This window comes from Strongylocentrotus purpuratus, unplaced genomic scaffold (assembly GCF_000002235.5).
Source record: "Strongylocentrotus purpuratus isolate Spur 01 unplaced genomic scaffold, Spur_5.0 spur5_scaffold_9, whole genome shotgun sequence".
Lineage (NCBI taxonomy): Eukaryota > Metazoa > Echinodermata > Echinoidea > Camarodonta > Strongylocentrotidae > Strongylocentrotus > Strongylocentrotus purpuratus.
In genome coordinates, this window is record NW_022145615.1 from 28111932 (window position 1) to 28249481 (window position 137550).

At 38.3% G+C, this 137550-nt stretch overlaps 4 protein-coding genes across 8 annotated transcripts; 2 read left to right on the forward strand and 2 right to left on the reverse strand.

The window, feature by feature from the left end:
* Positions 1 to 278: 278 nt before the first annotated feature.
* REJ8 (receptor for egg jelly 8) lies at positions 279 to 45812 on the forward strand. 4 transcript variants are annotated; one of them, XM_030976263.1, is made up of 32 exons: positions 2268 to 2398; positions 12917 to 17170; positions 18122 to 18893; positions 19821 to 19856; positions 22175 to 22324; positions 23260 to 23541; positions 24228 to 24389; positions 25140 to 25278; positions 26033 to 26138; positions 26806 to 26947; positions 27288 to 27362; positions 27801 to 27941; positions 28633 to 28845; positions 29701 to 29883; positions 30407 to 30673; positions 31338 to 31539; positions 32220 to 32371; positions 33000 to 33232; positions 33544 to 33759; positions 34231 to 34351; positions 35012 to 35113; positions 35870 to 36030; positions 36621 to 36809; positions 37875 to 38001; positions 38359 to 38586; positions 40075 to 40225; positions 40566 to 40748; positions 41269 to 41432; positions 42035 to 42304; positions 42546 to 42578; positions 42969 to 43189; positions 43670 to 45812. In XM_030976263.1, the coding sequence occupies exons 2-32, from the start codon at positions 12998 to 13000 to the stop codon at positions 43898 to 43900; spliced, it is 9825 nt and encodes a 3274-aa protein (XP_030832123.1). In that variant the 5' UTR covers positions 2268 to 2398; positions 12917 to 12997; the 3' UTR covers positions 43901 to 45812.
* A 6113-nt stretch (positions 45813 to 51925) lies between these two features.
* On the reverse strand, positions 51926 to 80843 carry LOC580359 (sodium/potassium/calcium exchanger 4). 2 transcript variants are annotated; one of them, XM_011673702.2, is made up of 9 exons: positions 80105 to 80843; positions 63701 to 63934; positions 58419 to 58502; positions 57906 to 58009; positions 57031 to 57131; positions 55506 to 55795; positions 54490 to 54813; positions 54053 to 54154; positions 51926 to 52570 (listed from the first exon to the last, which is right to left on the reverse strand). In XM_011673702.2, the coding sequence occupies exons 1-9, from the start codon at positions 80334 to 80336 to the stop codon at positions 52245 to 52247; spliced, it is 1797 nt and encodes a 598-aa protein (XP_011672004.2). In that variant the 5' UTR covers positions 80337 to 80843; the 3' UTR covers positions 51926 to 52244. The 2 variants fall into 2 exon arrangements, with proteins under 2 accessions (XP_011672004.2, XP_030833119.1); XM_030977259.1 differs by having other exon boundaries at positions 63701 to 63937.
* Positions 80844 to 112677: 31834 nt separating this feature from the next.
* LOC581772 (ubiquitin-conjugating enzyme E2 Q1) lies at positions 112678 to 130898 on the reverse strand. Its single transcript, XM_781758.5, has 10 exons — positions 130584 to 130898; positions 128313 to 128417; positions 127719 to 127820; positions 126701 to 126819; positions 123395 to 123491; positions 122819 to 122967; positions 120181 to 120271; positions 118775 to 118978; positions 117010 to 117076; positions 112678 to 114850 (listed from the first exon to the last, which is right to left on the reverse strand). The coding sequence occupies exons 1-10, from the start codon at positions 130743 to 130745 to the stop codon at positions 114819 to 114821; spliced, it is 1128 nt and encodes a 375-aa protein (XP_786851.4). The 5' UTR covers positions 130746 to 130898; the 3' UTR covers positions 112678 to 114818.
* A 1706-nt stretch (positions 130899 to 132604) lies between these two features.
* On the forward strand, positions 132605 to 136814 carry LOC577989 (40S ribosomal protein S6). Its single transcript, XM_775406.5, has 5 exons — positions 132605 to 132735; positions 134151 to 134282; positions 134850 to 135060; positions 135519 to 135668; positions 136381 to 136814. The coding sequence occupies exons 1-5, from the start codon at positions 132730 to 132732 to the stop codon at positions 136617 to 136619; spliced, it is 738 nt and encodes a 245-aa protein (XP_780499.1). The 5' UTR covers positions 132605 to 132729; the 3' UTR covers positions 136620 to 136814.
* Positions 136815 to 137550: the final 736 nt, after the last annotated feature.

Below are 137550 nucleotides of genomic sequence, written 5' to 3' on the forward strand. Positions count from 1 at the left end.
TTATGATCGCAGCATGAGCTGAATCCAGGATTTTTCAAAGAATCTGAGACAAAGTTACCCAATCCCTTTTATACAGGACACAACATTCAATGGGAAGCTGCCCATTATAATGGTTAGTCTTTCACTAAAAAGAGATTATTGCTATGCAGTGTTACCTTTCTTCGCTCCAGTGATCTCGAGGCAGCAGACAGCAAGAAATTGTGTAAATAATAAAAGGTCCACGGGAATGGTTGTTGGAAGCTTTAACTACATAAAACTCACACTCTCTCCAATTTTATACAACAAAAGGTTGTCTTGTGAACCACTAATATTTTGACGGATTGGCTGCAGGGGGAAATCCTTTGCCTGGAGTCTCGGGAGCGGAGCCCTTTTCATTTCATTTTGGAAATAACCTTTGTTTCTCTCTTAAAGACAATTGTATGGAATTTTTGTTTTCGTATATTGTTGTATTGTCGTCCAAAGACCTCTTAGGCACACGTCGAGCCAACTCATCGGAAATGTAATCTGTAAGTATCAATTTAAGTTTCAAGTTCTTCATTTTTCATCTTACTCTCTCTCTCTCTCTCTCTCTCTCTCTCTCTCACACACTCTCCGTTTCCTCCATGCTCTTTCTTCTTCTCTTTTACATTATTCTCTCTTTCTCTTCTTATTTTTCCTTCGATCGTTCCATCTTATTTCCCATTTTTATTTGTTCAGGTCACCAAAAGAGGAGAGCCGCGGCTGACCCCCCCCCCCCCCCCCCGGATCAGCCAGTGATGTCAATTCAGGCAATACACATAACTTGCGTTGGGATTTGGTTTCCATCCTATTTAATACAACCCGTTACTCGGAGCAGCAATGTTTATTTTATAATATATTTCCTCTTTCCTTCCCCATCTCTTCCTTTTTCATTTCCTCTCTTTTTATGTTGGTTGTCTTCCTTTCCTTTATTTGTTTAGGCCGTCATAAAAAGGGGGTACCGCCACTGTTTCTAGAGCTCAACAAATAAAATGATAAAATAGTTAACATTTCACTATTCAGGATTTCTTACATTGCTTTTGATTTTAATTGTTTTTCTTCTTTATATCCTTTAAAATTCCTTGAAATTATCAAAATTCGTTTTTTATCATTAAAATAAAGCTGCTGGAGACTCTGTCCCAGGCGGTCCGAATTGGCACGCCCTGTGGTCTGAATATTAGTTTGCGAGTGAGCGAAGTGAGTGAACCAAAATTTACTGAGCTTTGAGGTCACATTGCGACCCATTATTTCTCATTATTAGATGTAGTAACCGATCCTGATTGGGTTGTAAAGCATAATCTCATAATGAAAGAATGAATAAGTCCTTCAAATATTAGATGAACTTTGAATTATGAGCTAGCGAACCGAGCCAGTTTTTTGGGGAAATATAAGGAAATTTGATCTCAGTTTGTTTAATTAGGGGCACATAGTTGTTAGGGCTTTGATAAATCTATGTTGTTCTTTTTGAGAGATGGGGGGGGGGGAGGAAGTGAAAACGACATCTTGTCATAGCAGGTATGATAACTATGTCTCAGTTTTGAGTTTGGAAACTCTTACATTGTCTTAACCTTTATATTCTTAAATAGAAGAGCAACTAATTACCTTTTCGATTAAGTTCAGCAATAGGGGCATTATGAGAACAGAAAAGAGCACTTGTTTTAAGGAAAAGGGGCACATGTCAAAGTAAAAGGAGCACTTATCAGAAGTAAAATGTGGCACTTCTCGCACCTGATGGGCCACTTATAAGAATTTAGGGGAATCGGGAATTTATTACAAAGGAAAAGGGGCATATATCAGATTAGAATAGTGTACTTATCAGAGGTGAAAAGAGGAACTTGGGAGAAGGGACACTTATTATAACTAAAAAAAGTGTACTTGTCCTATGCAAAAAGAGGCGCTTATGGGGTTCTCGCCCTTCCGCCCTCCCCCCCCCCCTCTCCCCCTGAGCGCAGCCTCTGCTTCCACATTCACTATGAATAAGTTGGGAAATACTGCATAGAAAGATATGCCATAAACATAGTTTCATTCAAGAAATATGGGTGTGGCAGGGTACCCCCCTCCCCCTTGTCGGTTCCTATGTCGTTTGTAATGAACTGCGACTTGGTGATCCCTGACTTTAGTTTAAGTACAATGTATTTGCAAGAACCTCGGGAAACCGGTGTAGTTGTAGGTATCGTTATCAGTGAAGTGGAACCGGTCTTTCAGCTCGACTGATTGGGCAGATAATATGTTACGTCATAGCTCGATGCCAAGCAATGGCTTTTATATCTTGGTTGATTCAAGCTATGCATCACATTGACTTTTACTTAGGTTGGGTAGGTCGCCAATAAAACACTAGCGGAATTATATTTGCTTTGTGATAATTGCACCACTTTCACCGACTCTGGAATAACGCCGAATCGTAAGAGACTTTCATTTTTCTCAATTTAAGCTACTTCTGCTCGCAGATTTATCGAAGAGATACAAATTATTTGAATATGCTGAATGAAGTGTGTTGATGAGACGTTATTTAAAAGGTCTGGGAGATAATTAATTGTGTTGATTTCTAAAAAGCAAACTTGTATATCGCAATCTTATTATGTTTATCTATCTAATCGCATTTATTTATTTCATATTCTGCTAACATTTTATCTTTGAATATTCGCCAATAATTCTTCTTGTATTTAGAGGAAATTATTGACAATACAATTGTATATGCTCCGTAGATTGAAATCATTTAATTTTCCTCGCAATGACCTTTTAACTATATACATGGGATACATAAGACCAGTACTTGATTATTGCGTCCCTGTTTTTAATGGAAATATTACTCAAGAGCAAATATATTAAATTTAGAACGAATTCAAAGGAGAGTCCTTAGAATAATATTGGAAGGTGACTATATAACATATGTCAATGCTCTTTCATTGTGTAACTTGACCACACTTGAAGCAAAAAGAAAACAACTCTGTGAACATTTTGTAATATCTTTAGAAAAACACCCTGTTTTTAATGATTGGTTACCGGTTAAAAGAGAAAATAGATACGATTTGAGAAACTCAGACAAACAAATATGACACTTTTAATTGTAAAACGCTAAGATTTCAAAATAGTGCTCTTCCTTACCTTGTTCGCATTTTAAAAAATATATAGTTTATTTTTTCTGATTATTTTCTTCTCCTATGTACAATTGTGTATTTGCTGGTTGTATATGCATGGGCATTCTCTGGGTGATGCGCCCTTTCCGTGTTGGTGGGATCTAATCTTAATTTATTCATAGCTCTTTTTCCGGTTGCTGGAAGCTGTGAGGGGTGTGTTTTTGTCTGTCTTTTGTTTTGCCTGTTCATGAGTTGATATGTTATGCCTTTTATATTTGTAAGTGAGTGTTGTGACTTGTGTGCATTATTCAGTAATTCCCGTGCTGGAAAGCGGAACTGGGGAAGCGTGACCGGTCTCGGTCACCTTGGCTTTAACCGGGCTCTCCCAGCTCTGCACCTCGCTTTATATTGTTTTGTGCGCTTAATTGTTATCTGATTTGTATGTGCTTGAGTGCTGCGTGTCCGGTTTGTGTCTTCGTCATTGGGGGTGTGTTAGTGGGTCCTTGAGTTTGTGTTTTTTGTTTGTTGGTGTTTTGTGAATTTTGCATAATCCCCTTTTTGTGTAGCTTTCAGCAATCGGACCTAGTTATAGTTACAGGGGGGAGGGGGTCGTTTGATGATTTTTTTTTTTTGAAGGGGAAGGGGCCCACCTCCTGGACATGTGTGCCCATCACCACGAGAATGCCCACTGCCACTCATCACTTTTTAAACTTTTAACATTTACTATTGGTTTGTAACGTGCGCTTTGCAATTTTGTTGTATGTATCTATTTTCAATAATTTATTTTGTATATCTTTAAATGTAACAAATGTGCAATTCAGCCTTTGGCTGCTATAATCATTTGACGAATATACTCTTTTTGAATTGAATTGAATTGAATTGAAAAATTACAGTTTCCTTTAACTGATCTGTGTTTATTCTAAATGAACAGAATATTATCAAGGTCTAAAATATATGATCATTACTCGAAATTGATTATGCATCAAGGATAATAGTGACGATTATTAGGTATATGGGCAATTAAGCAGAGAGAGATCAAAACCAAGTTATCGATGTTCATTGTTTGCGGGTACGGTAGCGGTAAAAGTGACCGGTGGCACAGGGCCTCCGCTGCTATGTATATACAGGAAGAGACATGATAAAATCATAAATAAAGAGAAGTATGCCGATGTCATATTTTCGTTGCTAATGCCTTGGTCACATATACACCGGGCCCCGTACGATTTTCCCTGCCAGGTGGCCTTCCGTGGATTTTAGAGACGGTACGGGACCCTTCCGTTTTTCATTTCTACGGCATTTGGGGTCACATATTCTGCGGCGTCCGGGAGATGCCCGGTGAAAAATGGTCGAGTGAAAATGCAAGACGCCCGTAAAGGTGCCGGTCGGGCGCCGACCGGTAAGCGTACGGGCTCCTTCCGATGAACAGGTGTAACCCATGGCTCCCAGGGCCCGGTCGGGGTCGTCAAGGCGCCCGTACGGTACCCCGCGTGCTGTCGTGCGGCGCAATGATCTGTGTCCTCTGACATCCGCGCCTCTCTATTCAAATCTGCGTTGTACATTGAGAATTAACGGGAAAATCGGGCACCATCCAGAGACCGCACAGGACCCGTAAGGTGCCTCACGGGCCCTTATGGCCCGGAAAATAGGGAGCGGCTTTAAAAAAAATGTCCCGGCGCCCATAGGAGCTGTACGGGAGCCGGCTGGACACCGGCCGGAAATTCCCGAAATGTCTGTTTTTACTCGCCGCACGGCCCCCGGGGTGGATATGTAAAAGCCCCATTTAATAGCGGGTCATGAAATCAAATAGCAAGAAAAGGGGATGCACTCAACACAAAGTAATTTTGAATAATGAAAGACTGCAAGATGTATATCCTGTACATATGATTAGGGAACTGGGGGGGGCCGCTTTGGGCGGAGCCTCCCCCGACAAAAAACAATATTTGTGGGAGGGGGGGGGGGCTAAAGCATCTATGAGCCCCTGCATAATTAATAAAGGGAAGAGAAGAAAAGATAACCGCTCCCGCGCCTCGCTGATGCCTGCGGCCGAGCCCCCCCCCCCTCAACCGACAAATCTTCCTAAGCCTATGCTGTATCATTAGCATTGATCAACCAATGACAGGATTACATTTTTAAAATAAATATTGTTAAAAAAGGTATGTACTCAAATGACAATTCTAACCGATTTTGAACATCCAATCAGTTAAACACCAAGTATGTGCAGTATTTAAACAACTTTTGTGATTAATACACATTATTTTAAATGTTGCTCATGTCACCAATTATACGCTAAGTTATCTCTTTTTCACTAGAAGGGGGGTTCGAAGAAGAAGGGAGACAGAGAGAGAGAGAGAGAGAGAGAGAGAGCGAGCGAGAGAGAGAGGGGGTGAGAAAGAGAAAGTGAAAGAGAGAGAAAGAAAGGGAGAGATAAAGTGATAGACAGAAAGACTTATAATCAAGATCGGAGAAAGTGGGAAGAAGACTGTGAGTGAAAATGACAGAATGTTAGAAACTTAGATAGCCCAAAAGAGTAGAAATCATATCAAAGACAAAGAATGAGAGATAGAGGGGGGGGGGGGGAGGGAATAGAAAAAGATTTTTAAAATGAGAGGAAGAACTTTTGAGAGAATACAGGGTACAAGAGAAGAGAAAAAATAAACAAAACGAAAACAATTCAGAACATGGGAATAATAGAGGGAACGGTAGTAAATTCAAATTATGTCCGATTTTATTTGTTGCCACAGAAGATGGGTAGATACTTCCTTAAGAGTCTTGTTAGCTACACATATGTAGATACATTTCTGTTCGTGACGATGAGAACCCCCTACCATGACTCTCATCTGATTTGTTTCCTTCTTAATCCAGTAGAACCGATTTGTGCTTCATTCCATGATGAATTATATTAGATGGTTTCAGCAGAAGAGTGTTATAACATAGAGCGAACACATCCACGAGATAGCATCATGTCCAAATTTCTAGCTTCACTCAGCTATCCTTGCATAAAATAACAATTTCCATGTTAGTACGTAGTGTTGTCATTATGAAATGGGTCATGCAGGAATAAACAGATGCCCCTTGACGACAATAATAATTTGTCCATTGTATCATGACGTAACTCGGTGTAACGCTAATGTCCTTGTAACGATCATGATATAATGCTTTCCATGATTATTGTGGTGCTATTCACGAATCTAATCATCAATATACACTGTGCGATAAAGCAATTCAATAACATATTTTTGACTTGATTTCCTTCTTTTTTCTGTTCATCCCTTCATCCTTATTTCGTGTATGTCTGGGTGACTTACTACCCCTCCCCCCTCTCTCTCTCTCTCTCTCTCTCTCTTCCTCTTTCTCTTTCATTTCTTCTTCTTCTTCCTCTACTTCTCCTCCGTTACCTATATCCGCTCTCCTCTCTCTCTCTTATCCCCCTCTCTCTCTCTCTCTCTCTCTCTCTCACTCCATCTCTGTATCTCCTCTCCCTTCACCCCCCTCCCCCTCTCTGGAGACAAACATACTATTTTCTTAATATGTGTTTTGAGGAGCGATTGTTTTTTCTCGTTTTATCGAGGAATTAACAGCGTTTAGTTATTTTTGGATAATGGTCATTACAATTTGTTGAAGATTTTATTTGTTGATATACCGATCCGTTTCAAACGTGTAAGACAAGGCTAAACAAATCAAAGAAATTTAACTGAATGCTTACTTGTTTCTATGTTGTCTTTGTGTTCATAATTGTGTTTTTTTTTTACGTGACACAGGTTGTGCATCCTTCTTTAAGTGATAATTATAATACATTACAAATGTAGGCAAACAAGAATAAAATCTATCGGAGACGGCCTCTAATTGTCTAATTCATTCTACTTTAAAAATAGCCATTAATTGTCTACTGTTTATTCGTGTTTTTAGCAACCAATTCTTCTGTAAACATATTTATTTGCCCCCTTCTTTGTTAAGGTTTCTGATCAGACTCCTTATTATTTGCGCAGCCAGCTTGAGCCCCCTAGGGCGTCAAACTGTCACGGCTACTTTGCATTTACATTTAGCCTTGCCGTGTCTTTTGCCTTAAAAGAGAAAGTTGAGTTCTGGGGAGAGGTGAAAAATAATTTGAGAGCATTTGTATTGTTATTATGCAAGTGAGGAAGAACATCATAGAAAAGATGTTCCCTGAAAAGCAAGGTTCTTTAAATGCCTTCATATTCTAAATATCACATGTAACAGCTTAAAAATGAGGAATTCATTTTATGCCACATGTTTGTGTAGTCCCATATACATCTCTATTTGTACAGTGCTAGTTAATTTTACCAAGACTGGGCCAAATTTCTTATCACTTTGATGATTCCAGAACCTTGTAGTACACATCAATACTTAAATACTACTATGATCAATTTTTTTTCTAATCGATTCAACACCGTTTCTTTCACAATGAAATCGAATGACCAGAAATCAACTTTATGAGTTGAGTTTATTTTATTAATACACGGTAAAAGCCCGAAACAGTTCGCAGACTGGTTTCAATCAGGGCCGTGTTGATAAAAAGCAACATACTTATGACATATAAACAAAAGTAATATAACACTGACAAATTTACAACCATAACACAGCAATATATGGAAAAAGGCTAAAAACACTTAAGTTAATTAAAACTATATTGATAGACCTAAAAGGTAAATAATTGAAAAAAGTTATGATCATCAAAATCTGTTGGAATATATAAAGAGCAAACGAAGTATAAACAGATATGAAATAAGTTAAGAACATATGTATTTATGTTAAATATTGAATAAGTAAAAACTTTAAAACACATATTGTGTAGAAGTAAAATAAAGTCTGGAATAATACTAAGTACTTAAGAACATATGAATATGAATCAGTTAAATATTACATAAATAATTAAAAAAAAGTTACCTCGTCCCCACACACTTATTTCGTATTACGTCAGCTTGGCCTTAACAGTATTTAACGATTTAGCACCTTGTTCATCATGTGGCAAGTTATTCCAAGTTAAGGCCCCTCGATATTCAAAAGATCTTGTCATAGTCTAAGTCTTTGGTCTTATTGTTTTCACATTATATAGACTTGAACGTGTATTGTATGTATGGTCAGTAAATATAAACCTTTCTACTAAATATTCAGGAACTTGTTTTGAGACAATCTTATGCATCATAATTGCTACATTATTTTTTCTGTTATTGTCAAGTGTTTTCCAATTTAGTCTTGTTAAATTTTCATCTGATGAGGAATATCAAGAGGACTGTTAATTATGCGTGCTGCTCTATTATGATTTTTTTCAAATTTGTTTTTCTGTGTACTTCCACATCCACCCCATACTACATCACAATAATTTAAGTGAGACAATACTAGTGAATTATAAACCAATTTCATTTCATATTCATTCACTATATTTCTTATAGATTTGATCATATATAATCCGTTGCTTGCTTTTTTATGAATAGTATTGATATGTTCCTGCCATGATAACCTTTCATCTAAAATTACCCCAAGGTGTCTACACTTACTTACTCGAGTTAACAAAGTATTATCTATAGTAATGTTTAAATCAGTATCTTTAACTTTACCCAGACGTTGTTTCGTACCGAATAAAATGTATTCAGTTTTCTTTATATTCAAAATTCAGTTTCTTTTGTATCAACCACTTTTTAACATATTCAAGATCTTCATTTATCTTCTTATTTGATATTAAAGTATTATTTGCCGAACAATATATTACCGTATCATCAGCATACATGCTAACTTTACAGGTCGGGTGACATCCAAATATAAGTTGAATTCTGTTGATGTGCAGGACTGCATACAACTCATATTTTGTTTTTCAAACATCTAAATATATTTCATACATTTTTAAACATTTCAAAAAATAATTTTCTCAGACTCGGACCTGCTAAGCTCCACCCTAAAGAAATGTTCCAGATCTCATTCATCGTGTGACATCACCTGTCAATCATTAGTAAGCTAACAAGAGACAGTGGTATGTAATTTTTTGGGGGGTGGAGCTTAGCAGGTCCAAGTCTGAGAAAATTATTTTTGAAATATTTAAAAATCTATGAAATATAGTTAGATATTTGAATAACAAAATATGAGTAGTATGCAGCCCTGCACATCAACATGAATTAATTAATTTATTTATTCGGTTTAAAAACATCAACACGTAAAGTTCAGGAACTCATAATGGTTGATTTACAATGAAATTGAATAGTGTAAACAAAATTGAACCAAAATATATACTTTTAAGAAAAAACTTGTTCTTTTACACACATGAAAATATGGTTACAATACAATATTCAACGGCTGGCTACATGTAGCTAGACCAAGGCGAGATATGACGAGGAAATTGAAAAGAAGAGAAATGACAAGAGAAAGAGAGAGAGAGAGAGAGAAAGGGAGAGGGAGAAAGAGAGGGACAGGAAAGGGGAGGGTAGAAAGAAAGAGAGATGGGAGAGGGAAAGAGAGGGGAGGGAGTTACGGAGGGGAAGTGAGGGAGAGAAAAGGAAGAGAGAGGAAGAGAGATGAAGATAGAAAGAGAGAAAGAGAGATAGGGATAGAGAGAGAGGTATGGAGAGAGAAAGGGGTGGGGAGAGGGAAAGAGAGAGAAGAGAGAGAGAAAAGAGGGAGAGAGAGAGAGGGAAGGGGATAGAAGAGAGAGAGAGAGAGAGGTAAGGAGAGAGGAAGAGAGACGTGGAGAGAGAGAGATCTTTAAAAAGCAAAATAAGAAACCAGGTAGAAAAACGTAACATTAAAACATTATACATTTCTTATACACATCTACAAGGAGAAGGCGCACCAAAGCGTTCAGAAAAGACAACAATGGATTGGCCTGCAATGCTTTGTTGCGTCCGCTCCGAAGGCCACGGTTATTATCTGGATTTTATATCACCCCACCTTTAAATGACAATCGTTACGTATGTGGATATTACAGCATTCATGTAACAATGCTTGATGTAATGGGTGCACATATATAATGAGAAATGTAACCACGGCTGTCGAAACAATTGACTGTTGTTTATTCATGTTTTTAGCAACCAATTCTTCTTTAAACATATTTATTTGCACTCTTCTTTGTTAAGATTTCCGTCCAGACTCGTCATTATTTGCGAAGCCAGCTTGAGCCCCCCCCCCCCGCCCCTAGGGCGTCAAACATATTGCCACGCCTTCCTTGTATTTACATGTAGCCTTGCCGAGCCCTTTTATCTTAAATGACAAATGTTTTTATGTGTATATTGTAACATCATTCGTATAACAATGCATGAGGTAACGGGTGCACATTTATGAGAAATGTAACATCGGCTGTCGAGAAAACGATGATATTATTATCGAGCTCGACAGGGACATTTTCGTACCATTTCTTTTCTCCTTGTAGGGGGGGGGGTGGGGTTGATTGTGCAATATCCCTTTTAATCTTTACTAATATATAATAAACTTTATATTTGTAAAGCGCTTAGAGACATTTGTTGTAAGCACTATATCAAAGCTAAATATTATTATTATTATTATAAGGCATGTTCATTTACAGTTTTGAAAAAAGCGACCGCGGTGTAGGCCTACTTACATTTGGACTATACATTGTTCTTGTACATCAAATTTTTTTTTATCTCTGCATCCTGATTGCGATTATTGAGATATTGATTAAAGAAATATTTATGATTAATTCTGACAAAAAAATCACGAGAGCCTTTATTTTCTTACACATTTCCACCACTCTATCTTGTTTATGTTGTTATTGCTTGCTTGTCAGAATTTTTCTTAAATACTTGTGCCCCCCCCCCCCCCTAGAGAATATTGGAGTCGCCACTCTACAGTCTAAATACTAATGAATTTGCCAACATAAGGCATCATATAACTTTTAAAAACATGTGAGAAGTCTTTCCATATAGACCTACTTCGATATTTATTTATTCTCATGCCTTGCAGCTGAGATGACCAATCCGGCTAAAAAAGGCCCTATGCCTGATATCTTGAGGAGTGACCAAGCTCCTTGCTTATCAAGATCAATTACTAGGCCTGATATATTTTACGGAGAAGGGACTGATCAGTTAACATTGAAAGAAATTGAAATCATTATTCATCCGCATACCCTTATTTTCTTTGCACACCCCTACAACCATACCCTTGCAAACACACAGATCAACTCCGTCTCATACTCGAGTCGCACCACCTGGCGGGGGGGGGGGGGGGGGGGGGCTATATGGTATAGCATTGTCTTGCCGTCGAAGCTTGATGCTCCCTAGGAAACATGTATATTATGTGTTATGTAACATATACATGTATTTTTTTTACAGATTATGCTATAGGGTAGGGAGGCGAAATTGAAAATAATTTATTCACGTTTGAGTTGCGAATAATTAGGGAATAAAGACACCAATGCAACCTCTTACTTAATTAAAATCTGACCTATATTCATACCCTGGAGCCAATCTAATGTTTTGTTCAGTCTATTGTATGAGAGGGGTATTCAGAAGGGATTAGCGGTGCCAACCAGGGCTAGGAACCGGGGTTGCTTTTTGTTGCTCTAACTCGGTCACCGTGACAATCAATCCCTCTTTTCTTATTATATGAATGTAGATCCACGTGATTTACATAGTGTCTCAGAGCAATTTGTATTTCATCCAGACATCAGACAATTTTTAACACCAATTTAGAATTTTCATCTCTCAATTGCTTGTAACCACGGAGAAAAGCAAATGGTCAAGAGAAAACTCTTCGGCCTGTGCTATTCGATTGTTTACGCTGGTCGCATAGCAATACGTTTAACTCCACTAAACATACACTTTCACTGGAAGCCATATTTGAACAGGCAGTGATTGAGGGACACAGATTATCGATCGTTTACATGCGGGAGGTGGCCATGGGGTGATCGACGACTCGTTGTAACAACGCCATGTATGTTTCCTAGCTTACGCTCTGGATTGTCGAAAATTAGGAGGAGGTGTTTGATTCTATTCGATATTTGATATTTTTCTCTAGCTAGAAATGCTATTGGGTCCATTTTAACACATATTTTGTTAATTCAAATTACATTTATACACCTACTACAGACAGAGACTGGAAACGAAGGTAAAATTGCATTATACAATGCTTTTTGTCAACACACTCACATTATTATTTATTTATTTGAAAAAGATATCACCTACAAAATTCCAACATATATGATATTGACCTAAACCTGAGTTAAAGAAACATAATCTCATTTTGTCTTCAATCGCGTCTCACGATTGCATAAAAATAAATAAAAATAATTTTAGTCGTTTAATGAAATAAACACATACATGTATTCAGTTTGAATATAACGTAGTGGCCGATGCAGGGTGTTTCTTTTTCTGCAGGGGGCACAAGTCCAGAATATGTTGAAAAGGGAAAAAAAGTTTAATATCCTGCATCCAAAATGTGTTTGTTTTTAATTGGTTGAGAGCTCGTCACGTGACCAGAAATATTTCAACTATTTTAAGGTTGCTCTGAACAAATACAAGTTGGGAGTACTATTTGGGAGTAGAAGTACTACATGTATTTTGGAGTACATTTGGGAGTCGAAATTTTGTTAAGATTTGATTTTTTTAAATAAATTTTTAATGCAGGATATAAAACAAATATACCATGCCTTCTTTTCGAGGTACTAGTTAAAATTGTTGACAGTGTATATTTGTATACTAATATTTCACGTACCGCCTTACTCTACGATTTTGGCGAGGGCACACGAAATCAAAATTAAGTGCATTACTCTGTTAGTTTTGCTTTCCCCTTCATTGACCAATTTACAGGTTAAATAGTATTAACGAAGATCTTTCCACATCGCAAATCGCTTACATTTATAATCTATCTTGTTTTTGCAGGTGAGGTATCTCGTGCATTGTGCAACAGTTTCAACCTGTTAGCCTTGTGACCCACAGTCACAATCACCATCTTCTTCCACGATGAAGGCACTTGTGGTGGTTGTAATTTTCTCTTGTCTGGTCGCCGGGGCAGCCCGAGCTGAGGAGTCCACCGAATGGCAGGTCGAATGGACCACGGAACCAGCGTACAACCTCAGCCTCGTCGAACCGTTCACCGTCCCCGGATATCTTCTACCAGACCTTAACATAAGTGACATCATATCTACAGTAGGCATGATGTACCAAGCTGAAGATCTCGTCCATGCGATCGGTTCCCTGTGCGTTGAGATAGGGCCAAAGCTTAGCTGGCTTTCCGATGGAGCAATGCAAGAGCTTTGTGATCCTGTCCTTGAGGCTCTCCGGAATGGATCCTATGCTGAAGCCTACTCTATTTGTCAGAATTCTTGGTCCTTTCTTGAAACACTCATTGGAGGTGAAGAAGGTGGACTTGAAGGTGAAGGTGAGATTGACCACGGTCCAATAAGACGAAAGCGTTGGGGATTGTCAGTTCCCTCGATTGAACTTCCGCCTCTCCCATCGTCTCCCATACAAGCTGTTCTGAACATAACTGTCCCGTTTTCACCACTCGAAGATTTGGATTTTAACTGGACCAACCCTTTATTCGATGATACTGCGAACATGGTCGAGAATATTGGACTCATCCCAGACTTGAATAGAAATTGGTCGTTTCCAATATTCGACGGTACAGGTATTGAAGTTGATTTCCCATATCCCGAATTTTCCGACAAGTATGGGATATGTTCAAGTCTGGCGGGGCTCATTTCATACAACCAGCCATCATCTCCCAGTCATGGCAGTATCTTTGGAGTGGTTCTAAACGTCATTGTTGCCGAACAGGTTAGATCAATCCCTGGTAAATGTCTGTCTTTCTTTGACGGTGAAGAGGGTAGTGGTGACATTGACGACGATCCGTCCTTCAAACACGAACCTGGTGCAATGATATGGGCATTCGCAACGCTTGGTGGCTTCGATGATATTGAGCAGATCTGCAATGTTTCTAGTTGGGCGCTTCTTATGAGAGATGAGGGGAAGTTTGAACTGTTCAATGAACTCGTAAACCAAATAACTACAAGCATTTACAGTGTCATTAGCAGCAGAAGCCGGTGTATTGAATTTGCAGATAGCCTCCATGCTAATATTGGCCTAGCACCAGGAAACTACTCTCATTTCACCAGTAGTGAAGCGCTTTGTGATGAAATACTGGATTCTCTCTATTGGAGAGGCAATATGAGCGAGATCGATTTTTACAATTATGATAGTATGGATGAAAAAGATGCTTTCATTTATCTGCTCTCTATTGTAGAAATACTTTCCCATAAATCGGACATGGCATCCCTTGAATTTCTCTGCCGAATGTCTCCGTATGCTGATGAAATGTTCTGTACTTCCTTGGCATACAATGACTACAGGGATGTTTCAAGGGAAGACATTATTGAGCATTGTCTGAGATACGTGGCATTTGATGGCTTTGAATTTGATTTCCTAGCCCTTCTCAACGCAATTGGCGCCGAATTCGAGTTCGACTTTTACGACTTCGATCAAACTTGCTCACACCTCACTGATATCGTCTTTAATAGCGTAATCAGACAACAATTTACAATCGACAACATGATCCAGAAGGGGATGAAAGCTATTGGTAGGGTCCTATCACCAATCTTCTGTGATTTGCACTCATTCCGAAACGGTTCGCTTGATTCCTTGGAAGCCCCATGCGGAACTCCGGGACGAGGTTGCTTCAACTGGACAAGACCAGGCGAGGACTACTTCTTTGATCGTTTGGATGAAGGCTTTATTGTCGGGACCATCTTCAGCTATCTCGGAGGCTACAGGGATGGAGATCACATCTGCCACCAGATGGCCTTTGCACTGGATGATGAGACAGTACTCGATATGGTGGCTGGTAAATTGCGGGACAGTGTCTACAGACTGTTCGATGATGTACCATTCTGTTCTGACACAATCGGCCTCATCGAAAAACTCATAGGTGTCGACGAACATGCTGCTCAGATGATCGGCTTCAATAGTACGGATGCCTTCTGCGGGGAAATATCCAAAATCTACCATCAGGGCGGCAACTATAACTTTAGTTTTGTACCTCTCTTAGACCTCTTTACAAACCATAGTCACGGACTGGAACACTTTGTTACGTCTGAGTCTATAATGCACGTCACGACTGAGATGATGAAATTCGCTGCCATGATAATGCACTCGGACAACATTGGAGATGCCATTTCCAAATCGTGTTACATGTGGCAGGACTCTGGTCCAGGGATTACTATGCCTTTATTTGAGGTTGATGATTTATGTCAAGTTGTCTTGGCCCTTAATCCTGCAGAACTCCAAGATGTCTGCATCCATGACATAATTCCGTGGATTGAGGACCTTTTTGATCACCATCATGATGATGAAGAAAGGGGAGAAGAAAACGAAATTGACTTTGATTTCACAGGGATTTTGGAAACGGTAGGCGAAGAATTCGGATTCGACTTTCACGATTCTCACCAAAGTTGCTCTCATCTTACTGGTATTCTCTTTGATGATACCGTCAGCCAAAACTTTCCAATCGACAGCGTTGTGGTAAGGGGAATAAGAGCTGTTGGTAAGATAGTATCACCCATATTCTGTGATTTTGAATCATTCTATGACCTCCCAGCGAGTCACTTGGAAGCTCCGTGCGCAACTCCTGGACAAAATTGCTTTGATTGGTCAAGCCGAGGAGAAGACTTCTTCTATGAGCGAGAAGATATTGGCTTTGTCATTGGTACAATTTTCAGTTATATTGGAGGCTACAGAGATGGGGACCACCTTTGTCACCAAATGGCCTTTGCACTGGAGGATGATGCACAACTTGACATGGTCGCAAATAAAATGAAGGATAGTATCTTTCGATTCTTCAACGACCCGTCATTCTGTCCTGTGACGATGGACCTTATCAACAGGCTCATCGGATTTGACGAGGATGCTGCAAGTTTACTCGGCTTTGAGAATGCGGATGCCTTCTGCGGGAAGGTCAATCAAATATACAATGAAGATGGCGATTATAACGTCAGTTTGGAGCCTCTCTATGTTTTGTTTGCCAATGTTGAAGAAGAAGGAGAATTTGACCCTGCAGCCATTATAAATGCCACAACCGAGATGATTAAATTCGCCGCCATGATCATGCGTTCAGACCACATTGGGGATGCCATTTCTAAAACATGCTACGTGTGGCAGGAATCTGCTGCAATGTTAAATATTTCAGAGGTTGACGATTTATGTAAAACAGTATTGGCCTTTAATTCTGCAGAACTCCAAGATGTCTGCATCCACGAACTATTTCCGTGGATTGAGGATGTTTTTGACCACCATGAGGATGATGAAATGAGGGAAGAAGAAAACGAAATTGACTTTGATTTCACAGGGATTCTCGAAACGGTAGGCGAGGAATTCGGATTCGACTTTCACGATTCTCACCAAAGTTGCTCTCATCTTACTGGTATTCTCTTTGATGATACCGTCAGCCAAAACTTTCCAATCGACAGCGTTGTGGTAAGGGGAATAAGAGCTGTTGGTAAGATAGTATCACCCATATTCTGTGATTTTGAATCATTTCATGACCACCCAGATACTGTCTTGGAAGCTCCGTGTGCAACTCCTGGACAAAACTGCTTTGATTGGTCAAGCCGAGGAGAAGACTTCTTCTATGAGCGAGAAGACATTGGCTTTGTCATTGGTACAATTTTCAGTTATATCGGAGGCTACAGAGATGGGGACCACCTTTGTCACCAAATGGCCTTTGCACTGGATGATGATGAACAACTTGACATGGTAGCAAATAAAATGAAGGATAGTATCTTCCGATTCTTCAACGACCCATCATTCTGTCCTGCGACGATGGACATTATCAACAAGCTCATCGGATTTGACGAGGATGCTGCAAGTTTACTCGGCTTTGAGAATGCGGATGCCTTCTGCGGGAAGGTCAATCAAATATACAATGAAGATGGCGATTATAACGTCAGTTTGGAACCTCTCTATGTTTTGTTTGCCGATGTTGAAGAAGAAGGAAACTTTGACCCTGCAGCCATCATGAATGCCACAACCGAGATGATTAAATTCGCCGCCATGATCATGCGTTCAGACCACATTGGAGATGCCATTTCTAAAACATGCTACGTGTGGCAGGAATCTGCTGCAATGTTAAATATTTCAGAGGTTGACGATTTATGTCAAACAGTATTGGCCTTTAATTCTGCAGAACTCCAAGATGTCTGCATCCACGAACTATTTCCCTGGATTGAGGACGTTTTTGACCACCATGATGATGATGAAATGAGGGAAGAAGAAAACGAAATTGACTTTGATTTCACAGGGATTCTCGAAACGGTAGGCGAGGAATTCGGATTCGACTTACACGATTCTCACCAAAGTTGCTCTCATCTTACTGGTATTCTCTTTGATGATACCGTCAGCCAAAACTTTCCAATCGACAGCGTTGTAGTAAGGGGAATAAGAGCTGTTGGTAAGATAGTATCACCCATATTCTGTGATTTTGAATCATTTCATGACCACCCAGATACTGTCTTGGAAGCTCCGTGTGCAACTCCTGGACAAAACTGCTTTGATTGGTCAAGCCGAGGAGAAGACTTCTTCTATGAGCGGGAAGACATTGGCTTTGTCATTGGTACAATTTTCAGTTATATTGGGGGCTACAGAGATGGGGACCACCTTTGTCACCAAATGGCCTTTGCACTGGAGGATGATGCACAACTTGACATGGTCGCAAATAAAATGAAGGATAGTATCTTTCGATTCTTCAACGACCCGTCATTCTGTCCTGTGACGATGGACATTATTAACAGGCTCATCGGATTTGACGAGGATGCTGCAAGTTTACTCGGCTTTGAGAATGCGGATGCCTTCTGCGGAAAGGTCAATCAAATATACAATGAAGATGGCGATTATAACGTCAGTTTTGAGCCTCTCTATGTTTTGTTTGCCAATGTTGAAGAAGAAGGAGAATTTGACCCTGCAGCCATTATAAATGCCACAACCGAGATGATTAAATTCGCCGCCATGATCATGCGTTCAGACCACATTGGAGATGCCATTTCTAAAACATGCTACGTGTGGCAGGAATCTGCTGCAATGTTAAATATTTCAGAGATTGATGATTTATGTCAATTGGTTCTTGAGGACAATTCCGATGCTGTTTACCAAGTCTGCATGGGTGAACTTTTCCCACTTATTGAGTCAATTCTAGAAGACGAGATGTATGATTTCAATGATAATCATACAAACACCGTTGTAGATTTATCGAACATTGAGATCTGTCTCGATAATGGCGAGGTGACTTTTGAGGCACTTGAAAATTTAGATATATTGGCATATCTACTACAAACCACACACAAGCTCTATAATTTAACCGTGTTCGACGAGAGCAACATTTGTAGAGCAGTGACCAGCGTAGTAGAATCTAGAAATGACATTCCGACACTGATATCTGAATTTGCTGTGGAAATGATGTCCCTCTTCATGCCGCTTGGTGCAGAAATATGCTCTTGTTGGGATCAAGTTTTTGATGATCTCTTCTCGGACTCCGACGACTCGGAATTTGGCGTAAACCAATTCAATGAGATAGTCCGGATTGCTGTGAACAGTATTGGATTAGACAGTCGTCATGAACTCTGTGACCATCTCATTCATCTAAAGCCGGACAACATGTCTGATTACGCACAAACGGTGATTGAGGAAATCCTTGGTTTTACGGCTGATCCTGAGAAGTGTGCCTGTACCGCCAATCGTGTCATCGATTTCATCCTTCCCTTGGTTAATGTTTCAATGGAGGAAATCAATAACTACCTTTACCAGTACCTGGGATACCATTCTGTGGATCACGTGTGTAGTTTCGTGGCCCAATCCTTCTCGGGAGTAATAGGTATGTCACATCAGAAAGCAAAGTTTATCTTTTGTATATACAGCCGTGTTGTTCAGCAGTTCAGTCGAAGATATTCATTTAAAAAAGAAATCCATTTCGGCTGAAGTAAACAATAAATAGGCATATTTTTCGTGCAAATCACGTAACAAATTAAGAGAATCCCAAATCATTTTCTTTATAATGGCTTCTGACTGAGAAATATTGCACACCACGTCATAATGCCAAGGACCCACAATCTGGAACAAACTACCTCCACAAACTTAAACAATGTGCATCTTTATACAATTGTAAACATAATCTAAAACATCACCTGCTGCAGAAGCTTTGAACTTTACGACCGCACCTTTTTATGTTTATAATTACTATTTTTATTGTATTATTTCTTTGTCCCTTTTTTTTTGGTGTGTTAATTTTTAGGATCGTCCACCTATAACTTTCTGTAATTTTTTTTTGATGAGCCAACCACTTCGTAAATTCCTTTAGTTTTTTTCCATTTTATTAGCTTATCTATGTTTGCAAGATATATTTAATTGTATTCTTTGACTTTGTATGTTTTTATGAAAGTGGTGAATAAATTTCCTTTAGCGGCTCTTTTTCTTCTGTCCTTAAAATCTTCTTAAAATCATTTAATCAAATAAATTGCGTTGTCAAAACCATTCTGTTCCACACGATCTTGTATGAAGAAAATGAGGGGCATATGTACACCCAAGCATTCAATTTACAAGCTTTAGAGATGTCCTGAAAATGTTAAAGACCTTTTGTATATTAACTTGTGTTTGAAGGACACGGAATTTGTCCTGCTTGTCGTAGGGTTGTGCACCACTGGGGGAAAACTTTGTCTAGTTACCATGTAGTATACCTCTGTCACTTTCACGAGAATACTGATTGTTTGTATGTTTATATTTAATTGTTTACGTTTCCTTGCAGTCGACCCTTCAAGCATAAACTGTAACAGCCAACAAGGTAATTATAAATTTTAATTGGGTACTTATCGACATAAGATTCCATTTACATCTGAGTTATGTTCACCCTTATTTAGAAGAAAAAAATTCAATTTAGCTTCCGTATCGTATTTTGGATTAAAAAAATATAGAGTCTGTGTCATGGCTGCACGTGATCGGCTATTTATATCATTATGTTTATGTAAAAGGATTTTTTTTTTTGGCACACCCCTCAATTCAATTTGTTTGTTCGTATATCACAGTTATGTCACTAAACATTCAAAATGGAAACAAAATTACTACTAGAAATGCAATCGTGTCAGAACGATGTGCGTGCAATGACGCCGTGTGTCTACGTGTCAAACGAAAGAGCTTCTCTCGGACTATCCAGAGCAATTTGCATGAAGTCTGTAGCTTCTGTGATATTGGAGATAGGTAGGGCGAAAGAAAGGCATCAACAGTGACCTTGATGGGATGGTACTATGCCTACGAAGTTTGAAAGAAATTGGGATAGGGGAAAGAACCTAGAAAGGGCTCGCAAGCACTGCGTGCACAAACCAATGGGATTTGGTGCATGTTTGACATTGCAATCAAGTTCGTTGTGGGGGCCAAAAGCGTGAACCCGATATGCCCCATAGACAATGCGTGTAATGAATGGGCGGAAAACGTGCAGGATCTGTATTATGGCCGGAGTTAAATTGTTTTTTCTCTCTCTCTTTACGTCTCTTTATGGGCCGTATTTGGTATCATTAGAAAGAGAATTTCATGGTTGTTATTGTAAACCACTCTCTTTTTTTCTATGATAATCCTATCGAAACACGTGATGTAAAATAGATGTATAGGACAAAATGGCGTCTTGAATGGCCCCCTTGACCAATTTCAAAAATCCGGCCAAGAGGTGCCCTGCGTATTGGAACTCGGCATGTCACTGCAAATTTTCAAGGAAAAAAAAGGACGTTTAAGGGGCGAAAAGCAGTCTGAAAAAATGACGTCATAGCCGAAACGTGTTAGGTTCGGGCGGAATTCGTGTAGTGATCTTTGTTCAAATGCGATTTACTCACAATTTTCTGTGTGAACATATATAATACTTGGTATCATCCGAAAGGGCTCTTCATTGCGGTCAGTTTGACACCATTGTTAACTGCGCGCAATGTATTGCGCGCATTGAACGCGCTATTACGTAATCCATAGTAAATACATCATTTTTGGCGATAACTTTGCGCTGACATATTTGAATTTTACCAAACTTGGTAAACAGTTGTCACGTATATGGATACATATATCTGCCAAGTTTCATTGATGTAGGTATAAAGATCGCCATTTTAAAGCAAGTTGAAGTTATTTTGGAATTTTTCTCGAAAATGGCAAATTTGGAGGGCATTTTTCTCAAATTTGGTCAGTGTAAGGGTATATAATTTTGTATAAGGCTGGAAAGGGCATATCTTCAAGTATCTAAATCCAAAAAAGGGTACGGGTTTGCCAAGCCATTATGGAGATACGGCCACAGAAAGAAAGCCAATTCCCAGAACTTTAGAGGGCGCTATTTATGTTTTGCATAGTCATTGGAGCATGAAATTTGGCATGGCTATGTGCAATTATAAGATAAGGATAATGTGAGATTTAAACACAAAACGGAATTTATATGAGAAAGTTATGGCAGTTTTAGATTTTTAGGGGTCCATTTTTCAAGAATTTGAGAGATTTTTGACGGAGTCAGTTTCAGATTTGAATTTTGAGTACGAAGATGGCATTTTGAAGGTCAGGTCATACGTCGCAGATGAAAGAACATCTATTAGACTATCTAGAGGAATTTGTTAGAAGTTTGTAGAATCTAGGATAGTGGAGATAGGAAGGAAGACAGAAAGGCCTTAAAATGGACCAAAAACGGACAAAATGGCGCCTGGACGGTTATGCATGAGTGATTTCGAAAATCAAAGAATGTAGTGACCTTGATGAGATGTTAGAGACCATGCCTATGAAATTTGAAAGGAAAAGGACATGATGAAAGCACCGAACCAGGAATAACAAACACTACGTGCAAAACGAATGCGATTTCCTGACGATAAGGATAAGGAACAGGAAAAGGAGGAAAAGGAGAATATTAATGGGGCAGAATGTGAACGAAAACAAGGCAATGACGAAGGTTCGTCATTGCAATAAGTTTATTCGAGGCAAAATTTATGTTTTACTAAACTAAACGAGATTCAAACTTCGAAGCCTTTTAGCGGATTGGTGAATGAAAAAATTATGGTTGCCAAAATGATCTGTGATTGACACCGGTCCTAGGATTTATTATGTTACTTATACAAATTGTCAATATTTTCATCTTGTTACCCACAGAACCAACAACCAAAGCTACGACCACAACTCAATCATCATTAGACAATAATGGAAACTCAACTCAATCATCAATAGACAATACTGGAAACTCAACTCAATCACCAATAGACAATACTGGAGACTCGAATGAAACTTCGACTGACGACGAAAGTAAGATACGTGTTTATCAAAAGTTATAGATGATGCTCCGAAACAGAAATACAAGATGTAATTCGATGTTATCATTCGGATGGTTTCTTCCTCCTCCTCCTCCTCTTCCTCTTCTTCTTTTTTCCTTCTTCTTCTTCTTCTTCTTCTTCATTTTCTTCTTTTCTCTTTCTCATTTGTTGTTACTGCCGAACACCCATAAAGCATGGACATGGCGCAGGACAGAGGTAGAGTGAGAGAAAGAGAGAGGGAGAGAAAGAGGAGAGAGGTAGAGAAAGAGGAGTGAGGAAAGGAAAGAGAGAGAGAGGGAGAGGGGAAGAAAGAGGAATGAGGAAAGGAAAGAGAGAGAGAGGGAGAGGGGGAGGGTGTGTGTGTGTGTGTGTGTGAGAGAGAGAAAGAGGAGTGAGGAAAGGAAAGAGAGGGAGGGAGAGGGGGAAGGTGTGTGTGTGAGAGAGAGAGAGAGAGAGAGAGAGGGGGGGGGGAGAGCGCGCGTGCGAGTAGAGGTGTCACCATTCTCATTCTGTTTCTTTTTCTTTCTTTGCATTTTCCATTGTGATAGGTAGTATTTATCGATTGATTTATTCAGTTTTTATAATGCCACCATGACACCAGAAGCTCGTCGGTGAGTCGACACTGTTTTAGAGATCAAGGCGCTACATTAATAATGTAAACATAGGCACCATCAGCCACACCACATAAATAATTCGTAATAACCTATGTACGTTCTTATTATGCAAATAGTTTGATTTGTTTAATAATTTTCATATGTTTTAATTTAATCATAACTTTTCTACCGATACTTTCAATTTGAGAACGTATATGTATAGGCGGTCATTCTCTCAAAACGAATGATCTGTACTGATTTTTCACAATTCTGCATGTGCTGATCAAGATTAATACGCATGTTTTTAAATTATTTATTTCGTTTGTTCAATCAGCCTGTCTCTTCATCACTGACTGCGCCGGTGTATGCAACGGTAACGCTAGTTTGGATTGCGCCCGAGAATGCGGCGGCAGCGCGGCACTCGACTGCGCCTTCAAGTGCGGTGGCTCTGCGACCACGAACGAATGTGGATGGTGCGTCGGTGGAGCTACGGAAAGACCAAGCACTTTAGGTTTCGACCAGTGTGGTTCCTGCATTGGGGAAGGCACTGCGGTCATCGACTGCAATGGTGACTGTGACGGTACTGCTTACCGCGATGCCTGTCAAGTCTGCGTAGGTGAGTATAATTTGGATAGATTTTGAAGTGGATTCTGAGAGTAAACTATGCATCATGCGCTCTAGACAGAAAAATCCGTCTGATTGGACGAGTTTTTTTATATCTAAGTTGCTGGTTGTCACTCCTCCAATGAAACCAGAATGATGTAGTCTCTGGGGAACATATCCAAGAACGAAATAAAATGCCTTTTCTGTCTACATTAGCTCCAGAGTCTCCATTGAATTTTCCTTTTGAAAATTGCTTATATACCAGCGTAAACAATTGAAACAACCGGACTTGTTCATGTGATTGTTCTTTTGTTGTTCTAGGAACTTTCATCATTTAAAAAGTTTGTTTTTTCTGACATTTCAATTTTGGTTTTGTGAATAGGCATATATACCTCCCAGTGGGAATCATTTCCATTGTTCCACAGCTCATATTTCATTTACGTGGGGTTGCATACAAACAAGTTGAGATCGCCCCGAACATATTTTTGCTTGTCAGAGTCCTCTGTCCCCTTAGCAAATTCGATCTTGCTAATATCCTGCCGGTGCATGTTAGGAGCTATTTCATTTGAATGTGCATATAGTTGACTATACATGTACATGTATATCGAGAGGATTATGTGTATTATTCGTCATTCTTCTCACCATCATCCTCTGTTCATCCTAATAACTGACTCTCACCCTCTATATTTTACCAAACAGGTGGCAATACGAGTGTGGCTGAGGATGTAAGCGATCGTTTCTTGGACTGCCTAGGTATCTGTAATGGTAGTTTTGTGACCAATGATTGTGATGAATGCGTGCTGCCATTCAGCGATGGGACTATTTTCTCCACGGCGGATTGTAACGGTGACTGCAATGGATGTAAGTTGAACACATCTTGAGCCCAAATTTAAAACATTGTGCAAGTAGGTTAATTGCTACTCGTTTTAATAAAAGGAAAATTGTTGTCAAAGTTGTTGATTATAAGGCTAATTCCCTATACATCACGAGATCATACCATACACACTAACAAATAAGGATGTAATCGGGGTGTAGATTTGCATCCACCTACACGTATTTGGCAGAGGGTGCTGCTATTTTAACAGAATTGTACCTTTATTTCTTAGTGTGTATTAAAGGTTGCAAAAGGATCTTGATAATGATTATATCCTTTAGTTTAGTAGGCCTAGTTAGATAAATAATAGCCCAAAATGACAGATTAGTAGTTTGTTTTTAATAATATGGACTATAAAGCAAAATGGGATGTATAAGATGTATGTGGTGTGTGAGAATGTGTGCGTGTGTGTGTGGGTATATGTGGGAGAAAGAGTGTATGTACGTGTGTGGGTTGTGCGTGTGGGTGCCTGTGTGTGTATTTGTGTGGGTTGGTGTCTGTGTGTGAGGGTGGGTGTGTGTGCTATGTATGGGTGTTTTTGTGGGTGTCTCTGTGTGTGTGTGTGAGAGAGGGAGAGAGAGTCTCGGTCTCGGTCTCGGTCTTACCCAAGAGGGAACACGAGGCAGAAGAAAATGAAGATGTGCTGAATTTTAGACAATTAAATACTGTACTACCTGTATTTTTTTTTAATAATCCCCATCACATCTATCTCCTTATCCGACCACTTTTCCTCCCAGTTGCCGACATAAATGAGTGTAGTTACTGTGTTGGGGGTAATACCGGTAACTCTGTGGATACTGGATTGTCTGCATGTGGAGTCTGCAATACTACGATCGAACCAGACTTCTGCCTCGGCTGTGATGGCGTCGCTGATAGGTTCGCATCTTATATTTCCGCTCCTTATAGCTAAACAAGAGTAAACTCTTCATACACCGTACTCGTTGCATCCATCTCTCTCTCTCTCTGCCTCCCTCCCCCTCTCTCTCTCTCTTTCTGTCTCTCTGTCTCTCTTTCTCTCTTTATATATGTATATTATATTAGGCTATATATATTTGTGTATCTCTTTTATATATCTATCCATATATATATATTATCTCTCTCCGCTCTCTCTCTCTCTATCTGTGTATCTATTTCTCTTTGTCCTTCTAACATTGTTCTATCTGCCCTCCTAGTTCTTTACTATCCTTATTGCCTTATTGAAACTTATTGAAAACGTGCACCGATCGTCCAACTGGCAACTGCACCTATAGGCCTACAACAAAATTCGTAAAACTTAGCCTGAGGAAATCTTGTTGAAATAAACAAATTTAACTATTAATCGCCAGAGTAAATTTAACTCCTTTTTAAACGAAACTAGTTTGGATTTTAACTCCTTTTAGAATGAAACGGAATTTCTAATCGAAATTGTCTACCTTTCAAAAGATATATTTGAATGCAATATAGTGCATTTGATTTTCATGTGTCATGTCCACATATACATCTACAAAAAATCAGTTTGGTTCAAAAGTGGATTTAGCCCCTTTTGGAATTAAGCTTTGTATATTATGCTGCTGATTTTGCTCTGTTAATACAACTTGCGGTTGAACTCTTTCGTCACCCTGTATCAGTATCATTTTATCGTTTTATGCAGTGGCCTAGTGACCGATGCGTGTGATGTATGCGATGGGGATGGTAGCACTTGTTTCACCGTGGACAATATAGCTCCCTCTATCATCCCAGCTAACACCGACTATCAGGTAGGAGTTCTGATTACATATCATTAGAAGTTCAGGGGGGATATGAGTAGCTCAGAGGCCAATCACATTGTAAAATGACAAATGAAGAGTGATAAAGAGAGGTGGAAAGAGTGAGAAAGAGAGAGAGAGAGATAAAGAGAGGGGGTACAGGCAGTGGCGGATCCAGAGGGAAAAAAAAATCATGTAAAAATCACGTGATTTTTACCTTTTTGGGGGGTTGGGAGGGAGCAAAAAAAAAGTTGGGCCCCTACCCTAAAAAATCCTGGATCCGCGCCTGGATAGAGGAGGCAAAGAGGAAAATAAAGAATGTAAGAAGATGACATGAACCAGTTCTCAGACTTTTTTTTTTTTGGGGGGGGGGGTATTATGACTAGACCAAGTTCACCATACGCCTCTTATTAAAAGGAATGTTTAACATGATATGTATTACACAATATTATTATATTTCATGTGACACAAATCCTAGGATGAACATCAACTGACAAAAAATAGTTTACAAATTGGTCAGAAATTATTTGAAAAGGAAAACAGCAATACTATGCAATTTTTCTCTTTGTGTTTGATATTTATCAATGATGTAGACGGTTTCAGTTTCAATGAAAAAATGGTGGTGTGCATGTATAACAAAGTCTGAATAAGATGTTTTTTATCTTTTGAACTTTGGCAGGTTAAACTTCGTGGTGCCGGATTCCAAGATGCGACTACCAAACAGTGTAAGTTCCTGGATAGCAGCGGTGAGCAGGTCAGCGTGGTCGATATCAGCGATGAGGTGGATGACGAGTTCAACTGCACCGCTAATCTTCCTCAAGGTTTGTGGCTAACATGGATCTCATTTGATTTTCACTTTGTAGGTCTAATTTAGAAAAATAAAATACAGAACAAATTTTCGTCTCATGCCGTGCATTTTTTTACTCGTCTAATACGTTTACCTTGCCAATATATCTGCTCACTGCACGAACAAGCCTCGAGATTCATTAGGTTAAAATATGGTTGCACTGATATTCAAATATTAACTGCATTGGTGTAAATGGTGTTTGTTCTCTTTTTCCTGTAAAGCACAACTTTGCTGTCATTTTTATTTTTGTATTAATGGTTATTTAATTGTCATACAATTTCCAGATCAAGATTTCATAATTATTTATTTTTCAGGAACGTATTCTGTTTACCTTTCGACGGAGTCAACGGAACTATCAGAAGCATTCGTCACCCTCTATGTCTATTCAGGTACAAACATTGATGTCGCAATTCTGCATGTATAACATGCAATACCCGTAACTGTATTTTGGAGACGGCCATGATTTGTTGCATTCAATAAAGGGACCCATGTTACCCAATGCCTTTAAAACCTAGAGGAGAAATCAAAATATTATAATGAACTATTACAAAGAATATTAGTATTTTGTATTAATGATTCTGGTAAGTATATTACAGAAGGAATTGGGATGGCGTAAAGAAAATGATTGCCACTTCATAGTCTGGACTTTGGAAACAAATGAAGAATAATGAAAATGAAAATGATAAAGATGATAAATCAGTAAAGATCATCTTCTGTATCAGCTATGAAGTGGTATTATAGTCACTGCCATGTGCCGATGATATAATATATATATATATATATATATATATATATATATATATATATAAATTTGTTTATTTCTGCAGAAGTTATAATAAACAGCTTATCCCAGAGCGAGTTTGATATAGATGATAGTGTGATTTCCATCTCTGTCAACATGGTATCAACAAGCGGAGCCTTTACGGCATACAAGGACTTGACCACTCCAAAAGCTATCGTCTTCACAGGTGAGTTCATCCATTTTGTGAATCTTTTCACGACTACAGAATGGAAGATTAACATATTAATAATAATAATAATAATAGTGGGTTCTTGTATAGCGCTCATGTCAGTCAGATTTGACCCTCCTGGCGCTCCCGATTATTACCCTGGCTTTAGCACGACTGCCATACGGCGCTCTAGCATTTCAAGAAAAAAAGAAATATAATACACATACTCTTGTACATCTGGTAAACTTTGCCAAGGATTGAAAATATGCCATGAAATATTTTCTACCGACATCATAAACAATGGTAGTGCCACATTTCTCTCCTCCGTTTGAAGGTCGAGAAAAAAAATCAGAACAACTTGTAGTGGATCTAGAACACACGTGCCTTCTGAGATACATTACTGGCCAATGTCACACCCCTTAACAATCTATGGATATTTTACTGCAATTTACTGATACGAGACTTGGAAAGCAGCCTCATTGGTATGATTAGAATTGACATGATATTCTGAATGAGTTTATTTCTTGCATGTGAATGATAACATATATGTAGCTTGATAAGCTTAAGAATTTATCAATAGCTTTCAAGGCATTTCTCCCTTGTTAAAACACTGATGCTTGCTCAAAGAAATGCGTCTATTCCTTTTTTACTCTCTGACCCTCTCCCGTATTACACCAAATTCGTTTGCCCATTTTCTCCTGACCAACAGAGACCGAGAGACTTTACTACGAAGGAACTTTTGGAGGAGACAACGACGAGCTTCTCGAGTTTACGGGTCCGATGCTGACTACCTCGGCTCAAGTTGTCGTTTACCCGTCCTTCAACGGAATCGACTACCTGGTCACCCCCGATGATGCTGGTTTCACGATCACCTACTACGCCCCTGCACCGGTCGCTCAGAGTCTTAAATTCTCCCCTACTGGTAATTATTTTGTAAGACTCATTCACGCTAGCGGCGGTTAACCCCTATAGAACACACAAAAACCGCGGCGGGAAAATGAGATCATTAGACTTTTCTGTATCTATTGAAGAATAGCAAGGAATATAGACAGACATACTAAAGCTTTTCGTCTTGCACTCATGCATTTTAGCTTCCGCTTGTATTTTCCGATTTCGGCCTTCTGCTCACTCTTGCGATTTACACTGATGAGTGCAGATCATCAGATGAACAGCTTTACTACTGTTCGTCTGTATTCGTTGCTATTCTTTGATTTTGTAGTACATTTCTGTATGATGGAGCCAGGGGCATATCCAGCCGGCGGCGAGGGAGGGGCCCAATTCGTGAGAAAATATTTAGAGACGACTCAGCCGACCAGCCGAATAAGTGGGGAGGGATGGGGGGGGGGGGGGGGTGAGCACTATGTTTTTACCCCCAAATGCCTCTTGTCATTCATCGAAATACAAGTATAGGCACGGTGGAATTTTTTGGAAAAGGCAATATAAAGTGTCGTGTCCCAACAGTGCTTCTCACATACACTGTACCTCTTTTTTTATAACTGTAAAAGCGGTTAACACGCCCTACAAACCCATTTTGAACACCTTGAAAATCACGAAACCACCATCTACAATTTAAACGATGGTTTGAGACAAACTGATATGCAGTATAATATTCGTTGCATTGTTAACACTCTAGCAAATAATATCAAATATTTAAAGTGAATTAGGATACCCTTTGTAATGATCGCAGTGTAAAATTGTGATTCTAGTTTGCGACTTCATTGATATCAAAAACTCTGAGACAGAAATGTATGTTTACTTTCAATCTTTTTTCCCCCAGGACATCTTCTGGAACTCGAGTTCGACGTCGCAATCAACGAAGACTCGGTGACATCATGTGATGCAGTATTCATGAATATCACCAGCCTGGGTGGTGCTGCTGCCCAGTGCTTTGCATTCCCTTACCTAAAAACTATCTATATACTACCCTTCAGTTCGGCCAGTGTAAATCTTATTGGACCAGGTAAAGAATATAATTACATTAGAAGTTTATGACAAAGTATACATACAAAGTTGCCTTGCACAGTAAGATAACAAGTAAAAACAGACTGGATGAATTACGTCTTTGACAAAAATGGCTAATTTAGAGATTTATACTTCTCCAAGTAGTTTAAGAAGAGTTCTTCATAGGGATATATTCTTGTTTGCCATAAACTGGCATCGCTAAACCAATTTCAGTTGTAATATTGCACCGAATTCATAGATAGGTTCCCTGACATTTTCTCATATAAAACATCAAAGTAACATTTTATTTGCCGATATATACCGAAATGATTTACAAATTTGTCGACAAACTCGATTCAAGTTGGGCACACTCTATATCCTTATTTCTATTAAATCCCCCTATGATAACATTATTACTTATCATTCTAACGAAGGGTAATTTTTCAAAAAGTAAAAGAAGAATTATGTTTAGATTTTAACGATGATAGATAATCAGAATTCGAAGATCAATTATTCATTCTCTAACTCTTTATATTCCCCAGATGATGAGCTAGTGCTGCGCGCTGACGTTCTGAAAAAACGTGATGAGGAATACGCTCGGTACGCCAGCGGTACTCTTACCGCATCCTCCCCCGACGAGGCGGTAACCGTCTACGCGGCTCTGACCGGTACAGAAGCAATTAGCAGCTGCGGTAATGTACGACTTAGTGCTCTGCAATCCTTTGGAAACGCAGGACGTTTTTTCACCTATCAGTGGTCTGTGACCAGTGGCGGTTCGATCCCATCTGGCTTGACGGATGATCTAACAGGTTAGACAGTTGGTGTTGATTAGTCAGTTATGCAGTTAATCAGGCAGTAAGGCAGTTGGTTAGCTAGTTTGGTAGTTAGTTCATTGTTTATAGTTAGGTTGTTAATTAGTCTGTAAATTTCATACTTGCAGACTTTTATCTTTTGCTTATTAAAGTTCTAATGTTCTCGAACAACTTCGTGTTATATTGTGGGCAGATTAATTCTTATCCTCGTTATTATCTGATATGATGATAGTTTATTGCACCATTTGCACGTTCAACCATTTTAGATATAACCCGACTATGAAATAAACATAATCCATGAGAATCCATACTCTTTTACAAAACTTTTAGTCAATACATTATGTGATACATGTACTTCCTTTCAACCTTTTCCAATCCTTTTTTCTTCTTTCTCTATTCCTAATTTCTTGAATTGCATTAAAATAGACATAGAATTAAGAGCTAAAGTTGACTAAAGTTGACTAAAATATATATATATACACTATATATAAAGTATTAAGAGCGTTTTAGTTGACTATAAGAAGATGCGAATGACAAAAATACCACCATTGTAATAATGAGGCTCGATATCTATGCCCTGTAGTCTTATTCTCAGAGACTTTCCTTTAATCCCTTCTTAATTTGTTTAATCCCTTCTTAAATTTTGTTCTTAATCGTGTAGCCGCAGCGGAGTCCGCCTATGTCACTCTCGATGGATCCTACCTCGACGCGGACGTGCCGTATACATTCAGCATGACAGCAGAGAACTTCCTCGGAGGCAGTGACACAAAGACCTTGGAGGTGACTCGGTCTGCTCTCAACAAACCAGACGTCGTGATCTACCCGGAAAGAGTTGATCCTAATAGTGCCCTTATCTCGCAAGCGTGAGTTGATCTTCGTTTGCAATAAGATTTTTTTTTTACAATCAATCTTCATCCCCATTTGATTCGATACATTTCCTCAAATAAACGAACAAACGGCAGCGGCAAATCAAAATAAAGGGTATTTTACCTTACGTATCTGCTATCGTATAACACAGAACACAGAAGTGATGGCTAATTACTTTGAATCATCGGGTCATCGCGTCGGGTCGGGTGGTTGCGTTACCCAACCTTTTGAGAAAACATGTCCCTTATTCACGAAATATCGTTTGAGAAATATATTTATATAATTATACCCTGTCACCTTCAAATGGTCTATTCCAATTTACACGACATTTTGCAAAAACCCTACGGCATATCCCAAATCTATGAAAGGTTGCGTCATCTTCCGCTTTTGTTTCACGAAAGGTCTTGTAACGTGACCAGCCAACCTCACGCGATGGCTCGCAGATTAGAAGTGAGATACGCTATAGGGGCGTTTGCTACGCCCAGACACCTTTTCTCACCCCCCCCCCCCGCCCCCGCTTACCATTCATTGATTGTCAATATTCATATTGAACCTCGGTCGTTTACCTCATCTATATTAGGTTTTTAAAGACAATTCTGTTAATCTTGTACCCCAAAGAAGAAAAGGTCTTGGTTCGTTATAACATCAAGTATGTACGAATTTCGTGTCCTTTCAGGTTCTACCTCCGCGCTGCTGTACGATTCTACGAGGCCTGCGGTGGAGCTGAGCAGATGGAGTATGCCTGGTCTGTAGATGATGATAGTATTGCTCTTAACCTACAAACCATAAACAAACCACTCCTGTATGTGGCAGCTGGTTCTTTACCAGGTATGGATATTAATATTAAACGGGTCTCGATTGATGTATAGCATTTCAGTTAATCAATTTGATAATAGTAATGATAATACCAATAATAATGAAATGTACCACAAGACTCTTACGAAAAGTACTTGAGGCCTAAGGCTTCGGGTTGTAGCTTACCATCAGTATGTTGATGAGAAAAAAACCCAGCATAGATCGAGCTGAGAATTCGATAAAATGCTGGTAAGTATAGGCCTATCAATGATGATTTTGAAATTAATAATAATAATAATGATAATAATATTAATAGTAAATGTTTCTTATGAAGCACTTTACCATAAAGTGACCATTGAACTTACAGTATCATCATTACCCCAGTCACTGAAGAAAATTATTATTTCAAACTATAGTGCACATTCTCCACTCCCTGAGAAAAAATCTAACTAGTCACCTTCTTACGATCGAAAGACGGAGAGAGAGAGAGCGAAAAGGGAAAGGAAGAAACGAAAACGCAAATATCTCAGTAGACTAGCCAATCAACATTGGCCTATGATTGTATTCACTTAAAGCCCTTATATTTCAAATATGTACCGAGACTCAAATTTGAACTCCTTTTTGATTAAGTTCTAAAATTTCAATGTCACAACCCATTTAGGCGACTCCCAAGTGACCTTCACACTGGAGGTCAACCGGGAAAGTGATCCCAGCACGGTGACCACGCAGACCGTGACCATTACCACGGTCTACACCGACCTCGACGCCCTAATCGATGGCGGGAGTGAGCGGACCATCGGCGTCGACAGTGAGTCGTTCACACTGGATGGATCGTCGTCGTTTGATCCCGACAGTGAAAATGAAGAGATGACCTACCTCTGGACTTGTCAGAAGGTACACATATTCGATAACATAAAAATACACGTACATATAGACCCTAAAAGAGATTCACGATAGGGGCGATAAGTTGCGTTACATAAAATTTGTTTAACAACATACATCAGTATTATATCAGTTATTTGGTAACATTAGATGTTAAATGGATTTACGACTAGATAAGTGGAGTAAATTGCAGCTAAATCTGAATAACACCGACGATCAAATGCGTTCATATGCAAAATCGATGCAAACAGTCTACCCCGAGCTTTTTTACCCTCACATCATTGGCTAACACATGAATTACCTTTTATCAACACCCTTTTCAGTCGAACACTGAGACAGGCAGCTACGAGCCTTGTGTATCAAGCGAGACACGTGAGGTGTTCCCGGCGGAAGCTGACTCCAAAACAAGTACTCTCACGTTAGCTTCCAACAATCTTTACTCGGACTCCACCTATCTGTTCACTCTGGAGATCAACAAACTGTCAAGGACAGCATCGACCAGTGTCACCATCCTTTCCAAGTCTGGCAATCCTCCAACGGTAATTATTATTTGGAAGGGGTCTTAAGATGATGAGAATTGGTGTTGGGTGTTAGTGATTTCATATTTTGTTTGGGTAACGTCAAGACCACACCAGGGCTGGTAAATCACCAAAGGTAATTAATGTTTGGGAAAAGTGTTAAGACTCTTGGTGTTTGGTGTTTGTGATTGCTTGCAGGGATGGCGTACCATTATGTGGGATTGGTGTGAAGAAGAACAACTGATGTTTGTAGTTGGGTGTTTTTTTTTTTTTTTTTTGGTAGTTTCATACACACATAACTCAAGGCTAAAAATTCATCCAATGGCATAGTGACGTAGTAGTTTACATTCCAAGTGAGTATGAGAAGAAGTTATGTATCTTCTCATATAGTTGGTTTTTTGGTTTGAAGCATATCATGCCTGCTCGTATATCATGCTTCTACGACAAACCTCTAACATGAACCGTTTCACTCCGCATCCTGGCCTCTTGTAGATCAGTCTCGATGAATCCCTTCCTGAGAAGATAAAGAGCAGTAGTTCTCATACGCTACGAGTATTGATCAGCCATACATCAGATATTACCATTGACTGGGCTACTGTCGACATAGATCTTGGTAAGAGTTTGCCATTTATTGAAATTATAGGTTTAAATTGAGATTGGTCATGTTTTAGAAAGTTCGGAAGGTATGACTTGCGATAGTGCATGCTGCGAAAAAACAATGAGTTTCAAAAAGTTATGGTTAAATATAAAAGCGACCTCTTTTAGTATGTTTTGAACAAAATTGATGCTATATGCTAAAAAAAAATTCTCCAAGCAATTTAAAACTATGATTGTCTCTTAAAGTATGCATGTGACGAACCTGTGGTAATGATAGTACGGCTTTAGAAAGATTTCCGAAGATGAAACAATTCTCAGAACGTATATTTGCTACAATCAATCTGTAATACTCCAGTTATTAATGTTTGAAAGCCTGATAACATATATTCAACAAAAATTATTTTGTATAGATAATGGATGGTAAGTATAATCTATATTCAAATAATCTTGTTGAAGCCGTCTTGTACACTGTTCCTCCTATTGCTCCTCCAACATACGCCTGTTTCATTCTGCCCTCATCTTTGAATGATTGATTACTAGTTGGAGCCAGAGACTCGCATCATTTTACACAGAGGTAACACCCTTTGGGTTTCAAACCGATGAAGTTTGGTTTTAATAGATAATGGAAATCAATTAATGCTAATTTGAACCCCTTCAACTTTTCAATTGAATACAGGATATGGATACGTTGACTTTTCACAGCTGAATAGTCAGTCATTCCTTATACAAGGAGATACATCACCCTTCATCACATACGCCTTTGTAACTATCCCCACAGGTAAGAGGTTCTACAAGAAAGCTATGAGAAACAAAGATGAGATTTAGACAAATGTAGAGTATGTTTTAACGTAATATAAAGCGTTTATTGATATTAATGCAGTATAAATATATGTATCATTAACCTGACTGCTAAGAAAACATAAATGCTTGTAAGTAAGCAACCAGACGGCCGACGGCATTAGGTCCTCTCCGAGGGACCTACCAATGAGGATGCCTTACCAAAAGGGCACTAGCGCATCGACTTGCTTTCGAACCCGGGTCACCGGATTACGAGACCACTGCTCTACCGACTGAGCTATCATGCCTCTCTAATACTTTAGAATCTGGTTCAAAATCACAAAGATCAATTGATATGAACATGCTATAGCATCTAGGCCTATAAGAAATGACCATTAGATAACATTATATCCCTTGCGGTATCATAATAAGAAAAAGAAAACCACGTGTTTAGTGCAGTTAGCTTAAATTATGTGCCATGATGGTAATCAATAATGTTTAAAGCCAAACCGTTGCAAAACCAGTTTTATGATAACCCCGTAATATATAACAAATCGACAAACATTTAGAAGCATTCATTAAGGCTGACATAACTTTTTCACTTATATATTTTAAGTCTGTTTGATAAGAATACTAATACTTTAAGTGTAAACATTAATGAAATATATGTTTTAAAACGGGCCATAGTGTAATGAACAATTTTAACATCTCCAGCCTAATCATTAACCCGTCCATCCATCTTCTAATGGCGTCATAGGAACTTTGGAAGAGGATGTTGCCTACTCTTTCTCAGTGACGGTAACTGATACCGAAGGACAGGTGTCAGCTAGTAAATTGACTACCAACACGTATGGAGGAGTATCATCCTGTACATTCAGTTTGGGTGATGGTTCAACCAGCTATCAAGAACTTGACGAGGTACGTTATCCTTAAGGACCCTCATCCGAGCCCCGTCTTATAAAGAGTTGTGTTTGATCCGAATCAATCGCAACTCCTCCAACCAATCGAAAGTTTGCAGTCGCCATCTCTTATGTACTTAGTTGCGATTGATGTAAATCGTGAATAATTTGCGATTAGTCGCAACTGTTTATCAGATGGAGCCCAGAATTTGATTTACCATGACAACACTTATTAAGTTATCAGTTTCCTAATTAAATGTACAGAAGTGGTAATCCACTTTTCGTGAGAGTTATACATTGGGAATCACGTATTTTGGAATGGAATCCATGCTTTTAAAAAAGGTGGAATCCGCTCCCAGAAATATTTTTAGACTTCGAATTTACAGTGGATTTCACTGTGATTAATATTATCATTATTATTTGTATTATTGTTATTATGATTATTCTTCATCATTATTATTATTATCATCATCATCATCATTATTGTTATGAAGGTGTCGAGAACGTTCTCTGCAGGTCAGAAAATTAACTTCACTTATGCTCTGGTGTAAAAACTATGGCATAATACAACTATATTACCGTTTCTTCTCCTTTCTGTGTTTCCCAAAGATCACTCTCCTAACTCAGAACTGCGTGACTGATGAAGAAGCTTACCCTCTGTCTTACCAAGTGTTCCGTGAGAAGGTCGAATCATCTGTCACCCGTTACAACGCGATGACGGGTGCATTGGCAGAAGCGAGCAGCACTATATTGGGTCTGCCGTCCTTTAGCGACAACCAGAACACATTTGTTGTCAAGGTAAGAGGAGGTTTACGAGCTCAGTATTTTCATTTTGATGTCTGTTAAGCTACAGTCACAAAGGTTCGTGCGAACGATGCGTTCGTACGAATCTCCCTGTTCGTAGGAATTCTAGAGTTCGTAGATGGGGCATAGTTTCTAACGTCCTTTTTACAGAGTTCGTACGAACGCCGTTTTATGTTTCGCTTTTTTCGTTAGAATGTCTTGGTTTCTTCTTACGTCAGACTGACGGCCATCTTACGAGTTTTTGTTCTCGCAAGATGGTCGTACGTGTAACTGACGGCATTTTCAAGTCATTCGTAAGAAGGTATATTTTGTTAAGTTGCAAAAAAGCCCTGGATAAATTGCATAAAATGTGAACGTACACCTTATAAGCCCCTTACAAATGCCTAACGAACGCCAGGAATCGTTCGTACGAAGGCCATATGAATTTCTGTTCGTAAGGCGTTCTTACGAGTGCCGTAAGAGCTCTCTGTGAACAACTTAAGGCGTCCCTACGATCATCGTAAAATCTAGAGGTTTCTAGAATTGTCTCTCTACCCAATGAAATCTCCGGAGATCTTGCGTGGTTATTACGATGTTATTTCGACGTTCGTCGCCTAAGCCGCCTTACGAAGAGAGGGTTTCATACGAGGTTGAAAACATCTTGGACAAGACCATCGACCAATCTGCGAGCTTACGAACGGTCTACGAACGCTGATTTCGTACGCCCTTCTTAAGAAGGTCTTACGAAATGGTCTGAAAATCGTTCGTACGGCGTTCTTAGCAGTTCGTTATGGTATTTGTGACTGGGGCTTTTAATTTACTACAAGAATATTTAACTTTTATTTTGTTAGACTTATTGGCACGAGTCTGTTAACCGGGATCAAGCAACCCGGTTCGCAACCAATTCGATGCGCGAGTGCCCTTTGGTATGGTATCGATCCTCATTAAAGGGGGATACCCCCTGTAGCTATTCTACTAACAAGTGTCTGAAGTGTGAATTCGATTTAAGCTACTATTGCATATTCAGATTAACAAATCCCTAAATCTTAATTTGCCTTGGTTGTTCTCCTCTTGTGATAGGTGTGCAATGATTTTGGAAGCTGTTCCTCGTACAGTCTTACATTGGACGTCACTCCCATCGCATCTTTCAGTCAAGAACAGTTTGATGAAAGTATAACCAATCTGGTAGAACCACAAAAGCTCTCAGGTATGTAACACAAATTATCCGATGTAACAGATTTGTTCACCTTAAACCATTGCGACTAATCACAAAACTTTTATTTTATCTTAAAATCACCCGTCCCTCGAAATAAAACGTTAAATGAATGTCCTTTATAGGAGACCCACCACCTTTACACGTTCAAACTCAACTGCAATCTTTATAAAAGAGTAGGGGAAGTAATCCCGGTGTAGTATACCGGGAGTAGAGACTTGACGATCAGGTATATTATTGTTCTTTTGTCCTCTCCCCAGCTCAGTTGTTTTACAAAGTACTTTTTTTTCCTGGATTGTCGTTTTCCGAATTTATCAAACAACCGATTCTACTCCGTTTCTGTCTCAACAGGGAATTTCCTAGATGCGCTGGTAAACTTCAACACCATCACGTCAGTGGGTGTCGACAGCACGAGTAGGAAACGGAGAGCAGTCTCGGAGACATCCAGCACAGCTACTGAGCAGCTGGATTTACTTCAGAATGCCATCTCGTCGACGGTCCTTGACACGGCCACCGCCCAGACTCTGCTTGATCAGTCGGATGGCGTGGTCATTGCTGATCTCACACTGTCTGATATGGGTAAGGAAGAATCATAGGGAGTTGTGAGGAAGGAGTCGTAGTCACGTGGTTACACGCAATACATTTAACAAAATTGTCACTCTCGAACGCGAGAGTAATGGGTACATATTATATGTACAAGTATTTGTTGATCGGACTATCCCTTATGGAACAATCACAATGTTAACACAAAGTGGACCACACTGTGTACCACATATTCAAACACAGTGTGGTACACAGCATGCTACCACATGTGGGCCACATGTGATTTTGGGACATGTGGTTATGCTGTGGTGTACAATGCGATGCGTACCACACTACGGTGGCAACTACATACCACCATGTGGTACGCACCACATAGTACACCACAGCATAACCACATGTCCCAAAATCACATAGTCTACTAAAGTGTGGTGTACCACAGCGATACGAAACGTCCCAAAATCACATGTGGCTGACATGTGGTAGCACGCTCTGGGATCAAACACATAATTACCACATAGTCTACCACACTGTGGCATATGCCGCATAGTCTGATACTGTGCCATCCGCCACATAATCTACCACATAGTTAAATACATACCACACTGTGGTAAATATGTGTTGCTCTGTGTTAAATATGTACGACTATGCGGTAAACCACATGATCTGAACCCCACACTGTGACAATACTGTGAACACAGAGTTTGCACATAGTTCAATACATACCACAATGTGGTAAATATGTGTCACTCGGTGTGAAATATGACCGATTATGTGGTAAACCAAATCCCACACTGTGACAATACTGTGAACACAGAGTTTACATATAGTTCAGTACATACCACACTGTGGTATATATGTGTCACTCTGTGGTCAATATGTACGACTATGTTGTAAACCACGTGATTTGAACCCCACATTGTGACAATACTTGAACACATAGTTCAACACATATACCACTGTGGTAAATATGTGGTACTCTGTGTTTAGTATGTCAGTTTATGTGGATATTAATATGTGCTTAACCACATGGTTTGAAACTCCACACTGTGACAACAATGTAAACACACATTATTTTTTCCACAGTTTACACATTGTTGACTATGTGAACATAGTGTGGCAACAGTGTGATTGTTCCATTAGGGATGCGCTGCTAAGTTGCCGGAGCTATAAAGTCGGGGTTATCATTTCAAAGCCTGTTGGCGTATTATAACCGATTTATGTTTTCATTAACCACCTTAATACATGTAGTTATCTATTAGTTTCGTTATGTCAGACTTCACACAAAACAACTTGATGTTTTCCAGGATGTTGAAAATTAATGATTAATTCTCACCAAATGAGGACTTATGCCAAATATTTTCGATGTAGTGATGAAAATGTTGTCACATCAGGTTTCAAGATGGTAGAAGACATGGAAGTTGATAGATAATACGAAATTGACCCTATTTCAATTCAACAGAATTTAAAATCAAAGAGGATACATATGTACTAATAAAATTACTCTATCTTTTTATCTGATATCAGACATATACCTGGATATTTTAATTGAGCTCGTAGCTGTTTTCAGTGATGAAGGGCTTCCAGAGTCTAGCGCCGAGATCGTTCTTACAAAGACAAGCGAGATCGCTGCTGAACTCGACCCTCAATACAACTCGGACATGCTTGCCAAAATTACGTGAGTATACCCTGTAAATACGCTGTAGGGTGACACTTATCAGGCATTTTCATAAACTTCATAGATTTTACATTCGAACAAAAAAAGAATCACCACAAGGGCTCCATAACGTATTGAAGGTAATGTTAAGTGTGTAGACATCATGGAACCGAACGTTTACCTGTCAGCGTAATCAAATCATTAAAATCCGTAATGGACGAATAGTCAACAGTTCTTATCCAATGAGTTATAGTCATGGTCTTTAATACAAATGATTGTTGAAGAGGGGAGGGTGAAGTAGCGAAAGAATCATAAATCCGTTGAGGAAAATAGACTCAAATTGTGTTTATTCTATTTTCAGGACCCTGAGAAACACATTAATCCAGGGCCAGCTGAGTCAGATCCCACTTGGAGGGGACCCTACGGAGACCAGGTCTGGTTCCGTTACCACCAGGGCCTTCTATGCTATCCCTAGTGATACCCTCAGTACTGCATCCAGCAACACCTCCTTCAACGTCAAGTTCGGAAGCGAGATCGAAAGCTTGTGAGTAATAGAAGTTGATCCCGATTCCTTTCGCTATCTCTTCTTCACTCTCAACTCTCTCTCTCTTCTCCCTCCCTCTTTCTTCTTGTCTCTCGCATTCTCTTCCTTCTCTTTCCATTTTTCCATTTCTCATTCTCCCCCTCTCTCTCTCTTTCTCTCTCTCTCTCTCGGTTTCTCTATCTGTCATTTTGTAAATAGTCTCTCTCTCACACTCTCCCCCCCCCCACACACACACACTTTTTCTCTCTCTTTCCACTTAATGATAAAGGTTCTGTTTTTTGTTATTGTTATGGTTGTCTTTTAGCATCACTGCCAAGAAATGGAGACATTGCCTATGACATTATAGGAGTAAAGGGGTGATATGAAGGGGAAGGATCTTCCCTAAGACGATAGTCAAAATTAAAAGTTTCTTGTACACATTTATAGTTTTCAAAAGATTGAAATAACCTCCTTTCTGAAACTGTAAAAAAATGATTATCACCCTTTTGTCTTTCTTGTGTATTTTTCTATGTATTTATAGATATGGTGCAAGTTGGTCGTGTGCTTCTGGAAGCACTTGTTCTGGTGTTCAGATCATGTTTACGCAGTACGACGACGAGGTTGATTACTACTCGACTACGGACGAGGATAAGGCGAACAGAGCATCTTCTATCCTTGAAATCGATCTGCTTGACCCGAGTGACAGTAAGTCATTAGATTCCAATTTTATAAATGAATCTTTGATTTTCTTGAAATCGTCAACAAGAGATATCTGAATATACCGGAGAACATGAAGAATGTATAATTCAAATTATTGTTGCATTCTTATATATCAGAAACGTTATCATCTAATATTGTATAATGTAATGTGATACTAGTAAAATAGTGATAACATGTGATTAAATAACACACCTATTTGAAAATTGCTTTATTTCTATGCAATATTGATGATTAGTAACACATCTATCAAAAGTATTAACGATTTATAACAGAGGAGTACCATAATATATAGATTCATTAACTTGACTTTCAATTAAGAGGTTGAAGTTTCGAACCCTTGCTTGATGTGATGTGTGTGTTTTTATCCAAAGCATTATGTCTGACTCACTTCTTACAATTTGCACCCGAATCGATTATCCCTTGAAATCCACTGTGCGCTAGTAAAGTGTTGGCGGAGTTAAACACAATACTCTTTAGTAACAAATAGGGACAGTGTTTCTTTTGCAATACGTGATATACATGAAATTGAAAATGATATGTTTATGTTCATCATAATGTAATAAAATTGACCTGCTTTACTTTGGTAGATTCTGAGTTGAGTATTACTGGACTGAGCAGCCCCATATCAATCAACATGACCGCTTCACGCCTCCAATCCGACAAAGTCTATGACTGCTATTGGTGGGACACTAGCAGCAGCTCTTGGAGCCAGGATGGACTTACGACCGTCTACCACTCCTCGGTCTTGTCTGAGTGCCAAACTACTCATCTTTCAGCCTTCACCCTGATCGCTGTTGATTCTCCTACTACGATTATGATGGCTACCACGATAGTTGATGACGCCAGTACTTCTACCGGTATGCTGTTTTAATGATTGTTGTATTTTCTGTTGTTTCTTTGAAATACTTGTAATATACCTACGAATTGTGCTGCGCATAGGTTTCATCTATAACTATCAGGTCTCAGTTAATTTATCGTTTAGCAGCAAGATAGGATATCTTAATGGTGATGTTTTTCGAAATATTTAAAATTTATTATTAGATTTACTTGTAGATCATTGTGATTATTCATAATCTTGATAATATCTTCTTTTTTCAGATGCAGTAGCCTCGACTGCGACAACGGAAATCAGTAAGTACAACTTTAATATTATAATCCATGTGTAGGGTGCTTTACAACTTCGTTGAGTATGCTGAGTAAGACGATTATTTGACAAATTATGACATGTTGCCATACTAGTTCCTTTCATTTTGTGGGCCTGCGGTTAATAACCTAAACTAGAAACACATCGATAATCATTCATAACATTATTTTTTTTTTTTTTAAAGAAGTAGAAATTAAAAGACGTTATGTCAGTTCTAAGTGCCATCTCATATCATTGAATAATAACTGGAAGCGATTTAGTTCTAAGTTTGCTCGATTAAAGAAGAAAAATCATTCTAATCCTAATATTACTTATATTTTTGAAAGATTCCAAAGCGAGATAAATGATCGTTTCAATACATTTTATATTCTAAACAGGTGAGAGCGGCAGCAGTGGTCTAAGTTCTACCGTCATCATCGTCATTGCCGTGGTCATATCTGTCGTTTTGATCCTAATTATTATCATCGCCATCGTGGTCGTGATGTCGAAGAAGTCCTCCAAGGTCGGTAATGCTGATATCGAGAACTCGAACGGCAATGGTGCCAGGAATGGGACCAGCACCGCCGATGGACTCGCTCCTGTTGAATCTGCGAACCAGGTAGGCTTATTAGTTAACGTTTCATAACATTATTTCTGATTGATGACAAAGCATAAAATTATGTTTTATTCACTTATCTGTTTGGGTTTTTTTTATTTTATATATTTATTCATTCATTTTTTTAAATGTACAGTTTTTAAAGCTTGAGAAAAAACATTCGTGTCAAGAATGTGTAATGGATCTTCGTGTTAATTCATGCATACTCTGATAGGAATGATGGGTAGAAGACAAAAAGCTTCAGTGTGTCCGAGACTGGTTGAAATATATAATATAATGGAAGTAAAAGAGCAAAAATATTCTATATATATTTTATATGTAACTAAACTGATAAATTCATTTTGTTCAATCCATTCATTATATCATTCTATTTCTTCTTTTTTAAACTGTGTATGTAGCCTACTCTCTTACTCATCCCTTTTTTAAAGTGTCATTTGTTTTCTTTATCCACTACCTCTTGATACCTCATTTCTTGCATTTCAGGCATTCAATGCCCCACCAACAGCACCGGCCCACCCAACCCATACTGTTCAAGTGGTCGCTGCCCCAGCTTCGGCACCTGCTTCTCAAGAGCCTATCATGGACGTTGCAGACCTTCCTGGATCCCCATCACCCCCTCCTGATGGACCCCATATTGATACCATCATAAAGGATGTTCAGAATGATAGTAGGGCCCAAACTCCAATGGATAGAGCCATGACGCCCGTTGAATAAGTACATATCCCAATTCTCCGTCCCGTCCCTAATTTGGGAAACATTTCGTTTGTAAAAAGGCTTTGAATTATTGCAAACACAGTGGTCTATGACTGCAGTTGATAGGATAAGGATTATAGTTTAATAATTCCTTCTTCACCCCTCCCCACCCCCATAATCCGTCCAACCGTATTTTGAGAAACCTTGTGACTCGATAGAGGCTTTCAAATATTTATTATAAGTTTTACTGAATAATACAAAATAGTTATTCTGATGAAACGTATTGTATTCATGTTTGCAGTTGCAACTTATGGTAGACCAACTTATAGCATTTAAAATATGTTTGCCCACATATTAGTATTTAATTATCTCGTCACCGGGTTAACGAGATACATTCGTCTTTTGATGTTTGATAAGTCTGGAAAAAGTATATATTATATGATAACCATGTGAAGTTTCACCAACAAAAATCAGCAAATGCGCAATTTTTTTTAATCCTTGCTTGAAACATTATATAAGTGACTTTTTGAAGACAAAAAATGCATTAATCTTGCAGCACATTAAATCACTTGTAGGAAATATTCTATGACTATTTAGTTTCGTGAATGTTCCTAGGCCAATAGTCAATTGCATTTGTAATCGTCATTAATCTGAAGTGTGCCAATGTAAGGTGCCAATGGTATTGTATACAATACAAGCATATATAGTATAATTCAACTGATGATCCAATTAAATGTTCTAACCTAGTATACTGAGAAAAGAGCTCATGAACTACTAATATGATAAGAGATTTTATTAGTTTTTTACGCTGTGATGAAAGATGTTACGTCATTAAAAGTGACATTTTGTGTCTACAAAATCCGTTCCAATGATATTAACTATGCAATGCGCCAACTTGACACTTATTCAGGTAATAAAGGTATAATTTGACTTCAAGATAAGCTTTTTTTGTGTTTTTTCTGGAATAAAATTTGCATGAGGTAATTTTAAAGACTTTTACATTAAGTGTGATCTAGAAAATAGTTTATAGTTTATCTTGACGCTATTTTTTCTTTTAATTTTTGTTCCCATTCAATCATGTAAATACTATTTTGAGGTGATGTTATGTGCAGTGTTTTGCTGTCTTTAATGTATAGGTGTTAAGATAATCAAAATTGTTATAACATTTTCCGGATGTTAGGAAATTCACGTATTGTAGGCGATGAATATAATGAGTCTTTACTCAACCCATAAACCTAACTTGACTAAAGCTTTATCTGATTTTTATATGCAAATAGATGTTGTTTATTTTTGTGGCTCTCGGTTAGAAATAAGGTTCCCGTAAAGTTCTATCTAAGTAAACATTTATTTATATAAAAGTCACTTTGTTATTTCGTATGTATATGATACTAAAGATCTTTCATGATTGTACAAAGTACACGAATGATGTTTTTCTGTAGATACCCGCTTTATGAAACCATTCGTTTTCTGGAAAACCGGTCAACGAGTTTAAGTAGCGGATCTCTAAACCCAAAATGGCATACTGAAAGTGTCTCCCCTAGTTGTATTTTTAATTTTAGGCCTAGATCCTACAAACACAAGCCTTAATGAAAATCAGCATTAATTTCCCTCTTTACAATATCAAAGTTCAACGCTTATCGATTTCATGAACACTGTCGTAATTTCTCATTCTTTTATCTTGAGGCTATCAATACTTAATTTGTCTTTCTCGACTATGTCAGATTTTAAATTTAAACAAAATTATATTCATGACAAACATGAAAGCGTAGAGTGAAATGCATGCTGAGACAATCATATTAATGTGTGATAAGAAGGGGTTTGAGGTGAACTAGAATATCTGTGATGTACTATGGTGTTTCAATCTCAAACTAACTCAAACAAACTCTCTTTGTGATTATTGATATGATAATAAATATTTTGCTGTGTGCCCGTATGCCACGTGTATTTCATCTGTATTATTTGTTTTGGTATAATAATAGAAGTGAAGTTGATTTGAAATTGTGGGTATTCAGCGGGTATTGAACTGTACAAAAAGCACAGATCTAGGCTAAGTGGCTAAGTTGCATATCAACTAAATATCAAATACGATCCTTCAATCAAATGAATCCCATCAACATGATCGTATACTGCAGCTCAGCGTAAATTGCGAATAGTTTTAGCTTGTTCCGAGAATGAGTCATTGTATATTTGTTTTATATCCCTTCCACCTATATCATCCCTTGGAAACTTCTGTATTAATATGTACCGTACTCGCATTCACATCACATTCAAATGAAACAATGTATCTTGAATCTTGTTTTACTAGCGCTATACAGGTACTGCAATAATGTAGTGAAGTTACTGCGGCCCAGCGTAAATAGCACGGCGTAAGCGCCGTGACACCGCGGGAGTTGGCCGCTGGAGGCATTTAAAATCCCGTACGCTTGCTGAATTTTGTCAGTGTAAGGGGGGGGGGCGGCGGGAAAAAGAATAGTTCAATTTTTCTCTAGGAAAAAAGTCAACTATTCTTGACGTCAGCAATTGTTGTCATCGTGACATTGTACTTTTTATTTATAAAGAATTTCACATCTCAAAACCTTCGAGGTCTAGGCAATCATATATATGATTTCATGTATTCACTGTTTCCAGCAGAATTGAAATATTTTTTTTCCCGCTTTTCATGAATTGATCGTGACGATATAATTTTTTCTTGATAGATCTTCTCAGCACTTTTCTCATCAATAAAGATTGACCAATAAATATGATGAATAAAATTATAAGTAGATATATACTTTATAAATAAAGAATAAATCACATTGTCACAATAATTTCATGAAAAGATGTAAGAAAAGATTATTCAAACTTTATAGGCAACTATGTCAGTATTTTTCCATGCGTACAAAATAGATGTGTGTGAATTCATATGTTTTTCTTCATTTACTATTAGGTACTGTGACTAAGCCCCCCCCCCTCCCTTGTTTTAACAGTGACGTGGATATAGATATGCCCTTTTGCTGAATGTTAAAACCTTCCGCTCCCATCCCTTTGCTCTCTCTCTCTCTCTCTCTCTCTCTATGTCTCCATTTCTTCTCTCTCTCTCTCTCTCTCTCTCTTTATATATCCCTCCCCTTTCACTTTCTTCCCATGGCCATGCAACATAAAAAATTAAAAAAAAGTCCTATAGTATAATATAATAATAGCCTAATAGTCCACTCCAAATTTTATTAAACCGAAACGGAAATTCTTTTTGCCCAATTGATCGTGAGCCCGGCAGCCACTGAGCAGCGCCAGATCGACGTTGCTCTTTCCCTTATTGTTGAACGCCAAACAAGGTAGCAACAATTCGATACTGCCGTCATTGCGAATTTTTGGAATTAATGGAAATAAATATTAGAGTTGCACCCTGTGTACATGTATCGGGAGGTATCATCACAATCATCACAATCACCACCACCACCAGTAACGCCTCCTCCGCCAACAAGAAGAAGAGGAGGAGAAAGAGGAAGAGGAAAAAGAAGAAGAAGAAGAAGAAGAAGAAGAAGAAGAAGAAAAAGAGAAGAGTAAGGAGAAGAAGAAGGAGAAGAAAAAGAAGAAGAGAACAGAGAAGAAAAAGAAGAAGAAGTTGAACACAGTAATTAACTTTTCAGCGCATTTATTATCGTATTTAATATTCAAAATTCAATTTTCTGAAAGATAAAAATATTTCAGCCTCTATACATGAAGATTTGCTTAAAGGATGATTCCATTGCACCAGAAGCAATTTTGAATATTGCCAAAAATAAGATCGTAATATGGCTTGATAACATATAGATAAATATACAATAGTTTTAAGTTTGAAGATTTCAAATTTTCTAATCAAACACTCGTTCTGGAAACAAAGATCCGAATTAGGAAATATTATTAATTCTCTAATGTCCCTACCGTAATTAATTTTTGCTCCTCTCCACCCAGGTGTAAATGGACACCTGGCAATTCCAGGGTAATAATACTAAATAATAGCAGGGTCCACTGGAAGTAATGATGTGGCTACTCTGGGTAAATAAGACCCAATAATATTTCTCTACTCGTAACATTTGCCATTTTTCCAATCGATCTATTCCTCAATTAAAATATCCTCTTGCTTTTGTTATTCTGGCACAGAAGCTAACGAACGCAGTTTATACAACGTTAATCATGAACCTAACACCACTCTTTCATAATTATAATGTTATCCTCCCAAAATGTATACACCGTAGAAAAAGGCAAATCTACAATCATGTACATAAACATTAGTTGCTATTATTAACCCTTCACTTATTGCACGACACTGGCTTCCTATAAAACAGAGAATTGAATACAAAATTATTAGGTGGTCTGTCGTAGACAGATCACCTATTGATTTCGTCAGAATTTTCTTTCTTCTTTATTTTTTTAATTTATTTATTTATTTATTTATTCTTTACTTTTATTTCTCCCCCTTTTTTGTTCCTAGGATAACTCACGATCGGTTGTGTTAATTTCTTTCAATTTTGGCACAGTTATAGGTCATCGTCATGAGACGTGACAGAAACATTTTCAAGGTCATCAAGTCTTCATGACGTCATCCAGGCGTCATTTTGTGAAATCACATTATCCATCATATCTTCATGACGCGTCATCAAAGGTCATTCATATTCATATCACATATACTTCAGGTCAAGGGTCCTCAGGTCAAGTCATCGAAGGTCACATAAACGTCATGACGTGCGCGTACGCGTGCGTCAAGATTTATAATTGCTCAAAATCACTTAATTCAATTCAATTCAATTCAAAGTTTATTCAATACTCTTCATAAAAACATTTAAAACATACAAAAACAGAATGGAGTTATAAATACAAAAAGACACAAGAAAGTGATAACAAATACAATGGCAATTTATAAGAGCATTTGGGATAGGCAGAAAGGAGGGAAGTTCCTTATATAAAAGGCTACCCCTAAAAACACACATACATGAAAACGAGAACAAAAGAACAGAACAAACAACAAAAAATATATTAAAACTTACTATCATGCACGATCAGAGTATATAAAAAAAATGTCAAAAATTGGCCGATACTATTGATACTGATTATTATACTTGTTTAACTATTAAATGAGAGTACGAATCAGGTCATTTTAAGCATTTCAACATTTTCCGTCCGTACGTGTCCCCGCGCGCGTTGTGCGCGCTCACAACGCGCGGGAAAGGTCAAATTCAAAATTTTTACATGATTTAGATTTCTCTTACCGTAATTGACAATTTACATTAATTTCAGTCACTCTTGATCTTTCATAGGGCTGTGAGCGCGCGTCAAAGTTCAAAATCCGCGCGTGCTGCTATGGGCAATATAATGTAAATTTGATCAAAAACATGCCATTTTAAAAATCAAAGTAGCTCTTCAGATAGTCCGTCGACCTCCATTTTTTATATCATGGTTGAAAAAAGCATGAGTTGGAGATATGATTTTATACCACCTTGACTCGTACAAAGTGAAACAAAGTCATCATATTGGCATCTAAACTCAAACAAATGTATTTTGTTGATAACGTCATTTTTGTCTGTGTTTAATTGAGGTTATCTCGCTTATCGGGGATCAATTTTCTCCCAGGTTTTGATATGTTGTAGCTGAGATAATTCTCTACTAAGATTATGGCATTTATTTTTCATTTAGATAACCTCATCATAGTGAAATATTCGATTAAAGGCGGCAATGCATAATTTGTCATATTTGCGTGTTATGTCTATGGGAGGTCACTTTTTTCAAAACATGAATCTGCATGACAATGTGTTTTGACCAGTACCTCGGTTGTTATTCAACTGTTTTCTCCCAAATTTTAGTATGTTGTAGTTGAGGCTATATGTTATCTAAATCATTCCTCATTTTTCCGATAAGATGTCGGAATCACGCTCATGATTGTGATCATCATCATTATTATAATGACGATAATCATCCTCATCAACATCATCATGATCATCATCATCATCACCATTACTATCATGATCATCATTGTTTACATGTCTATATAATTTCTTCCATTCTCAAATCTATCATAAGAAGTGAAGACAGACCACCTAATTCGTCCCCATGACGAATTAAATTTTCTAGTTTGTATTAAAGGTGATACAAAGTTTTGGAATGGGGTCATGAATTTGGTTCAAATGAACGTATTTGAAGCATATGCAGTCTTAAAATATTCAATTATCGTTGTCGCGGTTGAAAGCGAGTCTAAAGCGATGAAATTGTAAATATTAAACTCTTTAAGTCGTATAGCACCCTCTCAAGACTGATATTACTTTATTTCAAAACAATGTTTCTTGACTACAATCGACCGATTTGCTATTTTCATTTGGAAACTATATATCAGAACCACATATTCTGAGATTGTCATGGTCGCAGCTACCTTGTAATGGCCTTAGGCGCTATTTGAAATATTTGAAATTTACCGGGAGCACCGGTAAATTTTTGATTATTCAATTTCTCGAAAGCAGAAGTGTTTGAGGAGCTAAATTTTCTAGTGCTTATAATACATCTACAGAGGCATCCAAATATATCAAAATTTTAAAGAATTACTATCCATCCAATTTTCAAAATTTCCCAAAACTTTGCATTACCTTTAACATGGAAGGCAATGCATGGATATGATCCAGTGTACATGTCAGACTGGTTAACTGTTTATAACCCTCGAGCTAGTTTGTGATCTGCAGGGAAATACCTGCTTGAGAGTCCTCGAACACGCTCTCTTCTAGGCGATCGATCGTGATTGTGGAATGGTCTTCCCCAAATCCTTGCTCTTGTCACCAGTTATCCACTTTCAGAACTCAACTAAAGACATACCTATTTCAGATTGCTTACAATTAGTCACTGCTTTTTTTGTCATTCCCAGTTAGAATCATGAACAGACATTTTTGGTAGTTTTTTCAGTCTCATCAGCACCTTTGATAATCAAATAGATATTGGCACTTTATAAATACCTGGATTTGATTTGATTGGATGACAATCTATCGACTCAAGCATTCTTGCTTATGGTAGTTGGCCTCTGCATTTATCTTGATTATTACTTACCTCGATACTTTCAAGCTTTCAATTATGCATTTTTTTTATTTGTGTGTATTTAAGTTGTCACTCTTTATGTAAATCAATATACTATTATTGTTATTTGAATGTTTATATTTGATTTATCAATAAGTGCAGAAACATCTGATAAAAAAATAAAAGAGTACATTATTCTTTACCAGAAGTAAAGTCATGTATGGAAAGGACTGAAATAGGAAACCCCTTACCAAAGTTAATTTTAATTCCACTTGCCTAGCATTTCGTAGTGTAAATACACATTTAGACCTTAACCCAGTTATTTCTGATTCCTGGAATGAAACACTGGTATTAATGTAATTAGAAGGGTATATTGGGATGTAGAATTATAAGTTCGCCGATATCCCATCAACGCTAATATTGCAAATAACACGCGTTTCTACATTGGATTTCGGCGAACTTGAAGTTTGACAATTTCGCTAAACTATCCCCTGGATTAAAAAAAAAATCAACAGCTTATATCACGGCTATAGAGGGAGATATATATATATATATATATTTATATAAAGGCTTAAAGGTACTATGTCCCATTTGCAGGCCAAAAAAATGAAAAAGTTCAATTCCAACTGCATTTGAAAGATAATACTTATTTAGAACGTCCCTAAAAAGGTGGGGCTTGAAAATGTCTTCAAGTGGGAAAATAATGACTATTAGTTGTCAAATCGACTTGAGGGCTATAGAGCCCAAAAGTAATAGTCTTGATTTTCAGACAATTGTACCGAATGGTCATACGTTTTATGCTGCGCAAAGATTCAATCAGTTTAATCTTGGCCATCACAAGAAGTGGGTTATTGATGTAGACAAATGCTCATGTACCCTTTACAACTCTTTTCATGTATGTTATTACCAAAGAAGAAAAGAAGCCAGTCAGTCATTCAATAGTGTCTGACAGTGAAGTCTAGCAAGTAAACGGGTTTCCTTGCATAATTTGAATATTAGGACACTGCTAACGTTTAAATTTCACAGATAGGACATACATGACATATTCATAATTCCTGCAAAGTTCTACAGAATTTGAGGTTGGCTGCAAAAGGGACACAGTACCTTTAACGAAACATAAATGACGTAGCATTATAATCATGTCCAACACCATGAAGACAATCCCTGTTTTTCTTCGTCAAGAATGACTTCATCCCGTATGATTCTTTTCTGTACAGACGGATCGCTTCAATGATACATTTGTCAAACCGACCGAATCTCGGCTATTCGGGATCAATTTCCTCTTCGACCTGTTGTCGGTTCGTTACCGTTTTGTACCGGCGTTGTATTAAAGTTTGTTCTTTTTCTCGGGGAGTTATTAGTTACACGGCGGTAATGTTAATCCGGGAACGATAAGGTTAAGTTCAAACAAAATTGAGACCATGATGAAGATGACGAAGAAAATAATGAAAAATACCCCTAGCGTTTTGCCTAGTCTAAACCTGCAGACGTTGATGAGCACCACGGCTATGACGACAGTTAAGAGGAGGAGCATGGATATGTACGAGATCGCCCCGCTGTAAACGGTGACGGTGGATCGGTGGTCAATGATAACGGTCTGGATAAACCAGGGAAGCCCGAGACCGACGAGGATATCGAATAGATTGCTGCCGATCGAATGCGAGATGGCCATGTCTCCGTACCCTAAGACGGAGGCAATGTCAAAATGAAAAAATTACAAATGAAATAATAGGCATAGCAGGAAATTTAAATGTATTGTTTTATAACGTTGAAATCAAAACATGGGTCACAAATAGGTTCAGGGCGTTCCTTTCATGATTTCTGATCAATTTAAGACAGATGCTCAATTTTATATGTAAAATATCTTAAATATATATCAAAATATGTTTTTGCATTTCATAACTAAATCCCTCATAGTTAACATAACATCATTGAGTCCTTGTGTCAACCAATTAGGATCACACGTTTACAAACGTATAATTGTAATTAAGAGCAACTGAAAACATTTCCTATCAAAATGAAATTATTTGACAAACAATAAATCTAGCGTTAAAACTAGAAATCGTAATTTGAAAACGAATTTTCTAAATGCATAATTTTCAATAGAAATAATATCAAGATATGATTGTATTTATTCGCTCATGAAAATACAGCTTCACTCATGACAATACGGCGGTCGCTAACAAAATTATTGTAATAAAAGTCATAAATAATCTAGAATATCCTTCTTCACGCTAAGAACATAGTCCCGTAACCTCTGTTTCTTCAAAAATTGTAATTCGATAGTTTAGATAAAGGTAGATCATGAGAAATAGAATCGAATGGACTTCTTTTAAATCAATGAACTAGCTGAACCCGCTTCTATATTACGTAACAAATATTTAATTTTACATCAAGCAATACACTTGTTAAATGAAGTGTTTGAATGAAGTGGACGAATAAAGTGGACGGAAGTCAAATCGAAGGGTACTCCAAAGAGCACTGTCCGTATTAAAAGTTGTTGCACTATCGAGATGATTTTCTTGTATGCGGAAGATCACCGATATAATGCCTCTATTTTTCAATTTATTGATTGCTCCCGTTTGTAAAGGACAGGAGCAGTTACTGTTCAATGTCTTATCAAATTTTAAACTAAACAATGTTTTTTCGCATGTTTTTTTTTTAATAATCGCTAATGCTTGTTAGTTTTAAGTTCGGTAACAACTCTGTTGTTGGGAGCTATTTTAGCAACATAGATTAAGGGGTGAATGGAACCGGTCTCTTACAGGTCGATTCTATACTCCCATGACTGACATCATGTTGGACTTGGTAACCTAAAACGGTGAGCTGATCGGACAGCTGCTCTTCCAACAATTACCCCGGGTTTATTGCATAAAAGATACATGAAATAGGGGTAAAGTTGGGAATGTGATAAATGTTAGGGTTAGGTTATAGGTGCATATAGTGTCTGGTCGATAAAGGGTTGCAATTAGCGATTCGGGTAGTATACGAAATCGACCGTGGAGCAATTGTCACAGAATTGTTTATTATTAGGCCTAATTCATAATAATATTTGATCTTCAGTCTACCATTTCGATTGTTTAGAGCCAGAAGGGGGCTGACTCATACACTTTAGCACAGACTTAAATGTCCCTCTGGCCCTCAACAGACGATTTAAATGTTTACCTCCACGTGCAGCAATGATACTCAGCATTGTATCAGGAGTACTGGCTCCTGCCGCCAGTAGGGTTAGGCCCATAACCGTGTCCGGTATGCCAATCGTGTCACCTGCCAGAAAAGGGTAAACACATCATGATTCTAGCATGATCATTATATTTTTTATTTGTTTTGATACTGTGAATGTTTCATTTCCCTGTATCTATGGTAACGTTTGCATTAAATCACTTAACAAGCTTACATGTTCTTTAATTGGGCTGAAGCCCATAACTTCCTACGTCTAATGAAGCCTTGGTTAACATATCAAACAGGGCCAAACAGGAAGAAAGCTGCGAAATTTAAGAGAAAGGTGGACAGAATAGGGACAAGCTGTAGAGGGACTTGTATCACATCCTCCCAGGTGAAAAAAAACATTTAATTGAAATTGAAATGATGAGAACATTTACCGAAAGCAGTGACCATCCAGACTAATATGTACGTTAGAAAACCTATCCACAACAGGGAACATATGAAAGTCAAGACATAGCATCGCTTCCATCGTTTTCTTCGACAATCTGGAATGGAAATAAAAAAGACGGCGATGATGGGAAAGGCAAGCATCTGAGCGTATCGATTAACCCCCTTCTCCGGGAGCCTGAAGGGTGAACCGGGCTCTGTTTCGTTCTCGTCGTCGACGAAGTTATCGTTGTCCGTGTTTCTTCTGTCATTCCGTTCTAAGTCGCGATGGGGGTCCGATCGAACAGCTTTGTCGTTGTTGTTCTCTCCACCATCTGGGTAAAGAGAAAAAAGTAAGAAATAATAGTCTGAATGTTTGAACCAATGGATGGATCATATCAATGCATCAAATCTTACGAGAGAATCTTCATCTTTCACATGACAGATACACACAAATTATTAAAAGCTGAACATAAATATATTAAATCTTGTGCATCATTTTACATTTAGTCTTTATATCATAACAATTCTTGTAATTCGGTATAAAAAATGAAATGGCAATAGTTCTATCTCACATTATATTAAATAAAAGTCTTTCAGGGTATTATGACATATACGAAATAAAATGAGTGATATTTAGACACGATGAACACAGCTGTCTCCATTTGTGTCTCATATAAAGCAGCAATCTTTGAAACATCTCGGGCAGCGGTGTAGCATGGGTGGGTCAAGGAATCGGGGGGGGGGGGACACTTGTTTTAGGGGGCACTCACCGTTCTTGTTGAGTGAAATGCAAAGTATGAGGGGTAGGTAGGAGTCCAATCGTCTCTCCCTTTTCAGTCTCCCTTTCCTTTTCTCCTTAAGTTCTTCAATTTTTGGAAATTGGATTGAGGCACATGCCCCCTTTATAATTACATAGACTGCGCCCTCTGTGCTCTACTGTCACACCATTGATCTCGTGTACCTATCATTATCTCTCATATTAAAAAGATATCAAGCATGTTGCCGCTACGGCTTAAGGTCTTACCCCCTTCATCATCTCCACCATTAGGGTCATGAACGCCCGTGGTCACTTGAAAATTCATCTGATGACGAACTGGTGAACAATCCACGTCCGTACCGTCGAGGAGGCGAGTCGACTCCATTTCATCACCGCGCGCGTGTCCATTTTGGATGGGTTGCTCGACTGTGATGTCCTTTTGTTTGTGGGTGCAGCAACCAGGTGTGATTTTACTCACCATTTGTTCGATTGGACGGTTAAAGAACATGAGAATGCAGTATGAGACGTACAAAGCAAGGAGAGTCACCGAATCCTTCCTGGTAGAGGCATGATAAAAGCGATAGAAGGAATAGAAAAGGAAGACAAAAACAATGATTACTTATATTGAGTGTGGCAAATTCAGACCTATTGCTGTAGCAAAATAGCGAAATCTTCCATGCTTTATGGAGCATAAGTATGAGTAGGATACGGAAAGTATACTTGTTGGGAGTCTTTGATTTCAAGTTTTGCCTGGAAACGGTAAAACATCGCCCTCATTTCAGCTATATTATCAAGAAAGTTTATTGTTCATTTAAGATGAATCAACAAGATGAGTTAAACAAAGTGTAAAGTTGGTAGCGTTGGTGGTGATGATGATAGTGGTGAAGATGGTGGTGGCGTTAATTTTGTTGACGATGATGTGGGATTAACTTGCTATTGTTGGTTATTCCGTTTAGCATACACCGTGGTTACGCCGATGATCATTGTGGTGGAAGAAGTGGTATGATTGTGATGTTTTGGGGGATAGTGATAGTGATAGTGGTGATGGTGATGGTGATGGTGATGGTGATGGTGATGGTGACGGCGATGGTGATGGTGATGGTGATGGTGATTGATAGTGATTGTGATTGTGATGGTGATGGTGATGGTGATGGTGATGGTGATGGTGATGGTGATAGTGATGGTGATGGTGATGGTGATAGTGATGGTGATGGTGGTGATAATAGAGATAGTGGTAAAGTTGTCAACAGCGGGGATCTTGATGTTAGGAATATATAGGTATAAATCTAAAGATACATGTAATATTGACTACTGATCACGCGACAACACTGTCAAAGAAACTGTCTGGAATCAATTAGGATAGGTTAATTATGTGGTACATATAGGATTGATGCATACTGTAACGTTTTGGAATGATTAACATGAAAATGGGCAGGGCTAATATATATTCCTTTATTCATTATTTTATTTGTTTGGTATATTAAGATTGACAGCAGCTCGGGCAGAGATCGTCAATGTACAAAGAAATAACTATATTTACAAAGTCATTTTTACATTATATATATAACATAATCAATAATGTGTTATGGGACTACATACGAACGTTTGGTTTAAACATTTCAGCTGTTTCTCGCCATATTTTGAATTAATGAGGACTTTGGAAAAATCAATCCTTTTCAGGTGGCACGTCTTTGAAGGTACTTTCTCAAAACTGATATTTAAAAAAAATTGCGAAAGCTAACCAAAACTCAACCTTCATTTAAAACTCTCTTATATGAATTTAAAAACTCACCATGACACCTCTCCGTCCTTCACAGCGAGAAAGAGGGCAATGATAGATACTATGTAGCATGAACAATCACGAATGAGAGGCCAGCAGGTTAAGTTAATAACCTAAAGTGTGAATGAAAACAAGCATATCATTACATTCGACTCGCGATCGCAAACACTTTCAAGAAATACAGTTGGGGGCGATTTCAATACGTTATAGTATTACCCATAAAAAGCTTGCTCGTATTTAACGTAATGTGTAACTGTCATATTTTCGGGCATTGCATTTGGTGATGCTCAAGGCTGTGGATAGTCTTTGTGATCGTGTTAATATTTCCCTCATGAACTAATATTTGTCCCCTTATGATGCTGTACACCCCCCCCCCCCCCCCCATAGATGGACCTACAGTACGCCAGTGACTTCTTCACAAATCACGAAACAAGTCCCATAAACGACCTCAACATTCAAAGTAATATTAGAATAAGCGTAGCACCAACTAGGGGGGTGAGGGTAGCATAGATGGAGCACCATTTCTTTGAATTGAATAGATCGAGGGGTAAGAAGGGTCTCCATGAAAACAAAAAAACTAAGGCACGTTGTACAAGGAGCGTCATTTCACTGACGCAGGACTCCGTCAGTGACTGGAGTAGTCTTGACACCAAGGTTCGAAACTGAGTCTCGTCTCTCGGATGGTAACGTTAAAGGCCAGCCCCAGACGTAAATAATCATATTTGATTGATGCCCCTCCGCAAAAACCCAAATCAAATACACACACGCTCAAACACACACATAAATAACGCACACAAACACACACTCACGCACATGCACCCACACACAACTACACACGCCTCTTGCGTAACGGGTATTTACTTAATTGTTTTAATTGAACCACATACCTGACCAGCCAATAATCCACATAGACCAATGACAAAGAGGATATTAAAAACTGCTGATCCCACTATGGTTCCAACTCCAATGTCGTCATGGGTAACGAACACAGCTATAAAAGGAAACAAATGTTAGAAATATGTCATGCTATAAAACAACAACAACAGTAAGTATTATTTAAATATTTTAACGGTAAATCTTATTATCAATATCATTATTATATTTTTTGATTATTATAATTATCAACATATTACTCATGATTATCAACATTATAATTATAATAATAATTATTATTGATATCATTATTATTATTATCAGTATTATCCTTATTATTATTCATATTGTTATAACAATAACTGTAACAGTGGTGCCTTGTTTGGTACTCGTGTCCCTCAAGTGATAACGCTTCTTACGAATTTACATTACCGCCAAGGGACCAATTGCTACGTAGTACGCGATGCAAATAAATGTGAACTATAGATATATTTTCACCATTTAAGAATGTGGCTACAAGTTCTTACCAATAAGGCTTGAGAATAATTCAGGTGCAGATCCTCCAATGGCCATGAAAGTTGCACCAGCTACATCTTCAGATAAATTCAGCACTAAAGGGAGAAAGGGAAATTAACAACAAAATAAGTTGTTGAAAAACTTATCTTCTCTACACTCAAGAGAAGAGAAATGATATCACGGAAAAAGATCTGCCAGTGAATATTATTTCTTCATAAAAATACATAATTGAAAGAGCGAAAAGGAGTGGAGGGTGGTGATCAACATTCGAAAAGTTTGCGAAAACATCGAAGAAATTATATTTTGTCATTCTGAGCCTGTTTATAAACTATTCTAATATTGGTCACTCCCTCTTTTCCTTCCCTTGCAACTTTTTCTTTGAGCTTATTCACACACACCACGCGCGCGCACACGGACAAACGTACACACCCACACACACACACATTCACACGCACGCACAAGCTCACGCGCGTGCACACACACACACATGAAAACAAACCACGTGCACTTCCCTAACGTTAAAGGTGAAATTCAAAGAAAATCACAAATATGTCAACTAATGTATCACTAGAAACTCGTAAGCTAACAGATGGCCATCGTACAAGTTATAGGTCAACTACATATCGGGTGATTTATATAAATACAAATACAACCACCTCCATAGCAGCTGGGATATACGAGAGATTCGCCGGAAAAATAACGATGTTTTAATGACGTCACTATATGGACCAACACTGCCCAAGCAGACGACATCCCATAGAGAATGAACATAATTGCAAAGCTATTATTTGTCAAATTATAATGGCCCGAATTCACAAAGCAAGGTTTGAACTCAGACCAAGGTTTGAGCTCAAACCTCCTTTTGTTTCGCCAAACCTCCTTTTGTTCTTTACAAACCAGGTTTGTAAAAAAAACGCGTAAAACGCGTCATATGACGTACGAAAACCAAGGTTTGTCGACAAACCTTCTTTGTGAATTCGGGCCAATGAGTTTAGGGTATATAAATGTAATGGCATTTCAAACCATTCAAAAGGGGATATGACCCGATTCTGATAACTAAAAAATTTTGCTTGTAAATACACAGGATAGGGGTTAATTAACAATCAAAGAAACCAGACTTTCAAATTGAAAAAACCCCGGAATGATATTAAGGACGGCATTGTTCCCTCTTAAAACGCCGAACATACCCCGGAGTGTGCAGCTGAATATACAATGGCGTCTTATTTTCTTTACAAGCGACAGATTCCTTTATTTTTGTATCGCTGCATTTGTCATCAAAATAAAACCATGCGCGGGGTTTAGAGTGAGGCAATATAATACATTTAGCCTGACGGTAGTGAATTAATAGAAAGAATTCAAGAGAAGATGAAAATACAGGCACTGGAAATGTGTGATATGTCATGGGGCATCCGTATGCTTGTGCAAGTCATGTCCATACTGTGATCTCACACATCTCAGCAGCGTTCGGAGAGCTCTTCAGGTGCTATGCCGGGGCTGTATTTAAGCGTTTTGTAATTTATAATAATCATTACTTCGAATGTTTTCGAGCATTGAATTTTGATAACCTTGTCGAATCAAAGTTTAAACTTTGCAGTAATGAAAGTAAAGTTAGTTTTTAAAATCAACGAATATCTACTTTAAAGGTATTACAAAGTTTTGGGAAATTTTGATAAATGGGTGGATAATGATTCTTTACAATTTTACTATATTTTGATGCCCCTGTGGATGTATTAAAAACACTAGAATTGTTAGCCCCTAAAACACTTCTGCTTTCGAGAAATATTGAATATAAAGATTTACCGGTGCTCCCGGTAAATTTTGATAAATTTCAAATAGCTCCTACGGCCGTACAATGGTAGCTGCGACCATGAAAATCTCAGAATATGTAGTTGTGGTATATAATTTCCGAACGGGAATAGCTAATCGGTCGATTTTAGTCAAGAAACATTGTTTTATAGCTTAATTAATATCTTGACCGTGAGAGGGAGCTATACAACATAAAGTGTTTATTATTTACAATTTCATAACTTTAGAGTCGATTTCGACCGCGACAAAGATCAGTGAATATTGGAGGATCGCATATGCTTCCAAAGTTCCAATATGTTCATTTGAACCAAATTCACGACCCTATACCAACACTTTGTATTACCTTTAAAGGAAATATATTTAAAAAAATCAAATTCTAATTGAGAACAGATTCCCCTTCCATATTGAGTATTAAGCAAGAAAATATACGAATTCTTTTTTAAAGTATGTAATAAGTGCGACAATACAGTCATTATTTTCGTTGATTTATTTTTCCCTACGCATTGGCGATTGGTCCAAGATGAATGCAAGCTCAATTATGTGTGTTTTGGCATGTGTAACCGTAAACAACTTCATGCATAGCCAATTTAGCAATGTTTGGACAATAGCTGCAGTGCTAATTGTTTTCACAACTCCCTCTCCCCAACCCAACCATGGTGTTTTTTAATGTAAGAATACTATACAGATCGCTAATAATGTTACGCTTACAGCTTGATGTAAAGCCATGATAGCAGAGTAGTTACTTTAATTGTTGTATTGCTTTATTTTTATTCCCACGCTATGACACTTAATCTTTCTTACGGAAGAAAGCCATGCAAATGGATTTTGGATAATAAGCAGTTTGGATAATAAGCACAATAGTTGCAGCAATTAATTTTACGACTTTAATTTTTTGTTCCCACATCCCCGCCATGGCAACTTTTTTTTGTTGCGGAAGAATACAGTGGAAATCGCGTGTGATTTGTCTGTTTATAATGTGTCCTTGTCACACAACAACGAGACCGATACTAGGCCGACAACAGATCCAACACAAACAAATATCCAAATCCAATGGCCAACAAACGATCAATTTGAAGTCAATGTCTCGATGTGACTTGGGTATTAGGCCATTAATTAAAATTGCTGGTAAAATATGATGCTTTCCCTCTACTTGAAAGCAAATTCAACAACGCTTCGATGATTTGATAGACATCAAGTAGATATCATTGACCTCGTCATTGGCGACAGAGGGTAGCAAAACACTTCATTGAAACACTACACCAAGCCTGCACTCACTGAACTGAAAATATTGTCAGCATTTTCAGTTCAGCTCCTGCACTACGCTCCCTAAAAGAACAAAGTTACTCGAATCTGATTGGTATTTCCCACCTGCTCTTAGTCCGCGTGCACAGGCTCTATTTTTGTTTTAAATTATTTATTTCGTTTTATTTCAACAGGGTAACCCCATCAGTAGTTAAAATACTGTTATACTTGGGGGCCCTGCATAACATAAAAATGCATATAAAGACATACATATACATGAAAACATCATTACATGGTGAATAGTAAACATGATATACCAGAAAGAATACAGATGTAAATGTAAACTCAGCGGGTAAAAAGAATCCCCCCGAAATCAAGTCATCAAGTCATATTTTGACTGTAAAGCATAATTCAGATAATTCGGATCTGACTGTGTCGGGAGCTGTTGCTCCTCAGGTGCTTCAACCACACCAGCGAGGAGCAACTGCAATACAGGGCATATGGACTTAAATCATCTTAGTCTCATACTTTCAGACCATCATTTACGAGATTTATGGACAAGGGTTTTTGCCTACAGACTAGCAAGACCTTGTCGTTCAAATTGTTATTAAACCAATACCAGCTTATCGATGAAATTAGATATGAAGTGGGTTTCGTCTTATATGTATCCGTTAGATGTACTTGAGAAAGTACCAAAATAATCATCAGTGCTTATGCTGGTTTGATTTGGATGCTGGACTCTGTCGAAACTTTTCAATGAAATTCTGAGTTCTAGAAAGGGTGGAAATAATATGTGTGCTTTCTTCTTCTCGCTTTTTATGTTCCATATACCCAAGTGTAAGAATGTCACAATAGAGATGTTTCAGGAATGTGATTAGGTTGTAAATGCTCTCATACTAGATGTTTAGAAGAAGAAATACAGTTTACAACTTTGAAGAAAAAAATTAGTCTGTTTATCATTACTCTGATGATTTAGAACATTTATAATGCACAACCGTTAGAATTTACTCCATTTTACATCCACAATCCAGAATAACTTTTAGGCAGTTCCAGCACTACCTTCACTACCCTAATTGTTGGGTAAACAGATATATAGCCCAACTGAAAAATGTCTTCGCCATTTCTGGTAAAATGTGACTAAAGTTAAACGAAGTATTACTTTATTTGGTATGAAATAGCCCCATAATGACAGAACGATTTAACATTCTCATGTTTCAATAGTGATTTGATAAGTGTATAAAACGCGTCTTATCAACAGTCAAAACTCAAAACGGGTAACAACGTTGTCGAAAATGGTGTCACGTGTACTACAAACATTGCCTCGACAGGGTTTAAATTAAGTTTCAGTATTTGATCTAATCATTTTGATATAATTGTTTCATACAATATTATTCATTAAAATACCCAAAGTGTATTTTTCCATTTCAAAATACTTATTGTATTATTTGTAGTTTTTATACATGTTATGTAACTTTTATACGCACGTTAAAGGGACTTGGTAACAGTGTAAAGATGAGAGAAAATGGTGCTAAGGTAGTGACTTTAATGCTAGATGTACAATCAAAGATAATCTGAAAGTTTGAGCCAAAACAGACCATTATTAACGATAACAATTGGGAAAATTGATCAGATCTATACCTTAATTCTCCTAACTATATTATAAAAAATTAATTACATTTTAGGTGAATACGGTATAAGTCGTCACAGAGTAATGAATTGGCTCTATATACCATTCCAGACATTTAAGTGTTGACAGATTTTTAAAAGCCTGTCTTTTGTCTTATTTTCATGGAAAAACGGTTCGGAAAATTCAAAAATGGTTGGGAGAATTAACTGGTAATCACTGTTAGAGGGTGTTGCACGATGACGCCTTCTTAGAAAACCATTACTATCTTTGTGGTTTGAGGATTTTTCGCATGTTAGAGGGTTAGTACAGTAGAAGGAAGATAATAAGTAACATTTCATACAAAAATTACGCAACTTTTTAATCAACCTTCAACAATGTTACCGAGTCACTTTAAGAACTAATGGAAGAAAAGCTGTTTGTTGCTTCATCTTAAATTAGCAATTCACTTCCTTGATGATACTTCTGAAATGAGGGCGATGTTTTCATGATATCCTAAAATGGGATACCCGCCTTATCCATATCGCAAATCACATTGTGTACCGATTACGAAAATAAAGCAAACAAGTAATCAATGAAACAAATAAACAAACAAGAGAAAGAGAATATATAAACACAGACCATCGCAGATGACTTCTAAGGCAGGCATGAAATATTCTTCGCAAACGATGCCCAGAGAGGCGAACATGTAAGTTATGACGAAGACGTGAATGACGACGGCACCATGTCGTCGTTGATCGCGAGTAAAGAGATGAAGAGGGAAGCTAAAGATGCTCCTCTCTGTGCAATTGATTTGCCCCTCTCCGTGGTGGTGGCCGTCATGGATATGGACTGAACTTCCGTCGAAATCCTCACCTTCTTTTTCATAAAAAGAAAAGAAAGAGAAGTCGGAAAGAAAAGTAAAAATGGTATCACTGTATTATGATAATGATAATTATGGTAAAGTATAGGTAATATTTATGATAATTATGCCAAAAATGATATCATTAAATGATAATAATAATAAAATATTATTGAATTGAATTGAAGATGATTTATCAAAAACGATACATAGAAGCCCAAAAGCTGAATTGCATACAGATTCACAATAAAATAGCAATAAAATCACATTTGAGTTTACAAAATTATACATTAATCATAACAATTTGAAAGCATAACATAGTTCAAGTCAGTACATATTATATGTGTAATTTACCGACCTCCAAACAATAAATATAGACCTATCCCTGTCTGACATTGATACTTTATAACCATAATGATGAAAATAAAGTTATAATGTTTAATGGATACCCGCTCATCATCCTAAATAGACATTATTACCCGTATCAGACATCTGAGCTGGTCATTTACAAAACCGTATTGCCCTAGTTTTCACTAGCATTGGGACCGGAGGGGTATATTCTTTGTATTTTCCTTGGTCTCCCTGCGCGTATTGACTTTGCGTGTAGAGAGACGAGTGAAAATATACCTTGGTATTTTCCACGGTCTCGCATCCGGCCGGCCGGGCATCTTGTATTGACTGCGCCGTATTTTGTCATTTTCATTGCGCATCTATTATGCGTACGAGAACCTGCGCACTTTGCGCGCACTCTATTGTGACGTAATAATTACACCAAATGCACACAGTTTGCACTGTATCGAAAATTGTGTCAAGCACTGGATGCACAGTGCTGGTTTGACAAAGTTTGTTCAGTTCTTGAGATTGTCATGGTGGATGTCTGTATTTGCTCTAGATGTCTGATTTGGATAACAATAAAAAAATATTGACTGGCTTTACTTTCGGGGGGATATCAGAAATATTGACCGCGCTAAGACCATATTGCCCTCGTCTTTCGACTCGGGGCAATATGATCTGAGCTTGGTCAATATTTCTGATATACCCCTCAAGGCCAGTCAATATTATATAAATATCCTTATTAATATAGATATCGGATTACTTAGGTCAGGTTTAATATACTCTGATATCTACCACTATTCCTAATACTTGAAAAAAATACTTAAACCTCCAAAAACGAACAAAGAGGCTGTTCACAGCGCCATGAGATAGCGCGGTCTGTCGTAGCACCCCTTTTTTCTAGCGCGCGCTAGACCGCGCTATCTCTCGTGGACCACCCCCAAGAGGCTGTTCACACCGCAATGAGATAGCGCGGTCTATCGTAGCACCCCCTTTTTTCTAGCGCGCGCAAGACCGCGCTATCTCTCGTGGACCACCCCCAAGAGGTGCTCCAGTGGCACGCCGTTTTGGCTCGCCGTGGCTCGCTGTTGGGCGGACCGAAACGACGTTGTACCTTCCAAACCGCAGGGATAGCGCGGTCTAGCGCGCGCTATCTCTGCCGGTTCACCGGCAGAGATAGCGCGCGCTAGACCGCGCTATCTGGACCACTGGAGCACCTATTGGAGGTGGTCCACGAGAGAGAGCGCGGTCTAGCGCGCCCTAGAAAAAAGGGGGTGCTACGATAGACCGCGCTATCTCATTGCGGTGTGAACAGCCTCAGAGGTGCTCCAGTGGCACGCCGTTTTTGGCTCGCCGTGGCTCGCTGTTGGGCGGACCGAAACGACGTTGTACCTCCCAAACCGCAGAGATAGCGCGGTCTAGCGCGTGCTATCTCTGCTGGTGTGAACAGCCTCAAAGAAGTTTAAGTCCGAAGATTTACTGAGCGGAATATATCTCAACTAATCGAAAACTTAGAATCCGCAAATTGGGAAGATGTTTTATTGTGCAATAATACAGATGATGCATATTGCTTATATTGGACAAAATTTGAATCGTACTTTAATACATGTCTCTCAAAGCTTAATAATAGAGGTAGATATAAACAACCTATTAACCCATGGGTTACGAAGGGAATTCTCACATCCATAAGTATCTTATCACCTCAAGTTCATATTTTTAATCTTTCGCTGTCTTCTGGTGTTGTTCCAGCCTCTTTTAAGACGGCTAAAGTCATACCAATCTATAAAAAAGATGACCCCTCTTCTATGTTGAACTATCGACCAATATCCATATTACCAAGTTTGTCTAAAATCCTTGAAAGAATGGTTTACAACAGATTATATAAATTTTTAACTCAAAACGACTCGCTGAACCCAGATCAGTTTGGTTTCAGGAAGTTCCATTCAACTGATTTAGCACTACTCCAACTATTTGATAGAGTACCAAATGCCTTGGCTGATCATAAACATGTCATAGGCATATTCATGGATCTCAGCAATGCATTTGATACTCTTGATCATACTATATTATTGTATAAATTAAAGCATTACGGTGTACGAGGTAAAGCACTTGATTGGTTCGAAAATTGCTTGTCATCAAGAAAACAATATACTTTATTCAATTCAGTTTCTTCTAACGTATCATCTATTATATGTGGAGTTCCGCAAGGCTCCATACTTGGGCCACTATTGTTTTTTATATATGTCAATGATATTTCTAATGTTTCACCAATTCTACAGTATATATTGTTTGCCGATGATACAAATGTATTGTATTCACATACTGATTTAAATTTCCTGATCTCAACCATGAACTAGTTATGAACCTAAGTTATCGAAATGGTTCAAAAGCAACAAATTATCATTGAACCTAAAGAAGACCAATTTTATTCATTTTAGAAACTCAAGAAATCACAATATTTATAATTTTGAGCTACTTGTCGATAATGTTCCAATAATGTTCCTAAATGTATATATGAATGTAAAATGTAACTGGAATGATCATGTGAACTATATCTCTACCCCTATTTCTCGCAATATTGGTATACTATTTAAGCTAAAATATTTGTTGCCAACACATGTGCTTAGTATGCTATATAATACACTGGTTTTACCATGTATTTCTTATTGTAATATCATATGGGCTACTCATAAGTGCAATACTAATCGTATATTTATGTTACAGAAAAAAGCAATTCGAGTTTGTACCGATGCAGGTTATCGCGACCACACTGACCCTTTATTTGCCACATTAAAAACTCTAAAAATAAGTGATATACACTACATGCAAAAATCTCTTTTCATGTTTTGGCTCAAATCCGGCATTCTTCTCCTATCACTAGTCATTTTATTCCAAAATAATTTTAATTTTCATTCCTACCCAACCAGGCATTCCAATGACTATCACCTATTTAACGCCAAAACAGCCTTAGCTCAAAACTCAATTAGACATTCTGGCCCTGATACCTCGAATGCACTACCCCCTGAAATAAAAACGATGAATATAATGCTATCCTTTAAAAGAGCGGTGAAAAGGTTTCTTATTGCTCATTATCTTTAAAGGGACTTTGTAACATTGTTCAGATGAGAGATAGTGGTGCTAAGGTAGTGACTTCAATGCTAGATGTACAATTAAAGATAATTTGAAAATTTGAGTGAAAACGGATCGTTATTCATGGTACAAATTGGGAAAAACTGATCTGATCGATTCCTTAATTCTCCCAACTATATTATTCTACTTCTATTCTGCTACTTGTCAAAGCCTGTTCAGCATCAAGACAAGGACAATTAAATTACATTTTAGGTGAATGTAAATCGTCACAAAGCAATAAAATGGCTCTACATTCCATTCCAGACATTTAAGTGTTGACAGATTTTTATAGCCTGTTTTAAGTTTTTTTCTCATGGAAAAACGGTTGGGAAAATTAAAAAATGGTTGGGAGAATTTACTGTTAATCACTGTTAGAGGGTGCCTCACATCGACGCCTTCAAAGAAAACCATAGATATCTTTGTGGTTTGAGAATTTGTTTAGGATTTTTTTGCATGTCAGAGGGTTAGTATAGTAGAAGGAATATAGTAAGTAACATTTTATACAAAAATTAAGCAATTTTTTTCATCAACCTTCAACAATGTTACCGAGTCACTTTAAATCCACCAACAAAATAAGTTCTCCTCGTTTACCCGTCGTTACAAAACTCAATAATTTTCAGTACTCTGTACTTTTTTTTTGCTTCCATTCATTGAAACATTAATTATAACCTTCCATGACCTGGTATGAATAAACGTATGAATAAACGTATGAATAAAGAGTGGCCTACTTGGGATACTGAATAAACACTGTCTTCTATACAAACATTTCAAGGCTCCGACTCACAGGCCCAGGTTTAAAACCAGCTGGCTGATCTTACATTCACATTCATATTGTCCGAATCTCGCGAGTCTTCTCATTCTATTATATCCCAAGTTGGCCACTCACTATTCAAATTTGCATTTTCTTTTTTGACATCCAACTACCACATAAGTCTGTGAATATTGATGTGCATCCCCTCTTTCTTTTTTCTTCTTCTTTTTTCTGTCTTTTTCCCCTTTACCAATATTTTGTTACTCCATATTTGTATTATTATGCATCCTTTGAGGGTAGTCATACTATCAAGCTTTGCTTACTTTGTCAACCCTCCTGTTTGATGTTTTCGATTAGTTACAGCCAGCCTTACTTTATTCTACATATATTCTTTTGTCATGTGTAAATTTGCAATATTTGTTTGTTATACATTTGTAAAAATGCAAAAGAAAAAATCAAATCGAAATTATAAGATGAATTATCCTAGGGACGCTGTTAAATAACACTGAATGAGTGAAAAGAGAGAGATGGAGAGAGACAAGAAGAGATAGTGAGAGAGAGAAAGTGCGATGACAAAATGACAGAGAGAAAGAAAGTTTCAAAAAGATCTATATTCAATATATAAGGGACTTTTAGATTGAGTGGACGAGAACGGCGTGAACGTCCACTGATCATGCGTGTCTACGGCAAACCGTTTTAACATTCATTCCTATTTCTTGATAACAAGAATTCAATTCTTGATATCAAGAACTACCATTGCTTTACAACAGAAAATCATTTCATGATATCAAGAATTACCATTGCATTACAACAACAAAAATCATATATTGATATCAAGAATTGAAAAACGGCTTGGATCAGTGGATGTTCACGCCGTTCTCGTCCACTCAATCTAAAAGTCCCTATTATAACGACAGAAAGTAACTGACATGTTGACATAGATTGAAGGGCATATTTAAACTATCAATCCAAATTGAAAGGAGACACATATTCAACTCTTTTAAAATGAAAAGAGGGCGAACATTGGAGAATATATCGGGTACAACAATGATCAGTCAAACATGACAGTAAACAAAATATTACATTCGATATTTGGCGGTTTGAGTGTAAGGGAGAAAGGAAAATGAAGAAAAAGAGGGAAGAGGGAGTGAGGGGACAGAGAGAGAGACACTGGCGATCAGAGAGAGAGAGAGAGAAAGAGGGAGGGATAGGCACTACGAACATGATGGACAAAGAAAGAGGACGAAATATACAGTTCCTCGGGTAGACGAATGACCATCCCTTCACTGCTATTATGTAAAAATGTGTAGAACAGGTGTCACATGCATATTCACCGTTCTACATTATGTTTACATAATAGCAGTGAAGGCAGCGCTCAAAATACACGGGGGCGATGGGCAATTCGCCCCCGTGAGCTCCATAATCGCCCCCATCAGGTTGTCCACGGGGGCGATTGCAAAATTAAAAATCGCCCCCGTGGAATTATAAAATAAAGATTTTCAGCGAATTGAATAATATTGAAAAGGATGCAATTCATAGTTGTACTCGATAATTCTCACTTAACATATTCTCTCTCTCTCTCTCTCTCTCTCTCTCTCCCTGTCTTGCATAAAGAAAATATGAAAATAATATTTTGCCTTGATTAAGAAAAATTGAAAATGTTATCAGTATTAAACAGGGAGAAGGAAAGGGGAGGAAATTAATCAAAACAAACATTGAAGAATCCAATTCAGTGTTCTTTCGTGATGCATAAGAATGAAAGTACATTAAAAGGTGAAATAATAAATTGAAGAGCGATGATGAATCAATTCTTTGACGTTGATTGATTGAATAAAAAATAATGAAACAATATGGTCTGAGGGTCATATATCTTCGAATATTAGCAAGTTTCATCCACCATCATGTTGTTGAGCACTATTTGCAATTTATTTTTTATGCGGTGACGTGTCGGTTACGAGCAGAAGGTCATATCAGGCTTCTATATTTCATAATACTATCAACAGATATCTGGATAGAGACACTTCGTCACATCAAGCTACGAGAAAGTATATCATCATCTCACAGAATTCTACTCGAACACCGCATCGAAATTCTTTTCACCCTTTTTTTTTCCTTCTTCCTCTTTTTTGGTCCCTTTGAGCTCTCCTTTTTTCCTTTTCCTTCCTTCTCTCTCTCTTTTTTTTTAGCGGGGGCGGGGGGAGGCAAAGGCCTTTTGCCCCACCCCCATCCGCAACTTGTTGGCGGGAAAATTGCAACTGCATGATATCTCTCTTCTTTTCTTTACTTCTTCCTCAATTTTCCTTCCCTTTATCTCCTCTTTTCCCTTTTTTCTTTCCATTTCCTTCCTTCCTTCTCTCTTATTTTGTTTTATTGGGGGGGGGGGGGGAGGCAACCACCTGGGAGGCAAGGCCCTTCCCCCCCCCCGATCTCCTACTTCCCCCTTTTCTTTTCTTCTTCCTCTTCTTTCTTTCCCTTTCTCTCCTCTTTTCCTTTCCCTCTTCTCCTTCTCTCTCTCTCTCTCTCTCTCTCTCTCTCGCGGAAAGGGGTGGGGGGGGGGGGGGGGGGGCAAGGCCCGCTTACCCCCGCTGGATCCGCGCCTGCATCTACCTTATATCTACTAACGTTAGACCCTAATAATGGATCTAGAAGATTGATTGACCTGGTCTCAGTGACGGGTAAACTTTTTTTTCTCAATTACTTGGTCTAACCATGAAAACCGTCTAATTTTACTTTAGATTTTCAAACAGTAACAGTTACGACCTTAATTAGGCCTAAGGCCAAGGGCTGTACTCTACATTTTAATAACAAATTAACGTTAACGTTAGACTTAACTTAAACTGTTGTTTCTCTGTGATACAAGTGGGAAAGGCACACTTCTTTTTTCCCAGGGGGGGGTGGGGCGCCCCCCCCCCCCTGGATCCGCCACTGATCACGGGGATAAAAGTATACAGCTATGTAACAAGTAAATTTTTAAGAGGGAGAATGCCGACTTAAATAAATGATAATGATAAAATACCAAGGAATTTAGGAGTTTCATCCAATGGAAATTTGTATTAAAATAAGAGCCCTCGTCAGCACTAAAAGAGCCCCCGTGAGAAGGTTCACGGGGGCTATTTTTTTTTGGAAGAGCCCCTGTGGACAAAAATTTAATTTGAGCCCTGAGTGAAGGGATGTCCTTTATCTACCTGAGGAACTGTATATTTTGTCCTCTTTCTTTGTCCGTCATATTCATAGTGAGGGGAGTGCGATGAAAGAGTGAGTGAGAGAGAGAGAGAGAGAGAGAGAGATGAAGTAATGAGAGAGAGCGAATTAGGAAGTTTTAACAGTACAATGTCTACATTCAATACATTATAACGAAAGAAAATGTCTTAGGCGTGGATTGAAGAGCATATAAAAACTAACAAATCAACATTTAAAAGAGACACATATTCATCAATTAACAGAGGGTGCGAAGAAGAGAATTAATCTAGTACAAATTATCAGTAAAACACGCAACATTACGGTGGAAATTGTTTTGGCGGTTTGTGTGTGTGAGAGAGACAGAGAATCTCAGAATAACTAAAAGTATTTCTCGGGGTGGTGTTTCCTTTAACTCGAAAGTCGCCAGAGGCTTACCAGACATAGCAACAAGAAATGTATGCCAAGTGGATTCCATCCATAGCAAATTATACATAGCAGGTGAATTGGATAATCAGTAACCTTGTGTTGTTTGAGAGAAACGTATATCGTCTGGTCTAGTTCAAACTCTTTTGTTATCTCAAAAGCACTACTCAGAAATCTTTCAGTGAATATAAACCGGCTTGCATTGTTAAAAAGTGGGTGTCATGAAATCTTTCATTCATTCATCCATCCATTCATTCGTCGTTATTCATTCAAGTTACAGCCTAATATTCAAACCAAACATAAATTAGACCTTGAACCTTTCATTGTAGACTATTTGCAGTCGGTGAAATAGATTAATCAAAAGCGGGTCAAGTGCTCCGAAATATTGCACACCATTGTCGGTATTAGTGTTCAATCTAAAAACAGGCACCCCTTTATATGCGTTATCTTGATCATGCATGCTTACAGTACTTACGTAATTGAATTACATTGATTCGGTTTAGTGTAATAACAGAACATGCTGCTGGAACGCTGAAATTGCCCAATTTGCAAGGTCAATGTACAGCACAATTAACGATCGTAATATGAATGGCTAAAACGTACAACCACAAATCATGCATAATACATAATATTCTCAAATATTACATACAAATCTAAACATATTAAAAATATTCTGTGTCATTAAAGGTAAGAGGGAAATGAGAGAGAGGGAGAGAAAGAGAGAGAGAGAGAGAGAGAGAGATGGAACTAGAAAGAGAAGAGAGAAGAAGAAAAAAAAGGAAAGTTGATCAGAGATATACGAAAGATTGGAAGAGAGGAATAGAGAAGGACAAGGTATAAAATTTTAGGTAGAAAGAGAGGAGAATGAAGATCATTAATATTTATGTGGTACAGTCTTAATGTATGTTTTCATTCCAAACAGGAAAAGGAAAATACAAGTCTCATAAAATATGAGTGAATATAACATTAATAGGCCTACGTAAAATAAATCAACACATTTGCAAACCATCGCTTGTATTATCGTAAGGTTGGAGAAAAATAAGGTATCAATGAGTAAAAATTGATAGCTTGGCTTGTTTTTTAGAAGCTGCTAAGGGTATAACATCAGTCAATTACAAAAAAGGTGTTCTAAGCGTTTCTTCTTTAGATTATTTTTATTTATTTCCCTTTAATATATTACTTGCTCTACACATGCACAAACTGTATGAGGCTATAATATTTATTTGAAATCATGTGATTCTATAATTTATTTCTAAATAAAACAGCATTTGTAGAACAAAAAACGATAGGGTCTCCAGCGCTGTTATTCTCGGATGGTAATGGTAATGGTAATGGTTTTATTAAAAATTCATTTGCAGCCAGATGGTTGAATTGCATAACTTTGTACATTGTAAAAACATAAATATTTATACAAACATACAAGGTATTAAGACATATCACGCAGTGAATGAATTAAAAAATCAGTGTACACATATATATATATACAAATTAATACAATTCATAAAATTCGCTTAACATTCTATTCCACAATCATCATAGGGCTGGAGGGAAATATAGAAGAGAGGTAGTGAGGATAATAGTGCAGACAGTACGGGAGACCGAGGAAAAGTGTGAGATAGAGACAGAGAGGGAGAGAAAGAGAGAAAGGGAGAGAGGGAGAGAAAGAGAGAAAGGGAGAGAGGGAGAGAGAACGAGAGACAAAGCGAGAGATAGAGAGAGATATATATATATATATAAGATAATGCTGAGAATGAGAGTGTATATCAGACATCGGTGTACTATTCAATACTTATCTCATTAATTTTGGAAACCGATTTGAAAACTCTATACATACAGGGATATATCAACAAGAAACACGTGTGAAATGTGTACTCACTAAAAGAGTTTGTGCAAACGTTGTGCTTATAGAAGCACTTTGTTTCTGTCAAACATTAAGCTTGAAATCGACTACTCGAAGGGTGATTTTGCTTTCAAAATAAATGTCAGGGATGTTTGTTTCTACCCCGACAATACATATAATACCACCTGGTGTGGGTTATTATTAATCATATTCTAATGGCTTAGTTAACAATACGTCATATTATTAATACTAACCGTAAATCATGGTTAAAGTTTATCTTGAGCTCTGGTATGGGCATCGTATGTCTAGAAAACATTGCTTTAATTCATTCTGGATTATTCACCTGCAGGAGATTGATTGTTTGAACCAGTAAAATAAAATTAACCTCCCCTGTCAGCTATTATCTTTCTGTTATGCGCCGAAATACTAGGTCTTTTGTTTAGAAATTCCGATTCCATTTGCCCAAATTGGTAACTCACAATTATAATGAAAAATTTAAAGAAATCAAATGTCAAATGACATCGTGGTTAAGGCGATACTTAACTGTTCTTGGAAGAATCACTGTCGTCAAATCATTGTTGGTATCCACATTAAACTACCTTATTTTGTCCCTCCCTAATCCTGGTGAAAATCTTTTGAAAGATATAAATGCTCACTTTTATAGATTTATATGAGGGAGAAACCTGATAAAATAAGTAGAAATCAGATGTCACAAAGTTATTCAGACGGAGGGGTTAAAATGATAAATATATACACACATTGCCAATCATTAAAAATTTCCTGGATTACGAGATTGGTAAGTGGCTCAATAGATAGCAATATCCTCTGTCTTTTGCAATCTTTCTTGCCTTAACTGCAAGATTTAAAATTATATATGATAAACAATTATTTTCGGGAACTGGCAGGTAAAACAAAGAACCTTTTTTGGGAAAGAAATGTTCATGGCCTATAATACGCTCTTGTCCATGCATTATGATAACATTTCTTGCCAACCCTTATGGAATAATGATTACATTAAAATAGGCAATCGCTCAATATATAGTATAAAATTGTATAAAAAAACGAGTTCGTTTTGTCAATGATATTTTAGAGACAAATGGTGATTTTTTTTGTGTTATATATCTATGCAATTTTATTAAAGAGAAGAAAAGGAGTATGTAAAAGTTTTCTCAAGTGAAAATGCATTTTCGACCTGAATGATAAGAGTTAATATTGTTCTATTGGATTTAATTGTACCATTGATGTGGGCTTACGATGGTTTCAGTTTAAAGTTTTGCAACGCATATTATATACGAACAATCTACTGTTTAAAATGAACTTGGTCCCAAGAAAAGAATGTACATTATGTAATAAACAGATTTAAAACAGTTATACATCTGTTATGTGATTGTACGCATGTTAAACATATTTGGAATTGGTTGGAGCACTGGATTTATACTGGAACCGGAAATAAATTTTCATTACAAGATAAATTATTTGGTTTAAGAGGTTCAAATAATCATGCAATGAATTGTATACTGATTGTGGTGTGACAGATGGTGTATAATTGCAAAATAAAGAAACAATTGCCCGATTTTTATAATATTAGAGTTTCGATTATATATTACTTCAAAACACGAAAAGTAAATTCCAGATTCGAATTGTAGAAATAATAAATTCATAAGAAAATGTTTTCAATTCAGGAATTTTTTTACATAAAATGATATTTTTCTGTATTTTTTTTCTCTCCATGAATATAAAAAATGAATTATTGAAGATTTTTTAGTTTTCTGTTAACTCAACAGTTCAACAATATTTGTATCTTGAGAAGCCAATTTTATTTATGTTAAACATGTAAATTTACCTTGAATATATATTTGTTAATTTGTTTCAAATGAAAATCAATAAAATCCCTGTGGAGAGAAAAATATGGAGAGAAAAAAAATTAAATTACCCTCGCAAAACCACACTGGAATTCACCTTCAATAAAAACCACAACTGGTGTCGGGCCTAATAACCTTGATTTCCTTATCTTTCTATGCTCATTTCTAACCCCCTATATATTTTCTACCAAAATCGTTCGGCACATGTCATTCATTTGTAATCTCGAACATTCAGTTTTAGTCTTGTTGGATTCTGTGGGAATTTATTTTCTATCATTACCATAACACAAACCTATCTTTAAGAAAAAGACAGTATTTAGAAAGAACGACAATAGAGAGCCAGAAGGAGAGACCTAGAGAACACCTGCAGAAGAACAGCCATTGACTGAAGTTGGTGCCGTGCAAAGATAAAATATAAAGAACTGAACTAAGAGAGAGAAAGAGGGTAAGGGAGAGAGAGGGAGAGAGAGAGAGAAAGAAAGAGAGAATAATTTATACAGGTTTCAAAGAGAAACAGTTTACGAGGGGGGATTGTGACCTACGTTTTAGAATTTGTAAAACGTTATTGACTGTTTGAACCCCTTTGAGAGTACAAACGAACATAACGGAAGAAAAAATAACAATGCACGACTTGTGATTACATAGGAAGTGGGTCTCTCTATATCAGAAATTCAAAAAGCAGAGTTCACTCTTTATGAACAGGGTGAATTGACTGAAAGGGAGTCCGTAGTTCAACGGGTAGCATAAGGGACTTTTAGATTTGCACAACGACAACGTGGATTGCTACGATCGACATCCTTTTAATCCACTGCCTTGAATGGACGTCAGTCCACGCAAATCTAAAAGTCCCTATCGTCTGACATTCTCGGGCTGATAGTGATGGCATAATTATTACTATTATTATACTTCAGAAAACAAATGCGCATTTATGAAATTCCAGACATGTGTGAGAATGTATCTATTTATCAAAACAGATTATGTTGTTATGTCATGCATGTGTTGGCATATTATGATATGCAAAGTATGATTTATTTCGAAATGTACTTGGTGAATCATGGGCATTGCATTACGAAAAGCTTTCGTTAAAATTATACCCCACCACTATAACACTTGGATCAATGTAAATCAGGTGGGGTATCTCGACCCCACTTTCGTTTCTCTCGTTAAAACTTTGAAAGAGCCACTAATTCCTCACCACTATAACACAGGCACCAATGTAAATCAGGTGGGGTATTCCGTGAGAGAATTCTAAAATATATATATATTGATTGCAACAGTCGCGCGCCACTCCGACTGACCGCAAGCGCCACAAGTCACGTCCTACACTCGTATAAGCTCATTTAGTAATCGAGGATGTAAAAACAGTAAAAATGATTGTGCTAACTATTGTTCGGTACAGCTCTGTTACCATTAAATTAATGACAGGAGTAGGCGAACTAATAAAAAAAAATAACACGTCGTTCATAAAGTACAAGTTCTGAATATTTATTATATGAATATTCCGGATCGTACCGTGCAGCAAGAAAAGATCGACGGTCGAGAATCGTGAGGAGAAAATGTGCAGATGCGAATTGTAAGAGAGATAAAGTGTCGTAGTCGAAAGGCTTAAGCAATTGACATGTAATTCAAAGGTCGTGGTTCGACCCCCGATACGGCACTAATGTCCCTTGGTAAGGCATTAATCTTAATTTGCCACACTCGACCCAGGTGAGGTAAATGGGTACCTGGCAGGAATTAATTCCTTGTAATGCTAGAGCGCTGTAAAGGCAGCTAGGCTAAAGCCGGGGTAATAATTAATGCGCCTCGGAATAGAATTTCTAGATAGACGGCGCTATAGAAATGCCTATAATTATTGTTATTAATTATGGGGTTGAGTAAGAACCGTGAGGCATTCTCACCATGATACCAACATGCTAAACTGCATATTACGACCCAGTCAAGTACACCAAGGTCGGTGATAAGAATAACGAGTAGAAGGACCTTTTTTAATTATAATTCATTTATGTATTACTAAGCCCAATCAGCAAATAAATACTGGTTTTCGTTGGGGCCCTTCAAAACACAAACAATATACATTTCAACAAATCAAAACATAAATATATATAGAAAATTACAAAATATGACTTTCACACAAAAAAAGGGCAAACCAGGTTATAAATAAAAGGATTTGAACATAGAGAATAACGAAATGAGTAATATGTATATGATACAAATATGTAAATGCCATATATCCCAATTGAAGCAAACAGTAACAAAATAAACAACAACAGCAAACAAACAAGAGAAAACAAGAGGAAGATATAATAAAATATATACAAAGAGGAGAGAAAGAAGAGCTATATTATACCATAATCATATTACAACGAGGATGTCTTAAGCCAATTTCCATTTCTCGTTGAAATGGTTTCATATTTTCTATAATTCGAATGCGTTCGGGTAATTTATTCCAGTTTGGTGGACCTGTGACTAGAAATGTCTTCTGGTAAAAAGTCGTACAATCATGTGGCATCCTAATTAACATCTTATTTGTGCTCCTTGTTGTTCGAGATGATACTGCTTCGATATAAATAAACTTATCACCGAGAATTGCAGGTGCAGCTATATGTAAACATATGTGAACCATACAACAAGATGCTCTAAAAAACAGATGATCTTTTTTTCGGCCAGGATAGTATTTCAAAAATTTGTTCAGATGGGGTTTCCCAGGAAAAACGAGATATCATATACGCTGCCCTCTTATGTAATCTTTCCAGTTTACTATGATTTGCTTCAGATCTCCCCGACCCGTTAACGGTACAGCAGTACATTAAATGGGGCACTACAAAAGCCCAGTGCAGTTTGTTCAATTGTGCTTTATCAAAATAATGTTTACATCGATGAATAGTTCCTAATTTCTTTTTCACAATTCAATACTTTCGATATGTTTTTTAAAGTCAAGACTGTTATCAATTATAACTCCCAAACATTTATATTTATATATACATTCCAATTGGCATCCATTTAAATCAATGGACAGCATACTGTTATCTAATGATCTAAGCCTTTGCTTTAATCCTAGTAGCACCGTTTTGGTCTCATCACTATTCTAAGTCAACTTATTTTTATTCAGCGTTACTCCTAACAAAAGGACTTATGGTCATATGTTTATAAGTCTGCGAAATCAAAGAGAAGAGGAATAAAGTTGTATAATAGTGAGAGAGAGAGAGAGAGAGAGAGAGAATGTTGAAACACTACATTCAATAGTAGATTTGTTACACTACGCGGCCGATCATCTAATAACAGAGTCAATATGGTCTTTTAGATTTGCACGTCGACATAGTAGACTGATACGTGTGATATCCTTTTAAGGCAATGTGACGTCCTTTTAAGGCACTGCATTGTCATTATTAACCAGGTCTTTCATGAGATATATGAAGCGAACATTAGCCGTTCAGAAAGAAAGGGTGGAAACATTCTTACGAAATCAATAGGTGCTCTGCTACCATGAACATGACAGACAATGAAAGCGGACAAAATATACAGTTCCTCCAAAGGAACATCCCTTCACTGCTATTATGTAAAAATGTGTAGAACAGGTGAATATGCATGTGGCACCTGTTCTACACATTTTTACATAATAGCAGTGAAGGGATGTCCCTTTGTCTACCTGAGGAACTGTATATTTTGTCCGCTTTCATTGTCTGTCATGTTCATAGTATACGCTATACGCGGCAGATCACCTAATAAAGATAATAACAACAATGAAAGAAAGAAATAAAACTAACAGCAACCCGCCACTGCTACCTGCATGGCGCTGACACCGTGTGTGATTAATTCGTGGCGTATTTTCCATTCAGACTGACATGGTTGTATTCATGTAGGCTTCTGAAGTGAACTGTTATTATTACTGAAACGGATTCTTCATCATCATTGTAAACATATCGATTGACTTTGAAACCCAGATGCCAGATGTTCTGATGCAGTTTGCATGATTTTATTCAGGTTATCTTCGAGCTTCAGTTTATTGCATGTCATCAATACTCTCACATTTCTGATTTCATTTGATTATTTTAAAGACCATCTTTAATTATTGTTACCACTCCGTGATGATTATGCGTGATATGTCGTGGGGACGTTTGGTGAACTGTTAATGGATATATCAGGTTTGATTCGATTTATAATAGATTGGCAGACTTAATTGTAAGTGTACTGTAATCACGTTACTTTATAGAGAAGAGATCCAATGGTAATGATGACAATGACAATATAGAGCATTATAGTCAATATAGTGCGCCAACTCCGCATGACTAATATGCTCAAGACGCAATGGAAATGATAGAGAAGAAAAGAAAACGATCATACAAAAAAGAAACCAAATTACAACATCAAACTAGATCCATCGAAAAAAATCTTTTTAGAAGAAGAAGAAAACACAAAATTGGGGGGGGGGGGGGGGGTTATAGCATTCTACACCAGGAATTCTACGCCAATGTCGCGAACAACGTTATGGGAATTGATTCGACTGGTAAGGTAGATTTAAAGTAAACCCCTAAAATCTTCTGATAATTTTTTGTCCAAAATAATCCGGGCATTGCCCCTGACTTTTCATATCATGTAAAATGATCACAAAAGCAAATGAAGTGCACAAAGCAAATGAAATGATGAATAGAAAATGATGATTACTTACCGGATCGTAATGGCCGTTCGTTTAAAACCTCTTCATAACGAGCTTGGTCAAAGAAGATTTGACCAGTAAAGAGAGGAATTATCACAAGTAATGCAATCAAGGCACAGGTAAGAGCAATATATGAAAAATTGTCCCTTTTCATCCTTCTCCGACGTTTTAAGAATGCCCGCCATCTATTTATATGCCCAGAGTTCGACGAAGAAGAGAAGGCATTCGTTCTATTCATAACCATGGCGACTAGCAGGGATGATAGAACGATGGGCGTGAAGATTTGTTAGCAGGTGTGAGGGGAAACATCTGTTGGGTTGCCAGAGCGATGATCATACTATGCGTACGGAAATGCTGCCTCCCTTCGCCCCTTGGATATGGACAGCACTGTCTGCTGATGTTCTCTGCACATCCAGGTTCTAGCTCAAACAATCAACAAGTGATTATATTCCGTTTTTGCCCACTTCGATACGACTCATAATGGTAATAACGTCCTTGCAGTATCATCTACCAGCTTATCATGTAGACAACGATGAGGCAGCGGCGGTGCGTTAAATTGGCGCCTCTACACAATTTCCGATCGTTCGCAAGGAAGATAGCCTGTGGACTGTCCGTCGACCGTAATGTCTGTTCGTGTGTGTGTGAAAAGTGAAACGCGTGTATGCGTTTAACACAGAAGCATGAGTAGTCTTCCTTTCACGAAGCTGCGGGAACAAAAACAGATTTATTCATACAAATCGCGATTTGCAGACAAAAGCTGAATTGTTCACAATTTGCAAACACATTCAAAAATACAGAACACATACATACACGTATAAATGTGCAAAGGGTTGTTTTTTATCTTGTAAACTGAATGTAATTCAGCCTACGGGCTGCCAGGTTCAGTTTTACAAGAAACCATCAACCGTAGAACACAATATAGCAAATAGTAAACTTGTACAAACACCACAGTCAATAAATATTAATCAGGGTACATCGATTATTGTGGGTTAAATAATCAGCAACAAAAATGGAAACAAACGTCGTAATTCAAAAAACATAATTCCATGGAGAGAAGTAATTACATTTAGATCAGTCATATATCAGAAATTTACCTATAGATAATTTAAAATTAGAAATATTTAGAACAAATTTTTTTCAAGGGAATATAATTCTAATCAAAGGTATAAGTTTCAAAATGTGTGAAAATATTGCAAAATTATAAACCGTTAAAGTGCTCCTTACAATAATTATTTTATGAATTACAATTTTTTTGCAGAAATACATGATAGTATTATAGCTTTAAAAAAACTCTAAATAATTGACAATTTTGGCGAGATAAACGCATAAAACCAAGGATATTTGGATATTGCTGTAAGACATTTTCCAACTAAGTATATTCATTGCATGACATTTATGTGATATCATCAATCAAACCAACACTAAATAACTAAATACGAGAGATTGGATCACTGAATCATCTTCACAGCCAGTCTTCCCTTCTTTCTTTCTTTTCAATTTTACTTAAACGTGCATTCGATAGTCTGATGAGGTAGGAAAGCATTTCTTGTGTAGCGCTCCATGTTGCAGGACTTCGGATTGGATTTGGCCATCATTTTCGCAAGGGTTGAAAATGTAAAGTTAATCGCAAGGGAGAAAGCCAGCAGTGGTAACCAGGGGCGTCGCCAAAGGGGGGGGTGTGGGGGTGCGACACCCCTCCACCTGTCAGGATATTGTCGGTAAAATTGCGCTGCCGTCGGGAAAGAAGAGAAAAGGGGGAGGGAAAAAAGAGAGGGAAAGGGAAAGAAAAGAAAAAAGAAAAGGAAAAGAAAAGAAAGAAAGGAAAAGAAAGGAAAGAAAAGAGAAAGGAAAGAAAGAGAAAAAGAAAAAAGAGGGAGAAGAGGAAAGAAAGGAAAAGAAAAAAAAGGGGAAAAAAAAGAGAGAAAAGGGAAACAAATGAAACGGGGGTGAATAGAGGAGAGAGGAGGAGGTAAGAGCCTGAGAAAGGGGAGAGGGAGTAAAAGAAAGGGGGGTGTGGGTGGAGTCGTCTCGTCAAGGAAGCAAGAAAGACATGGGTAAATATGTTGCTGTGTCGGGTCAGCTGTGTCGGTATTCTTGCTCGATCCTCGTGTACTATATCAATGCAGAAGTTTGAAGTCGGTGAGATGTATATTGTCGGTCGGCTGACAAGTTTTTTTCCCTACGAACTGTGACTTCGTATCCGCTGTGACGACTTCGAGAGTGACTACAACTACAATACTTGTATTTTCTCGAAGTTTCACTTTCCTATAATATCAGCTAAAGAGGTAAGAGGGTAAGGGTAAGAGGACACTTTTTTTTTTTTGTCTCAAAATTTCAAAAATTGACATTTTGCTCCGTTGGGGGGGGGGGGTAAGGTCACCTTTCTTAGGTCAGCCATGGGGGTGATTTTTTTTTGATTTTTTATTTTTTTAAATAATTAAAAAAAAAAAAAAAAAAAAAAACCAAAGGGGGGGGGGGGGGGGGTTTTGGGATTTTTTTAGGGGGGTTTACACACATAAGAATACCAAAGGGGGGGGGGTTTAACCCCCCAAACACCCCCCCCCCTGCGTACGCGCCTGCTTGTAGCTACTTGCTCCCTCTTTATAGTAAACTTTCCCAATCGGTGCCTGTTGGTCCCCCATGATTCTCTTTTTCTTATGTTAAATGAGAGCTGAGTTAATGAGATAGCCACCTGTCACAGTGACCTCGATGGCTCGCTGTATGGTCTAATCCTTTCTTGCCCAGTAGTGGTGACGGTCTTTAAGGAAACGTCAAAGCTTCCGCGCTTCGCGCTAAAGGGGGAAACTGAATTCAGACAATTAGGGCTTATTAAGAGTCGAAAACGGTATAACGAATCGTGTTCTTTCTCTAATAAATTAATGAAACGTCAAAACTTCCGCGCTTTGCGCGAGAGGTGGAAATTTCATTCAGAAAAGGATTAAGACTCGAGCACGGTTCAACGAATCGTCTACTTTCTCTAATAATTTAATGAAACGCCATAACTTAGGGGGGAAACTAAATACAGATGCCGGAGGCCTAACACCGACACCCCCTCCCTAAAAAGCGCGCTTTGCGCGCTCTTTAAGTGATTCGCTTGCTCACTACTGCCCCTCCCTAAAATAAGATCCTAGCTCCGCACCTGCATTAAAATATATAGCTTTGATGTTGACTAAGTTGACGAAATAATTAGTATGTTTATGTCGTCGAGGAAAATAATCATTTGCGCATACGCAATTACTATAGATAGTCCAGAAGAAAAACAATTTAGCCTTCGGCCCCGGGTTTATAGGGTTAAATTTGTATTTTGTAGATATTGGGACATTTAATTTTGTCGGTAATTGGTAGCTAGTTTTGTCGGTAATCGTTGGCCTACACACCCCCCCCCCCCCCCCCCACTGAAAAAGGTCTAGCGACGCCCCTGGTGGTAACTGAACCACAACATCAAAGCCACAACTTCAAGATTCACCCAACCATTTTGCCGAGTTAACTGCTACATGTGCAGCATGTTTCCCAGAGCAGTCCGTGTCTGGAACACTCTCCCAAGCAACGCTGTCACTGCAAATACAATTCTTGGCTTTAGGGGAGCGGCACTACCCGCCATACAGACTATGGCGCCGCCCCTGCTCCTGAAGATGTTGTAACGAGGGACACACCTGCACCACCTGCACCCTGCACATATCGTGCAGATTGTTAAACGCTCAAGTACTGAATTATCGGCTCGGTGTAAAAATGTCAGAGGAAAAAATGTCAGAGGTAAAAATGTCAGAGGTAAAATGTCAGAGGTAAAAATGTCAGAGGTAAAAATGTCAGAGGAAAAAATGTCAGAGGTAAAAATGTCAGAGGTAAAAATGTCAGAGGTAAAAATGTCAGAGGTAAAAATGTCAGAGGAAAAAATGTCAGAGGTAAAAATGTCAGAGGAAAAAATGTCAGAGGTAAAAATGTCAGAGGAAAAAATGTCAGAGGTAAAAATGTCAGAGGTAAAAATGTCAGAGGTAAAAATGTCAGAGGTATAAATGTTAGAGGTATACAATAAAAACAAAAGCATGTGACAAGCTTGTTATACTTACACCCGGGTTATATATTTAATTAGGCTTATCGAAAAAGAACAGCGAGGGATATTCTGCAGTCGTTATTTCACCGCTGCTTTATTTTCCACTTTCCCAGTTTAAATTAATTTACCTTTCGGCCCAAAATTGTGACTTTTTGCCCGATTATTGCCGAAGGAAGACGGGGGGGGGGGGAGGAGGGTATTCTTCTTCTGGGGCACGATGACCCGGCTGCTCTCCCCTTCCTCTTAAATATATGCTTTGCAATATATCCTTCCGAACAGTGGTCAATGCCTAGGCAGAGCAGGCAGACTATAATGGGACATGGTTTCTACTCCGAGTTTCGCGCCTTGCAAGCAGTCATCAGGCAACTGATGGCATTCTTAAAAGTACATGATTATCCTACAACCTTGGTACAAATACCCCTAAAATAAGAATTAACTAATAAAAATACAATTGTAATTACTCATGAGTATTCTTATTGCATTGTATTCAGGTATTGTAGTCTTATTTTTCATTTCATTTCATTTATTTTCATATTTCTCATAAACATACAATGTTTATGAGAAATATGAAAATAAATTTTGTACTTCATTTGAAATAAATGTCATTTATTTCAAATGAAGTACAAAATTGTTTTTATTTTAATAACAAATAATAATAACAAAGATAAGTGGTCAATATGAATTTGTGATTTAACTAAGAGAAATATGATGGGACCTACATGAAAGCAAGCTTGTAAGGCTGTAGGCCCCAGTAAAGTAATTGTGGTAATAAATGGAGGACGGATATACATGTATTGTATAGCTCTTATTTTGAGCGTATTTGTACCAAGGTTGTAGAGGAATCATGTACTTTGACGAATGCTATCAATTGTCTGATGATCGCTTGCAAGGCATGAAACTCGAAGTAGCAACCATGCATGTCCCATTAGTCTGCCTTATTAAATATTTATTTACCGGTATATTATGCTTTTGTATAAGCAAATGGTACTGGTACACTGAGCAAACTTCTGGGGGGAAAGATTTCTAAAATCGAGAAGTTTGGCCATGTTTTATAGGCTGAGTTGTCGCTCCATGGTGTAATCATTAAATAAAAAGAAAAGTCAGTACAGCCCACAAAATAGGATCAGATATCTATGAACCTCCCCCCCCCCCCCCCCCACACTTCTCCTTCACTTTTGAAGTTTGTTGGACATTTCAACTGCGTGGCAATGACTACTATTATATGTAATTTCCAATAAATGCATATTTCCGACAATTCCACTTTCTTGTGGGCTTGGTATTTTGATACTCTGAAAGTAGGGTCCATGCTGAAACAAAGCAGAAAGCCATGTTATCAGTGCTAACCGCACCATCACATTCCCGAAGTGCGCACGTTGCAATAAAATATTGTCGATTACTATTGCGGTATAAAATAGTCTGGGAAAAATCAATAAGCAGCTTTGTTACTCCGATACAAAGCAGAAAGCCGCCCACTTTACATCAATTAAAGAGAAGGTTGAGTTCTGGGGAAAGGTGAACAATAATATGTGAGCGTTTGTTATCATTCTTATTATGCAAGTGTGGAAGAACATCAAAGAAAAAAGTTATTCCTTGAAAATCTATTTCAAATGACTTCATATCCCAGATATGACAAGTAACAGCTTTAAAATGAGGCCCGATTTGTATGCCATATGTTTGTGTAGTCCCATATCAATATCTTTCTGTGTACAGTGCTTGTTACTTTACCAAGACTGGGCCAAAGATTTTATCATTTTGATGACTCCAAAACCTTGCACTACACACCATTAATAACATGTTTATGCTAGATGATCAACCTTTCTTGATTGCTTCCACACCGTTTCTTTCACAATGCAATCGCAAGACCAGAACTCAACTTTATCTTTAAAGCCCAAGTCCACTCGAAAAATAACTTACTTTCAATAGAACCAGAAAAATCACACAAACCAATCAAAAAAAGTTTGAGCAAAATCGGATTGCTAATAAGAAAGTTATGAATTTTTAATGACATGAAAAACTTTGAAAATCACTAAACAAATTGGCAACTCACTCATGAGTCTGTGACGTATGGTCCTCACTAACCACTAATTATTTTCTGCATATAAATAATTTAAATTTCCTATTTTCACCGTTAGAATCCTATTTCTTCACACCCGCATCCAAGTTAGATTGTTAGTAATATGTGTTTGTGTGGATGCACAAATAAAGAGTAATTTTTGTCCAGTTAATTCATGAAAAAATGAATTTTGATAAACTATTTACATAAAAATCAATAATTATGAAATACAATATTCAGAAAATAGTATCAATTCTTCAAAATTCATGAAAGTTTTTGGGAAATGTCATGCACGCAATATGATACAAATCATATAACCTGGGCAAAGGCATGGGGAAATCAAGTTTTGGGGGATAAAAAGGGAAATTAATGGGATTAAACTATGTAAAGCAATTGATAAGTTGTGAGGACATGACGTCACAAACTGATAACCATCTTGACAATTTGTGTTGTGAATCTCATTGTTCCATAGTTTTACATACTTTTTCAAAAATTCATAACTTTCTTATTAGTTATCCGATTTTGCTCAAACTTTTTTTGATTGGTTTGTTTGATTTTTCTGCTTTTATTGAAAGTAAGTTATTTTTCGAGTGGACTTGTCCTTTAAATGCCAACCGCACCATCACATTTTAGAGAAGTGCGCGCTTTGCAGAGGTTCGGTTTAAATGACATCGTTATTTATAATTGTCGGAGAGTTTAAAATGGGGATGAGCTTCTGAATCGAGACAGTCTTTTACTTTTTGGAGCGGGTTTTTAGTTTTCGGAGCGACTTTTTACTTTTCGGAGCGACTTCTTGATTTTCTTATTCTTACTCTACTTCCTTTGCCGCCATGAGGTGCTAAAGCTTTAGCAGTGTTCGGGGCGCCCAGCCCTTATATGTAACTTTTCGTGATTCCTCGGGATTATGTAACTATTTTGTACTAAATGCACTACTCACTTTAACACTTGACTTTTGTCGAGAATTTTCATTTCTTCGTTTGGACTTTGTTCGTCTCTGGAACGTTACACGGGCTATGTTGCAGGCTGCCACCGGCCAAACCGGTCCGTTTCACAAACATTAACACATCAACCAAATCAAAATATCAAAAAATGTTAGACATTCATTATATGCAAGCCTGATCACAACAAAATAAATTTCAAAATCTATTTTCCACATTGTATTATCCTCAGGACATGTACGAAATACTTTGCTAATTTTTTTGCTTGTACCTCTGACATTTTTACGACTGACATTTTGTCCTCTGACATTTTTACGACTGACATTTTTACCTCTGACATTTTTACGACTGACATTTTTACCTCTGACATTTTTACCTCTGACATTTTTACCTCTGACATTTTTACCTCTGACATTTTTACCTCTGACAATTTTACCTCTGACAATTTTACCTCTGACATTTTTACCTCTGACATTTCTACCTCTGACATTTTTTCCTCTGACATTTTTTCCTCTGACATTTTTACCTCTGACATTTTTTCCTCTGACATTTTTACCTCTGACATTTTTTCCTCTGACATTTTTACCTCTGACATTTTTACCTCTGACATTTTTTCCTCTGACATTTTTACCTGGCACCGCGTTGACGAGATCGAAAACCTCGGTCGGCTCCACGGTAGTTGTCTCGTTGAAAGTTCAAGCTAGAATGATTCAATTACTCACTAATTCATGCTACGCCCTGGTCTCCGTGGCAGAATTAGCTCGCCCTCCTGTACGAGCTGCCTATGCAAATTACATTCCATCGGGGCACAGCCCCAGACCCAACATAAGTATGCATTCATTAACGATACAAACAACATTTGTCTGCTATACAATCGTACCGCAGACAAATAATATTCTTCTCTCTGTTAGTGCTACATACGTGCTGCGGAGCGGGGAGACCCTCTTCATGGCTTTCTTGTTCTCTAGCTCTCTGATAGAGAGAGAGAGAGAGAGAGAGAAGGAAAAGAAGGGAAAGGGAAAGAGGAGAGAAAGGATAGAAAGAAGAGGAAGAAGAAAAAAGGGGGAAAGGGCTTTGCCTCCCCCCCCCCCCAAAAAAAAAGAAAACGAGAGAGAGAGAGAGAGAAGGAAGGTAAGGGACCATGGGTGTCGATACTTACGTAATACCTATTCATCAGGGGGATGAATGAATAGATCATCCCCCCTGATGAATAGGTATCAGTTACAGATCGACACCCATGTAAGGGACAGAAAAAAGGAAAAGAGGTACAAAAGAGGAAGAAGAAAAGTAAAGAAGGGGGATATTAGTTGCGATTTTCCCGCCAACCATAAAATAATGAGGTATCAAAATATGAAGCAGGTTTACAACATATTTTAAAAGTCAAACGTGAAGAGATTGGTCTATGCATGAATGTCCAGAAAACTAAGTCTATGATTTTAAGTAAAACAGAGAATTAGCCTAGAATCTGTTTAAAACTCGATGGACATAATTATCGTTGAGCAGGTCAGTAATTACACCTACTTAGGACAAAATATCACAGATGATGCCAGATGCGATGCAGAAATAAAAAGAAGAATACAAATTGCTCGGAATACATTTCTGGCAATGATAGAAATGTCAAATTTGCGCTCCGGTTTAGACTAGTAAACTGTTATATGGTCTGTCCTATTGTATGGAGCAGAAAATGTATTTACAGAAGAATGATGAAAACATCCTGGAAACGAATGAAACCAACAAAGAGATATTGCAAATGACCGGGCGTAAACAAATTGCACTGCATGGTAGGATTTAATTAGTTAAGGAGATAAAAGTCAAATACTTTGGTCATGTTAAAAGGCACCAAAGCCTCTTAAAGGATGTATTGGATGGAAGGGTGGAAAGAACTAGACCGAGAGGGAGACCCAGAATCAACTGGGAAGAGAATGTCAAGAACTGGAGTGGACTAAAATTGCAAGAGTGCACCAGAATGGCTGAAGATAGAGTGAAATGAAGAGATGTTGCACTCAACCTCCGAACCGGGAAAAGATATTTAGATAGATAGATAGATCAAAATATGCTCATCTGACCGTGATTAAATGCCTGAAACCCCTGAGTTTACGGGGCTCTGCCTCCCCCCCCCCCCCCCCGGACCCATTCAAGGGCCCTAAGGCGGGCCCCTAGATGCTCATCTGACGGTAAGTTTATGCCTTTCGTCTTTCATCGTGCATATTGATGGTGGTCTTAATTCTTAGAGAGATTGTTGGTAAGTGTGGTAACGCGTTTTTTTTCTTCTTCCTGAAATCAAAATGCCTTCTTACCTTTGACCCACATTTATTGCTTCAGGCCAAACATGGTAAAGAGGATTTTGACAAGGGTCTCATTCAAATATAAATACAATAAGCATGCGTGACCAAGAATGTTTTTGTATATATTAGGTCGTTCAATGACCTCGTTTAATGACCTCAATATTTTAAAGTGACTGTCGTCTCATTTCTTTGGTAACATATTAATTTGCTTGCTGTATTTGTTATTTTTGCTTGTTTCACGTTGTATGTCAAGGCCTTCTTGCCCACCTATTATTACTGTTACGTCCTCTACCATTCCAACCACTTCAACCAAATGTTAGTTTAATTTATGGGAACCTATAATCTACAAGCTGAGCTTTTTAATAGGTTCCTCACATTTCACTCTGCATAACCTTCTATTCATTACAATTCATTTAGACGTCTTTTCATAGAATTAATTATATAACGTGACACTTTTAGTATATTTCATATTGTGTTCTAATTTTGACAATTATGTGAATTCTTTTCTTTTGTGAAATGTGAAACAAATAAACTTGAAACTTGAGATTGGACGCGGTCAGCGCGGTGCCGCGTTAAAGGGGGTTCTCACTGAGCGGCAAATCACCGTTGTGAACCTTTTACGAACCCTGCCAAAACGCAGGGTTCGTAAAAGGTCCCAAACATTCACAAATAGTGGCAAAGGATTGGCAAATAGTTGCTAGTCTTCGCTTATGCTACGGTCACAAATGTTCGTACGAACGATTCGTTCGTACGAATCTCCCTGTTCCTACGAATTTCAGAGTTCGTAGAGATTCGCAGATGGGGCATAGTTTCGTACGTCCTTCTTACGGAGTTCGTACGAACGCCGTTTAATTCGCAAGAACAACTCAAGACCTTCTTGAGAAACGAAGTGATTTTCGGTTATACAATGGCCCCAGAGTTCGTACGTTTTTCGTAAGAACGCCTTGTGTTCTTGTGTTCTTCTTACGTCAGACTTACGGCAATCTTACGAGTTTTTGTTCTCGCAAGGTGGTCGTACGTTTAACTCACGGCATTCACAAGTCATTCGTAAGAAGATTTTACAATTTTTTTCCTATTTGGTCGGGTTGCCAAAAAAACGCTGCCGTATACTGTCGAAAATTCTATGACTGTTGAAAGTTTGATATTACACGATGACAGTATTGCCAAGAAGACTACAACTGCAACTGCAACTCCATAAAATGTTTCTTGAACTTGCTGTTAGCATATCTGTTACTTCCTTTATTATAAAAGCAGTCATGTTAACCGAAGAAGTCAACAAGTTTTTGCTCTGTGGTGGCATCAAAGTCATAGGACTGCTTCTCCTTTCTTAGTTTCCCCGTTACCTCATCTTCATCGCCGTCAAACTGCCGTCTTGATGGTTTTCCCTCATCCTCCTCGTCATCTTCCACCGCCTACTCCCGGTCGCTTCCGATATGGCCATCATTTCTTGATTTCAGGCGCTCCGAAAGCAGTTTGGGATTGGGGTGGCAAAAATTCCAGGGGGCTCACCTTCCAGGGGCAGTGGCGTAATGAGCAAAAACGTTTGGAGGAGGGGGGGGGGGGAGAAGGAAAATTTGCATCACCACTACTCCTAGGCCTACATGTTACATGCAGGCCCCACGGAAGATTTTTCAAATTGGAGTATTAACGATCAGGTTAGAGTTTAGCGAGCGTAGCGTAAATTGGCGTGTGGTCCGGGGGCTTTGCACCGGCGGGGGCCAAGGGACTAAGCCCCGGAAGCTCATGGTTTTTAGGCATCAAATTGGGGTCAGATAAGCATATTTAGATACCTTATTTGTGTTACTGGCAGGTCACTAATTGTCGGGGGTTCCAGGGAGCAGAGCCCCTGGAAGCTCAAAGGTTTTCGGCATCTAATTACGGTCAGATGAGCATATATTGATATCTCATTTGTGATATTGGTAGGTCACACATTTTGTTCTCTCTCTTTCTTTCCTTTCCTCTTTTTTTTTTTTTAAGTGAGGGGTGCTCGAGCCCCGAGCCCCGAGCCCCGCCGTTCTGCAGGCCCTGACATGAAGGCTTCCAAATAAGCATATTTGTATGCCCAGCTGTTAATTTGGGAATTAGTAATTTTCAAACAAACGCATAAAAAGATATGATTTGCAAAAAAATTGAGAAAAAATACCGGAAAATCATGTCATTTCAGCAACGTTTGTAAATCACTGGTATCGAATTAGAAGTACCCCCCGCCCATTAGTACGCCAGTGTTCAGGGGCTCATGTCTTCTCACCACTATAATAAAATTTAAAAAAAAAATTCCCATCCTCTTACAATATTTCCACGATATGCGCAAATCGTATATATTATAAAAACCTCCATTGATGTAGGAGCAAGCGGAATGCATACGAAATTTAATCCCTATTAACTTTTTTTTATAGGGGGTTGGAGGGGGCGAATGCCCCCCTGCCCCCCCCCCCCCCCCCCCCACTTCCGGCGCCTCTGCTTGATATTGTTGTTGCTGCTCTCCTCCTCTTTCTCCTTCCTCCTCATCTCTTTCCTTACGTTTGTTTCCCTTCCCTCTCTTCCCTCTAACAGATTTCCCATTTGGTCCCATATTTCTTCGACAGGAGATGCAACCTCGACGAACACTATGAACAGAGTGAAGCTTTATAACCGTTAAAACTCAAAATTTGCATAAATTGTGTACGTACACCTTACGAGCACCTTACGAACGTCTTACGAACGCGTGGAGTCATTCGTACGAAGACATTAAGAATCTCCGCTCGTAAGGCGTTCTTACGAACGCCGTAGGAGCCCTCTATGAACAACTTGAGGCGTTCTTACGGTCATCGTAATAATTTGAAGCTTCTAGAATTGTCCCTCAACCCTATGAAATGTACGTAGATCTTGCGTGGTTCTTACGATGTAATTACGGCGTTCGTACGGCCGCCTTACGAAGAGAGGGTTTCGTACGATGTTAAAAAAAATCTTGGACAAGACCATCGACCAATCTGCGTTCTTACGAACGGTCTACGAACGGTTTACGAGCGCTTGTTTCGTACGGCCTTCTTAAGAAGATCTTACGAAATGGTCTGAAAATCGTTCGTACGGCGTTCGTAGCAGCCCGTAAGGGTATTTGTGACCAAGGCATAATACTGTCGCTAACATTTAAAAAAAAATAATAATAATAGCCTAATAGTCCACTCCAAATTTTATTAAATCGAAACGGAAATTCTTTTTGCCCAATTGATCGTGAGCCCGGCAGCCACTGAGCAGCGCCAGATCGACGTTGCTCTATCCCTTATTGTTGAACGCCAAACAAGGTAGCAACAACTTCCATCTTTTAACGTCTTTTGGTATGACGCGGCCGGGGTTTGAACCCACGACCTCCCGGTTGTGAGGCGGACGCTCCACTGACGCTCTACTGACTGAGCCAACACTCCGGTATTTGCTTACATTCGCTAATAGTCGCCAACTTTCAAAATTCGCAACGTTCGTAAGCATGCGCCGCTCAGTGAGATACCTCCTTTAGGGGTAAAAAAAACGTCCATTTTCAAGAAAAAGGGTACTTTTTAGGAATATTTTTCTAGATTCCGACTCCGAATCGAAAGCTGGTCGGGAAACCGATTGTCTATAACTTTCAGTTACGTCAGCTTGCTTAAACCACATAAAGAAGACCATTATGTTTGTGGAGATATATATATATATATATAGTAGATACAATTCCAAAGATACGTGTTCAAAATGTCGATGCTTTAATGTACATGTTGTTGCAATTAGTAAGGTTTTAATAGTAATTACTGGACGGTGTGCTTTGTCTGTGTAAAGAAATAGAAAGCAAATTTTATTTTATTATTTATACAGAAGTCACCTATTTTTTTTCATATAGTTATTTAGATGCCCTGTGCTGATGTGGATGGGTGTCATTGAAATAGGCTAAATATGTACATGTGTTCGTCAGGTATTATACATTTATATTTTGTTTTGCGTAGTAGAATAGTAACTGTTCATTGTACATTTTGTAAACACTACATGTACTTTATATAAAATAAGATCAAATTTGAAATGTAAATCTTTTTTTTCTTCAAAGAAAGGACTTATGATGGCTGTGGATTAAACCCATACGGAAGTGTACAGGTTGATGTTATTGCTTCTCTATTAAAATGTCCATTGTGAATTGTACATCAGAAGCGAAATTTGATTTATTTGACATTGTCAACAACTTGAATGGTAATCCACATCGCAATTTTACAATACTTAGGAGTATATTTTGTAAATTGAAAAGGCTACCGCTCAATCATCCGTGGCAGCCGAGTTATGAATAAGATATCTACATTTAATATAATGATAATTCAAGATCACACAGCCTGACAGGTTATAACGTTTAAATGGAAGTCTAAGAAAGTTTCTTCTTTTTGTATACGCACTGTACAGTGGCACAATATTCTATCAGGGTCGAACATATTAAGTACAGTAGACAGATATTGATAGAACGTTTGCTAGAAGTTTTATTCCGTAAACAATTCTGAGAATGTGTAGATCTGCGCTTGCTCGCTTGCCAATTTCATTACTACATTATAGTAGTAATAAAAAAGGAGACAAATAAGGAAAATAAAAATTTCCCTCTTAGAAATTTACTTGTTACATAGCTGTATACTTTATCCCCGTGATCAGTGGCGGATCCAGGGGGAAAAAAGAAAGGGAAAAAAAGGGGGGGGGAAAGATTTTTTTTTTTGTTGCTGTTGAAAAAAAAGTGTTCCCATCCCACTTGTATCACAGAGAAACAACAGTTTAAGTTAAGTCTAACGTTAACGTTAAATTTGTTATTAAAATGTAGAGTACAGCCCTTGGCCTTAGGCCTAATTTAGGTCGTAACTGTTACTGTTTGAAAATCTAAAGTAAAATTAGACGGTTTTCATGGTTATAGACCTAGTAAGTGAGAAAAAAAAAGTTTACCCGTCACTGAGACCAGGTCAATCAATCTTTTAGATCCATTTTTAGGGTCTAACGTTAGTAGATATAATGTAGATACAGGCGCGGATCCAGCGGGGGTGAGCGGGCCTTGCCCCCCCCCCCCCCCCCTTTCCGCAAAAGAGAGAGAGAGAGAGAGAGAGAGAGAGAGAAGGAAAAGAAGGGAAAGGGAAAGAGCAGAGAAAGGGAAAGAAAGAAGATGAAGAAGAAAAGAAAAGGGGGAAGAAGGAGATCGGGGGGGGGAGTACGAAATGGTCTTGCCTCCCAGGCTGTTGCCTCCCCCCGCCCCCGCTAAAAAAAAAGAGAGAGAAGGAAGGGAAATGAAAAAAGGAGAGCTAAAAGGGACCAAAAAAGAGGAAGAAGAAAAAAAAGGGTGAAAAGAATTTCGATGCGGTGTTCGAGTAGAATTCTGTAAGATGATGATATACTTTCTCGTAGCTTGATGTGACGAGATGTCTCTATCCAGATATCTGTTGATAGTATTATAGAATATAGAAGCCTGAAATGACCTTCTGCTCGTAACCGACAAGTCACCGCATTAAAATTAAATTGCAAATAGTGTTCAACAACACGATGGTGAATGAAACTTTCTAATATTCGAAGATATATGACCTTCAGACCATATTGTTTCATTATTTTTTATTCAATCAATCAACGTCAAAGAATTGATTTATCATCGCTCTTCAATTTATTATTTCACCTTTTAATGTACTTTCATTCTTATGAATCACGAAAGAACACTGAATTGCATTCTTCAATGTTTGTTTTGATTAATTTCCTCCCCTTTCCTTCTCCCTGTTTAATACTGATAAAATTTCAATTTTTCTTAATCAAGGCAAAATATTATTTTCATATTTTCTTTATGCAAGACAGGAAGAGAGAGAGAGAGAGAGAGAGAGAGAGAATATGTTAAGTGAGAATTATCGAGTACAACTATGAATTGCATCCTTTTGAATATTATCCAATTCGCTGAAAATATTCAGAATATGAATATGATAAATCCTCAAAATACACCAACGCTGTTCAACGCATCCAACGCTCCAACCATAGCCCATACGCCAATGCACCATATTTCTCAATATGAAAAGATTTTTAAATGAAATTTGAAGAAAAATCAAATTTACAATGCACTGACAGGCATCAGTTGAAATCATGAATTCTCTGTGACTGGCTTAGCACTAGTTTCTGAGGGACCAGTCACTAAAGAGGAAATAAAGGGAAGGAAAATTGAGAAAGAAGTAAATAAAAGAAAGGGGATATCAGTTGCAATTTTCCCGCCAACAAGTTGCGGATCGGGATGGGGGTGGGGCAAAAGGCCTTTGCCTCTCCCCGCCCCCGCTAAAAAAGAGAGAGAGAGAGAGAAGGAAGGAAAAGGAAAAAGAGGAGAGCTAAAAGGGACCAAAAAAGAGGAAGAAGAAAAAAAAGGGTGAAAAGAATTTCGATGCGGTGTTCGAGTAGAATTCTGTAAGATGATGATATACTTTCTCGTAGCTTGATGTGACGAGGTGTCTCTATCCAGATATCTGTTGATAGTATTATAGAATATAGAAGCCTGAAATGACCTTCTGCTCGTAACCGACAAGTCACCGCATTAACATTAAATTGCAAATAGTGTTCAACAACACGATGGTGGATGAAACTTTCTAATATTCGAAGATATATGACCTTCAGACCATATTGTTTCATTATTTTTTATTCAATCAATCAACGTCAAAGAATTGATTTATCATCGCTCTTCAATTTATTATTTCACCTTTTAATGTACTTTCATTCTTATGAATCACGAAAGAACACTGAATTGCATTCTTCAATGTTTGTTTTGATTAATTTCCTCCCCTTTCCTTCTCCCTGTTTAATACTGATAAAATTTCAATTTTTCTTAATCAAGGCAAAATATTATTTTCATATTTTCTTTATGCAAGACAGGAAGAGAGAGAGAGAGAGAGAGAGAGAGAATATGTTAAGTGAGAATTATCGAGTACAACTATGAATTGCATCCTTTTGAATATTATCCAATTCGCTGAAAATATTCAGAATATGAATATGATAAATCCTCAAAATACACCAACGCTGTTCAACGCATCCAACGCTCCAACCATAGCCCATACGCCAATGCACCATATTTCTCAATATGAAAAGATTTTTAAATGAAATTTGAAGAAAAATCAAATTTACAATGCACTGACAGGCATCAGTTGAAATCATGAATTCTCTGTGACTGGCTTAGCACTAGTTTCTGAGGGACCAGTCACTAAAGAGGAAATAAAGGGAAGGAAAATTGAAAAGAAGTAAATAAAAGAAAGGGGATATCAGTTGCAATTTTCCCGCCAACAAGTTGCGGATCGGGATGGGGGTGGGGCAAAAGGCCTTTGCCTCTCCCCGCCCCCGCTAAAAAAGAGAGAGAGAGAGAAGGAAGGAAAAGGAAAAAGAGGAGAGCTAAAAGGGACCAAAAAAGAGGAAGAAGAAAAAAAAGGGTGAAAAGAATTTCGATGCGGTGTTCGAGTAGAATTCTGTAAGATGATGATATACTTTCTCGTAGCTTGATGTGACGAGGTGTCTCTATCCAGATATCTGTTGATAGTATTATAGAATATAGAAGCCTGAAATGACCTTCTGCTCGTAACCGACAAGTCACCGCATTAACATTAAATTGCAAATAGTGTTCAACAACACGATGGTGGATGAAACTTTCTAATATTCGAAGATATATGACCTTCAGACCATATTGTTTCATTATTTTTTATTCAATCAATCAACGTCAAAGAATTGATTTATCATCGCTCTTCAATTTATTATTTCACCTTTTAATGTACTTTCATTCTTATGAATCACGAAAGAACACTGAATTGCATTCTTCAATGTTTGTTTTGATTAATTTCCTCCCCTTTCCTTCTCCCTGTTTAATACTGATAAAATTTCAATTTTTCTTAATCAAGGCAAAATATTATTTTCATATTTTCTTTATGCAAGACAGGAAGAGAGAGAGAGAGAGAGAGAGAGAGAATATGTTAAGTGAGAATTATCGAGTACAACTATGAATTGCATCCTTTTCAATATTATCCAATTCGCTGAAAATATTCAGAATATGAATATGATAAATCCTCAAAATACACCAACGCTGTTCAACGCATCCAACGCTCCAACCATAGCCCATACGCCAATGCACCATATTTCTCAATATGAAAAGATTTTTAAATGAAATTTGAAGAAAAATCAAATTTACAATGCACTGACAGGCATCAGTTGAAATCATGAATCCTCTGTGACTGGCTTAGCACTAGTTTCTGAGGGACCAGTCACTAAAGAGGAAATAAAGGGAAGGAAAATTGAGAAAGAAGTAAATAAAAGAAAGGGGATATCAGTTGCAATTTTCCCGCCAACAAGTTGCGGATCGGGATGGGGGTGGGGCAAAAGGCCTTTGCCTCCCCCCGCCCCCGCTAAAAAAAAAGAGAGAAGGAAGGAAAATGAAAAAATGAGAGCTAAAAGGAACCAGAAGAGAGGAAGAAGAAAAAAAGGGTGAAAAGAAGGGGAGATAGAAAACCTAAAAGAGAGAGAGAAGGAAGGGAAAGGAAAGGGAAAGAGGAGAGAAAGGGAAAGAAAAAAAAAGAGAAAGAAAAAACGTAGGGGAGATCACTTGCCAACAAAGTGTAAATCAGGGGGGGGGGCACTGGCGTACTAATTGGGGAGGGGGCTCGGGGAAAATAAAATTCAAACGTGGTTTATTTCTAATTCCATAACGGTGGTTTACACATAATACTGAAATGACATAATTTTCCGAGATTTTTTAGTAAATTATACTTTTTTATGCGTTTGTTGTAAAATGACACATTCCTTAATTTACAGCCAGGCAAGAAATATGCTTCTTGAGATGCCTAGGGGCCTACACGTCAGGGCCCGCGAAACGGCGGGGATCGGGAGCCTTGAGGTCCCTCCCCCCCCCCCCCTCCACTTTTTTTGAAATAGTATATAAAGAGAAATGGAAAGAAAGAGAGCAAGTGAGAAAAAATAGTTAACTGCCAGTGTCACAACAAAATAAGGTATTAACCGTAACTAAACGCCTAAAATCCCTGAGCTTCCGGGGCTCTGGCCCTGGACCCAACCGAGGGCCCTAAGTCGGGCCTCTTGATACCCAGCTGTCCGTAATTTAGTGCCTAAAACCCTTGAGCCGAGTCGAGAACGGTACAGCGAATCGTCTTCTTTCTTTAATAATTTTAATGAAACGTCAAAGCTTTCGCTTCGAGCGGGAGGGGGGGGGGGGGGTGTGGAACCGAATTCAGACAAGAATTAAGAATCGAGAATGGTACAACGAATCGTCTTCTTTCTCTAATACTTTAATGTAACGTCAAAGCTTCCGCGCTTCGTGCAAGAGGAGGGGGGTGGGGCTGGCTTCAGACAAGGATTAAGAGTCGAGAACGGTACAACGAATCGTCTTCTTTCTCTAATGATTTAATGAAATGTCAAAGCTTCCGCGCTTTGCGCGGACGGGGGGGGGGGTAAAATGAATTCAGACGAGTTTTATTTTCGAGAACGGTACAACGAAACGTCTTATTTCTCTAATAATTCAATGGAACGTCAAAGCTTCCGCATATCGCCCTCGAGGGGGAAACTGAATTCAGACGAAGTTTATGAGTCGAGAATGGGCAACGAATCGCCTTCTTTCTCTAATGATTTAATGAAACGTAAAAACTTCCGCGCTTCGCGCGGCAGGGGGTAAACTGAATTCAGACGAGGATTATTTTCGAGAACGGTACAACGAATCGTCTTCTTTATCTAATACTGTAATGAAACGTCAAAGCTTCCGCGCTTCGTGCAAGAGGGGGGGGTAAACTCAATTCAGACGAGGATTATTTTCGAGAACGGGCAACGAATCGCCTTCTTTCACTAATGATTTAATGAAACGTCAAAGCTTCGGCGCTTTGCGGAGGAGGGAGTGGGAAAATCGCCCCTCCCTGCACCCCCCCCCCATTACGTCAATGCCGGTCACCATTAAGTACCAATATTTGGCTCACATAATTTCAAATTTGCCTCCCCCCCCCCCCCCTAAGAAATCCTGGATCCGCGCCTGCCCGTGATGACATTCTCTCCATTTCTTCCCGTTTTGCACATAATGTCCTCTTCATTATTCGGAGCAACCGTATTTACATTCTTTCTTTACTTTTAGTCTTTACCATATCCTTCCAAAACACAGGGGCGGATCTAGCTTTTTGCTAAGGGTGGGGGGGGGGGGGTAAACCAAATACGATGTGGAGCATCGTCCACGAGCCGCGAAGCGGCGAGGCGATTTTTTTGGTTCTATTTTGAACCCCCGTTAGTGATGTTTTCCTGGCATCTACTGAAATCTACTACTACTGTGTAGGTCTGGACACATGAGAGCATTTTTCTATGCACATCACATTTTCACTTGGCAGCCCAAGGGGGATCGGGGGATTAAACCCCCTAAACCGCATAGATCCACCCCTGCAACATCTTTGCTGATCTTCTTCTCAATATTGATTTATTGGTCGAGTTACATTATTTGCTGGTCTTTTAGAACAACCAGATTTCAGAGGATTCACACTTTTCACGACGAAAAACTTCTCCATGTTTCAGTCCTTGCGCGATCGTCTCCAGCTCCAGCAGATATTGGGCGTCAGCGTGCACACCGGTACGTACTACCGGCGCAGTATGACGGCCGCATTAGCTGTGCACTGCGAGCTTCCGTTGTTTGTATCGGTAATACTCATAGAGATGGGAGAGAAAGCGCCATCTAAGTTCCATTTCATTGGTTTAAGGTTTGAAAATTGATACTCAATATTGTGTTAAAGTTATATAAGAAAAGATAATCTTTTTTTTATAATTCCACGGGGGCGATTTTTTATTTAGCAATCGCCCCCGTGGGCAACCTGACGGGGGCGATTATGGAGCTCACGGGGGCGAATCGCCCATCGCCCCCGTGCATTTTGAGCGCTGCTAATAATTCAATGAAACGTCAAAGCTTCGAAGCGCGGAAGGGGGGAAACTGAATTCAGACAATGATTAACAACCGAGAACGGTACAACGAATCGTCTTCTTTCTCTAATAATTTAATTAAATGTAAAAGCTTCCGGGAGAGGGGGGGGGGAGCTCAATTCAGACAAGGATTAAGAGTCGAGAACGGTACTCTTTCTCTAATGATTTAATGAAACGTTAAAGCTTCCGCGCTTCGCGCGGGAGGGGGTATGGAAACCGAATTCAGACAATGATTAAGAATCGAGAACGGTACAACGAATAGTCTTCTTTCTCTAATAATTTAATGAAACGTCAAAGCTTCCGCGCTTCGCGCTGGAGGGGGGGGGGGAAACTCAATTCAGAAAAGGATTAAGAGTCGAGAACGGTACTCTTTCTCTAATGATTTAATGAAACGTCAAAGCTTCCGCGCTTCGCGGGGGGGGGGGGGGGTATGGAAACTGAATTCAGACAATGATTAAGAATCGAGAACGGTACAACAAATCCGTCTTCTTTCTCTAATAATTTAATGAAACGTTAAGCTTCTGCGCTTTGCGCTGGAGGGGGGAATCTGAATTCAGAGAAAGATTGAGGGTCGAGAATGGAACAACGAATTATCTTCTTTCTCTAATAATTTCATTAAACTATGAAAGGTCAATGCTTCGCGCGGGAGGGGGAAAACTGAATTCAGACAAAAGGAATAGGAGTCGAGAATGGTACAACAAATCGTCTTCTTTCTCTAATAATTTATATCAATTAATGAAAGGTCAAAACTTCCGCGCTTCGCGCGTAATGGGGGGGGGGGGGAGGGGGAGGGGAACAGCGAGCTGCCCGAATATGAATTTGTTATATCTTTTCTCGTATATTTTGCTAATAAATAACACTTTCACAAAATACATATTATCCTCAAATTTTTGCTCGCTCGCTTCGCTCACTAGCCAAATTGTGAAACTAGAAAATTACTTTTCGGGCGAGAGGCTTCAGCCCCCCCCCCCCCCCCCCCCCGATGAAAATGTCAAAAAAATTACATATGGTGCTTCTAATATGACATTGTCAGTTTTGGTATGTTGAGTTGAAAAACGGTCTGCGCAATTTTCAAATTTCCGGCCCCCCCCCCTATTGGAAAATCCTGGATCCGCGCCTGTAGTGGATAGTGTCGTAGCAATAGTGTCGTCGATCGTACTGATTGTGTGGTTTACTGTTAATGCTATGGTCACATTACCCAAAAGTAGACTGCTCGGCGGCCGAGCGGCGAGTTTTTAACCAATTCTGCCCGGCGGCTGCCCGGCCACCGATCGGCGGCCGCCCAGGCACCGCTCGTTTTTAGGGCATCGCTCGGTCGCCGCTGAAGTTTTAGCGCGGAGTTAAAATTTGGGCGGCGCCTGCTCACTTTTCACTCGCCGCCCAAAATACGCTCGGTGCCTGGGCAGTCGCCGGCCGGGCACCGACCTAATCGCTGGGCGATGCCTAATTAGAGCAGCGACCGAGCAGGCTACTGATCGATCGGTCGCTGCTCTGATTTGTGACCATAGCTTTAGACACAAATAAACAGTATAATAAGTAAACAATAGATACATCATCATACAGTGAATATAATGCAATAACCATGCTGTTAATAATAGTTATGCAATATACTGATATATATGCAAACTCCTGATATAAACTTCCTAATATTCAAGTAATGTACTTGCATCTTTGTAGAAATGCAACAAGTTCCAATGATCATTAAATCCCTCTTAAAGGTAATACAAAGTTTTGGTATGGGGTCGTGAATTTGGTTCAAATGAACATATTGGAAGCATTTGCGATCCTACTATATTCACTGATCGTTGTCGCGGTCGAAATCGACTTTAAAGTTATGAAATTGTAAATAATAAACATTTTATGTTGTATAGCTCCCTCTCAAGGTCAAGATATTAATAAAGCTATAAAACAATGTTTCTTGACTAAAATCGACCGATTAGCTATTCCCGTTCGGAAATTATATACCACAACTACATAATCTGAGATTTTCATGGTCGCAGCTACCATTGTTCGGCCGTAGGAGCTATTTGAAATTCATCAAAATTTACCGGGAGCACCGGTAAATCTTTATATTCAAAATTTCTCGAAAGCAGAAGTGTTTTAGGGGCTAAAATTTCTAGTGCGTTTAATACATCCACAGGGGCATCCAAATATATCAAAATTGTAAAGAATCACTATCCACCCATTTTTCAAAATTTCCCAAAACTTTGTAATACCTTTAATATCCCTTAGTTCAAGCTATCACTGGGGTCTTGACCCCAAACCGCCAACACAAAATGAAGAGAGAGAGAGAGAGAGATAGAGAGAGAGTCAGAGAGAGAGAGAAGGTAAAGCGGAGAGTAAGGGAAAGGAAGAAGAGGAAGAAGAAAAGAAAAGGGGGAAAAGAAGGAGATCGGGAGCGAAAGGCCTTCGTCACCACCTCCCCCCTCCCCTCAGCAAAAGAGAGATAGAGAGAGAGCGAGAGAAAGAAGGAAGGAAAAATAAGGGAAAGGGAAAGAAGAGACAAAGGGAAAGGAAGAAGAAAAGAAAAGGGGAAAGAAGGAGATCGGGGGCCGCCGAAAGGGCTTTGCCTCCCAGGCTGTTGCCCCCCCCCCCCCCAAGCAAAAAGAAAGAGAGAAGAAAGAGAAAGGAAAAAAAAGGGAAAAGAGGAGATAAAGGGAAAGAAAGAAAAGAAGGGGGGATATCAGTTGCAGTTTTCCCGCCAACAAGTTGGGGATCGGGGGGGGGGGCAATGGCCCTTGTCCCCCCCCCCCTTCTACAGCAAACTTAAAAGAGAGAGAAAGGATGAGAAGGGAAAGGGAAAGAAAAGAAAGGTACGGGAGATCAATTGTGATTTTTCCCACCAACGCGGTGTGTATCGGAGGCGAAAGGCCTTCGCCTGCCCTCCCCTGGCAAACAAAAAGAGAGAGAGAGAGAGAAGGAAGGAAAAGAAGGGAAAGGGAAAGAAGAGAAAAGGAAGAAGAAAAGAAAAAGGGGAAAAGAAGGAGATTGGGGGGGCCGGAAGGGCCTTGTCGCCCATGCTGTTGCCCCTCCCCCCCCCCCCGCAAAACAAGAGAGAAGGAAGGAAAGGGAAAGAAACAAAAGAAGAAAAGAAAGAAGGAAGATCAGTTGCAATTTTTCTGCAAACAAGATGTGGATCGCGGAGAAAGGCCTTTGCCTCTGCCCCCTCCCCGACCACCCACCCCCTCCCCGCCAAAAAAAAAGAGAGAAAGAAAGGAAAGGGAAAGAGGAGAGCTAAAATGGAACACAAAAGAGGAAGAAGAAAAGAAAAGGGTGAAAAGAAGCATAGATCAGTTGCGATTAATCCCACCAAAATCGCGTGGATCGGGGGGAGGGGGCGAAGGGCCCCTGCCACCCTCAGAAAACTTAAACGAGAGAGAGAGAGAGAGAGAGAGAGAGAGAGAGAGAGAGAAGTAAGGGAAGTGAAAGGGAAACAGGAGAGAAAGGGACAGAAAACGAAGAGGAAGGAAAAAAAAAAGGAATTAGGGAAGATCAGTTGCGATTTTCATTGGTTCTTCTATCATCATTTTACAATTACCATTGCCCAAATGTATTTATATATTCATTTATTTATTCCTATTTGATAACACAAATATGAATATAAACTCATAAACTCATAACAGCAACAAAATTAAATGTAGAAGGAAACTATCTTGCTTGAAGCAAAAAGCGCAAAAATGATCATTAATATAATTCATATTGTTTAATTACATCTTGTGAAATAGTATGCATTCAAGCTTTGGGGATTTTTTGTTGGTGTATTTGTATGAAAGAAAGCGTTTGAAGCTTATAATGCACATGTTGCAATTTCAGGTGCAACTTAGTGTTCAAATATGGGACACGCACGGCCAGGCACCAGTGTAGGAAATCTTCAAATGTTAATCAGGTATATGACTAAATTATTTGTCTGTTGCCTTACGAAAAAGTTTATATTTAGTCAGGCCTGAATTGAGTCGCAAAACAATTATTATGTTAAAAGGAAAAAAACATATTTGATGACATTCGAAATTCCCCAATAACCAATACGATTGGAGAGCGAGTACTCGTTTTGTTTTTCTTCAAAACTTACTCAACTATAAATAGCTGGCCCGGATACTTGAGCCTCTCACAAAACGCAAGTATAGACCTGATGTGTCGTCAGTGGCGTCGCTAGACCTTTTCAGGGGGGGGGGGGGGGGGGTATAGAGGCCAACGATTCCCGACAAAACAAGCCACCAATTAATTACCGACAAAATTAAATGTACAAATTTAACCCTATAACCAGGGCCAAAGGCTTAATTGTTATGCGCAAATGGTCATTTTCGTCGACGACATAAATATACAAATTATTTCGTCAACTTAGTAAGCATCATAGCTATATATTTTAATACAGGCGCGTAGCTAGGATCTTATTTTAGGGAGGGGGGTGGTATTGAGCAAGCGAATCACTTAAAGAGCGCGCGAAGCGCTCCCAAGGTGGGGGAGGGGATGGGTGAAAGGCATCCCGCGCGAAGCGCAGTAGCTTAGACGGTCCATTAAATTATTATGAAAAGAAGACGATTTGTTGTACCGTTCTAGACTCTTAATCCTTGTCTGAATTCAGTTTCCCCATCCCACACGAAGCGCGGAGGCTTAGACGTTTCATTAAATTATTATAGAAAGAAGACGATTTGTTGTATACCGTTCTCTACTCTTAACCCTAATTGTATGAATTCAGCTTCTCCCCCTCTCGCTCGAAGCGCGGGAGCTTCCACGTTTCATTAAATTATTAGACAAAGAAGACAATTAATTGAACCGACTCTAAATCATTGTCTGAATTTTCAAAAATGTTTCTTTGTCCGATAAAAAGTCACAGTTCTAAGGGGAAAAAAATTCCTGGCCGACCGACATAAAAAATACCATCGACTTCAACCCCCCCCCCCCTTTAGCGACGCCCCTGAATGTAGAGTGGCCTGAGCGGATAGGCACAGGGCGTGGTTCTAAACTTACAGAGACACTTCGATGAAGACACCCTTATTTCATGATTGCGTGTGTTGAACTGCCATGGGCTTTACAACTTTAAACCTCCAGGGTTTATTTGCATATATAGGGATTTACATGATCATTTATATAATAAAAGGAAATAATGAATATTCAAATATGATACCCCAGGAACGTGAAAAACAAAACTTTTATTGTCACACATGCCTATAATCGGACATATTTAAAAACTGAAATGTGGCACCACCCAAAAATATAATTCTGAGATCCTTCTTTGTCTTTAATTTGCACCTGAAAATAAATTCTTTGTTCCTCGTCTATGTCATCGCGGCGAAAAATTTCAGACTTTTCTTCTTTTCATGCAGCCTCAGACAAATGTGCCAAAGAAGTTTTGTCTTCTTGTGTTCCTGGAAACAAAGTTTGGGCAATAGTTTTCAAGTTCAGTTTATCTTTACGAGATTTATATATGTGTAATATTAAGCTTTGGTTGAGCTTTCTTTGGGTCATTGTACTTATCAGAGAAGTTTTGATCCGTTTCAAGACAAGTTGCCGTTGTAACCAGGATTGTAAGGTAAATGAGAAGAAGGATGTGAACCTCTGAGAATGATCTCTTATAGATTGGACTGTTGTTGAAAATCTCACAGATTGTTTCAATGTATATTTGATAGGTTTACTCTCATCGTCACACACGTCCTGGAGGCTTGTTAGCTGCCGAGTTAATGCTACAAAGTCAATATCTCCGGCATACACTTCCCTCAACTCATCAGCACGAACAAAATATTGGGGAGGGGGCTCGTGATAACCGAGCCCGGCCGAAATATTGGGAGGGGGTGGCTCAATGATATCCGGGCTCCTCAAATATATCGGGGGGCTCCGTGATGTTATCTGAGCCCCACACAAATATCGGGGGGCTCCGTGATGTTATCCGAGCCCCACCAAAAACACTTGAGGGGGGAGGCTTATGATATCTGAGCCCCACCAACATATGGGGGGGGGGGGGGGCTCAATGATATCAGAGTCCCTCCAAAATATTTGGGGGTTTAAATGATATCCGAGATCCACCAAATATATTTTTTGGGTCAATGATATGCGAGATCCGATGTCTGAGCCCCCTCCCTTCTCCCTAAATAAATATTTATAAAATGTTTATATTTGAATGGTAGATTATAGGTATACATGAGTTCCATGCCTAGAATATAATCATTGGGGAGGAGGGGGTTCGTGATATCCGAGCCCCGCAATAAGTCTCGGGGGCGGCTCAATGATATCTGAGCCCCACTTAAAATATTGGGGGCTCAATGGTATCTTAGCCCCTAAGGACTCAATGATATCTAAGCCCCACCAAAAGATTGGGGGCTCAATTAATGATATCTATAAGCCCCGCCAAAAATATTGGGGGGGGGGGCTCAATGATCTCTGAGCCCCCCCCCCCCCCCAAATATTTTTTTTGGGGGGGGGGGCTGTACCCCCAACCCCCCCCCCCCCGGTTCCTAAGCCTAATTACAGTTCAATGAAGTCTACTTTTTTAAAGGGATTGGGTAACTTTGTCTTAGGTTCTGAAACAAAAAATCCTGGAATGATAGTTAGGGCTAGTTCTGATCGGAAAACGACCCAAATATCGGAGTATGGCTAGCTGCCCCAGGGCCTTGTCCTATATACGGATCAGAGAAAAAATACTTTAAACATTTCGGGGGTTACTGTTATGACTTTCGGGGGCTCTTTTTGGCATTTCGGGGGCTAATTCACCCCGAGCCCCCGTGTATTTTTTCTCCTGATACGGATAAGTGAGTGCCCTGATGGGTCTACTTCTAACTCGTGTTTTTAGCCCTTCTTTCTTTACTCTTTCCTTTCCTTTCTTTTTTCTTTCCTTTCCTTTCTTTTTTCTTTCCTTTCCTTTCTTATTTTTTTCAAAGAGAGGGGGGGGGGCGGTCCATCGCCCCCCTGTATATCCGCGCCTGAGTGACACCCACACAAACTAACCTTATTTATTACCGAACAAAAAAATAAAGTAAGAGCCCGTAGACACCATAGGTGTAAGTATTCAGCCAGTTCCTACCCCCCCCCCCCCCCCCCCCCCCACCAAAAATAAACTTTAAAAGTGATTCTTTTTTTCTAATTTGATACCAGTGATATACAGATGTTGCTGAAATGGCCTAATTTTCCGGGATTTTTCCTCGCTTTTTAGTAAATTATACTTTTTATGCGTTTGTTGGAGAATGACATATATCACAATTTACAGTCAGGCAAGAAATGTGCTTATTTACTATTTAGAGGCCGACATGTCAGGTCCCGCGGAACGGCGGGCTTGGGGGCTCAAGCCCCCCCCCCCTCCCATCCCCACACTTTTGAAAAAGTATATTAAAGATAATTAAATAGAAAGAAATAGAAAAGAAAGTATGCTCATGTAACCGTAATTAAATGCCCATACCCCTGAGCTAATTCCGGGAGCTCTGCCCCCTGGACCCCATCTTGGGCCCTAAGGCTGGCCCCTGAGTACTAATCTGACCTTAATTGTAATGCCTAAAACCCCTGCGCTTCCGGGGGCTCCGCCCCTTGGACCATACGCCAATTAGTGACCTGCCAGTGTCATGAATATGGTATTAAAATATGCTCATCTGACCGTAAGTACGAAGCCACGTACAATCGATTACAACAGTAATTGTGGGGCCGATATCACGAGTATGCCTTCATAGAATAAAGGTTTTAAAGAAAATGTTCACTTCTACTTTCAAAAGGACTGCCCCATTTGCTTTAAAAAATTGTAGAGAGTTATTATTATGTAATTTCTAGAAAAAAATGCCAACCACATGATTTACAATGAGTCTAAATACATCGATTTGCCGAGTTTCTTCCTTTTATCAAATATACACGTAAAACAATGGGGGGGGGGAGGGGACAGACTGCGCGGATAGCAAACCGCACGGATCGTCCCTCGGACGATCCGTGCCAGCAGAAAACTCGCATATTATGTCCGACGGACAAACGAAACTGGTAGGACAAACGGTGCGGTCACACCCGCCCTATGAAGCCAGTGAACTACATTACGCCATCGTAATTTATACTTTAAACATCAATGACAAGTTAGTTTGGTATTCGACGTAGTCGAAAGCGTATCCGGACACCTAACCTCTGGACATCCACCCCCGGATAACCACCCCCAGTCAACTACCCCCTAGGACTACTACCCTCTATGACGACCACCCCCCCCCCCCAGGACAACTACCCCCTTGGACTACCACCCCCTAGGACAACTACCCTTTAGGACGACCACCCCCCGGACTACTACCCCCTCGGACAACTAGCCCCCAGGCAACTACCCCCTAGGATAGTTGCCCAGGGGTAGTTGTCGAAAGGGCCACATAATACGAAAGAATGGACATACTCAAACAGACGAGAGATAATTTCATAAATACACATGACAACATTGAGGCGCCATGTGGACTGTCTTTATTCACTCCTTGTCATCATTCAATCACTACTACATTGTTGTCATCTCTATCATAATGCATCAAAAAGACACTTATTTGAACCGTTGAACGTACCTCAAACATACTTCTCCCCAAAGAAGAGTAGAAAATAATAAGAATTTATGAAATGAATTCAAGAAAGATCATGAAAAAATACTATGGGACATGATTGGGTTTGACCGATGTATACTCTCATGAGCGTCTTCGCAGACGATGACAAAACTACCGCGGTAACCTGAAACCAGTTGCTCTGCACAAAATTGAACGTGATTGCATATATCTACAACACAAAAGCAAAAACCCAAATGATCACCATTTTTATTTTGGAACATTTTACGAATGGCATGACCTCGAAATGAATGAAAACATGTATTCTCCCGGTAGGTATTACTTTTTGCCGACGTGTAACTCTCCTACGCAAATAGATTGTCCTGTATGGGTTGTCCTGTTTGTGACTGGATTGATTAAACAGTTAGGAAACACATCATAAATATTGCTTCCTTTATATTTTCATGGTTTTTCTACAGGAGTAACATACCATATACAACGGAAGAAAATAAATCAGTCCCCTTTCCAAACCGGCCTATAAAGCACTTGCTTTCCCCTTTCAAATACAATATATTAACATTTGATCATACATTCATCCAGGATACGCCTGTATTTTGACTAATAGCCAAGCGTTGCAATATTAATAAACAATCCCAAAACAAGGAAATTGAGATGGCTACAAGAGAAACTATTTAAAAAAACTCTTCATTTAACAATCATAATTATAGAGAAGAAAAGTTACGCAACGCGATAAGATGGGTTATAAATATATTTCATAACAAGCTCATTGTCAATTGAACACGATTCGTTTGTAACACGATGTTCTTTCAATATAATCATATAATAATAATAGGGGAACAATATTTTTTTCTGGAATAAACATTTAAATCAAATGCTGGTAATACTACAGGATTAACCATGAAATCCTAGAGAACTTACAGACAGTTATGGCTAAGAAACAGAGTGGGGCCCATATTCAATTCAAATTGGATTTAATTCAAACCACTACACGTATACTTTGGAGGGGGAAATAAGTTTCATTATAGGATGATGGAACATGGACCATTTCCACAAAAGGCTTGCCTATTCCCAAGATGAGGTTTACTTTTCATCGACTCACACTGCACTAATGTGCATGACATCATTTGTTTTCATATCTACACAATGAGGTATTAGAAATAGTTTTACACTTTAGTGACACTTGAATATGATTATGACAATGCAGAATATTACCTCTTATGGGTTTCTTTCTTCAACTACAACATATCTGTAAGAAAGGTGAATATTACGGTAGTTCAAAGGTAATACTACTTATGTATGGGCAGGAGAACCTTTAAGTCGTGAAGATTAGATTTCATTAAGTTGATTGCAAACATGTCATATAGAAGAAAAAAATTATATAATGAAGCCAAAGCTACACGAATGCAAGTTAAAGATCCTATGTAATCATGAATGCAAAACCCTTCAATAATCTTAGGATAAACAAGAAAAATTGTAAATGCTTACAGAATGTTAGCCTTTATATTGCACAAAACCTTACTAACGGAGCAGGAATGGGAAACATTAACGAGCGATTCATTATTATGCCCATTGTCAGAAAACATCGAAGAGCATGAATAACAGTAATCTTTCGTCATGGTTAAGGAATTTAGTTTTTAAAAATGACCTAAAGGAATTTCCTTATCATGCAATAAATGGGTTGCTTAGACCAGGGAAATATTTCAACACAACATCAACTTACTTAAAAACAACTTCCATGACATTTGAACAAAGTGTTTAAGCACATTCTATAAAAGTGGATCAGGACAATAGACTTGATTTTTCTATCGATCTCTATTTGGCTAGTAAACCTTTTCCACCAAAATCGTGTAGCATTTATGATTCCATTATATTCTTGAACATTCAGTATTGGGATTGGTTGATTGTCAGCATACTACAGTTTGCCTCATAACCATTAATCTAAATTACTTCATATCTGTTCCTCTAAAGCCTCCAAATTTCTGTATCTTATAAGACAGAGCTTGGTAAATACAAACAGGACCTTTCTTGCTTGCAGCTGCCATTTATATAAATGTACCAGTAACCAAAAATGTGCAGTTCTTTTTTTTTTTTTGGCAATTTACTGCGTCCAAACTGAACGAGCCTTGCAAGTGGTGCTTGAGAGAAAGACTGAACCAGCTTGATTTGGTAATCACTCACTTATGTATACACAAATACCCAAGACCAAGCCATGTTTGTGATGGAATTGATCAACAACTTCAGAGCTGTAACTACTGTAGGTCTCATATTTTATGAACAAATATTCTATGTGAAGGAATTTTCATTAGTCATTTATATGCACAAGATAACCTGCCATCAAAAATCGTTTTTTGTGTTCTTGAATTTATTCCTTGCCAAGAACTTTCACATTTAAAAGCGTACATCTAAAAGCGTGGTTGCACATATTTTGATTGCCAATCGGAGCCAAAATACCACATCAGAAGGTCATTCAAAAAGCAAGGGTATAATCTAGGATATGATAGAATATGGGAAGGATAACGCCATCAAAAAATTTGCTAGAGGACAGTATAGCATCTCTAGTGGAGTACCATATTTAACACACAATCTGCATTGTTAGGTGAATGACCCATCAAGCCCTACAACAGACAATACCAACAACAAGGTCACCAAGGCTTCAAAGAAATCATGTCACGGTGATTTCAAAAGTACATCGTATCGCCTATTGAACTTATGTGTGGGTGGTGTAATATATACATGTATATCATTGTAAAGTACACTCATTTCAAAAGGGCGAGCAAAGGACTATTGAAACAGCTGTCAGGTGAATTTGTGGGAAAGATTTGTCATTATGTAATAAGGTATTCTTTTTCTGTTTGATTTTAAGTGGTGTGGAATAGAGTTAAGAAGGTAACAGAAAGGAGTATGTGCTTTTTCTAAACTTGACCCACATGTCTTTTTCTCCTTGATCTTCTACACATATAAAAACTACAAGATTACAAATTCCTTTCACATTAATTATTCTCTGTCTTACTCCCATCTTCCTTGGCAGAAATCTATCGCTGCAGAAATGAATTAAAGCTAGTAATTCAATTGTGCAAAGCTATTTAATGTTTTGATGTCTTCCCGATGGCTTCAACTTAAATAATTATATTCCTTTTACATTGACATGCATTGGGCAAATGCACATGCAAAACATAGCTTGGAACTTGCTGACAATACAAAGACATATGTTTCTTCATATTTGTATTTTGGAGCAAAATTTTGTTGGTTATCATGTTGCAAAGGACTGATTTTGATTGGTAAACTAAAAATGTACCTTAAATATATACTTTCAAGATGACTCCTATTTTGTATTCCTCCCAAAAAATAAAATTCACCCCAGTATATCAGACTGCACGAGACCTGCATACTACAAGACGAAGTAACCTCTCTTTTTTGTTAGCTAAAAAGAGCAACTACTTAGGAAGCAGATAATCTGTCATCTGGCAATGCTGTTCACATTCAAATACACGTACATGCACAAATACAAACATCATACATGTATCCGTCAAACAACACATTCATATAAATATGGAAAAATAGATGAACGTGATGTCGTACTTGTCATTGTTGCTTCCACCTTATTGTACATAACATAAGTCAACATCGCTCTTTATTAAACCATATTTCAAGTATGACTGAAGGTCTTATGTAAATCATTTGCCTTTGTCTGCAAATGCATCTAAGTACATGAATAACAGGTCAAGACACACAACTTACAGTCTTTACTACAGAGATGTATATATCAGCTTTTAAAAAATGAGGCCCCTCCCCCCCCCCCAAAAAAAAAAAAAATAATAATAATAATAATAAAAATAACAAAAAGTCAGATTTCATTAATATCATTGAAAAACCTTAAAATGTCATCTTCCATGCTTAAAATCCTAAAAAGCTTATAAAATGGATGTGTTCACAGACATAGCATTCAAGTTTTTGAATGTTAAAAGGACATGGCTATCTATTTTAGTGAAGATTGCTTTGTTCTTGCTTATATTTTGACACACTTACTCTTGGGCAATTCCGCAATTTGGAATATGATGAAAGTAATCAATCAGCAATTACAAAATAAATCCTCTTCATTTCATGTATAATCTTTAGGGTTGCAGACATAGGATCCCTCTCATCATACAATGGCCATTTCACTCAATCTGCTTTGTCAATACAAACTATACATACATATAAATGTGCTACTCTTCAAGTTTCATTTTAACACTCAAGGAGTTTGAGCTGCACTTAGACGACGCTTACATAGAGTAACCGCATTGCCCCATTTTTAAGAGAAATCATATTCTTTAAGTATATTTTTAACTTATGGCCCATTAGATATTCCTAACATCTAGTACAAATATACAGAAGAAAGAACCATTTCAAAGAATTCATGCTATTTTTTTCTTTCTGGATAAACATAAGGGAGGAAACACTGTATGGGGGCAAAGGGAAACGACAGGAACATACTGGATAGGTTCCTTGCTGGTTGTGCCACGCCCATTTGATTTATTGGAGCCCATTACCTGTTGAGAGCACTGGTAACATCAGTCTCTCTTTATAGCTGTGAAACATGGACACTGAATGCAGAGATGGAAAAGCAAATCAATGCTTTTGAGATGAATTGCATGAGTATCCACTACACTTTGCATACGTCCAAGAAGAAAGTGAGAGAGATGATGGGGAGCTATATGGGGGTACACAATCACTTCATCACAATTTGTTTAAAGACAGTTGCAGTGGTTTGGGCATGTTCCTTGATGGGAGAATAACTTGGCAAAGACTATCTTGCAAGGAGGAACTGATGGAAGAAGAAAGAGGGGCTGACCGTGGACTAATAACATCACACAGTGGGCAGGAATGTCATATGATCAGCTAACTAGAACAGCTGAAGACAGCTGGAGAACCTCTGTCTCATGGTCCATTAGATAAAGATGACCTTTGATATCAGAGTTGGCTTCTCTATCTGCAGAAAATACTGCATTAGACGTAACTTTGAACACTTTCTGCTTTGCCCAAATTTTTAACTACGTGCAGACTTCTGAACTATTGGATAATGAATATCCTTCCATCTGAAGTATTACTGTTGTATGTAGGAATCCCATACAAAACACAATTTTCTTCTTGTGTGAGAAAAAGAATTAGTAAATATTAAGATCCTCACATTAACTATTGCTTTTACATAGCAATTAACCTCATTAGCAATGGATCAAATATGAGATGCATTTTATACGATAATCCTCTGAGAAATTTGAAGGATTTCCATACACATTGTAGAACCATGATTAAATACACAATGTAGGAAGGCTATGACGTGCGATTGAGCGTATAATCCATAATATTCTTCCAAACATGAACGCAATCCTTGTACAAAATTAAAACCGGGATAAAAACGGTAGAAGTCCGCAGAGCGACTTGGAAAAGTCGGTTGTAACTCAGTGTAGCTCTACCAATCCAAGGACTTATCCAAATGCATGAATAACATGATCACATCCATCTTTCCCACTTGGTTCAAGTCCAAAACACCAGCTGATGACCTTGCTGACATTACAAAAATAATAGTTTACAAATCGTTGTTTACCGTCATAATGTGGCACTCCGCTCAGAGCTGGCATAATTACATTTTAATCTCAATCGGCCTTGAGTTCTGCTGGAAATGAAACATAAACGCTGCATACCGTACAGGGACAGACAGACTGCACTCTACGTTGCCTCCAGGATTGGCAATTGTTTTTTCGCTGGAAGCGCTCCACGCAAACGTTTTCCACGAGATGATGATGATGATGATGATGATGATGATGAATCTTTACAAAAGACTGATTTATTTCACTAGCAATGTAATATCCATAATATCCATGTTCGTAGTTTATCAATCACAATCACCACCTGCCAGAAAAGGCAGTTCACGTAAGTCCAAGAATCTGGGAAAAGTTCAATTTGTCTTTGTAGATAAACTGCTTTGCATTGGAAAACATGACAGTCTCCTAGCCATCCTCCTTGGGTGGTGTGAACCAGCCTAATGGAGTGAAGAAAAAAATTATATGATTTTTTTATAGAGAATATTGCATGAATAATGTACCTATATTGCATAGAATAAAACACTAAGCAATGATTATGACACCTTGAGGTTTCAAGGCTTCTACAACAGTGTTTTTATGCCTCCGTTACGAAGTAGCCGGAGGCATTATGTTTTCGGGTTGTCCGTCCGTCCGTCCGTCCGTACGTCCCGTTCTCGTGATCGCGTTATCTGAGGAACCGATTGATGGATTCCTGCCAAACTTTGGTCATGTATGTATCTTGCAGAGCCGATGAACTGATTAGATTTTGGGGTCACGAGGTCAAAGGTCAAAGGTCACAGGGCTCATTATGTATGCAAAAACAGCTCGTGATCGCGTTATCTGAAGAACCGATTGATGGATTCCTGCCAAACTTAGGTCATGTATGTATCTTGCAGAGACGATGAACTGATTAGATTTTGGGGTCATGAGGTCAAAGGTCAAAGGTCATAGGGCTCATTATGTATGCAAAAACAGCTCGTGATCGCGTTATCTGAAGAACCGATTGATGGATTCCTGCCAAACTCAGGTCATGTATGTATCTTGCAGAGACGATGAACTGATTAGATTTTGGGGTCACGAGGTCAAAGGTCATAGGGCTCATTATGTATGCTGAAACAGCTTGTGATCGCGTTATCTCAAGAACCGATTGATGGATTCCTGCCAAACTTAGGTCATGTATGTTACTTGCAGAGCCGATGAACTGATTAAATTTTGGGGTCATGAGGTCAAGGTCAAAGGTCATGCGGCTCATTATGCATGCAAAAATAGCTTGTGATCGCATTATCATTGGAACAGATTGATGGATTCCTCCCAAACTTAGATCATGTATGTATCTTGCAGAGCCAATGAACTGAGTAGATTCTTGGGTCATGACGTCAAAGGTCAAAGGTCAAAGGTCATGGGCTCATTATGTATGCAAAAATAGCTTGTGAACGCATTCTCATTAGAACTGACAGATGGATTACTATTTAACTCGGGACATCTTGCAGAGCCAATGAACTGAGTAGATGTTAGGGTCATGTGGTCAAAGATCAAAGGGTCATAGATGTACATGTATATGAGAAATTGCTTGTAATCACGATATTCTGAGAACCCGTTAATGGATTACAATTGAACTTGAATTTGAACAATTTCTTCTGTTTTGGTTTGTAAAATTGCTCTATGACGGAGGCAACATTTCGACTGCGCGCAGTCGAAGTTCCATCTAGTTAGAATTGAGTTGAGAGATATACCAGTAGATATTAACATAGATGCACAAAACAGAGAGATAGACAAAGAGAGACAGACTGACAGATAAAAAGACAGACTGACAGATAAAAAGAGAGAGGGGGGAGAAGAAAAAAGAGACAGACAGAGAGACAGAGAAAGAGAGAGAGGGGGGGGGGGAGAGAGAAAGAAAAAAAAAGGGATGGCAATAGCTAATTTCTATGTTTTTGATCACAAGCTAAGGTTTACTGATGATTAATCCCACCATTAAAAGGTAAACGGATGCTTGCTCTGGGGGACATGTTATTCAATCTTTAATTTCTCAAAGATATAGGGTTATGACTTCAGATGTGATTGGGTTTTAGGTTCACTTTAGGGCTAGGGTTAGCCAGGCCACACATGTAGAGGTGTTGTAGTCGAGCGATTTGAGCACTTGTGGGTTGTGGGTTCGATCCCTGACAAAGCACTAATGTACTTTGGCTAGGCATTAATCTACATTTCCCACTCCATACCAAGGTGAGAAATAGGGATTTGGTAGGATGTTGAAAGCCTTTGTATTAGTAATTGCCTCATGCCCTCACAGTGATTATATGGTACGAATTCTCACCTTGGGAGTGAAGAAGGTGAAAATTGTGCATGAAGGAATTTGATGACCAGGGTAATAATATCTGTAAAGCGCTTAATATGAAATACCATCTTTGAGCGCTTTACAGACATTATTACCCCGGTCATCGGATTCCTTTACACACAATGTTCATGAATGAATGATGCATTTAGAGACGGTATTCCATATTAAGCGCTATGTAAATCCAGACTACTAATATTATCATTATCATGTACATTAGGTACCATCCTATATACGATGGAATTCAATCGTGAAATACCAAATCGTAGAGGAGTTACATCTCACCATTCTTTTCATGAATTTGGACTAGTGACCTGAAAGACTGCTGTGCCCTCACAAGACTATATTGACTCTGCCGAGAGAAAAAAAATACAAGTGAAGCAGATATATTCATGTGATAATGACTGTAAAGAATCAAATTTCACAATAACAATCATGACTAAACTCTGTCTACTGCACTGTTTCCTTCTTCTTGGGGCTGACTGTTAATATTTGGCACTTTTTTATTTAACAAAAATGTGTGCATGGGACTTTTACAATTTGCATTAACTGAGCAAAGATGAAATAAAGTGCCATTGTTTCTCTAAGAAGGATACTGCACAAGATTCCACAATTTCATTGCTAAATTTCTAATAATTATATAATATTGACTGGCCTTGAGGGGTATATCAGAAATATTGACCAAGCTCAGATCATATTGCCCCGAGTCGAAAGACGAGGGCAATATGGTCTTAGCGCGGTCAATATTTCTGATATCCCCCGAAAGTAAAGCCAGTCAATATTTTTATTGTTATCCAAATCGGACATCTAGAGCAAATACAGACATCCACCATGACAATCTCAAGAACTGAACAAACTTTGTCAAACCAACACTGTGCATCCAGTGCTTGACACAATTTTCGATACACTACAAACAGTGTGTATTTGGTGTGATTATTACGTCACAATAGAGTGCGCGCAAAGTGCGCAGGTTCTCGTACGCATAATATTAATAGATGCGCAATGAAAATGCGAGACCGTGGAAATACCAAGGTATATTTTCACTCGTCTCTACACGCAAAGTCAATACGCGCAGGGAGACCAATGAAAATACAAAGAATATACCCCTCCGTTCCCACTGCTAGTGAAAACTAGGGCAATACGGTTTTGTAAATGACCAGCTCAGATGTCTGATACGGGTAATAATATAGAATATAGAAAGGTTTTATTGAACTAATTCCTTCGTCACAGTCTTACAACTAAATTGCCATTGGAATACAATTGAAAAGTACAATAGCAAATATCGTTGAACAACATTCACAAACGTTTGTGTAAGATTTATAGCACTACTTTATGCAAAGAGATGTTTAAGGTTGATACGTTGAGTAAGATTTCACATACATGTACATGTATTTGGTATACCCTAAATAAACTCTCTGATACAAGCTACTGCTCTCTTTACCAACTATATATTTTTGGGAAATCCAAAAGTCTGTGGATGCAGACTATGAAGACTACATTACCATTTCATAGCAAACAAAATTTAAGGCACAAAGATGGGTATTTCCAGAGTTTTAAGTCCAAATGACTCATAAGAATGAAAAAAAATCACACTTGTTATATGTATCATAACAAAATCTCCTTCTAATGACCATTTGAATCATCAGTATAATTTCATTGAGACAAGATTAGTGAATTTCACTTTATGATCAACTATGGCCCATCTCCTAAAATGGCAACTGACTGGAATACTCTTAGAGAAGTGGACATTATGCACTATACTGTATAGTAGTATTGAATTCAGAGAAAGGAGATAATAATACTGTACATGCTTTGGTTTGGTTACTTGTAACTGGAAAGGTACTTCATAAACTAAAGCTTGTTTTTGTTATTGTTGGTATTATCATCATAATCATCACCATCACCATCACCATCGTCATCATCGTCGTCATCATCGTCATCAACATCATCACCATCATCATCATCATCATCATCATCATCATCATCATCATCATCATCATCATCACTATCATAATCATCATGATTACCATCAATATCATCATTTCCTCACCTTGCCGGCCCCAAATTGTATCCTGGCCTTGCCTTTGACTAGCGTAGCAGCAATCTGAAGGATGACAGCCTCAATGGTATAGGCACTGCTCCAACCCTGCTTAGTAAGCAGCTCCATACATATTGCACCACCCCCTAAAACGTATCCACCTGTTAGGATGGGCCAAACCACCCGCACGAACGGAGGGTCGTAGGGGTAGTGCTCCTAGACAGAGAGAGATGGAAAGAAAAGTAGAGGAAATGAGAGAGAGAGAACACAAGACATACATGTACCATGAATCAAGAAACTAGGTTGGATAGATGATAAATAATAATAATAATATTTAGCTTTTATATAGTGCTTAATACAAATGTCTCTAAGCGCTTCATGAAATGCCAATATTTCAGGTTTTGATTCAATCAAATTTTATTATTATATGGCATGACACTATCCAGTATCTTGACCAATCACAATTCTCATGAACATGTCGTTTTACATGTTAATGACTTGTGAAACAATGATTCAAAATTTAGAAAGGACATCTTTTCATTCATTCCTCCCAAACAACAAATGCACAAAGCATGACACAATGTGGTCAATGTCACATCCCACACGGGTGCAAACAGGTGGTGTAAGTGTATCTGAGTTAGCAACCCAAATGGTTAGAGCGCCATCTTGGGCAACAGACTTTCATAGACAGAGTTTCAAAGACAAACATGGAAGATTTGATGTTTAAGACAAGTTGATGAATATCTGCAACATCTTCATAGCTGCAGACAACTTATTGACTAACAGTATGCAAGAAGTTTTCACAGAGTTCAAAGAAATGAAGCTTGGCTCATAAAGATAGCTAAACAAGAATAAAAGAAACACTCCCATAAAAGCTTTGCCAACTTGTTGTTTTTGATTGGCTGCAGTTACAGTGAAACTCTGTCTATGAAAGTCTGTCACCCAAGATGGCGCTCTAACTTTTGGGTTGCTAACTCAAATACACTTACAGGTGGCATCGCTCTGGCCACATGGGTGCAGTTCAGAAAATTATGTCATCTCTATTTCATTAAAATTGTATGAATTGCCAAAACTAATTTCAAATAGCAACTTTTCATTGGTGTTTGCAGAGATACCTGATCACTGTACAGCTATTAACCATTGATGCACAAACATTTATAGATTTATCAGGATAAGTAATATATCTATCTCTCTTCTCAAAAATAGAGAAAAAGTCATTTTAAGAAAACTACGTCATCTGTTCTCTGGGAAATAAACTATCTTTGAGTCACTCTTGAATAACAAAGCCTAAGAAATACTACATGTGTGGATAAAAGCTTGCCTACTAATTATTTGTTTTTGAATACCATGTTACTATCACCTCAACCAATGGAAGTTTTCTGTATCTATCGATCGTGACGGATAATTGTGATTCTTACCTTGAAGGTCATATTGAGGAGTATATGATCCTTGCCTTCTTTCTCCTTTAGTTGACAAAGGTCTGCATGGAGTGGACTGTCCGAATCAACTCTGTGAAAGGGAAGTTAAAAAGAAAAGGTTGAGTTCTGCTAATTTGGCATAGGTGAACAATATCTGAGCTTTCTCATTCTTAATCGGAGAAGAAATGTCCCCTGAAAAAGATTACTCGGAGGAGGCGCCATAGCTCAGTTGGTAGAGCAGTGGTCTCGTAATCTAGTGACCCAGGTTCGAAACCAAAGCGATGCGCTAGTGCCCTTTGGTAAGGCATTAATCCTTATTACCAGCTCCCTTGGAGAGGACCTAAAGCTGTCGGCCGTCTGGTTGCTTACTTACAAGCATTAATGCTTTCTTAGCAGCCCGGTAAAATAACCACCAATAACCAACAATAACCAACTCTTCAAATGCCCTCATATTCAAATATGACAAAGAATAGCTTAAATGTTTGGAGAAAAAAAAAAAACATTCACGCCATATATGGCTGCTCTAGAATTCGTTTGGTCAAAAATAAGGGGTATGGGCAGCGCTCAAAATACACGGGGGCGGTGGGCGATTCGCCCCCGTGAGCTCCATAATCGCCCCCGTCAGGTTGCTCACGGGAGCGATTGCAAAATTAAAAATCGCCCCCGTGGAATTATAAAATAAAGATTATCTTTTCTGATATAACTTTAACACAAAATTGAGTATCAATTTTCAAACCTTAAAGGTAAAGACCAGTAATGGTCATGCGATTGCATTGTGAAAGAAACGTGAAATCAATCAGAAAAGGTTGATCATCTAGCATCTAGCATCTGCAAGGTTCTGGAATCATCAAAATGATAAGAAATTTGGCCCATTCTTCGTAAAGTTACAAGCACTATACACAGAAAGATGTATATGGAACTACCCTATATCTCTCACAGACCATGAGAGAAACAAATTTACCAAATATATGAATTAGGAGGCGGTTTCCCGGCAAATTTTTGATCATCATGTATTAGTCAAAACATATTCTTTCACATGATTGGTAATGAGAGCTTCCATTTCATTTTTTGAAATTAGGGCGTTTCCAATACTGGTCTTTACCTTTAAACCAATGAAATGGAGCTTAGATGGCGCTTTCTCTACCATCTCTACGAGTATCACCGATACAAACAACGGAAGCTCGCGGTGCGGCCGTCAGCACAGTGGCTATACTGCGCTGGTACTACCGGTGTGCACGCTGACGCCCAATATCTGCTGGAACTGGAGATCGATGATCGCGCAAGGACTGAAACATGGAGAAGTTTTTCGTTGTGAAAAGTTTGAATCCTCTGAAATCTGGTGATTCTTAAAGACCAGCAAATAATGTAACTCGACCAGTAAATCAATATTGAGAAGAAGAAGAAGGCATAAGATGTTGCAGGGGCGGATCTAGGCGGTTTAGGGGGTTTAATTCCCCCCCCCCCCCCCCTCCCCCTTGGGCTGCCAAGGAAAATGTGATGTGCATAGAAAAATGCTATCATGTGTCCAGACCTACACAGTATTAGTAGATGTCAGTAGATGCCAGGAAAACACCACTTACGGGGGTTCAAAATAGCAAAAACAAAAATCGCCTCGCCGCTATGCGGCTCGTGAACGATGCTCCACATCGTATTTGGGATGCCCCCCCCCCCACCCTTAGCAAAAAGCTTGATCCGCCCCTGTGTTTTGGAAGGATATGGTAAAGACTAAAAATAAATAAAGAATGTAAATAAGGTTGCTCCGAATAATGAGGAGGAAATTATGTGCAGAACGGGAAGAAATGGAGAAAATGTCGTCACGGGGGATAAAAGTCAATAACAGCTATGTAACAAGTAAATTTCTAAGAGGGAAAATACCGACTTAAATAAATGATATTGATAAAATCAGACCTGCCAACCTCTGGAGTTCAAAAACTGTATTCTTTAGTCCCAAAAGTTGTATTTTACTGACAAAAGTTGTATTCTTGAAAATAAACAAGAATTGTTACGCGGATCAATGCCTCTTACAGTTTCTACATACAGGAAGAATTTTTTTTATTGATCATTGGTTGAATATGCATGATTTCGTCATGACTGGTGTGTTCGATCAACCAATGAACATCCCCAAATTGCCGATGTGAGATGCTTGTAGGATACTTTACAGGACAGAATGGACATTTTGCCATTGAAAATGGCGGATGCACACACAAAATACTAATCAAAAATTAAAAATTAAAAATTGTATTTTATTAAGGAAAATCGTACTGTCGTATTTGCTTCTAAAAATCGTACTAAATACGACTAAATCGTACTGGTTGGCAGGTCTGTAAAATACCAAGGAGTTTCACGGGTACCAATTCAATGGAAATTTGTATTAGAATAAGAGCCCCCGTCAGCATCAAAAGAGCCCCCGTGAGAAGGCTCACGAGGGCTCTTTTTTTTTTGGAAGAGCCCCCGTGGGCAAAAAATTAATTTGAGCCCTGGGTATGGGTCAGGGTTACAATCGTGTTTTAGTTTAGGTTTAGGGTCAGGGTGCATTTGTGAATAGTTTTTGGTCCAGGGATTCAGTTTGAATTAGTGTAGGAAATAACAGTAGAGCATTTGTTGCTTGAGCATGTGACGTAGAACAGCTGAAACTTACGTGTATATCTTGACATTCCAGTCATATAAGCTGTCATTGACCAGGTCTACTGAATACATCTTTTTCTTCTTGAAGCTGTCCGATCTGTAGATATCCCTTAGTTCCTTCATCAGCCTATCTGTAGCTCCTACCGATCCGGACACAGAGCCCTACATTCAAACAAGTTTTTTTAATTTGTTTAATTAAGTAGAGTGTGTGAAAGGAACACATTGTACACGCCATGAGAATGATTCACAGTAAATATTTGCAACATAGTCTGTTGAAAACAATTACAGGTGGAGGTTACTGTAGAGAAGTCAGCATTTACACTTCTGCTGAAAGAGATTATCTTTCTGAGAGATTAAGTAATCAAGTCAGAGGAATATATATTGTTGTTTTCTTATTGTGCTTATTATCAGAATTTGCTTATTACTTGAATTAGTACAAACAAATAATGCCATGTACCTGAAAACAAAGTAATATATGTATAATGAAATACAGTTCATGGGTTATAAAAATACACATGGGCTTTAATATAACAAACTACAGTCATTTCACATAATAAATACAATGCAAAAACTGTCACTGAGGGCATACCTTTAAGTAATCTTTCCTTTGATTTGATTTCAGTCTTGCTAGCACTGCAAAGTTTTCTGCATCAATTTCCTTTTCGTCGTTGTCCTTCTCGTTTTTGCTGAAAGTAGGAAAGCAAAATAAAGACAACAACAACAATTGTTGCTTGTTAGCTTGTAATAAACATATATTGAAAGCAATTGTTTGTAACATCTAAACCATATTTTGAAATATCTATCAGTCTAAGGGATTGGGAGTTCAGTATGGGAATCTTTGGTAAAGAGGACATGTGTTAAACAAGGTGGATTAAAATACCTTCAGTATATGTATATTATCTCTTTACAATGATGCTATAATCACACATGATACAACCCCACGGCTGCGGCAAAATAAAATTACACAGAAAAGTCCACTTCACGTTTTACATGTTCAACATAAGGATAAGAAATACACTTTTTGAAGGGACTTTGTTTTTAGGGGGGCACATGAATATCTTTTGTCCACTGCAATCTTCTTTTTGTAGCAGTATATTGAGTCATATGTAAATAAGGCTACATTCTTCATGATTAAAGCTCCACTGCACTACTGATAACTACTTGCACCCTCTATTTAGTAAACAATGCCTAATCGGTGACCATTGGTACCCCATGATGCCCTTTTTCTTATGTTAATTGAGAGCTTATTTGATGAGATAACCACCTGTCAGTGACCATGCAGGGAAGTCTACTCCCTCCTGGCCAAACGAGTGCAGTGGGGCTTTAAGAGCAGAATGCAGAATGCTCCACCTCCCAAATTTCTTGTGAATAACAGTGTTCCCTCTCTCAACCGTCTGAAATATCAAATGCATTTAATGATATGTTCTCTCTTGTGTTTAACCCCTCTGGGTCAGTCAGTGATGAACCACCATCTGGTTCATTACCAATTCCACAGCTTTCCTCAATACAGGTACAGGTTCACAAGGTAGGCAACCGCCTCCTTCAGCTCTCAGCATCTAAAGCCCCAGGACCTGACGGGGTTCTTCCCGTTATACTGAAGAACTGTGCCCTAGAAATATCTAATCCTCTCGTCCATCTCTTTAAAATATCCTTTAATACAGGCAAATTACCAGATTCTTGGCGTCGGTCAAACATTACTCCTGTCTTTAAGAAGGGTGACAGATCAATCATGTCAAACTACAGACCAGTTGCCCTCACTTCTGTTATATGTAAGGTTCTTGAGCAAATTGTTTCTTCTTCCATTCTCGAACATGTAGAAACATGTGGTCTCCTCAATCCAAACCAACACGGTTTTACACAGAAACGCAGTTGCGTCACCAAGCTTATCAATGTCCTACAAGCTTGGTGTACAATTCTTGATAAAAATCGTCCTCCTCGTGTAGATGCAGCTTTCCTAGATATGTCCAAAGCATTTGATAAAATGCCTCATCACATCCTACTGTCTAAACTATCTGCACAGTTTAATGTCACAGGTACTCTCTGGAAATGGATTAAGTCCTTCCTCGTTGGACGATTACAGCGTGTAATTTTTCAGGGTTCCTCTTCTCCCTGGGTTGATGTGACTTCCGGAGTGCCCCAGGGTAGTTGTTTAGGCCCTCTCCTTTTCAACCTTTTCATCAATGATATTTCCCTCCCCCTTTCTTCTAAATCTGTTATGTTTGCTGACGACATTCTGATGTTTCGTACGGTGCAGTCACCCAATGATGAAGAGAGGTTTCAAACTGATTTGCAACTCCTACATGAATGGGCCGAGCAGAACCAAATGGCTTTCAATCCCTCCAAATGTAAAATACTCCATGTAACTAGGAGCAGGAATCTGCAACCCCCAATATACAAACTCAACACGTCTGACCTCTCACGTGCCCCTTCATATGTTTATCTAGGGGTCACAATTTGTGCTAATCTACAATGGAACACACATATTGATAATATCGTCAAAAGGGCCAACCGTCTCCTCGGGTTCATTAGAGTAGTGGCAGGTCAAGCTTCAACACAAGCCATTTTCTCTATTTACAAAGCTCTCATTCTTCCAATACTAGAATACGGATGTCCAGCCTGGCATCCTCACACCCTCAAACAAGAGCAGCAATTAGACACGTTCAGCGCACAGCCACACGTATTGCCCTTAAACAACGGAGAGGCGACATGTCCTATGAAGATAGACTCACTACTCTTCACTGGTCAAGCTTATCTTCCAGGAGAGACTATCTCCTTCTTTCATTCACTTTCAAATGCCTCAGTGGTCTCAACCTTTGTGAGGCTCTTACTGAATCCACCCAGATCAATTCCAGGCGGCAAGAGGTACTTACATTCCGCCACCTTCCTTCTTGGACACAGTCACTTTTTCTTTCTCCATCTCACCGCTTTCCAAGACTGTGGAACAACCTTCCCACAGAAATAAAAGATACTGCTGTACTTAATTCTATTCCATCCTTCCTTTCAACACTGAAACAATCTCTTCTCACTGTTCATTGAACTCATTAAATTCAATGTAAAACAATGTATTGATAATTATTAATGGTAATATTTTTCATACTCTTGTCTGATTTCAAATTCTGTCCATTTCTCTCAAGCTGATCGTCACTTAAAAGCAACTGTTTAAATATTTTTCTGTGCCTTTTTGGAAACCCTAAGATTAATTATACATCTTACCTAGATCATAACTGACTAATTTGTTTATTTTGTCACTTAGAAATAATATCAATATTGCAAGCTCATTTCTTTGTTCCGTTCAGTACATATTAGGCTTCAGATTACAATTTTATTCATTTCATTTTGTAAGTTAGAAATTATTGTTAAGCATTTTATACTATTATGTAACTTTCCTCCCCAATAATAATCATATCAAATGTTTCTAATGTAAGCACCAAGTTATTGATTTGAAAATTTATATATTTATGTGATGAACGTAAAGACATAATGATGTAATGAAAGTAATCAAGGATATAATAGTAATTGCTCCAACTATTGTTATCCTGATATATATATATATATATATTTATTTATTTTCTCATATTGTGAATTTTTATTCTGTTCTTTACTCTTAATTTTCCAGGATGCAGACTGTGGGGGGTGACATGCTTTCGAGTAATAGCAATTTAAATTGCTTTTGTCACCCCTGACCAGCAGATTGTATCCTTCTCTCTATCTCCTCTCCACTTTCATAAAGCTGTTTGAATGTATTATGAAATGTCTATGTATTCTCTGATTGTTATACTCATGTATGTTTTCCGATTGGTCAAATAAATAATAATTAAAAAAAATATAAAAAATTTTTCATGCAGACTAGGTGGCCCTTTAATACTCAAATAACCAAATCTCAATGAAGTCTTACCTAGGTTCATCTTCCATTTCATAATGGTCTAAGCAATCATCAACCTCATGGACCTCTTCCTCATCATCATCATCTGGTATTTCATCTTCATCTGCACTAACCATCTCCTCATCATTTCTCTGGTAGAAAAAAACAAGTCAAATTAATGATGGGTAATGCTGATGGACTTTGCTAGATACATAACTGAGGAAGTTCTCTATTCCAACATCATATGATAGACCCCATGGGCTAGCTCTGCAAGTGTTTTGTAACACTGGTAAGAGATTGTCAACAAGTTGTGAAATTTAGTTCTTTTTATTGGATTCTATAAACCTAGTAAAACAATCAGTAAGAAAAAAAAAGGTAAGAAAAAAAAAGCTAAAAACAGATTTTCACATGACCCTTTTTTTAAAGGCCAAGTTATCAAACAAAGCATTTAGGAAATGCTATTGTTTATCATTCTGAGAAAATGGGAGAGAATTAAAGAAGGTGAGAAAAAGACTATACACACCCACCCGATACTCCAAAGCATGGCTACTCTGCTTTTGCATTTAACCCACCTCATTACTAGCTACCCCCCCCCCCCTTTCAGGCTTCCCGACACCATGGAATAGTCTGCCCTACATGCTGGAACAGCCCATCAAAGGTAAAGACCAGTTTTGGAAATGCCCCAGCTCAAAAAATGAAATGGAAGCTCTTATTACCAATCATGTGAAAGAATATGTTTTGACTAATACGTGATGATACAAATTTTGCCAGGAAACCGCCTACTAATTGATATATTTGGTAAATTATTATATCTATCTCGACTGGATAGATATACATGTAGGGTAGCCCCTTATACATCTCTCTGTGTACAGTGCTTGTAACTGTACCAAGACTGGGCCAAATTTCTTATCATTTTGATGATTCCAGAACCTTGCAGAACACACAAATACTTTTATGCTAGATTCCACAACGTTTCTTTCACAATGCAATCGCATGACCAGAACTAGTCTATACCTTTAAGCTCAAATGGGGTGGAATATGATAAGCTTACCTCTGGTGGTAATTGTCGCACAAGATGAGGCAGACTGACTGGTAGATTTACATTATGAAGCTTACACAGTTCACACACTAAATGTTTCACATGCCGCAACAACTGTAGGCGAGATCATTCAAAGAAAGATACAAAGAAAATTGAATTGAATAACAATTTGCCTCAAATATGCTAAGAATTGCATTTTACTCTGCTTGTATTCTTCATAATATATTCCATGTACCGTACATGTAATGAAACTTTATGTTGAAATATGATCATATTTACAACAGAGAGATTTGAAGTTTTTTCTCACTATTCTCAGTGCATTAATGTACCAGTCAAAAAAGACTTACTTCACACGCCCAGTGAAAAAATGGTATGTGAGGAAAACAACATACACTGCAAACAGTACTATAATCCATTTAATAACCTAATCCAACCTAGGGAAAAACAGGAGAAAAATTACTGTTTTAACTAATTACATGTACATCTAAAACAAAAACAAACCAACAAAATTAATCCTAAGCTGTTGTAGAAGAAAGCAAATTTCAAAGTTCTAGAGAACTTTCAAAGAATACTATTGATTTTGTCAAGTGGTTGTTATGTACTCACCAAGCATTCTGAACCTGTTACATCACCTAATTGTTCTATCACTGTTGAGATAACTGCATCATCTGCTTCAGAGAACCAGACTGGGGGTGACATAGGGTAGGAATCCTATATAGAATGAAAACAAAATACCATAATAATATACACTGTAATGATTTTTATTGTGGATCTGGACAACAGATGTCAGTGGCATACCTCTCAGTTTCTCTCACACAAATATTTCAAGATAGTAACAATCAAACAATTAATTTTCTTCCTAAAATATCTGGCCATATAATGATGAGGCATTGAACATAATGGAAGATGGAGGGGGTGGGGGGGGGGGGGGGGCAAAAACAAAACTATTTTGTTTTTTCACAAAAAAAAGTTGTGTAATTTCCTGGTTAATTATACTCACATGAGTCATAGTCAGTTAGTCATACAGAATGTACATTTGTAGGGGTTATACTCTGCAATCCGACAATAATTTATTCAGAAAACTGTAGAGGAAATTGTCAAAACGTGCGTATTCTGATTGATGTTGAATCTTGTTGATGGCTCCAAGAAAACTACATGATCCAGAAGTGAAGATGTAGTGCTACACATGTACTGCAAAAGGAATGGCTGAGTAAACCCTACATTTCAAAATGTAGTTCAACCAAATTTAAAAAAAAATACATCTGGCCCCACCAATGGAGAGAGCCACTTAAAATTTCCTTGAAACAATTTTGTTTAAAATCAATCACGAAATTATGAACTACAACTTTTGGATTCATGCATAATAAGAAATTAATAATATTCCCATCAAAAGTCTGGAAAATCTTTATTTCTGGAGAAGACGTTATCAGAGTTCTTATGATTTTTTTTAAAATGAAATGGACAGAAGTCTATTACTATTTTGTGTGTACATATATATTTGGCTTGTCACTAATGCAATAAGAAATTTTACCTTTGGGTTTAACGGACAGCTATTTTGAAAAATAAATCACTTCCAAACATGATAAATAATCATTAAACTCAGAGCCCCAAAGTTTTGACACTTACACCCACTTAGTTTTTTTATGACTTTGGAGTATTTTTCATTTGTTGCCTGTTGTGATTAATATCCACACACAATGTATTTTGAGCATTCACAACAGTTGCTGATGCTCCCAAACTGTTAAATAACCTACAATACATGTGTCATGTAGGGCCTAAACAGATTTCTCTTCAACCAGAAATCTCTCAATAACTCCCAATCTCTCAATATCTAAAAACTCACCTTTTCCGTTAAAATCATAATTGTAAATTATTCTTCTTATTATCATCATTATTTTCATTCCTATAATTTCATTAGTTATCATTGTTATTATTATTATTAACATGAGCGCCAAAAATATGAAAGAATAGACATCAGATATAATGTTGTTATGTTTCTCATTTCATTACCCTCACTCACGTCACAGTCACATTAATCAAATGATCACGATGTAAAATATAACTTTAGTATTCGTTAAATCTAATTTCACTGGCCAGTTGGTATTAACTACGTCAACTTAGTCATTTCATTTCAATATGTTCAGTCATTCTTAACAGTACTATCCTGTTGAGTGTTCCTCTATCATGTCTAGACTCTAGTATATGAGGAGTACTTGTGGTGTGGTGTCTACCAACAACTAACTCCAGGAAGCTCAGACGCAGACACTGAAGGCATCAGACTCAGAGCTTCAGAGGCTGCATAGGAAAACGATTCAAACAGCGGGTTGGCGACATTATCTCAAGATATGCATTCATTTGCTGCGCCGCTACCGCGCATGCACACTTTCTCTTCGCCATGTTGAATTGACGATAATGATGGAAGAATCGTCGGGGTAGGACGAAGAATCACCCCCTTTTTCCCATCGGAAGACTTCTTCAAATTATAATTTCAAGTGGCCAGCGAGATGCCCAGAGGAGTTGAGCAACCTAGTGTCAAAATTGTAATTAGATCTACTCCCTTTGCATATTTTGAGATAATGTGGCAAACCCGCTGTTTGAATCGTTTTCCTATGCGGCCTCTGAAGCTCCGACGCCTCAGGCGTCGGTGTCCGTAGCTTCCTGGAGTTACCGACAGACCAAAGTCAAAGACCAAAGTCTAATCAGTGATCACAACTCTCAGTCTCACTCTCACTCAGTCTCAGACATCCATATCCATGTCAACAAGTACCTATTCTACACATTTCACTGACATTAGTATAGATTATTTGGTCATTTTATTAAAAGTATTTTACCACAAAAATGGAAGGAGAGTTTCTTTCATTTTTCTATCCAACTTACTGTGAAATTGCAATGTATGATAAAGACCTCGTCACTTGAACCGATAAACTTGCAAGTCAATTCATCCATGTTCGCCGACAGGAGTTGGAACCTTTCATTTTCTTTGGGGAAATGTGTCTCTAAAATCTTGAGTTCTCGTTTGAGAGAGGCAGCACACGACATTTTGAAACTTTCAAAAGCAGCTACGACGACGTCAAATCACAGTCTCTGTCATTTGCAGTAGCTGAAGATCTTCCTTTTCTCTGTGTGCGAATTAAAGCGACGACCTAAACAAAAGTTCCCATTGAATCGCACTGACCTTCGTGAAGATGGCGGAAGGGTTGTTGAATTATACCACAGAGGGCGCTGTCTAAGAAATATTTTGCTTGGTAATGTGAGTTTTTCTTTGTTTCACGGGACAGTATAGTGGCCGCCAACAGTTGGCAGCTAGGTTGGGGTGGGGGTCCGGAGTGGGGAGAGGGTACATGATACATGCCCCCCCCATAATAAAACAAGTCTTGTAAACCTTAATTACAACGAAAAACATATATGCCCCGCAGCCCCATGCATTCTTCTCACTTTTTTAAAAGTGAAACTGATAGTATATTTATGAATAATACAAAAAAAACATAAAGAACGGTGCTTGATTATAGAGCGCTTTCCACCGAAGTCTCTAAGCGCTATAACAAACAAAATACAATAACCAACAATTACATATGTATATCTCTTTGTGTTTGAAACTAGTGTGTAATTTTATATCTCACCTATTCTAAGTAGAACTAGAAATATTCGTTGTTGCCTTATAGGTATAAGGTCTAGAAACAAGAAATATACTTTCTTAAATATTATTTTTAATTATTTGCAATATGCAATTTATGAATTTAACCGAATTGTCAATGGTTCTATTATTTACCCGCATGCTCTTTTTTTTATTTTTTTTATTTTTTTATTAAAGTCGTTGCTAATATTTTGTTTAATGATATGAATATGTTATCAATGAAAATTCAAATTTCAAATGATTTTATTTCTCATGCAAAACATAATACAAGAATAATTATATCACAACAAATATGCAATGAAACAACAAATATAATTGAAAAAGCACGAGAAAAGAGGAACTAACTTAAAGCAGAGCTTGTTTAAGTGTTAGTTCCTCAGATGCTGTTTTACAATAAAACATGAACAAAGTATGCTTATAAATAGACAAATATAGCTATGAAATTCTATTTTTTAAAAAGAGGAAAAATGGAGGAAAATAGTAGAAGGCAAAAAGAAAGAAAGATTTTTTTTAAAAAGAGGAAAATAAAGGATTGCAAAAGCTCTAGAAAAAGCAAATTAGATCAGTAAAATGAGTAAATCAATAATGATAAATCAAAATCGATTTTAGCAACTGTCCACCAAAAAAAGTTGGTAAATCAATAATGATAAATCAAAATCGATTTTAGCAACTGTCCACCAAAAAAAGTATATTCTAATCTCAATTGCATTAACTCCATCACATATAGATCACTTGAAGTGAGTTTAAGAGATTCAGAAAGAGATTGAGTCGAGATTCAAACAAATCAAGATTTGATCATTTATATGTTTAAAAGTTTAATCTTAAACTTTTTTGAATGTGTATAGACTGGTACTTTGTTATCTATGTTATTCCAAAATACTGGACCGGTTTAAATATATATATACTAGTATATATATATATATATATTTTTTTTTTTTTTTGGGGGGGGGGGGGCAAAAGCTGTTCTCATTCGAGGAGTGTAGAAGTGGTTCGACTGTCTTGTGGGCAGGCACGTAGCCACGGGGGGGGGGGGAGGGGGGCTCGTGCCCCCCACAAATTTCCAGATCGGTTGAACTTTTTTAGACCCCTTTTTTTTTACCTCGATCGATTACATGTATGTGCCCCCCTCCCCCCCCCCCCAAAAAAAAAGTAAAATAAATAAATACAAAAAAATCAAACTCTGGCTACGTGCCTGATTGTGGGGTATGAATGTAGACTATCTCGTTATTTTATGATTTTCAAATGACAGCGTACTTGGAATAAAGTTGCATTTCGTCTGAGAGCTAGGCTAATTTCAGGTATCGCAAAAAAGAAATCCAAATTAGCATTGCAGCAAGTCTAATCTTTCTTTTTCATGTTACGTCTACGACGCTGTAGGCAACATTCAGGATGAAGGTAGCTAAAATGCCTTTAACGTTCACATTATTACCCCAATCTGAAAAATATGTTCAGCGACAGAAACTTTAATTTAGTAATTTTCCTGAAAATGAAATAGAAGTGTGATTTTCGACCAATAGTATGTCGATGAAACGGATTTTTATACCCTCCCGTCGCAGAGCGAACATGTAAAAAAACGAAAATGGCGAGTGTGTGTGTAAAATTGCATTTGGTGTGGGCATGAGTATTCCACGAGATTACTGAATGCATACGTTCAGTTTATGCGTTTGCAACACTTAATCTCATGGATTTTTAATCCTTGTCTACTGAAGGCAAAGATAAAACGATTTTGATTTATACGTCTATAAATAAACTCTGTAAAACGGTCATACTCGTGTGTCGTGACTCTGTAAACCACCCAGTCAGATTTACTTCGCGCAGCCAGTCTCGTCGCAGGATAGGAATGGTAGTGTTTCTCTGCGGGCAAACTCAGAATTTCGGAAGTCTTCCGATATTTAATTAGCCTAGCTTAATCAAAGACTGCCCTAATATTAATAACAATACATTTCAGTTACACGTGGACCCCTAATTTGGAAGTGTCAGATTTAGCATCACAGAAATGTCATGAATGTAAATTGTTAAAGATCCAGTTTTGGAGGTTTGTCTCGAAAGGGTGCGGCGCAGTGTGGTGTTCAACGCACCTTTTCGAGAAAAGCCATTTAAAAATATATTAAGTTAGATCTAGACCCTAGTCCAGGTAATTGTTTGTTGTTTTTCATGTTATTTATTTATTTAATTCAGATTCTTGTAAATAAATGCCATGCCTGATGATCTGCAAGACTAGACCCTAGCTATGTAAAAATTGTTTCATTTAGTTTTCGGTAGGGACGCTGGTCTGAGAAAGGATAGACCTATCCTTGTAAATGTGGACAAATTGCGTCATATAAAATAGGGATCGAACATTTTTTTTTCATCAGCGAGTTTGGGTTCCTGGCGATGCAAAAACGGATTCTGCATGATAAAATACACCAGTTCACCGTCTACTTTTATTGGTTGTCCGTCTTCCCAAAGATTTATTGTCACAACGTGAAACCCCTCTGTACAAAGTCAATGTGAAATGCTTCAAAAAAAATAATTGCGGAATCTGTTTTTCACATTGCCAAATGCGCGGATCGGTAATACGAAACGTCTGATCCTACGAAGATGATCCTCGTTTAGGCAGAGGATCTTTATTCTCAGACCAGCACCCCTACTGATTTGCAATCTGTTTCAATTTTGATTTTTCAATTTAAATGACTTAAAACTAGTTAAATGACAGATGTGAAAAACTAGGCAACGCACCCTTTCGAGACCAGCCACCATCAAATTTTTAGTTAATTTGTCCCATTTTATGTAATCTAATTCTCAATCCTTTCAAATTATTTGTTTTTCAGCTGAATATAAGTTTTCCCGCTGTGGGCACACAGAAGCTCATCGAGGTTGATGATGAGCACAAGCTGAGGGCTTTCTATGACAAGCGTATGGCTCATGAGATGACTGCCGAGTCCCTCGGAGATGAGTGGAAGGTGAGCTCTTTTTTCTCCTTACTTGTTAGCCAGTTGTAGAGAGAAATTCAATATCTTTATATGCAGTCATTTTTTTTCTTTCCTTGCAGACTTTTATTGTAATTTCTTTTCCTTAACTTTAAAAGAGAAGTCAGATTTTGGCAATTGGAATTCTACCCAATTTCATAGTTTGGATACTCTTGCTTTTTTGATACCAGATCTGAGAGTGATGGCTAGGCAAATGATGAAAAGCCAATGAAATTGATTAAAAGCTCTAGGTCTATGCAGGATTCCAGTTAGATTAATATGTTGGTTCATTGGTTAGTAACATGTATTTTGTTTACTCCTTTTTGTTCTTGTTTCTTTTGCTTGTTATTTCTTGGTACTCACGAGTCCTTGTGCACCAGTTCTATATTAGTGTTGAGCTATGTTGTAAGGAATTTGCTTCCTTATTAATAAGGAAGGTAATGTTTATGCCATAAGATTCAGTTGGAAAAGTTTAAATAGTAGGATTACATCGCAACATTCTATTGTGTAGCTGTTTGCGGAGTTCTGACCTTGCTTCTTGTGCATGTTTTTCTTCCGCAGGGCTACGTTGTGCGCATCAGTGGAGGAAACGACAAGCAAGGTTTCCCCATGAAGCAAGGTATCCTGACCAATGGACGTGTACGTCTTCTCCTCAGCAAGGGCCACTCCTGCTATCGCCCAAGGAGAAGGGGAGAGCGCAAACGCAAGTCTGTCCGAGGCTGTATTGTCGATGCTAATCTCTCAGTTCTCAACCTGGTCATTGTCAAGAAGGGTAAGTAGCCTAATGGTTCATTTATATATGACACAAGGAAACTATGATCAGAATATATGATAACATTCTTAATTTGGCCTAATTGCAGAATACCTTTCCACACATCAGCACTGTGTAATAATGATTGTTAAAGGGAGTGGGTCATCAGTTTTCATGTGCAGAAGGCCATAATTGGCCGACGCCAGACTTGGTGGAAATACAATTCATGTGTTTACAAGTCTGCACACAGCGAACCCGTAGGTCCATCAAGAAATACCTGAATGGTGTCAAATTCCCCGTGAGAACCCACTATTATGTGTCTTTAATGTTAAGGTCAGGGGTAGGGTTAGGGTTGGTGTTCAGATTAGGAATAGTCCATAAGGTTAGGATCACTTGTGCAGTGAGGTATTTGTCAGTTCTGATATTCAATAGTCCTGATATTAAATTTCCTGGAATATAATTGTGTATGTGCATTGCAGGTGAAGGTGAGATCCCAGGCCTGACCGACAAGTCCATCCCACGTAGGTTGGGACCCAAGCGTGGTGGCAAGATCCGCAAGCTCTTCAACCTTACCAAGGAGGATGATGTCAGGCAGTATGTTGTCCGTCGCCCACTCCCACCCAAGGAAGGTAAGTAATGCTAAAGCACCCTGTTTATTTCATATAACAGAAAACCCAGGAAACAAGGTGTATGCAATTGCAGATTTAATGTAATCTTCAGTGATTCTTTCAGGGTTGCCAGTATGTGAGGAGTAGTAGAAAGCTGGATTTATACAACTTATTTTGATTTAGTAAAGGGCTTGTGACGTCTACCAGAAGGTTCATTTCACAAACTGGAGGCAGAAACCTGGGCAGAAGTTGCATGGCAAAGGTTTTTAGTCTTTTCAGTTAGTCTCACTAGCTTTCATTCATGGAAACTGGAAAAAAGCACCATAACAACATTTACTCAAAGGAAGATCAAATTGTTTTGTGTTTATGCCTCACCTTGATGTGTAAGATTTTCTTTTGTTCTTTATCCATGTCTTCAGTGACCTTCATTGACTCTCAGCTTGATAGCTTTTCATTTTCCAAGTGAGACAATACCTTCATGGAAATGGGCAAACCCCTGAATAGCCCTTTCTGATCAGCATAACAATCCCTTGTAATTTGTATTTGAATGATAGGGTTTGGCCCCTGGAAATCTAGTTGGAGAGGTCCAATAAGTTCTAAAAGCCCATAATGGTTTGAAAAGGTATTATAATACATGTCATTAGTTGGGATTATGTTATTTGAATATGTGGCACATGCATATATTCTTTCTTCCATCTAATTCATTTGGATCATATCCTTTTCTTTAATATAGGGAGGAAGCAGACCAAGTACAAGGCACCCAAGATCCAGCGTCTGATCACTCCTCTGCGTCTTCAGCGCAAGCGTCACAATGTCGCCATCAAGCGCCGTCGTGCTGACAGGAACAAGCTGGAAGCCGCCGAGTACGCCAAGCTCCTCGCTCAAAGGCAGAAGGAAAAGAGGGACGCAGTATTGAAGCGCAAGAGGTCTGCATCTCTTCGCGAGAGCGCCCGCCAGTCCCAGAGCAAGTAGACGATGGACCGTCCCTCGGTCACACCCACAAGCAAAAAGACCTTCTTGACCTCCATATAATCCACAGAACATTCACACCAACTTCAAATTGCTGGAGAAATGCGAACCACACCTATTCAGCTGTCCTTCCTTTAGGACATGTACAAAGTGAAAGAAATAAACAACTTTCATCAGCCTGCATAAGGCAAACAAAAATTACCTCCGACTGGTCTTGTTTGTGTATTTCTGCAGTTTTCATGGATGAAGAGAAGTATGTGTGTTGATGAGTTAGTGTTATGTGAAAGAGACTAAGAGAGAGTGTGTTCGAAGCCAAAAAGTTTATGGCAAAATTTCACTTAAATTGTATCATAATGTGAAAGAGGATGTCATTCAAAACACACTTCTGCAAGGATTTCCCCCAGAAAATGTGTTTGAAGACAAATGTTGATAAGAGAATACATAATTTGGGTTTTCTGTTGTATGAAGAAAACCTACCTACAAAATGTTTGATGATTATATTTATAATGGCAAGAATAGGAACTTTATTCATACACCTGCATAGCTGCCACCCATTCCCATTTGTTGGATTTTAGAACCCTAGATTCCTTTCTTTTTCTGGATATTTCAGTATGAAAAGTGTTTAAAAAAAGATGTATTCATATTTTTTATGTATAGGAGTAATTTTTACAGGATGCCATACCATTGTTGCTACAATGCTTCCCATCATAAACTGGTTGATTTTTCAGGTCTTTTTCAATTAATAGTACCTAGACATTTAAAATGCATGTAAAACAAAAATAAAGGACTTATGTGACAAAGACTTATTGGAGTAACAATGGTAAGGAATCTCTTTGAATTTACTCCTGTACATCACTAAATGTACCCTGGAAGGTATAGACCAGTTTTAGAAACGCCCCCCTCTCAAATGAAATGGAAACTCTTACTACCAATC

What these genes read in the sequence shown, in the direction of transcription:
- REJ8 (XM_030976261.1), top strand. Translation starts at nt 12,998, where the DNA reads ATGAAGGCACTTGTGGTGGTTGTAATTTTCTCTTGTCTGGTCGCCGGG. An exon ending in TGCCTGTCAAGTCTGCGTAG is followed by an intron (nt 23,542 to 24,227) that starts GTGAGTATAATT and finishes TTTACCAAACAG; the next exon opens with GTGGCAATACGAGTGTGGCT. An exon ending in GACTGCGACAACGGAAATCA is followed by an intron (nt 42,579 to 42,968) that starts GTAAGTACAACT and finishes TATTCTAAACAG; the next exon opens with GTGAGAGCGGCAGCAGTGGT.
- LOC580359 (XM_030977259.1), bottom strand. Translation starts at nt 80,336, where the DNA reads ATGGTTATGAATAGAACGAATGCCTTCTCTTCTTCGTCGAACTCTGGG. An exon ending in CGAACGGCCATTACGATCCG is followed by an intron (nt 63,938 to 80,104) that starts GTAAGTAATCAT and finishes TTTATGAAAAAG; the next exon opens with AAGGTGAGGATTTCGACGGA. An exon ending in TGGTGGAGATGATGAAGGGG is followed by an intron (nt 54,814 to 55,505) that starts GTAAGACCTTAA and finishes CTCTTTACCCAG; the next exon opens with ATGGTGGAGAGAACAACAAC.
- LOC581772 (XM_781758.5), bottom strand. Translation starts at nt 130,745, where the DNA reads ATGTCGTGTGCTGCCTCTCTCAAACGAGAACTCAAGATTTTAGAGACA. An exon ending in TAACAGGTTCAGAATGCTTG is followed by an intron (nt 127,821 to 128,312) that starts GTGAGTACATAA and finishes TCTCGCCTACAG; the next exon opens with TTGTTGCGGCATGTGAAACA. An exon ending in AAAGGAAAGATTACTTAAAG is followed by an intron (nt 122,968 to 123,394) that starts GTATGCCCTCAG and finishes GTTTGAATGTAG; the next exon opens with GGCTCTGTGTCCGGATCGGT.
- LOC577989 (XM_775406.5), top strand. An exon ending in CCTGGTCATTGTCAAGAAGG is followed by an intron (nt 135,061 to 135,518) that starts GTAAGTAGCCTA and finishes TGTGCATTGCAG; the next exon opens with GTGAAGGTGAGATCCCAGGC. An exon ending in CCCACTCCCACCCAAGGAAG is followed by an intron (nt 135,669 to 136,380) that starts GTAAGTAATGCT and finishes TCTTTAATATAG; the next exon opens with GGAGGAAGCAGACCAAGTAC.